At 42.8% G+C, this 144,179-nt stretch overlaps 1 protein-coding gene across 2 annotated transcripts; it reads right to left on the bottom strand.

The window, feature by feature from the left end:
- Positions 1-6,010: 6,010 nt before the first annotated feature.
- On the bottom strand, positions 6,011-113,879 carry AZI2 (5-azacytidine induced 2). 2 transcript variants are annotated; one of them, XM_077491454.1, is made up of 8 exons: positions 113,550-113,877; positions 84,267-84,495; positions 78,499-78,618; positions 72,871-72,970; positions 68,889-69,031; positions 56,245-56,306; positions 19,788-19,915; positions 6,011-8,373 (listed from the first exon to the last, which is right to left on the bottom strand). In XM_077491454.1, exons 1-8 carry the CDS (start codon positions 113,585-113,587, stop codon positions 7,988-7,990), a joined length of 1,206 nt encoding a protein of 401 aa, XP_077347580.1. In that variant the 5' UTR covers positions 113,588-113,877; the 3' UTR covers positions 6,011-7,987. The 2 variants fall into 2 exon arrangements, with proteins under 2 accessions (XP_077347580.1, XP_077347581.1); XM_077491455.1 differs by lacking the exon at positions 78,499-78,618 and having other exon boundaries at positions 113,550-113,879.
- Positions 113,880-144,179: the final 30,300 nt, after the last annotated feature.

Genomic DNA, 144,179 nt, shown 5'->3' on the forward strand with positions numbered 1-144,179 from the left:
AATGGCCATCTAAAACAAGATATTTATATATAGTTGCAGGCTTTTTATTCTCTATACTCCTTCTTTTTCTCCCCATTATTCTCACAGTGGCCATTTTTTTTTTTTTTACTAAGGGCAGATAAATCCATCTCTCGTTATTTCCTGAGACAGTGCACATCATGTGAGGTGTTAAGAAACTTTGTATTGCTGTTCTACCAAAAAAAGAAAAAAACCTTTCCCCTATCTCCAAGCCGCTGTTTAACCACTTGACCTCCGTAAGATTTACCACCCTTTATGACCAGGCCGTTATTTGCGATACAGCACTGCGTCATTTTAACTGACAATGGTGTCATGCAACACTGTACCTAAATACATTTATGTCCTTCTTTCCCACAAATAGAGCTTTCTTTTGGTAGTATTTGATCACCTGTGCGTTTTTTTGTGTGTGCAATAAACTAACAAAGGCCAACAATTTAGAAAAAAAAATATACACTTTACTTACTGCGATAAAACATATCCAATAAAAAAATTGAAAAAAAATCGAAATTTTGGTCTGCTACGTGTTTTTGGTAAAACATCCCTAAGCATTTGTCGATTGGTTTGTGCAAAAGTTATTTATTACTAGTAATGGCGGTAATCAGTGACTTATAACGGGACTGCGATATTGCGACAGCTATTCTGACACTTTGTGAGAACCAGTGGCACTAATACAGTGATCAGTGCTAAAAATATGCACTGTCACTGTACTAATAACACTGGCTGGGAAGGGGTTAAACATCTAGGGTGATCAAAGGGTTTTTACTAGGGGAAGTAATCCATTTTATTCCTCTGCCTTATTTACATAGGCAGAGCCCCTGTGTGTGTGTTGTGGACAATCGGCGGGGACCGGTGGTAATCTATTGTGTAAAATCATACACTTTAATGAATTTTAGTGTGCACAAACACAATACCCAATTTTTTTGTAAAATATAAAAGATGTTATATCAAGTAAATAGATACCTAAAATGTCACACTTTAAAACTGTTTATTAGAACAAGAATACAGGCTTATATGCACTTGAGAAAGGGTAATATGATCAGGAGGGGGGAATGCTGTGCAAGTGACTACAGGCAAAGTTTTATGCATCTCTACTGCCAAGTGCATATGGATTGGAGTTTGGGTTACAGAGACGTGGAAGTTGGAGTTACAAGAGATATACCTTGTAACTCCAGATGTTCTACTTGGAAATTATCTTTCTTCATCTTTTCATGTGGATTTATCCCCAGAAGCCTTCCCTGTGTCCACCCGGCAGCAAGCAAGGCATCTACCAACACCTGATGAGCCCGTTCTGTATAGGGCTGGCCCTCTTTCCGTTGCAGGCTGCGAAATTTGGATCGATGAGCTTTGGGGGGTGATTGTGTATCCTGCCAGCAGCTGCTCCTTGACTCACTCATGGTCTTTTTGTCCGGTGCTCGACCAGACAGCTTGTTGATGAGGATGGTGACCCAGCCAGCTTCGTTAATTTCCTGGAGATCGCGCTGGGTCTTAAAAACATGAAGGGACCAGTCAATTTCCTTCACCCCGTTCTGGAAGATTCGGAACACTGCATAGGGATGTTTCTTGCGGCTACCCGTTCTGCAGCTGCAGTACCCCCGATCTCCTTCTGAACCTCAAGCATTTTCAGACGTGTCATGTCTGCAATTATCTAGGTGATCATCTCTTTGGGGGAGTGGTGCTGTAGAGCGACAGCCGCCACTGGATATCTAGCTGGAGCTCTGCCATCACAGGCCCCTCCATAGCTGGCTCTCCACTTCGGTCGCTGGCCTGGTCACTCTATCAACTCAACAATTAGGATGGCCTTTGACTTGTTGCTGGCACTCTGTCCCCTTGATTCCTTTGAGTGTGCTTTGTTTAAGGCTAGAGTAGCAAACATCCATCCGAGAAGGTCCTGTTGGTGGTTTGGATGTTCCAGGCACAAGGAAGCATCCCACCGCCAATCAAATGTGACGGACTCTGGCCACCCTGTTGGGTATTTCTGCCAAGAAGCTGCTTCCCAGGTCCTGGAATATGAGAGCAAAAGGAGGAGAGAGAAGCGCCAAGCCAATCCTTTAAACAGCTTTGGAATCTATTCAGTACATAAGTATAAAACACAAAAAACGTGCGTGAAAAATGTTGGAGCACTTGCAGAGTGCTAGAGCTTGTGGGAACTTCCACATGCAGTGTCACAGGAGCACAGGAGGACTGCCGGGAAGTCTCTATTGAGGGATCCACGAGCGCCGTGTGTTAGCCTCAGCTGGAGCCTTGGTATGCCTCATGGAGATGTCAGCTGTGTGTTTCTGGGTGGGAGTGGTCCAGGACTGTCAAACTGGGGAGCTGCCCACACCCTGCCTGGCCAATCAGAACATGTTTCAAAGGCACGGCCTCGCCTTTTTCATCAGCTGCTGGAACACGAGACCAATGGATCTGGCTATAGTAACCCCAAGAACCAGGCAACACCAGTTTTGGAGTACACAAGAAATAGAACTGTTTATTAGAACAAGAATACAGGCTTATATACACTTGAGAATGACATTCCCCCATCCTGATTATATTACCCTAATAATACAGCTGTAACCAGAAACATAAATTAACATGAGCTAATTAAGTAGTAATTTAACCAGCCTAGGTGACTCAGAGGTTTGGTTTCAGGTCGGACTCGTCTCCTAGCTCAGAAGACACAATCCACAGTATCATAAGTATAAACACAGACCACAAGGGTAGTGTGCTAGTAGACAATAGCTGAGTTAATTAGCACAATAAACAATGGGTGGAAGACCTTTAGTAGGTTCACTTGACATACTTGTAATAAACACATTACAGTATAGCATACAACCCCAGACACATGGCTTGCTGATGACAACAGCATCTGCTATGAATCTCAACAGTGTGAAGCAGTCACTATTTTTAATATGGCAGCTAGGCCTTACTTAACCCCTTCAAAACTCTTCCAATCCTTCCACTCTTCTCAGTGCACATAATGCCACCGGTCGCATCCCCAGTGGGACAGGAGGGCCCTGGAAAGGTGAAGGTGGCAGGATGGGGAAGGGAGAGGGGTGGGCAGCCTGCCTGCAAAAGTGATCGAGAAGCTGTATAGAATTTGAAATCAGAATTTTCTGTTTGTCATAATTTCAGCCCCTGACCTTTTGGAGAACACATTGTGTGTGTAACTAAGAATCATGGTATCTATTTCTTTAATCATTTAGTATCAGGATCTCAGAACAGCTTCAGGTAGCTTAGCTTCTCTTCATTTATAAAAAAAAATTGAAGTACAATACATTCCAAAATATTTTACCATTTTCTCCCAAAATTGTAGGCAACCCAAGATTAGAGCATACTTTCTCCTCTCATATTCTGAAAGCTTGTAACTGACCATGCCTGTATATTTTAATCTTGAAAAATAAGTGTAGCGCTAAAAGAAACCGAACAGGTGTACACAATAAAAGTATCAAAGTGACACAGTGATGTGCAAATGCCAAACATAAATCAAATGGCCAATGTCCAAATATAAAAAGTCCACTGGGTAGAGGAATAGCTCTAAGTCCCAAACAGAGGCAAATATCATATGGTCACAGCTCGCTAAGATGACATCATAAAAATGTATTCTGATGAAGGAATAGGTACTCTTACCAGAGCGGATGGACACACAAACCATACGGCAGTGCGTCAAGAAGGCTTGTAATACTGGTTTCCCGGTGCAGGATGATGCCAGGCTGGAGAAAGGCACGGAGACTTTGATGCCAACCTGGATGGAATTGGATAGTAGTTCCAGAGCGGAGCTTCCCAAAGAGTCCAAACCAGTCCCAGACAGGGCAATCATCAATACATGTCTAACCTCAAAGTAGACATTCAAAGGTATTTCGAATGGGGCATGTATAGAACTATGGCATCATCCTGCACTGGGAAACCAGTATTCCAAGCCTTCTTGATGCACTGCCATATGGTTTGTGCATCCATCCGCTCTGGTAAGAGTACCCATTCCTTCATCAGAATAAGTTTTTATGATGTCATCTTAGCCTGCTGTGACCATATGATATTTGCCTCTGTTTGGGACTTAGAGCTATTCCTCTACCCAGTGGACTTTTTATATGTGGACATTGGCCATTTGATTTATATTTGGCATTTGCACATCACTGTGTTAAAAATACCATATTATTTACCTATGTTTTTTAGGTTATTCTTGATCCACTCACTTTGATACCTTCATTGTGTACACCTGTTCAGTTTCTTTAAGCACTACACTTATTTTTCAACATTACTATCGGGACTTTATTTGTGCGTTAGCAGCTTTATTTTCTACTTTTTTTCTGGGTGTAGCGCGGTATTTTTCCCCCTTTCCGCATCCTTGTAGATTTTAATGGCATATCAGACGCTCTTTGGCATGTACTGCATCAGAAATGCATCAATCAATCCTTGCATCTGGTAAACACAGTTTAGTACAGGGATGTCCAACTTGCGACCCTATGAATGTGGCCCAACACAAAATTAAACACATAAAACTGTTGTTTTTTTTGGAATTTTTTGTAAAAATGTGTTTACACTTAGTGAACACATGCAGTCGAAGAAAAATTTGACAATGTGTCTGGACTTTTAGAAATCTTATCTTCTCAGAGAAAAATTGCCCACTCTTCACAATCATGCCTTATTCATGTCTTAAATTTTTTCGGCAGCACCTATATATGTGAGCAACTATTTTCAATGATGAAGCACACGAAGGGCAAAATTAGAACCAAAATAAGGAATGAGTAGCTTGAGAACTCATTTCGACTTGCTACTACATCCATCAAACCAGATATTGATGCATTCGTTTATCAAATATTGCACTAGTTTTATGTGGTCCTCTTTTACTTTTATATTAACCACTTCCATTGGGTTGACATTATATGACGTTGGGGATTTGAAGTGGAGATATCTGCATGATACCTGCAGCTACAGGTATCAATCATCCAGATATCTTTTTTTTTTTTTCAGCCAGCGATTCCCCGAAACTTAAAAGCCATCATAGCGACTGTTTAGCCACTTGATTGCTTTTGCAGGCAGCGGGAGGAGGCAGGAAGCGATGTCATGACTTCACTTCTGACATCGGCAGATGTAAACACTGCCATTTGTTTTAGCTGGAAAGCTTGAGATTTTTTTTTTATGAACTCAGGCTTTCCAGCATAGAGAGGAACTGTCATGCCCTATTCCTATTACAATGGATGTTTACATTTCTTGCAATAGGAATAAAAGCGGTCAAAACAAAAAAGAAATGAAAGGAAAAGTGAAAAAATCAAATAAGCAAAAACAAAAAAAATTGAAAGCTCCCCCATCCCCTTGTTTTCACACACAGAAGTGAACACATACGTAGGTCGCATCTGCATATGTAAATGGCGTTCAAACCACACATGTGAGGTATCGCCACAAACGTTACAGCGAGAACAATAATTCTAGTACAAGACCTCCTTTGTAACTCTAAAATGGTAACCTGTAAAAAAAAATTAAAGCATAGCCTAGGGAAATTTCTAAGCACCAAAGTTTTGCGCCATACCACGAGTGTGCACAATTGACACGTTAGGTATCTGTTTACATCATATTTCACATTATACAAAAAAATTGCGGTATATATATATATATATATATATATATATATATATATATATATATATTTTATTTTGAGTATATTTCTAACAAAAAAAAATATTTTTACATGTAGGAGAAGAATACCAGAATTGGCTTCTGGTATTCCAAAAAACAAAGTTTTGTAAAAAACTAAAAAAAAATAAGTTTTATTACTCAGATAGGTACATTATCTGCATCAGTGATTGTTAACTTGTGATCTGCTCAACTTTTTCTGCTCATCAGCCAACCATATTCTCAGTGTATTTTAGACAATCTCTTCTTCCAATGTGGCCCAGGAAAGTGAAACGGTTGGACACCCCTGGTTGCGTATATTTGGTGTCCAGAAAGCTTATTTTTGACCAAATTTTGTATAGCCTTTTGTACTTGGACCCCTTTTGGCAAGAATAACACACACACATCGACACACAGACCCTTTTATTTCCTATCACTGATATACTGTATTACCTTGGGGATGACAGCAAACAATACTGAAGCATAGAAAAGTGGAATTTTGAAGTAGAAGGATTAAACATTTTTTTCTTTTTGGAATGACCATTGTGACTGTAAGAGCCACACATTTTACTTTACCGATGCCTGCAGGCATCCAGGTATATAGAATATGATCTGTATTATCAAAAAGCATACAAAAAAAAAGTTTGCGCAATGGTCTCTTGCACAGGATCAAATGTAGCGGATGTCACATTTATAACAAGGCTTTCAAAAATAAATAATTTATTTTCCTTCATCATATTCAGCATTCCCTGACCTGTGATTCACTGACATTTTACACATTATTTATGTTTGAACAGCAAGAGTGGCACAATGAAGAATCAGTCATGTCATGCTTTTGAATCAACCCCCTATAAATAGACTGATCTTACTTGCAGGGTCCTGCAAAAAAAAAAATTAAAGAATATCTTAATTACTTTTACAGTAAATCCCTAACCTCCCTGCTCCCCTCCCTAAATACATGCTTTAAATCCATCTGTCATCTGGCTGGTCTGGTGACATCACAGGACAGGTCCTTCCCTTTTTAAAGCGGAACAGAGCTCATGTAATGACATACGAGTGCACTTCAGCGCAGCAGTACTGTGAGCCCAAGGGGTGCGTCCATGAAAGCCTTGGCTCACAAGGGGTTAAATCACACTAGCTGTCATTTAACATTAAATCATAAGGGTTATAAGCGCTGTAGGGTTTTGATGTGTTAAGGCATTCTGGATCACTGTATTATGTGCTATTTAATGAACGTCCAAGTCCTCCATATGCATTGTATGGACTCATCTTGTATAGTTTGTAAATATGGTGCTCAAATGCATTACATTGTGTATACTCAGCACATGGACCGGGCAGGGCAAAAAAAATAGTGTCCTTGCAGCTATGAACATTTTAAAGTGGTTCAAAAGCCTTAAGGCTTTAAATCTCCTGTGCCCAAGATCCCCCCCCCCCCCCCCCAGTTCCCTCTGATTCATACCTGAGCCTGATCTGAATTCAATACTGTGCAGTACTGTGCACAAGAGCAGCAGCTCTCTCCTCACAGGGGATTAATAGCCATTGGCTCCTGTTGCTGTCAAAATCCTATGACGAGGAAGTGGGGGCGGGTGCGGGCAGCAGGGCTCAGGAGCAAGCTTGCTCAAGCTGCTTGCTGGGGGGAGAGGGTGCCCTTGGAAGGCAGGAGGAGCCAGAAATGACAGAAGGGGACCCCAGAAGAGGAGGATTGGGCTGCTCTGTGCAAAAGCATTGCATAAAGATGTTATACTTACCTTCTCTATTATAAAAAAATAAAATAAAGGTTTTGAATCACTTTAAGTCTGCTTATTCAATGTGGATAATGTGCTTAGACACATTAAATGAAGAAGACATTACCTTTAAGTTGTGCTGGAAATGACAGTATCAGAGGAGAGTAAAAGATTTATAAATTACTCTATGTGACTTTCACCTGTCCCTGTAGTGACATTCAGCACAGCAGTCTACGTCTTTGACCAGGAAACAATAGGGGAGAATAGAAACTAGAAAGCTCTGCAATACTCATAGGCTACTGCTGTCTTATACTGACCCCTATCAGAAAAAAACAATATTAAAAAAAAAAAAAAAGAAAAAAAAAGTGAAAATGTGCAAATGATACACACCACATAAATCCAGTGTATTTTGTCTTTACAGGTATTACATAGGCATTTAGGTGAACACTACAAATGAGCTAAAAAAAAAAAGTAATCAAACCTATTTAATTAAACAAAAGAAAATCTGGGATAAAAATTGCACAGAAAATCATCTACCCAACACAGTTTGTGGTGTTATAGTATGACAGCAGATCAGTTTGTACTGGCAAAAATTATATGTATGTATGAAAATATTTTAGCAGGGCTCTAAAGTTCAATACTTTCAGGTGTGAAACAATTTAGCTTTTAAATGAATATTTTTGATTGTAATAATGTTCTGTATTGGTTGGTGAAGAATTATTTTTTGTTTCCCAAAAAAGCGTTTCACTTGGCTTTGGTGGGCTTGGCATTACCCAAGAATTTTCTTCAGAGGAAAACTTCTGATAAGAGTCGCTGTCCTCACAGTCTCTTCCACCTACTGGACTCGGCCTCTCGTTTGTCCACTGTGTACGGCCAGTCTTTTCCTGCAGTTCATTGATCACTGCACGCGGCGGAGGTGCAGATGCACCTTCACAAATCTTGTGTTCATTAGGTGCTTTTTGATATGTAACACCAGCAGCTGTTATACGCAGTCTACCGCAAGTCTTTTCCAAGTCCTCTTCACACTGTACAGGGCCACGAGAAGCTGCCAAAGGAAAGTATTTACAATTACTATCAACATAAAGAGATATGCAATGGCATATTTTCTCTTTCCAGAAAGTCAAAGCTGTCACCTACAGTATCTCACAAAAGTAAGTACACCCATCACATTTTTGTAAATATATTATTAATCTTTTCAGGTGACACTGAAGAAATGACACTTTGCTACAATGTAAAGTAGTGAGTGTACAGCTTGTATAACAGTGTACATTTGCTGTCCCCTCAAAATAATTCAACATACAGCCATTAATGTCTAAATTGCTGGCAACAAAAGTGAGTAAAAATGCCCAAATTGGGCCCAATTAACCATGCCCGTGAGGGTTAAGGCAGTGCTGGAAAATAGTGGTAGCCACACAAAATATTGACTTTGTGCCCAATTTGGATATTTTCACTTAGGGGTGTACTCACTTTTGTTGCCAGCGGTTTAGACATTAACGGCTTGTGTGCTGAGTTATTTTGAGGGGATAGCAAATTTACACTGTTATACAAGCTGTACACTCACTACTTTACATCGTAGCGAAGTGTCATTTCTTCAGTGTTGTCACATGAAAAGATATAATAAAATATTTACAAAAATGTGAGGGGCGTACTCACTTTTGTGAGATACTGTACATGGCCAAAATTACCTGGATTAAAATATGGTGTTGTATGTGAAGTTGTTGGGAAGGAATTTTGTTATTCTGTTCTTTTGGAAAAAAAGTTTGAAAAAGCCATGAGTGCCTCTGTTCCTTTCTTGGAGTCAAAATTCTCAGAACTTAGTTCACAGATTTAATTATGGTATTGTTTTTTAAGTTACCCATTCCAGGAATGAACTACCATTTCACAGAAATGGTGTCATCACTGCTTTTGTGAGAGGTCTGAAGAAGTGTTAGCACATCTATTTTTTTTAAATATTATATACCCGCCTTTTTACCGAATCCCAGGTTTTAGGTTCAGCTGTAGCACGAAGGTGCTCCGCAACTAATTTGAGCCATCTTTTACATATTATAGTGTTGGTTCTTACCCATGTGCATATACAATAATACAAACAAGAGCCTGTATAACCCAGTCACTGCAATGAGTCATTCGCTTCCATTTATTCATGTATATTACATTACATAGCCCAAACACAACAATGTTTTTTTTCCGCAACAGGCTGTAACTAGATAGAGCTACACATCTGAAAATAGGTCAGAAGTGTTGGCTCCTGATTTTTTTATAGGATTTTTGCAGCCATTAAAACATATTTTTTCTGTGTTCATTGAAGAACACAGCTGATTCTTGAAATCATGACAAGTGGATTATGTTGCTATCTGCAGGAGGAGGACGCCACATATAAAGCATAAGAAACCCAGAGGCAGCCCCGATTGGCGACCAAACCCATAATCTGCCCCAACCAACTCAGTAGCAAGCAGTACAAAAGGATGATGGCAAAGGTATCATAAACACCTATAGGAAGATGTGTCTTTCAATTAACACAGAGTAAAAGGACTTTACGGTGAATACAAAAATCTGTTACGAAGGATGACAAATTCAAACTAAAGTCCAACGGAGTCAAAGGTGGTTTTGTCAGGGGGATAACCCAAGTAACACGCTGCATGTAAGTGCAAACTAGGGAGTAAGTGGACAGAAGGTGTTGGAAAAAGACAGCCAAGGTGAAAACCTGGCCCCCAACAGTACTTAAAGTCAAACACTGGTCCAGGAAATCCTACCGATGCATGGAGGCTACGACCAACCGCACTAACTCCATCTGAAATTTGTGCACTTTCACATACTTTCTGGACCTTCATTCACCTATTTCATTGGAGCTGCAAACATATTAGAATAAACATTTTGGAGCAGGGAACCAGGACTATTGCCCCGAGAAGAGTGGAAATAGAATAAAGGTAAACAGAGGTAAAGGTCACAGAATAAAAGGTAAAGAAGAAATCTGCCAATATATTATGTTAATGTCTGAGGTACTTTGGTCACACAAAATCCACCTATGGACTGAAAAAAAGCCACCCAGTTTTTTTTCCTCCTACTTTTACCTTCTGTGAGGTTCCTAATAATCCCTTCCAGCAAAACTCCAGATGGTCACCCACAAAGGGCATCTTAGTCAAGACCTTCTTGGAAGACTGATCCACTGACTAGCACTTGAGCCATAACAGGATAACCACTGAGACAAACCAAATGTCCCAAATCCAGAGCCATGACAGCAAACATATTTGAGACCATGAATTAGTGGATCCTCAACCCCACATATGAAGCAGAAACATGTCTGGAAGCCAGGCTTTGGTGTAAAAGTTAAGCCCAATCACTCAGCATTTGCTTAACCAAAGCAGAAGAAAGCACCAATCTGACCAGGGTTCCAGTGACCCTGTAACACGCTCAGCTTTTCTATCTGACAGATGCCTAAAGGAGGGGGATTCCTCAATATGAAGGATTATGGCTTTTTTAAATTAAATTACTCTTACTCACTTACTCTTCAAAAGGATAGCTTGCAGCACAATGCCTAGGCAAGGTAAATGGTTGAGAAAGATGAAACCAATCATTGTAGATCAAGTCATCAGGAATAAATAATAAGGAAAGACCTTGATGGATTGTTTTGTGTTTGTGGGTACCAAACAGAACAGCTTTAAAAGAATCCTTAAAAGAGGAAGGGTTCTCCTCAATTTGAAGCGTTTCTCTCAGAGCTTTGATAAAAGTAGATACCATCTACTTTTTTGTGTCAACTTCGTCACTTTGTTACATGAAGGATGCAGCTCTGCATCTACCACCACAGAGGGGTAGAGGACAATGGCAAGGGGGGGAGGGGGGTGTTTGTGATAAAAGTCCTCTTAATGTGGGAAACAAAGCTGTCCATGGCAGACTGAAAGAAGTAAAAGTAAAGTCAAATAAGATCCCGAGGCACCCAAAGCCTCGGGACGTGTATAGGAGACTATTTACAGGCAGTGTCGAGTGAATAACTGTGGAAGGCAGCATCAACATAACCCCCCCCCCCCACACACACACACACACACAATGGAAGAGGAGGCCATGTCCCTAGGACCCTCGGTCACCCAGCGACTGGCCTTCCATGTGTTTGGTTTTTAGTATAAGCTCTTGTAATAAAATTCCTTATCCACTGTGCAATGGTGGATTTGGAAGCAGGATGTTGAGAGGTTCTACAGAAAGAATAAACTGGTAATTAGGGATGAGCTTCGTGTTCGAGTCGAACGTACGTTCGACTCGAACATTGGCCGTTCGGCAAATTCCGAACCTTTGGGCCGTTCGCGTCAAAATTCGAGTGACGCGCGCGCGGACCACAATGCACTGCGGTGGCGCAGTGCATTGCTGCCCCATGATTGGCCAAGCATGCACTGTGACCCGCATGCTTGGCCAATCGCAGCGCCGGCAGCGAGGAGAGCCATGATTGGCCACAGGCATCCTGCCTGTGGCCAATCATAGCTCAGGCTGTGTAGTGCACGCCCCACACTATATAAGGCCGCCTTTGAGGCGGCCTCGTGTAGTGTGTTACTTAGCATCTGAAGCAGTGGGTGTTCTGTGTACCTTCAACACAGTACACACCAATCGTTTTTGGCTGATTTCCTATCTTGCTGCTGTGTAGTGGTTGTTGTCTGTGCCCTGACTGCAGTATACACCACTATATTCACCTCACCTATATAGCTAGTGATCTAGCTTTAACCACTTAACAACTGCCCATTGCCGATTAACGGCTTCAGGGGGGTTGTTTAACTCTGAGAGGCTGTTAATTAACGGCCTCCCAGAATTCTGCTCTCGCGTGCCCCGAGGTGTGCGCACTCGAGAGCATCCGTGACCGCCGGGTCGCATCACGGTAAACGGCCGCTCATAGCGGCCGTTTACCACGTGATTGCTCCGTCAAATGACGGAGTGATCACTTGGAAACAAACCGGCGTCATGTTATGACGCCTGTTCCTCCCTCCCCTCTCTGTACCGATCGGTACAGCGGAGGGGAAAGAGATCGGTGTCAGCAGCGATGTGGGCTGCATCTGCAGTGCCCACATCGCTGCTCACCGAATTTAACCCCTCAATTCCCTGCCAATACTCTGCAATACCAGTGCATACTCTGCAGTACCCTGCCATTACTCTGCAGTACCCCGCCATTACTCTGCAGTGCAGTACCCTGCCATTACTCTGCAGTACCCCCCATTACTCTGCAGTACCCCCCAATACTCTGCAGTACCCCCCAATACTCTGCAGTACCCGCCATTACTCTGCAGTACCCGCCATTACTCTGCAGTACCCTGCCATTACTCTGCAGTGCAGTACCCTGCCATTACTCTGCAGTAACCCCCATTACTCTGCAGTACCCCCCAATACTCTGCAGTACCCCCCATTACTCTGCAGTACCCCCAATACTCTGCAGTACCCTGCCATTACTCTGTAGTACCCCCCAATACTCTGCAGTACCCTGCTATTACTCTGTAGTACCCCGCCAATACCCCGCCAATACTCTGTAATACCCTGCCATAAATTGCCATACCCAGCCATACTCAGAGATACCCAGCCATACTCGGTGATACCCTGAAATACCCAGCCATAGACGCCCCCCCACCCCTCACCGCCCTCCGGTGCTTCTACCAACTCGCCAGTACGATCAAAGCCAGAATCTTTTTTTTTTATTTTATTTCAGGCTTCCCAGCCTAGAGGTGAGATGTGGGGTCATATTGACCCCCCAGATTTCACTGTAAAGAGGACCTGTCACCCCATATTCATATTACAAGGGATGTTTACATTTCTTGTAATAGGAATAAAAGTGATCAAAAATATATTTTTGGGGAAAAAAACGTCAAACTAAAATAAATAAAGTAAAATGAACAATAAAAAAAATAAAATAAAAATTAAAGCGCCCATGTCCCCATGTGCTCGCATGTGCCACACATGTGAGGTATCGCCGAGAATGTTAGAGCGAGAGCAATAATTCTAGTCCTAGACCTCCTCTGCAACTCAAAACATGTAACCAGTAAAAAAAAAATTAAAGCGTCGCCTATGGGGATTTTTTAAGTAGCGACGTTTGGCGCCATTCCACGGGCATGTGCAATTTTGAAGAGTGACATGTTTGATATCTATTTACTAAGCATAACTTCATCTTTCACTTTATGCAAACATTGGGCTAACAAGTGGTTAATAATAGAGCTTGCAGTCAGTAGTGTTAGGAGATAGTGCGTGCTGTCTGCGTGCTCTGTACCCAGTACATACCGCTATAATATAGGGCAGGCCCCTACTTTCAAACATCCAACTTACAAACATCTCCTACTTGCAAACGCAAGGAGACAACAGCAAGTGAGATGAAAAAAGATGGACGACAAAACAAATTATACAGGGGTGATAACCCTTCCCTATGTTTTCCAAAAATCTTAAAGATAGTTTTTTTGACTGGAGCTACACTTTAAAAATGTACCGGTTGAAAATGACAAACAGATTCAACTTAACACAACAAACCTACACAGTCCCTGTCTTGTTTGCACCGCCTGTATACTGCTGTTCTGAGTATATAGGGCCTGGGGGCCACACGCATTTCCTTTTTTTAATATGGGTACGGGGTTCCCCTTAATATGCGTACAAGACCCAAATAGGCTGGTAATGGGCAGGGAGGGCTACCCATGCCATGTTTCTCAATGATTTTCAACCATATTGCAGGAACCAGATATAACATTAAAACCGCAAGCAGTTTTAAATGGTGTTATTTCCGTTTAATGTCATTTTGTGCAGGGACTGTTCTAAACACGGGAAACACGTGGCACTTCACAGGCATACTACAGACACCCCCCAGGCACCATATTTAAAGGAATATTTCACTTTTTTTTTTTCACTTTAATCGTCATTAAAATCAGTGCTCCCGCCAAAACGGCAGTTTTTAAAACTTTTTTTTGCAGTGACCCATGTCCCCTGAGGCAGGAGGCAGGTCCCCAAACCCTTTTTAGGACACTATCTTGCATATTAGCCATTAAAATTAGCACTTTCCAATTCGAATGTTCGAGTCCCATAGACTTCAATGGGGTTCTAACGTTCGTACCGAACGCGGGGGTCGTTCGCAAGTTCTGGTGCGAACCGAACCGGGGGGTGTTCGGCTCATCCCTACTGGTAATCTATTTGTCTAATAGAAGCAGTAGCTTTTAAATACTGTCTAGTGGCTCAGAGTACATCAAGGCAACAATGTCCTTATTGAGATGAAATGCTGAAACCATCTTGGTAAGAAAAAGGTGGGCCTTGGCATAATTCAACCCTATCATTGTAAAGTATAAGGAAATACTCTCTCATGGAAAGGGCTGCCAATTCAGAAACATTTCTGACACTACAGCAACCAAAAAGGCTACTTTGCAGGCAAGAATCTTCAAGGGAATGTCCCTAGTGGGTTCAGAGGGTGGATCCTGCAAGGGTGCTGCAAGCAGTGCCTGACACAAGGTCAATTTTGGTCAAGACCTGTTTGTGGAAGGCCAAAAAGTAAGGCACAGAGCAATCTCTAGGACTGAATTGACTACGCTCACGCCAGACAAAGTAAGATTTCCAGGTACAATAATAAATGTTCCTGGAAGTAGCTTTTCTTTCCTTAAGCAAGGTAGGGATCACATACACAAATACATCTATTCATTAAACCCAGGTTTCAACAGCCATGCTGGTAAAGCCAGACACTGTGGAGCAGAGTGAAATACAGGGCCTAGGGACAGCAGATTTGGCCTGCTAGGAAGAGATCAGGGGTGGTCTGCAAGAAGCATGTTGTATGTCTGTGTACCAGGATCTTCAAGGCTGACCTAGTGAAGGAAGAATCACCATCTTCCTCTCTTGCTCTATTTTGTGGAGTAGATGAGGTAGAATGCTCAGTGGAGGGAAGGCATAAGTTAGCCGGAACTGAGACTAGGGAATAACGAAGGCATCTAAGGCCAGAGGTAGGGGATTGCTCATTCCAGATACAAATATTGGTAGTTTGTTGTTTTATCTAGAGGCTAGGATGTTCATTTAAAGTCCCTCCAGTTTTAGCATATCAGAATATACACATTTGGATGACGAGACTATTTCCCCTTGTCCAAGCGGTGGCTGCTAAAAAAAAAATCTGCCAGCCAGTTGTCCACTTCTGGGATGTAGACCGTGGAAATCATTGGGCAGGGAGTTTGTGTCCATGATACAATCTGGTTTGTTTCCTTCAAGGAAGCCCCCTTGATGGATACTTATGCCCTTGTAGTGGCAAATACTTGAGTGCACCTGAATTAGGTGTCCCCTTAGAGGGGGGGGGGGGGTGGTACAGCTTTACAGCTCTGAGCCGTGCAAGGGAAGCATGATGCCAGGCTGGGGATGAGTATGACAATCCTTGATAGTTCAAGGATCATGGTTAAGAGAAAAGACCAAATTCTCCATCAACATCTTGAAGACATAGGCCCATTCTACACAGTAACAATCAGAAATACAGGGTCTTACCTGTCCATAACTCTGGACTGTATATAAAGTTCAGGCTTCACCTGTCACATTGTGCATACCCTGAAGAGGTCTTCAAGGACTGGGTTCCATAATAACAGAACCCAACCCTAAACCCTATATAGCAAAGGGGTTTCCTTCAAATCGTGTTAGCCATGAAGGATCACATGCTTGTGTGTATTATTCTTTTTGATTTTAAAGTGGACATCTATACAAAATCTAAAATCCCTATAGACACCAGGGCTCCAACATTAATCCCTCTATCCTTGTAAAGAATAAATCAGTATACATACATTTTTGTAAGCCGTTCTGACCCGCTCCGACCGGATCCCGCGCTGAGCTGTCAGACGCAGCTTCACTGTAGAGGCGGATGCAGAGGAGACAGACAACGGACACCCCATAGTAACTCTATGGGTGACATCACTTCCCATTCATTTCACAGCCATTGTCAGACGTGTCCTCTGCAGAGTTTCCGCCACTGGAGATTGAGTCGGAGTGGGTCAGATCGGCTTCCAAAAAGGTATGTATACTCATTTAGATCCCTGGTGTCTATAGATACAGGGATTTTAGTTTTTGCATGGACTTTCACCTTAAAGTGATTGTAAAGCTTTGTTTATTTAAAAAATAAAAATATCATGCTTACCTCCACTGCGCTGCTTGTTTTGCACAGAGTGGCCCCGAACACCGTCCTCTGCAGTCCCTCGGTGGCTCTCGAAGCTCCTCCCCACATCGAATAACCAGCTAGGAGGAGAGCTCTTCCAGGGGCTAGTTTGTGGGCACGCTCCCGAGTCCATCATTCGGCATCCATGTATGACTCGGCCCCGGCGTCATTGGATTTGATTGACAGCAGCGGGAGCCAAAGGCTGCGCTGCTATCAATCTATCCAATCAAGAGCCGAAAACTCCCGGCAGAGGAAGAGCACATCTCCACTGGATGAAGTTCCAGGGCTCAGGTAAGTAAAACGGGGAGGCTGATCACTGCCAGGTGTTCTTTCATCTTAATGCATAGGATGCATCAAGGTGAAAAAACACGAGGGTTTACAACCCCTTTAAATAAACGCTATGGGATAATGCACTAGGCACGTGCACCCTCTTTTTTTGTTTTTTTGTAGTGGCATCAGGACATCCCCAGTCCTAGAGGGAAGCAAGGCTTGAAGCATTCCCCATTGACGTGGTGTCACCTTTTACACCTATACTAGCCTATCACACTTATGAGCAGTAGACATTCTGTCATTATTACCTAAAAAGCACCCTGTAGCTGACACAGCACATGCTTTTTTTGTGGCTGCTACAGTGGTATTCATACATCATATATTTGGCATTTATACCTCAAACTTGAAATGGTGTGCATAAAGATTTAATTAGGAAGAGGTATCAAATACAAATCAGTTAGAGACTTTCCTAAAACATTCTTTAATTTTAAACATTTAAAAGCAATCATTATACTTAAAGCAGATACCGCAAGCTGCTTGTTATTACATCTATTAGTAAATTCTATTTCCCTCTCTCATTTAATTTTTCTATGACTCTGGGGCACAACATCTCATATATTGATAGCAGAGCTCCACCAACACCCTCCCTATCCAGTGAGAGGCCAATGCTTACTGAAATCGGTGTAGGAAACACTGGATGCCTTCAGCTGCCATTCCTCTTTGGTGGGCTTCTAATTCATCCTTGCACCTTTAAAGAATATGTAAACTCAACTATTTATATTCCAGATATGTGACTGCTATACCATGTACTTGTACGAAAAACTATTCTGTTCTCTTTGTAATGTTTTGTATCAAAATACCTGGTGTTCCTGTCAGTCCCTCTGCTTTTCTAATAAAAACTGACCACACTATGCAAGAGAGCACAGCATGGTCAGGTTTCTGGCTGTGCTGGAACTCAGCCTGCTCTCCTCCAAAGATAAGACTTCTGTGGACATGCCCCTTGGTACAGCCATTCACTGGGAATGCCAGGGTACTGCTATTTCTCCTTCCCAAGCTCCTTATATAGCTGAGAACAGAGGGTATGTGATCACTTATAAAACAGGGGGAAAGGGTAGGTCATTTTTTTTTATATGTATACATAAACATTTTGCCTTTCATTTATATTTTAAACTGAATGGGTTGTTTTACAAAGTTAGGGTTTACATGTAGGAGGAATGGGCTGCTTCCAGTCATACCTAACCTTCATTTATCTATTGCTATATCTACTCTAATATGGAGATTCTCAAATATTACTGATAGGACCGCACTTTATAGAGAGGCCTTGATGGTCGTACGTCATCACTTTCAAATCCGTTGGACTTTGGTGTGATTCTGTGTGTCCAAGTCCGTTCATTCAGAAAGTCAGTTGGGAAGACTGTCAGACCTAGTCCGTCGAAAAGTCCGGTCATGTGTACACGGCATTAGCGTTAGGACAGTGTACAGGGGGGCCTTGACAGGGCAGTGTAGCTTCCACATATATTTGCAACTAAAAGATCTGTTTTTACACACAAATAGTTAGACATGGAATTTTGTTTTTTGTTTTTTTTGCAGGCCAGCTGCTAAGTGTGCTTGGAAAACATTTGTATAGGTTGAAGTTCCATGTATTGATATAAAGCAGGGATATGCAATTAGCAGACCTCCAGCTGTTGCAGAACTACAAGTCCCATGAGGCATCGCAAGACTCTGACAGCCACAAGCCTGACAAGCAGAGGCAGAGCATTATGGGACTTGTAGTTTTTCAACAGCTGGAGGGCCGCTAATTGCATATCCCTGATATAAAGTTTATTATATATTGATATGTATCATATAATCGCTATTTTTCTTTGGGACTGTTTATTTATCCTTGGGATTATTTATTTTTTCTAAGTGCGTACTTTCAATGGATTTATTTCTATGTATCGTTCATATTATTACGTGTTTTTTAGCGTGCCACTTTAGGTCTTTATTTTTATCTGTACACGATTTATATCAATTGTTGTGTGAGATGCTTGTTTTTATTTTGCTTTTCTGCGTGATTCCGAATTTGCACCCATGTATTGATAGCAGAGTCCCCCCAACCACCATCCCCATCCAGGCAGAGGCCTTTACTGGCTTTCAGAGCAGTGCAATTGTAGTTGGGCAGGGCTTAGCTTTGTAATAAGAGAAAAAAAAAATCAGGCTTCCGTAACAAAGTGAAACTAAATCAGAGGAAGGAACAATTTTAACTTTTATAATTTAACGTTAATTTAAGGATACGATTGCTCTGCTCATTGTGAGAAACAAGGCTATGTAATATCTACAGCTAAATTATGCTAAAGCGCATACAAAAAAAAATAAAGTAATAATAATTAAAGAAAAAAAATAATAATAAAAATAAAATCAATATTCCTAAAAACTAAAGCTTTTTCGGATAAATCAGAATTACATAACATAAGCAAGATCAATTTAAAAAAAATCAATATAAATCACAAAGTTGTTAGTATATCACATTAAAAATAAAAAGAACACGTTCTAGAAAAGGGAGGGGAAGGAAAAGGATTTTGCATATAAAACATATAATACATTTAGTATTATCGTGAAGTTAATTTAGAAAAAAAGAAGATCTTGCTATTTAACAGCGTCATTTGTGTTTTTCCAAGACAAAAAAAAAAGGACCAGGCAGATGACAATGAACATCAAAGTATGCATCTGGCATTAATATGTGAAATGTGTGCATTGTTTTTACATGAAGCAGATATGGTAAAAGGTCAAATACAAATAAACTGTTAACACCTCTGCCTGTACACTTAGGCTGGCTGAGAAAAAAAAAAAGCCACAAGGGGGAACTGAATACAGCACAGCAGAAAAACACATCAGCAACACCTTTATGTGTGAACTTGACCAGTATGAGACAGAAGCCAAAACCAGAAAACGGGTAGGCTGCAGCTCTAATATACTCAGACGCATCAGCCTCACGCAGCGAGATTCTGATGAGATATGATAGCCACTTGCTCTTTAAATGGCATTGCAAGGACTGGGGGTTTTCGAGTAGTCCTATTACAGTAGGCAATGTGACTTGCCTTTCTTGGTTGCAGCCACTGTTCCTTTCAGCTTTCTTAGCACCTCAGCTTGTACTTCAGTCACTAGATGTAAATTAGACATTTCCTTCTTCAGCTCCCAGTACGCCTGCTGCGCGTTGATCTCGCTGCTGAAGAAAAAATAGAAAGCTTTCATTTGCTGCCCAGTATCATCTTTATTTCATCTTCACTTTAACCTCGAGCCGTTGGCTTGTGATATTGGCTATTTCATAGTCTAAGAAATGCTGCTTAATAATTAATTAATTGCACTGCATACAGTATATAAAACATATATTGATATACAATTCATTAGACTCCAATGTTTGGGCGAACTGCTGCAAATTTATTTCTACGGAGTTCTCTAAATGCGCAGCGTGTTAATAATATAAATAAGAAGTAAAAAGCACTGTGGATTAAAAAAACAAAACAAAACATAACTACAGTATTCTCTAGAAGTGGATTTTCAACGTGAAACATAAAAAAAGATAAAAAAACAACAGAAAAAATAATAATAAAAAGGATAAAATAACACAAAAAACCTGTTTTAGTGATAAGGCCTTTACCAATAGTTAAAATAGAACTGCTTAGTCTAAAATGCAGATTTTCCAAGTTTTATTAATTTTAGGATATTATAATTATTTACATATTGCATTTCTTTCCTGTAATGAAATACAAAGAAGGTTTTTTTATGTATATTTAGAGTGCATTGAAATGCTGTTTGATTTGCAAGTAGGAGACATTTTACATACACCGCAGTGATTGCTGTGTGAACAACGAGTTAAAGTGATACTAAAGGTTCCTCTTTTTTTTTTTACCTCCACTGTGCAGCTCGTTTTGCACAGAGTGGTCCAGAACCTGCTCTTCTGGGGTCCCTCGGCGGCTCTCTCGGCGCCAACGCGCATTAGATTACCTTGCGGGCGCGCTCCCGAGTCCAGCATTCGGCATCCATAGATGCCGAATTCAGAACTCGGCCCAGCCCCCTGGGTCATTGGATTTGACTGACAACAACGGGAGCCAATGGCTGCGCTGCTACCAAACAGCCGAGAACCCCTTAGCCAAGAGACGGTGTGTCCCCGTGGGACAAGTTTGAGGGTTCAGGATGCATTAAGGTGAAAAAAATACTTACCTTTTCAACCCCGTTAAAGCTAAATAGGACACAGTTAAACTATGTGAACTGTTTTCTGTGATCTGCTGTAAACCTGGGTATAAGCTATTAGTATTTCGAACAAAAATTTGCACGGAAATTCTCAGAATGTCGTTGAAAATTAGTAAAGATTTTGTTTGCTTTAGGCATTTGATTTTGGACGGACTGGACTTTACCGAAGGAAAACCCCATACACCGTTATAAATTCATACATTCAAGAAAAAATTTACATTGTGCGTCTTCAAATTTTTTCAGAACTGTGGTCAAAAATGACGATTAGAAAAACAAACGTTCTTACAGCAAAAAAATATAGACGAAATCTTACTTGTTTTTACCCAGATTTGACAGACTTGTGATCCAGGCACTCTTGAAAAGTGACTCATACCTGGAAGTACCAGGTATTTTCTCCACCTACCGGCGCTGAACAGTTGGTGGTACAGTAGAGGAAATCAAGGTATTCGTTGCTGGAGATGGAAAGGTTAAAGTAAACCTCTTCTCTGTTTTGATCAGGCAAAACAGGGCTCGCTTTAAGTTTATTATATATTGTCTTTTCTCCCATGTAAGCCAATAGGAATGCAAAATCAGTTTGAAGCAATTAAAAGGGATGTCAAAAGTACCTCCAAAGCATCCCAGAATTATCTCAAATTGATCTCAACTGCACGCCGATTACACAAAAAAAAAAAAACACCTCTGACACAAGGCCTAAAGGTACAATTAGCAAATATAGAGAAGCCAATTGTAAATGTAAGAAAACCTATGATTTTAGTCCTCTTTTGGACTACACCGACAATGGCTGTCCTTCAAAAACCAACCCCACCCAGCAAGGTGTATTAACATGGTCAACTTGCGGCTTAGCGAGCTCAACAGTCTATGTTCATAGCCCTTGGCCACCCATATAAACAAGACCTTAACCCCTTTAAGTCCACATTTTTCAATGAGTTAGTGTGACTCAAAATGTGCTCTACCAAACGGTGGAGCAGGATGTTAAAGGGTTAAAAGAGAAGTTTGGGTTTAAAACCCAAACATCCACATTCGCCTAGGTAGATGCAGCAATGATCTGATACTGCATCTGTCCCCCACCACCTATACACTGAGAACTGAGCGATCAAATACCACTGATCACTCAGTTCTCCCCTCGGCTCTGAGCAGAAAGCCAGTGACTGTCAGCCACCAGCTCTCTGTTTTGTCACTTCAGTGCTTACTGGAACACTGGGCTGTGGAGGGGTCGGGAGTGGGTGGCTCATTCTCCCAACATCTTGCTGAGAGGCCGAGCCAGCTGCGGGTCCCAGGCTTCTGGGTGGCTGGACTGGCTGAGTGACATTAGCTGACAGTGGACTTTAGCTCGCTGTCGGCTAAAATTGACCACAGGAGTGCAGAACTAACTGCTCTCCTGTGATCCATAAGAGAGGTAGGGCCAAAAAAGCTTTGGCCATACTTCTCCCTTAAGGGCTAAAGGTTTTATTTACTTTCATGCATTCTATGCATGGAGGTAAAAAACCTTCAGTGTCCAGCTGCCCCCTCAGCCCCCATAATACTTACCTAAGCCCAATCTGGATCCAGCGATGCGCACGAGAGTCAAGGTTCTCCTGGGTATCTCCCTCCTGACTGGCTGAGATGCAACAGCAGGAGCCACTTTCTCCCACTGCTGTTAATCAGCCAGTGAGGCAGGAGCAGGGGGCAGGGTTGTCTTATGAAGTGGATATTTGCCAGCACACCATGTATCAACAAAGTAGCATCCAAACAAATTATTTATTGCATTGATCACATCACAAGAACAGTGCAACATTTGGAGTCACACAGGACCCCTTCGTCAGGTATGCCTTGCGCGACGCCGAAACGTATGCCTGACAAAGGGGTCCTGCGCGATTCCGAAATGTTGCACTGTTCTTGTGATGTGATCATGCAATAAATAATCAGTTTGGATGCTACTTTGTTGATCCATGTTATGCTGGCAAATATTCACTTTGTGACTTTATGAACCAGTCTCCAGCTGGTTGTTGCTGTAGCATCCAAACTTTTTTGAGCTTATCCAGGAACGTGTGCGATAAGAATACGGATTATTAGGGCTGTATTATGAACACAGACAGTAGGCTCGGAAGCAAAGCATGCACAAGTGCCACCATAGCAAGCGGCCTGTTATGGGGGCACTCGGCAAGGAGGAGGGGCCCAGACTGCTGCAGGGGAAACCAGAAAAGGAGGATTGAGGCTGCTCTGTGCAAAGGAGGTAAGTATAAAATGTTTGTTTTGTTTTTTAAATTTTTCCTTTACAAATCACTTTAAAGCGGACCTTTAGTCATTTTTTCATCTTTCCATCTATTAAATCTTCTGCCCTTAACTTTGAAAAGTGAGAATTTTTTTTTCTGCCAGTAATAATCTTATACAGCCCACTTCCCTTTTCTTGTCTTGTAAAAAGCCTAGACTTATGACATCATGCACAGCTCCCTCACTCTAGTGGGAGTTTTCCAGGAAGGGAGGAGGGCGAGTCATAAGAGGGCCAATGAGAGCAGAACTGGAGGCATGCCTCTGTGTAAATACAGGAAGTGAACAGGCAACAGCTTCAGCTGCCCACAGTTAAAAAAGATGCAGCCAGACTTAGTGGAGAGGGAGATTTAAGCAGCATTTTTGGCAAGTAGAGAATCACAGTATATATAAAATAATATTCAAAGTGGTTGGAAGCTTCAGAATGGTAAAGATGTTTTTCTTACAAATTATGTGAGCAGACTGCAGTTCCTCTTTAATTTAAGAGGTTATTCTACAGCAAACAATTCCCATTTTTTACTAACCAGCACTGCTTATTAAAATTAAATCCACTAACTGGTTACCAGATACAACTCTTTTGTGTTAGCTTTACACAGACTAGGCTCTAACATATGCAATGCACAAAACAAGACAAGGCCACACTTGGCTGGATTGCTACTACAGCAGTTACAATGCCCGTACACCTTTGCAATTACTACAATGTCTGCCAGCTCGGTGAAAAGGAAATGCTTTAGCTAGTAAGGATGAGCTCCGTCGTGTTCGCACAGCCCAGGTGCAGAGCCCGCCAGGAAGTCGGCACTGCGCTAATCACAGGCAGTAAGACATTGTCCCGATGGGTGGCTGCAGAGATCGGGAAATGTCTCACTGCTTGTGATTAGCGCAGCGCTGACTTCCTTGCGAGCTCAGCACGTGGGGTGTGCAAACACGCCAGAGCTCATTCTTACTAGTGAGGCCGGTGTGCAGTCACCACTAACTATCCTCGACATACAACCTAGCCCAAACAGCTACTTCTACAGCTCAAACTACACAGCTGTTGTACGCAAAGAATAGATGTAGCAATTTACCAGGAGGCACGGATATTACTAAGACCCCTTTCACACTGGGGCGACGGGTCCTTAGCGGGGTGCTTTTAACCCCTGCTAGTGGCCGAAGGGGTGAAAGCGCCCGCGTTGCGGTGATTCTGAATTGCTGCCCATTCATTCCAATAGGCAGGGGTGCTCCTACACCCCCCCCCCCCCCCCCCAAAGATGCTGCTTGCAGGACTTTTTTTTCCTGTCCTGCAAGCGCACCGCCCCAGTGTGAAAGCACTCAGGCCTTCACACTGGGGAGGAATGAGAGGCAGTTTCCAGGCGCTATTTTTAGATATAACAGTTAATGTATATTTGTGCCTGCTTATGGCCACCATTAGTGTACTTTCACACTGGAGCGGTGAGAGCATTAGCGGTAAAGCGCCAATAGTTCTAGTGGCACTTTACCGTAGTTTTAGCTGTGCTTTTTAAAAGCGCCCCACTAGCGGGCGAAGAAGGGGTTAAAAAGGAAGTAAACTCTCCCACTCTGATGCTTATTTTCATTTAGTCCATTATAATAAGTAATTATCAGACTATAGCCACTGTAATCCAGCCCAAATCGCATATTACTTACTGTTTAAAGAAACTTTAAAAAACTTGGTTCCAGGGGTTAGGCAGCGCCATCTTAAGTATTGTTTTCTGAGTCCACAGTGGAGTGTACTCAGTGTGTACTATTTCCGCCCATACATTGAGCACTTCCTGTACTGTTAACCAAGCCTCCTTCTCAATCCGACGTTTCTATGGCAACCCTGCTTCCCTGTTCATAGCTTACTTGCTTATTTCATAGAATTTACTTGTGCCGATGTCTAATGTTTGCCTTTGTCAGACTTATCAGCTTCAGCTGATAGGACTGCAGTAATGGCCAAGTTTAGACTGTATGTGAGGTCACATGGTGTGTAGGAGGAAGCTCTGAGTGATTAGCAGAGTTCAGTGTTGTGCCTTTGGAAGTCCTGATAACAGATAGATAAGACATAGAGAGTGTGCCTTAAATCAGGCGAGATCTGGGCATGCCAAGTGACTTCATTCTACAGAACAACAAGGATTACAACAATACTAAGCAAGTAAGGAGATATCTACAAACAGTGTTCATTAGGGTTTTTTATGCTGATTTACATGGGACAAAAGTTGTGTGGGAGGCTTTACAACCACTTTAATACTGCCCCGTGTAGCGCCGCTGCCTATTTATTTCAATGGGCAGGGGTGGTGGAGGAGCGATGTATATACTGCTCCCACACTGCCCCAAAGATGCTGCCAGCGCACCGCCCCAGTGTAAGAGCACTCGGGCTTTCATACTGGAGTGACAGGAGAGGCACTTTACAGGTGCTATATTTAGCGCTAAAACACCTATAAAGCGCCTCAGTGTGAAAGTGGCCTTACTACATTATAAGGCTGATTCACGTAGACCCCTTTTACACTGAGGCGCATTCACGCTAAAAAAAGGACCTGAAAAGTTCATGAAAACCTATTTCCATTAAACTCAATGAATGCTTTCACACTGGGGCAGTGCACGGCAGGGCGGTAAAAAAATGCCCCTCTCCATTGAAATTAACGGGAAGCTCTTCAAAAGAGCCTGAAAAGCTCTTCAAAAGCGCTCAGTGTTTTACTGGCAATTTAGAAGAGCCTCAGTGTGAAAGGGGCCTGTTTTCCTTTGAGTTATAACTTTTACCACATTACACAATAAAAGTACTATCAGCAGTGTTTTGGATGCTTACAAACTCAGAGTTTATTTGTAAAGGATTTGCTTTGCAATTTGCACTGAGAATGCTTTCCACACTTTCGGCCACCTGCAATGCTCTACAGTGTACATTTGCCGGAAAGGTGAGTTGGGTTTACATGCAAATAAATGGCATTGCATCTCACAAACACGCCAAATGTGATTTGGCATGCTTTGCGGTGAAGTATGGTAAGGCACACATAGGGTGAATGGGCACTTAACCACTTGCCACCTGTATAACTTACTTATACGTCAGCAAGGTGGTACTGCCATGCTGGATCACGTACCTAGTTCCTGATCTGACAATTCCAGGTCTGGGGCATGCATTTGCGCCGCCAGTGCCCCGCTCCCGCTGTAATTATACACAGAGGGAGCTGATCTGGGGGTACTGCAGACTCAATGTCTGCCGGCACCCGCCGATCATCCAGAACAGCTGTCTGCCTATATAAAAAAGGCAGATTGCCGTTCTGTCAGTAGGAAAGGCATGGGTCCTGCAAAGCAGGGACATGGATCCAAGCCTTTCCCTAGTAAAAGCACCTCCTACAGCAGACACACACACACACACACACACACACACACACACTAGCTAGGCACACATTTAACTGTTTGATTGCCCCTGATGTTAACCCCTTCCCAGCCAGTGTCATTAGTATAGTCACAGTGGACATTTTTAGCATTAGTGTCACTGGTCCCCAAAAACGTGTCAAAAGTGTCAGTTAGTGTCCAACTGTCTGCCGCAACATTGCAGTCCTGCTATAAGTTACTAATCGTTGCCATTATTAGTAAAAAAATAAAAAATAAACGACATAAATAAAAAATATCCCATATTTTGTAGACGCTATAACTTTTGCGCAAACCAAGCAATATACCCTTATTGGGATTTTTTTTTACCAAAAATATGTAGCAGAATACATATTGGCCTAAATTTATGAAGAAGATTTATTTTACATTTTTTTATTTAATAGGTTTTATAGCAAAAAGTAAAACATTTTTTTTTCTTTCAAAATTGTCGGCTTTTTTGATTGTAGCACAAAAATAAAAACATTTCAGAGGTAATCCAATACAACCAAGAGAAAGCTCTATTTGAGGGGAAAGAAAGGTAATACATTTTATTTGCGTACAGCATCACACAACCGCGTAATTGCTAGTTGTAACGCAGTGCTGGATCGCAAAAATGGCCTGGTCATGAAGTGGGGTAAATCTTCCAGAGGTCAAGTGGTTAACAAGCATAAAGAATGCTTTATTAGCAACAGTAAAACAAAAATAAGAGAAGTTTTGCACTCTGTAAAGGTAACTAAGAATATCAGAACATCCAGAGTGCACTTTTCACACCAAAAACATCACAAAATGCAAGCAGTGAAAAAGCAAAATTGTTGCTGTTCTGAGGCTTTCAGTATCAGTATCTAGGATCTTTTCTCACCTGCTTGATGGTCGTTTCCATCTCTTTTTGGAGGTAAGTGGTGGTCAGTTATACAGTTACTTGGCCACAAACCATCACAAATCATTGTCAAAGTGTAAATAAGGAAACAGATACGTTTAGGTCTGGCGGTAGATGTGGTCAGATAACAAATCAATGAACACAATCATTCATGCCTTTAGGTACAATTCTCCTTAAAAAAAAATAAAAATAAAGTATATTATGCTGCTGAAGGTTATGAAAAAAAAAAAAAAAAACATTTTAACAAAATAAAAAATAAATAAATAAATAAATCTTTAGTGCAACGTGGCCCAAGCTACTACATACATACACACCATATTGCTTAAAGTGATTGTAAACCCTCACATATATTCAGTAAAGTGCCTTGCCTTAGGTGATACATAGAGATGAATCAAATCCTCCCACAGAAGTTGTACCTGTTTATTTGCAGTATTCTCTTCTCTACAGCTGGTCGAAGTCCAGGATTTATACAACCCATCTGAGCTGTCAGAAAAAAGGGGTGGAGAGCTGAAGTTACACTCTGCAGAGCTCAGTGAGGAGAGCTCTGAAAGCTGATTGAAGGGACAGGACACGCCTCCCTTCACACAGCACACAGGAACAGAGATGAGGCTGTCAATCAGCTGGAACTCCCTTCCCTGTCACCTTTTTTTCTCTTGGTGTCAGGAAAATTTGCCAGAAGCGATTTATGTTTACAGCAGAGGGACAAAGCAGCAGACAGAAATGAAACTTGGTGCTCCTAATTGAGAAAAGTACACACTATAGAGGGATGTACTTTTTTCATATTTTATGTCTGAGGTTTACAACCACTTTAATCAACGCTTTCTTATATCAAATCCATTTCTCATATCAAAGCTCCGAATGTACATCAGTCTTAACTCACTCCTCATGCAGACCTGCAACAATGACTCCTCAGGCAAGCAAGCTCTTCAGTATCCCAAATCATTGTGTAATTTATTTAACCACTTCAGCCGTGGAAGATTTGGCTGCTGAATGACCAGGCCATTTTTTGCGACTCGGCACTGCGTTGCTTTAACTGACAATTGCGCAGTAGTGCAACGTTGTACCCAAACGTCTTTTTTTTCCTCCACAAAGCTTACTTTTGGTGGTATTTGATCACCTCTGCAATTTTTATTTTTTGTGCTATAAACAAAAAAATAAAAAAGCAACAATTTTGAAAAAAAAAGCATTTTTTTTTACTTTTTGCTATAATAAATATCCCTCAAGAATATATAAAAAAAAAATATTTTCCCCTCAGTTTAGACCGATACGTATTCTTCTACATTTTTGGTAAAGAAAATGACAATAAGCATTTATTGATTGGTCTGTGCAAAAGTTATAGCGTCTGCAAAATAGGGGATAGTTTTATGTCATTTTTATTATTATTTATTTTTTATTAGTAATGGCGGCGATCTGCAATTTTTTATCATGACTGTGACATTATGGCGGATACATCGGACACTTTTGACACATTTTTGGGACCACTGTCATTTATACAGCAATCAGTGCTATAAAAATGCACTGATTACTGTGTAAATGACACTGGCAGGGAAGGGGTTAACCACTAGGGGACGATGAAGTGGTTAAGTGTGTCCTAGGGAGTGACTCTAACTGTGGGGTGGAGGGGCTACCTCGGACATGACAGCAATCACTGCTCTCGATTCAGGGAGCAGTAGATCTCTGTCATTACACAAGGCAGAATGGGGAAATGCTTTGTTTACATAGGCACTTCTCCGTTCTACCTCTCCACACCAGAATCGCGGCGTACCGGAGAACATCGAGTTCCTGGGACCCGCTGGTATCTGCCTGTGCCATTCTGCCGACGTACATCTGTGTGCGCCGGTTGGCAATCGGTTAATTTCCAGAATTTGTGGTTGATAGTTGTATAATAGAGCATCAAGGCTTTGGCATATCCAAGTGTTCTGAAGACTACAGAAATGTGTCTAGTCATCGAGAAGTCCCTACGCTATAAATCAGGAGTCACCTTACCAGGTGTGGTTAGTCCATGGGCTTATTTCAATATAAAACGTATTACGTATATATATATATTTTTTTAAATCAACAAGTTTTATTTTGTTCAAAGTGCATTCAGATTATGGCGTACATTTCTGGGAATGGTACATATCATATAAAATCTTGAATAACAGTTGTGTCTATGTCCCGGGTCCCCACAACCATTTTATGCTTCATACGTGAGGTACCACCTGGGATGGTCGTGTGTTCTGTTTTATTTCCCGAGGGAGTAATAATCAGCGGTCCTTTGAATACCTGTCGGGTTTTATATGGGAGAGCGTTGTTTATTTCCGCCTTCCATTATTTAATGTTCGGGGGACAAGTCCTCATCCATTTCCTGGTTATAACCTTCCGTGTCGAGAAAAGCACCTTGTGTAGGAACACCTTTGTGTATTTGTCAACCGAATTCGGTAGTATCCCAAGAAGACACACTTTTGGGTCAAGTGTGACTGGAGAGCCCATGGTGTCATGAAGAAATGTCACAACTTGTGTCTAGAGTCCCTGTATTTTGGGGCAAGACTATAGTAAATGGATAAATGTACCTACCTCCCTCCCGCACATTTGGCACAAAGTGGACTGGGAGCTCCTGTATCTAGCCACTCTAAGAGGGGGGAGATATGCTTGATGGATTATGTAGATTTGGGCGAGTCTATCAGAGTTTCAGTGAAACTACTTTGCAGGATTCCAAGGCTTCCACCCATTCCTCATCCTCCAGAGGTCCCGCCGCCCTTTCCCAGCGGGGTTTGAGGCCATATGCTAATTTCGAGGCCACTGGGGTGGTAAGTATATTATAGAACGCTGATATTAATTTTTGGGGATCTGTGTTTTTGACTATTGCCATGATGACATTTGGGGTAGGTTGAGGGGGAGAATTGAGTTTGGGCTGCATGTTTAGGTTGTAAATATCTAAAGTGCATGTGGCTGGGGAGTGCATATTCTTCTGTTAGTGTGTTAAAGGTTTTGAGGGTTCCATTTGTGAATAATTGATGTAGGTAAAGGATTCCATGAGTAGACCAAAGATCCACATCAGGGATTTGCCATAATTTGGGTAGAGCCTTGTTGAAAAGAAAAGGGTTCCCCTAAGTGGACTTTATAGGCAACTAAAAGTTTGTATAAAACAGTATCAGAATAATATAGTAATAGAAAATTATTTATTAAGGTTTAAACATGATAAAAAATAGAAATGAAACATTGATTTACTGAACGCAGTCAATTAATGTCACCATATAAAGCATATGTATGATAGACCCTCCTTACAGCCAACGTGTTTCGGGATAACGTCTATTCCTTCTTCAGGGATGCAAAGAAAGGAGGTGAATGTTACTTTCGCTCATTCCAAAATCAAATGCTAAATGCAAACAAGCAATTTGAAGTACATTTGAATGACATTTGTCAAATCATCATATGTACGGATGAGAATTTTCATACAAATGTGTGCGTGTACGGGCGTGCCTAATATTTTTTATATACACTTTGAAAATAAGTAGTGGCCAACTGGTAAGAGTGATATCCAGAAAACCGTTTTGTTATTTAACCAACATTTATATAAAAAAGAAAAAAAACCACACCAACAACAATGCTAATTGTAATCTTATTTTACATATATCTTTGTTTAACCACTTTCCATCCAGCCCACCGCCATTATACTGCGACAGGTTGGCACGCCTGCGCAAATCGTCTGGGTGTACGTCGGCCACTTTAAGAGCAATAGTAAGCCAGAGGCGATCGCTTTACAGAGAGCAGACAGAATGGGGATCTGTCAATGTAAACATCAGATCCCCGTTCTGATAGGGCAGTAGAGAGAGATTTGTTCCTTGTGGTCAAGAACAGCCATCTCTCTCTACTCCCAATCAGTCCCCTCCCCCATAGTTAGAAACACTGCCCTAGGGAACACTTAACCCCTTGATCGCCCCCTAGTATAATCAGTGGCTATTTTTTTTAGCACTGATCGCTGTATAAAAATGTCACTGCTCCTAAAAGTGTCTGATCTTTCCGCCACAAGGTCCCAGTCTCGCTAAAAAAAAATAATAATTACCGCTGGTCACCACTATTACTAGTAAAAAAAAAAAAAAAAAAATAGTAATAAAAATGCCATAAATCTATCGACTATTCTGTAGACACTATAACTTTTGCATAAACCAATCAATATAAATGCTTATTGACATTTTTTTTTACCAAAAATATGTAGAGGAATACATATTGGCCTAAACTGATGAAGAAATTTGTATTTATTTTTTTGTATATTATAGCAGAAAGTAAAAAAACATTTTCTAATTGTTTTTTTGGTTATGGTACAAAAAATAAAAACCGCAGGAGGTGAAGAAATACCACAAAAAGAAAGCTCTATTTGTGGTAGAAAAGTAAATACATTTTATTTGTGTTCAAGGACGCACGCCCATGCAATTTTCAGTTAAAGCGACGCAGTGCCGTATCACAAAAAATGGCCTGGTCATTAACTGGATAAATGCTGCCGGGGCTGAAGCAGTTAAATATTTAAATTGATTACTGCTCTAATTATTACTGTGTCAGATTTATAAAACTGTGCTACATTTTAAAATCAATAAAAATGCTTTGACTAATAATAAAGGTAAAATGTACTAAAAAAAACATTAGCAAACCACCAAGAATTGGAAAAGAAGCATGAAAAATTCCAGATTTTTTAAGTCCTCAGGTTGTTAATTAAGTGGTTTACCCTTATGTTCAAAACACTTTGGGGTTTTCAGAGGCAAACAGATGTTTATGTAAGGCAAGTAAAACTGCACAATCTGCAGCATAGATCATTTGTTCTAATTTATTTTTAGTGCTTTGCATCTTTTTTTTTTTTTTTTTTTTGTGCCTTAGAAAAGAGAAAATGTAGCTTCTAATGAAGATGATAGCAATATGAAGTACTAGCACTCCCCCTTGTGGATGAAACTGAAAATCAAGACAAATGTAAAACCAAGACTTGTGCTGCATCTGCTTCATCCCTTCATGTGCTGGTCCGCTGTAGCACTTTAAAATAAATTAACTGATCGGATGCTTTAGGCAACACAGACAGTTTGAGTTTTCAGCCCAAAACTTAAATTCCAATGTTAACCCTTAAAGCGGTAGTAAACCATGTTTAAAAAACAAAACAAACAAAAAACAAACACTGTTCCCCCTGCAGGGTTATGTCACAAAGTGCTAGTATGCACTGCACTAGGACAGACTTGCCTAAAAAACAGATCCCTCCAGCGGCACGCTGACTACTGACAGGGATTTCATCTTCCCCGGTCTTCTTTCTGGGTTCATGGGCTCCAGCCATTTGAATGGTTGAGCCACGATTACGTTTTTCTCGGGCACGCGTATAGGAGTCACGGTCGTGGCACAGCTCTCTCAGTGGACATCAATACCGAGCATGGAGAGCTCAATGCGCATGCGCCAGTGTTGTCACCAGCTGCTATACATAGAAATATTTCCTAAACCACATTTAGGAGATATTCACTGTACCTACAGGTAAGTCTTATTCTCTTATTCCTTATACGTTCAAGATAAAAATCGGAGTTTACAAAATCAGTATCAAAGCTCCTAACCTTACAGAAGTCAATATAAGACTCAACACCCAAGCACACTATGAACTAATGCTAGTCCTAAGAAACTATACTATAATGCATTTTAAGAAACACTGGCATATATGGATCAACCATCCCAAAACCTAAATTTTTTTTATAAAACTGTTCTTCCACTCTTAATTACTGTAATTATTATCTCCGATAATTAAAGCAGAGGTCCGCTTAAAGAATTTTTTAAAAGCCAGTAGCTACAAATACTGCAGCTGCTGACCTTTAATAAATCGGACACTTACTGTATTTTCTGGCGTATAAGACTACCTTTTACACTTAAAAAAAATGCCCAAAAATCAGGGGTCGTCTTATACACCGGGTATACAATGCTGCCCAATGGATGCCAGCCCCCAAATGTCTGCTAATACTGTATGTGGCTTCAGCTACAAACATTATACGGCGTTGAGCCAATCCCGGCGAGCAATGTATTCTATTAATGAATACAGAGGAGAGGGAGAGGGAGAGGGAGAGGGAGAGGGGGAGAGAGAGAGAGAGAGAGAGAGAGAGAGAGAGAGAGAGAGAGAGAGAGAGAGAGAGAGAGAGAGAGAGAGAGAGAGAGAGAGAGAGAGAGAGAGAGAGAGAGAGAGAGGAGAGGGAGAGGGAGAGGGAGAGGGAGAGGGAGAGGGAGAGGGAGAGGGAGAGGGAGAGGGAGAGGGAGAGGGAGAGGGAGAGGGAGAGGGAGAGAGAGAGAGAGATGTTACACCGCTCACCATACTTCCCTGGGTAAATCCATTCACTGATCTCCTACTACTATACATCCTGCTATTTGCCTTTGAGGTCCCAGGCACCCAAGAGGGACAGGTAAATCTGGGACATATGACAGGGGGGTTATTAAATGCATTTTAGTGGACAATTCCCATAGAATGTAACCCAAAAGTGGTATAGGTTTGGTTAGTGAAAAATTTGACTTTCCAGAGTTGTGGCATTCAATAGATCTCTGTGTTATTATTGTTCGATTTACTTTATGACATATCACAGCATGGCGGATGAGTAGTTGGCATTCTTGTTTTTTAATGGTTCTAATGTTTTTTTTAAATGGTGTTGCCTCAGAAGGGGGGTAGTCTTATACCGCGAGTATTGCCTAAAACCTATGTTTTCACTTGAAAAATAGGGGGTTGTCTTATACGCCCAGTCGCCTTATACGCCAGCAAATACGGTAACTGTCCCAGGGTCCAGTGATGCAGGGGAATGAAGCTATGCTCATCTCCTCCTCCTTTCTGTGGCGCCGACATGGCCATCTTCACAGCCAGGCACTCACTGCGCATGAGCGAGCCACGCGACACACCGTGACTGGCCGGGCAATAATCTTGGAACTGAGACGTGTGTGTCCCAGACGATTGCCGAGAGGGAGGACTAATCTCCCTTCCACTGCCGTGGTGCGCCAGGAGGAAGTGGGAGCTGGAACCCTCTAAAAAGAGGATACCAAAAAAAATGACATGCCAAATGTGGCATATCAGGAGGGGTCACCTTCCATGTTGCGTTATTTTGAGGGGACAGCAAATCCAAGCTGTACACTCACTAATTTACATTGTAGCAAAGTGTAATTTCTTCAGTGTTGTCACATGAAAAGATATAAGTTAGGTTAGTCCCCACTGTCACAATATAATAGCGCAGATGGAGAGATTCCATGTTGCTTGAGTATATACAGATCTGTGTTTATTTTTCGTTCAACCTGCTGGTTCAATGTAAAAATCCTCTTTGTGTATACCCTGCTTAAGAACAAGTACTGAGCAATCACCATATCTGCTCACTCAGTTCCCTGTCTTCCAGAGCCTGCAGTGGATCTGCAATGCCACCTGAGAGCAGGCTTTAGCTCATTCCGCTCATACGCCGATTCTGGGTCACAAAAGTAAATGCACTCTTGTGACCCAGAAGATAAGTATAGCCAAAAAAAAAAGCTTTGGCCATACTTCTCTTTTAAAGAAAATATGAATGTATGTTTGGCTTGCACAGCTGATGGTCTAATTTTGCTGCTTCTCTTTCTCCCAGTCTGAGCTTAGCTGTACAGGGGATTGCAAAAGGCTAAGGCAAAGTCAAATACAGGTAATTATAATTACTTTTAAACGCACAAATTTTATGATTTTAAATTCATTCATTCCTAAACTATCTACATAAAGTTGAGCTTTTATAATATTAACTGTTAAAAACCTGTGTAGTATGATTCATTTGTACAGCAGAGCTTTCATTCGGGGCAGAGACATCTATATCATGGCAAATGTGATCTGAAATTTTTACATAAGGAACACAAAGAAATATAAAAAAAATAAAAAGAGAATACTCCGAATTAGCTAGAATGAGCAATTTACGGTTATTACCACCAAAGCCTTGAACCATTGTTGAGGTACAGTGCAGTCCTAAATCTGAGTCATATTGTACTACCTTATTATGAATCCCTGCTTGGGATACATGACTCATATTAAGAGTTCATATTTCCTACGCAAACACACTATTAATATTGCAACTTGGCATAGGAGTCGGTTCATTGTGCCCACAGATCAAGGTTTCTCTATAGGCACATAGCACCCATGAGATTTGGGACTCACCCAAACATCTAGAGAAATGACTGTTAATGGGGAGTTCTTTTAAAAGGACAGCTTTTCACCTGCTGTGCCTTATAATTCTAAGGACCATTACAAAGTCTTTGTAAGTTACCATTGAGGACAGCTATTTAATATAGCTACACCATACTGTACTGCAACATGGAGACCTTTTCCTAAGGCTTCATCCACACTGGCAGTGTCAAATCTACATTTAGAGGACATTAATAAATGCTTAGAAAAGCGGATAATGATTTCTCAATGGTGTCATTCAAACTTAGCATCTACCTGTGTCTAGGTGTGTTTAGATAAAATAGAATTCTGTGCATTCTGGGATCTGATTAGAAACGCTAAATGTGGCTAAATACATTTTAAGGGCTCGTTCACTCCTGAACGCGGTGCAGGAAAACCGTGTTCCATAGGTGTTCCCTGCACTGCATTCAAAACAACCTTGCGGCTCTCATTCACACTAGTATCAATTTTCAGAATGGAAAGAGAAAGGCTAACCGCCACGTGCCAATATACGTCCCTACTTTGGGGACGGATGTTGTTATGGCAGCAGCTAGCTGCCATAACCCCGAAAACCCACGTGTTCGGCCAGCGGTCCGGTACAGGATAAAGGTGGTCTCTGCGGCAGATCTAGTTCCCTAGAGCCGGCGCCAGCAGCGGAGGTGATCGGGTCCTTCTCAGTGCTGTGCATGGAGACAAGTGATGGGAAGATGGCCCCCACCCGTCTCCATGACACTGCAGGGCATAAGCGACGTCATTTTTTTAATTACATTTTAGTGTAAATATGTGATCTGAGGTCTTTTTAACCCCAGATCTCATATTTAAGCGGTCCTGCCATGCTTTTTTTTCTATTACAGGGGATGTTTACATTCCTTGTAATAGGAATCAAAGTGACACCATTTATTTTTTTTTTTTTTTTAAACCAGTGTAAAAATAAAAAATAAAAGGCAAAATAAAAAAGCAGCTCCTACATATGAAAACCATGTTCAAACCACACATGTGAGGTATTGCCGTGACTGGTAGAGCGAGAGCAATAATTCTAGCCCTAGACCTCCTCTGTAACGCAAAACATGCAACACTGTAGAATTTTTTAAATGTCGCCTATGGAGATTTTTAAGGGTAAAAGTTTGTCGCCATTCCACGAGCGGGTGCAATTTTGAAGCATGACATGTTGGGTATCAATTTACTTGGCGTAACATATTTCACAATATAAAAAAAAAATTGGGCTAACTTTACTGTTATCTTATTTTTCAATTCAGAAAAGTGTATATTTTTTTTTTGTAAAAGTGCGCTTGTAAGACCACTGCGCAAATACGGTGTGACAAAAAGTATTGCAACGACCGCCATTTTATTCTCTAGGGTGTTAGACAGAAGATATGTATAATGTTTGGGGGTTCCAAGTAATTTTCTAGCAAAAAAATATGTTTTTAACTTGTAAACACTACATCTAAAAAAGAGGCCTGGGCTTAAAGTGGTTAAAGAATACAGGAAGAATTGTTCCAGGCTGGACAGTAAAAGTGAAACAGCACACTGAGGAGATCATCACTCTGGTTACTGGTGTACTTCCTCTCCTATCATAACTGCTGCTGTTTAGAGGATTACAGGCCACATTGAGAAACATTTGTCACCTATATGTAAACGCATGTCATGCTTTTTGCAATAAATTCATAATTTTGTAAAACTGTGTTTTTCTATCTGTCTGGAGTTCATCTCCAACGTTTGCTAAAAATGCATGGCTCGCGTGTGAACATAACCGTTTGCCTGATCACTCTCGAAACCTATCACAGCAGCATATAAAAGAGATCAGTTCTAAAGACTGCTGCATGTAGTGCTTTGTGGAGCAGATATCTCTTCGCTTGTAAGACTGGAAGAGACTAATCCCCATTTAAACATACATACAGCTGCTGTCTTGTTTGTAAGTTCAATGTGGGTTAGGACCTGTGACAAAAGGCTTCGTCTAGCAAACGCAGTGTGCTTTTGACACAAGTTGGAGATGACCTGCTGCAGAGATCACTCACAATTCATTGCAGGTGCGATTGACCCATGATCGACTATCTTCGGTTGCTTTTGTATTCCTATAGACTTGTATTGAAAGAGAAGCAAATATAAAGTGATCAAAAGCTTGTTGACCCTGGCCCTTAACCACTTGTTTACCGGGACAATGTTAACATTTTTTACACACACGATACAATCTGCATTTTTTGCTAGAAATTACTTTAAACCCCAAAAACAATGATCTATTTTCTGAAAGCAGAATCCCTGCAGAATAAATCAGTGGTAGTTGCAATTTTTTTATGTCACACATTATTTATTAAATGCATATTGCAGAAAAAATACAACAAAATGAATTTTATAGAAAACTAATGGCACAACATCCCATAAAGAATATGTAAACCTTCGTTTAACCACTTCAGATCCGCGCTATTGCCAAATGACGGCATTAGCGCAGACCTACATTTCCGGGACTACGTCTATTGACGTAGTCCTGGTTACGAGCGGCCTGCGCGCCCCCTGAGGGGCGCGCGCGGCGCGCTCTGTGATCGGCGAGTCCGTGAGACTCGCCTGATCACCGATCCGTGTAAGGGGTCGATCCCGACCCCTTATCACGTGATCAGCTGTCAGCCAATGACAGCTGATCATGTGATAGAACGGAGCCGGTAATCGGCTATTATTCCTCCTCGCGCTGACAGCGCGAGGAGAGAAAAAAAAAGCCGATCACCGGCGGCCGTGATCGGGACATCAGTCCCGATCACGGCCATCAATAAAAGGGACCACCTGCCACCTGCCTGTGCCCACCTGCCTCCCGCAGTGCCATCCTGAAGTAAAATAAAAGAAAAAGTAAGTGCCCCCCGTCAGTGCCCCCTGTCAGTGCCCATAGTGCCCACAGTGCCACCCACAGTGCCACCCCACAGTGCCACCCACAGTGCCACCCAATCTGCCTCAAAGGTGCTGCACCCCAGTGCCGCCCATCAGTGCCCAGCAGTGCCGCCCATCAGTGCCCAGCAGTGCCGCCCATCAGTGCCCAGCAGTGCCACCTATCAGAGCCACCTATCAGTGCCACCTATCAGTGCCCATCAGTCCCATCTATCTGTGGTACCTATCAGTGCCCATCCGTGCCACCCATCCGTGCCACTTATCCGTGCCACCCATCCGTGCCATCTTATCTGTGCCCATCTTTGCCCATCAGTGCCGCCTTATCTGTGCCCATCGGTGCCGCCTTATCTGTGCCTATTAGTGCCGCCTTAACTATGCCTATCAGTGCCCACCAGTGCAGCCTATCAGTGCCCACCAATGCAGCCCATCAGTGCCCACCAATGCAGCCCATCAGTGCCCACCAATGCAGCCTATCAGTGCCCACCAATGCAGCCTATCAGTGCCGCCTAATCAGCGCACTTCAATGAAGGAGAAAAATGACCCGTTTGCAAAATTTTATAACAAACTATTAAAACATGATTTTTTTTTTTTTTTTTTGCATCTTTTTTTGTTTGTTTAGCAAAAAATAAAACTCCGAGCTGTAACTAAATACCACCAAAAGAAAGCTCTATTTGTGGGAAAAAAATGATAAAAATTTCATTTGGGTACAGTGTTGTATGCCCGCGCAATTGTCACTCAAAGTGCATCAGCGCTGAAAGCTGAAAATTGGTCTGGGACTGAGGGGGGTTTAAGTGCCCAGTAAGCAAGTGGTTAAAAAAAAAATTAAAAAAACAAGAAAAAAGACAAATATGTTATACTTACCTCCTCTGTGCAGTTGGTTTTGCAGAGAGTGGCCCTAATCCTCCTCCTCTTCTTGAGTGCCCCAGAGAAGCGCTCTCCATCGGGGCACCCGTGCGGGCATGCTCCCATGTCCTGTTGCTGCGTGCATTGACACAGTCAGCAGGACTCTGCTCTGCCCCACATCATTGGATTTGATTGACAGCAGCGGGAGCCAATGGCTGTGCTGCTATTAATCTATCCAATCAGGATCCATGACACCGGCTGGAGCAGGTGTGCTCGTCCCTGGCACAGGAACGATCGGGGTCAGGTAAGTAAAAGGGGGGCTCTGGGGGACTGGTGCACTACAAGAGGTTTTTCGCTTCAATGCATAGAATGCATTGAGGTGAAAAACCGTGAGGGTTTAGTGGTTGTAAACCCATGGGGGGGGAAGCAACCTGCAAGGCAAAGGCATAATGAGCTACTATGCATAGCATACTAGCTCATTATGAATAACTTACCTGAGAACGAAGCCCCTGAAGTGGTCCTCCGTCTTCATGTCTGCTGCTGCCATGGATCCAGGAGTGACTTCCGGGTCTCGCTTCTCCGGTGCTGTGATTCGCCGGAGCGGTGATGACGTCACTCCCGCGCATGCGCATGGGAGCCGACACTCGCGGCATATTGCAGCGATCTGTGGCCTGCGCACTGCTGTCTATGGCTGTCTTTTTGGAAATATCTCCTAAATCGTGTAGGTTTAGGAGATATTTCTTGGACCTACAGGTAAGCCTTAATCTAGGCTTACCTCTAGGTCAAAGTGGTTTGTAAGGGTGCGGCAAACTCAATATGCAGTAGAAGTGGGGATTTTAATGATGCCAACACATTTGACTACACAATGATATATAAAAACTTAAAAAAAGTTTTATTCAACAGTACATTAAAACCAGTTTAAAAGAAACCAGAAATTAATCAATGTCCATACAAATATCTTGATTTCCAGATAAATTGGGACCTCAAGTAGTAACTTCGACATGTTTTACCATATTAGCTTTATCAGGAAAAACACTATTACATGAAGTGAATGCCATATATTGCCCAAATGGCACATAGTGGATGGCATAAAGAGTATAATGGAAGATCAACAATACTGGACATTGAAATAATTACTGTTGATATATAAAACACAAGAGGGCAACCTCAACCTCACTGCTAGTTTAATATAGCCAAAGAATACCTGAGTACTGGATTGCTACAGGTTATGTTGTCAGTGGTGTAGGTGTCCCTATCTTCCAGCCCTCCGGAGTTATGAATTATGGCCTTAGAATTATTGCTCTCACTCCAACGCTTACGCCGATACCTTAAGCGCGTGGTGCACTTTATGTTTACATACATGCTCGCTCTATGCTGTGCATTTGAATTAGAGTGTGTACTAAGTGCTTTAAAATGTTTTTAATTATTTTGGGGGTTTTTTTTTACACTTGTTTAACTTTATTGCAATCAAAAGTGGGCCAATAAGCCCCCTATGCAATAGCATTGGGCAGGTGGTTTATGGAGACATCAGGGGTTTATTAAACACCCAATGTCTCCCCTGACATCCACAGTAGCTAATCAAGTACAGATTGTGCTTGATTGGCTGAATTCATAGCTACCTTAGCTGATGAATGACCACTGTAGACCCAGAAGTGAGGTAATACGTCAATTTCAGCTTCACTAGTCAAAGGGGGGTAAGGGAACAGATGTTCACACCTTTAGAGACCATAAAAGTGATTAGCTGGGTCAAGACCTGCCCATATTACTTTTATCTGAAGCCCTTCGCTGACTCTAAAATCAATAGCAAGCTCACAAATGCAGCAGCAACAGCGAATTTGCTGCAAACCCCTGTATTCAGAACCATTCATAAACATATGTTCATAGATAAGGGGTTAAAGCGTATGTAAACTCTAACAATGAACTTCCTTATTTACTCAATTTGCTCTTTTAAAACTTATGTGAAGTCTGTGATTTACAAATAGACAATCACTTTAAGGAGATGTATGTTCAAAGCTATTTTGGAACTACTCCTCCTATGGGTCACAGGAGTGCACTGTTTTCAGCCGACAGTGGGCTAAAGTCAGTTGTCGGCTGATGTCACTCAGCCAGTCTGAGCCTTGGAAAGATCTCGACTTGACAGTCAGGATCCATCTAGAAGTCTAGACCGACAGCTGGTTCAGCCTCTCAGTAAGCCGCTGGGAGACTGAAGCACCCGCTCTCACCCCTCCACAGTCTGCTGCTCCAGTGAGCGCTTGAGGGGCAGAGCAAAGAGCTGGTGACTGACAGACACCGGCTCTCTGCAGACTGAACCCCGAGAACTGTTCGATCAGTGGTCTTTGAACATTCAGTTCTCAGTGTAGAGCTGGTGCTGCAGCCATCTAGGCAAGTATGATTGTTTATTGTTTTCTATTCCTTTACTTCTATTAGGCCCCTTCCATATGGGACAGGCTCTGTTGGATTCACCTCCTCAGCAGGTAATCGGTTCGGTGATCCCCACTGAGCAGGTGAATAGCCGTTCCATGTCCACTCTGTTTCTGCACAGTGGACACAGACAACGCCTGCTCTCCTCTATGGGCAGCTGGATGTAAACGGACCGCCTGTGCGTTTGAACTTGACTGCCACCCAACCTGATCTGTCAGAAGGATGGGGATCCCAACCGTCTGCTTTTAGCGGATAGGATCCAATGTTAGCGGGTGTAAAACGGACACACGTCCGTTTACACCCGCCACTTCATAGAAGAGACCGGAGGGTTTAATCAGCTCCCCCTGAAAAACTGACAGGCGGACCCAATCGGTCCACTAGTCTGAAAAGGGCCTAAAAAAAAAAATCACTTCTCAGCATTTGAAAATGGCTTAATTATTTTTATACAGTGGTCACGTTAGGATTCTTCTTCTGTAGGGTGGGGGCATGGTTGGAAAGGTGGCCAGTCAGATGATGTATATGTAGTATTATTGTTACATTTCGCAAAGAGTTAACTAATCAAGAAAGCAGAGCAAGGCTGGGAAAGGAAGGGGAGGGGGGCTGACTAGAACAGTATAGGCATCTTGTTTAACTAACTGATAGGGGAAGCAGACCTTTCTTGCACATATCTGCTTCTGTGCTTAGCATGGTCAGAAACCTATGGGACAGCAATCTCCAAGTACCAAGTGCAAATTTATTTAAGTGTATAAGAGGGACAGATTAACCACTTGCTTACTGGGCACTTAAACCCCCCTCCTGCCCAGACCAATTTTCAGCTTACAGCGCTGATGCACTTTGAATGACAATTGCGCGGTCATACAACACCTTACCCAAATGAAATTTTTATCATTTTTTTCCCACAAATAGAGCTTTCTTTTGGTGGTATTTAACTCCAGCTGGGAGTTTTATTTTTTGCTAAACAAACAAAAAAAGCTGCAAAAAAAAAAAAATAATCATGTTTAATAGTTTGTTATAAAATTTTGCAAACAGGTAATTTTTCTCCTTCATTGAAATGCGCTGATGAGGTGGCGCTGGTGGGCACTGATAGGCTGCACTGTTGGGCACTGATAAGCACAGTTAAGGTGGCACTAATAGGCACAGATAAGGTGGCACCGATGGGCACAGATAAGGTAGTACTGATGGGTAAAGATGGGCACAGATAAGATGGCACAGATGGGTGGCACGGATGGGCACTACTGATAGATGGCACTGCTGGGCACTGGTAGATGACACTGATGGGCACGGATATGTGGCACTGAGGTGCAGCACTGTTTTTGCAGCAGATTGTGGGCACTGATAGGTAGCACTGTGGGCACTAATGGGTGGCACTGTGGGCACTAATGGGTGGCACTAATGTTTCACTTTGTCCCCTACTTAGGTGGCACTGGCAGGGGGCAGGTGGGCACTGATGATCTGGCCGTGATCGGGATGTCCCGATCACAGCCGCCGGTGATCGGCTTTTTTTTTTTTACTCCTCGCGCTGTCAGCGCGAGGAGGAAAAATAGCCGATTACCTGCTCTGTTTTGTCACATGATCAGCTGTCATTGGCTGACAGCTGATCACGTGGTAAGGGGTCAGGATCGACCCCTTGCTCGGATCCGTGATCAGGCGAGTCTCATAGACTCGCCGATCACAGAGCGCGCCGCACGCGCCCCTAGTGCACGGGATGACGTCAATAGACGTAGTCCCGGCAAAGCAGGTCCGCGCTGCAGCCGTCATTCGGCTATAGCGCGGATCTCTAGAGTTTAATGTAGTCTCAGTGTTATACTAACAAAGTTTAAATACACTTTAACTATAACATTTAAAGCATTTTATTAGTGTTTTTAATAAAAAATGTTTAGTCAGAAATTAAGAACGGTCCTGTGTGCACTTCCTGTGTTATCCCAAAGAGTGCACCTAGTCCTTATCTTGGACAACAGATGGATCTGTGTAGGAGTGGTTGAGTAGTTAAAGTGGAAGTAAAGGCAAAACCGAAAGATTCACTTGATTCCCCCATCAACACAGACAGTGCTGACAGTGGAATCCCTCCAGTGGAGCCATTGCGCTCTCCCAAGGGTTGAGGCGTCCCTGCAGGGAGAACACAATGATTATTGCTAGTGGCTGTAAATCGCTTCTTTCTTTCAAAAAGTTTTGATTGAGATATATAAAAACCGTTAATATTAATAACAACCTTTGTAAGAACATTTTGCAGATTCATTTTAGGTAAGCAAGGTGATCTATGGGTTGTAGACCTACATACCAGGATGAGATGGCTAAAGGAAATAAACATAACACAACCGGCTATAGTTATCGACAAAAGGAGATATCTGGATGGATCTGTTTACAAAAATTCCCCAGGATTACAAGATGGAGCAAAAGAAAACAATAAGAATTAGGAGGGGTAGTTGGGGTGAAGTAGAGGGAGGGAGGAGGAATGGATAATGCAAATTTGTCTTTTTGGTAAAGGGAGGGGGTGGGGGCACCATGACTGATGTAGAGTCAGTTTGGGGTGGGTTTCATCATAATGTTGGTAGAGAAGGATGGAGCTGTTGGGTAGAGAACTTGTGAAAAGACTTGTGGTGCAGGTTGTATCCAGTCGGAGCTAAAGTCCACTGGTTGTGGGTTTTCCGTTGGGGGAATAAGTCTCCCCTAGGTTTGAAGGTGGAGTTTCGTGAAATATGAGAACGCGTATTGATCAAAGTTAGTTAATTCTCCTGGAGGGAGTGCTGAGAGCATGAAGCTTTGCCACTTGGAATAGAAGCGGGCTTTGAATTTTTCCTGTTTGAAGTCGGTGTTGAGTCGGTCCTTGAATAGTAGGAGAAGGAGCTCTTGTTTAATTTGGGTGGTATTAGGACAAAGCGATGAAGTCCAGTGTTTCAATATGTTCTTTGTGCGATTAGGAGACAAGTCAAAGACCAGTCTTTGTGAGAGGCGGGCTTGTTGGAGATTTCAGTAGTGCTTGAATTTGTAGTTTGGGATCATGGCAGCAGTTAGGGGCCCCAGTGTCCAAACATGAGAAGCAGAGGGTCCTTAGGTAGCTTTAATAGGGTTACTTCGAAAATGTAGGATAGGGCCTGGTCCCAAAAGGTGGATATGTAGGAGCATGCCCAGAAGCAATGGGTCGGGGATGGCCTCGGTTGGTGGCAGAGGGGGTAGGAGTCTTTGCTCTGTTCTGTTTTCGAGGCCAAGAAGGGTATGTGGGCTCGATGGCTGATCTTTAATTGGGTTTCTCTCCATATTTCATTGGGAGTGAATTGTTGTACTTTGTTGAGGCCTTGTAGAATTTTGACCACAAGGTCTGGATCCAGGAAGTCTTTTCCCCAGTTTGCCACAGATGAGGATGCCAGAGGGGGAGTGGTCTCTCGTAGAAGAGGTTTATAAATGTCGGAGATTTTATAGGAGCCAACTAGGAGCATTTGGTCTGTGATGTGTGGTTTGAATCTCTTGCGGTCCTCTTTGCAGACGACCTTTAAGAAGCTCATGCATTGCCCATAGTGGAAGGCATGGGCTTGAGGAAGTGAGAAAGTTTCAGCTATGGTCAAGAAGGGTAGAGGTCGAGGTTGCCCTGTTTCCTTGTCACATAATGAGGCAAATTTTGTAAGGCCTCTTTCATGCCAGACGATGAAGGGTTTGTGTTCCAGTTCACAGGGACACCTAAGCTTGCCTTGTATTGGTAGGTGGCTAGACATGAAAGGAGATAGCTTGAGTATTTTCCTGGTTTCTCTCCAGGCAATAGCTGTGTCTCTCAGCAGGAGGTTGTGTTGGCAAGGATGGGGGATTGATTTCCATTTGCAGTGGAGAAGGGCCACTAAAGAGTAAGGGTGGGCCATTTTGGATTCCATGGAAGATTGTGATATCCAGTCCAGACTAGTTCTCAGTAAACATGCTAGGTTATAATTCCTTTGGGAGACTAATACCCCCTTCATGCCTGGAAAGATATAGTTTCTTTAAGGCTATATGTGGTCTTTTGTTATGCCATAAGAATTTTGAAATGGCCAAATTAAGAAGTTTGACATCTTTGTGATGCAGGAGTAGAGGAATAGTTTGCATTGTGTATAATAATACAACAAAACTGATCATTTTTACCAAGTGGCATCTTCCCAGGAGCGAGAGGGGCAGATCTATCCAGTTAACTAATTCCCGAGATATTTTTGTGATCAGCAGAGGGTAGTTGAGGTGGTATAAAGAGGAGGGTAGTTTCCCTATATTGATTTCTATGTAGGTAATGTGGGACTTGGCTACTGAAAAGATGGAGTGATGGGCCCAGGGTGAGTTGGAGAGAGTGCCTATGGGAAGGATTTCGCTCTTGCCATACAGAGGCCTGAGCAGGATCTACGTTCCAAGAAACTATTTTCATATTGGAGGGGTTGGCAAAAGGATTTGGGCCGATGTTGCAGCTTTATCACTGTTTAGGTGATATTGTGGGGTTATTACTAAATCAGGAGGTGAGATACTGTTCTTGTGGTAGGAGTGTGGTGTCGGGTAGTCTGGTGTTGTGCATAAGCCCTGGAACATTTGGAGTCGGGGGGAAGGAAACCTGAAAATAAAACAAAACATTCAATGGTGTGAACTTCTCTTTTTTTTCACATGGAGTCACTGTGTAAGTCAGCTCCCAATACAGGACCCTGTTAGTGTGGCATATGAGCGCCCATTTCTAGAGAGAAGAGTTTGTGCGGCTGCCTCGGGTCATGTATAGGGGAAGATAAAAGGCAGTACACAGCGAGGCCAGGAGGGGAGGTAAAACATAGTAGAAGCATTTTATAACATGAAGAATATCATTAACTTACATTAGAACATAGAGCATAGTAGTTAATTTACTGCCACCTAGAAAAAATAGTGGTTACAACAGGTTGAGCTGGTGGAAAATAAAGATAAAAAGGAGTAACGTTGAGATGTATAGACAAAAAAAAGAACAAAAAAAAAAAAATAGAGTCAGACCTGAGGTGCTGCATTGGATGTGACCTTGAGGGAGTAACAGAAACATGGGATGAGACTCCCCTTTCAGAGAGGGATGGCATGGTGGTGTTCCAGGGCCGAGGGCCTGAAGCGTTTGGGGGGAGTCTTTTTTGCGAGCTCCTTTGGTCCAGGGAGAGATTGAGTGGAGCGACTTTGGATGGGGTGTGGGGATGCGGGTCTGCATTCAGAGACCGCAAGAAGGCTTCTGCTTCAGGAGGGGTCTTGGAAAGATAATTGCTCTCCATTTGGGGTCTTGAGGCGGAGGTGGCTGGAAATGACAACGTAAATTTAATTTGCTGTTTATAGAGTTCTGTGCAGACCTGCTTGAATGCTTTCCTTTTTTTGAGACCTCAATTGAGTAATCAGCAAATATTAGGACCCTTATTCCATCAATTTGGAGAGAGCGGGTTTGTCTGAACTTTTGTAGAATAATTGGCCATGGTGTTTTGCGTCAGTGTTCAAAGACCCCATGCGGTGGGCCCGTTCCACTGTGCAGGGGCCTGGAAGGCCTAGTGCTTCAGGAATGCGCCTGGCGCAGAATTCAGAGAGAGTAAGTGCTTGAAATGATTCTGGGATACCCACAAATCACGGGTTGCTCCTCCTGGACCAATTCTCTAACTCGTCCAATTTTTGGATGATATATTATATATGATATAGTCTTGTCCTGAGCTTGTTCCGTGGCCTGAGCGTGGTAGAGCTCCTCTTCCACGCTAGATAAACGGTGCTCAAAATCGTTCAGTCTGGTGGTGTGCTCCCCTAGCTGGGCCTTGATTTGTTTCATCCCTGCATTTACTGGTTTCTCCACAGAGGCAGCTATCATGGAGGATAGGAGAGCTGCTACAGCCTGTGCTATGCGCTCCGTGCTGTCGTCTCCAGTGTGCTGTGAAATGGAGCCGTGTGGAGAGATGGCCTGAGGAGAGGAGGCACGTGGAGATGAGGCACGTGGAGAAGAGGCACGTGGAGAAGAGGCACGTGGAGAAGAGGCACGTGGAGAAGAGGCACGTGGAGAAGAGGCACGTGGAGAAGAGGCACGTGGAGAAGAGGCACGTGGAGAAGAGGCACGTGGAGAAGAGGCACGTGGAGAAGAGGCACGTGGAGAAGAGGCACGTGGAGATGAGGCACGTGAGGAGGAGTGGGAGGCCCAGCAGCTGCTTACCTCCATTTCTGCCGTCTGTGGGTCAGCAGGAGGCTCCGTGTAGGCTGAGACCGGGGCCTCGATTTTCGGCTGGACCGGCAGCGCCGTCAGGGCCGTTTGCGAGCAGGAGCCGGTTTTCTCCACAAACCAGTCCATGTGTAGGCGGATGTCACCCGGAGGGGGCTGAGGATGTTTGGGGCGGCTCAGGCTGTTTTTTTTATGCCGATTTGGCGTCATGCTGCAGGAGCCGAGGAGAGGAGCAGCTACTCCATGGGGCACTGGAAAGTACCGTAAATCGCTTCTAAAATATGGCAGACTGGTTGCGATTCATCAACTTGGGTACATTTAGCCTGCCCATACATGGTTTTGAACAGTCTATGGCCAGCGTAAATCTAAACCTATCCTCAGCCACATTCTAAGAGTAATCTCTCTAGTCCTGTAATGAAAAATATTGCTACACTTACCTATTCTGCAGCCGCCTCCAGTCCAGTCCCAGGCTAAACTGTCAACGGCGGTTTCCGTGTGTAGGAGAGGCAGCCGACAATGGAAGCCCCATAGCAAGTCCATGGGTGACATAATTTCCCAGCCGTTGTCAGCTTTCTTCTGCACACAGGGCACTGCTGGAAACCGGACCGGAGCGGCTGCAGAATAGGTAAGTATAGTGATTTTCTCTATACAGGACTAGGTTTTGCCTTTACTTACACTTTAAGCAAAATATACTGGGATAAATGACACTCAGGCTGGGTTCACATACACTATACTACCAAAAGTATTGGGACACCTGCCTTTACACACACATTAACTTTAATGGCATCCCAGTCTTAGTTCTAGGGTTCAACATTGAGTTGGCCCACCCTTTGCAGCTATAACAGCTTCAACTCTTCTGGGAAGGCTGGCCACCACAACAAGACTTAAAGGGCTGAGTGCATTTTTGAAAAATCAACTTGTATTATTTTGTTTGTTTTTGCAGGGACTTTGAAAGTATAAAACACAGGAAAGGGGGCATGCATTGTAGATACGTAATGCATATTTTTTTTTTTTTTTTTTTTTATTATTACACCTCGACAAACACATTAGGATAATTGCATGTAAAATGCCCATCTGCCTGCGTGCAAAAGACTCAGTTAGACTTACCGGTGACGGTATTTCTAAGAGCCTTTCAGGACAACCCCGGAGAGAGTGTAGCTCCACCTTGTAATTAGGAAACACATGCCCACTTTAAAAACACCTCCTCTTCCTCCATGGCTTCAGTTATTGTGGCCTTCCGACGCTGGAAAACAAAGCACAGAAAACACAACACCATGGTAGAACTTAATACATTTACTAAGCATAACCTAGGGAGGGAAGTAACGGTTGTCCTGAAAGGCTCTTAGAAATACCGTCACCGGTAAGTCTAACTGAGTCTTTCTCAAATCGCCTTTCAGGACAACCCCGGAGAGGATAACCGAGAAACTTACCCTAGGGCGGGACTACTGCCTGCAGTACCTTCCTGCCGAAGGCCTGATCTGCTGCAGACAGTAGATCTAACCGGTAGTGCCGGAGAAATGTCGAATAACTGGACCAAGTGGCAGCCTTGCAGATTTGTTCAGGCGTTGCACCGGCCCTTTCAGCCCAGGAAACTGCCGTGGATCTAGTAGAGTGGGCAGCAATACCTGAGGGAGGTATTTCTCCTTTTGCTTTATAGGCTTCTGTTATAGCCAACTTAAGCCACCTACCCAGCGTACTTTTAGAAGCTTTCTCCCCCTTGCGTGATCCAGAAAATATCACGAAGAGGGCGTTTGATTTTCTAAAATCTTTAGTAACTTTCAGAAACTGTAATAGACACCTTCTCACATCCAATGTGTGAAAAACTTCCTCTCCTGCATTTGCTGGGGTTGCAGAGAATGTAGGTAACACTATTTCCTGTGATCGATGGAAAGTTGAGGATACTTTCGGTAGGAATGCTGGATCCGTCCTCAGTACCACCCTGTCCTGATAAATTCTAAGGAAGGGTTCTGTAATAGCTAGAGCTTGGAGCTCGCTGACTCTCCTGGCCGAGGTGATGGCCACCAAAAAGATTGTTTTTAAAACCACCTTCTGTAAAGAAGCTTCCTGTAAGGGTTCAAACGGTGCTCCCGAGAGACCCTGTAAAACTGTAGACAAATCCCAACTGGGAAAGTCTTTAAGGGCTACTGGTCTATTTCGAGCAAGAGCCCTAAAAAATCTAGAAATTAAAGTTTCTTTAGATAAAGTCTTTTCAAAGAAAACTGATAAGGCAGCCACCTGAGTCTTCAGGGTACTGGCTGCGAGACCCTTCTCCATTCCTTCATGGAGAAACTCCAAGACGGACACCGTGCTCTTGACCTTGAGTTCTCTAGAACTGCACCAGGAGTTGAACTTTTTCCAGACCTTCATGTAAATTGCCTGTGTAACTGCCTTCCTACTAGACAGCAGGGTCTTTACTACTTTATCTGAGAGACCTTTGGCTTTTAATAGGTCCTCCTCAGAAACCAGGCGGTTAGCTGTAGGAGTTCCACCTCTGGATGACTTACTGTCCCCTGGGATAACAGATCTTTTCTGAGTGGTAACCTCCATGGGGGCTTCGAGGCTAGGTTTCGAAGACCCGCGAACCAGGGCCTTTTTGGCCAAAAAGGAGTGACTAGTATTAAGTCTGTCCTTTCTTCCCTGAATTTCCTCAGTACTAGTGGAATTAGAGGAAAGGGTGGAAAGGCGTAGCACAGCTGGTAATGCCAGGGGTGAGCAAATGCGTCCAACCCTATTGCTGCATCTCCTCGGTGAAGAGAAAAGAATCTGTCCACCTTTGAGTTCTGCTGGCTGGCAAAAAGGTCTACCTGTGGAACCCCCCAGGCCTCGGAGATCATCAGGAACACTTCCTGATTCAGACTCCATTCTGCCTCCAGCAATTTGCGCCTGCTTAGGAGGTCCGCAAACAAATTCTGAGAGCCCTTCAGATGCACTGCCGATAGTGAGGCTGTGTTCTGCTCTGCCCAGGCTAACAACAGATTGGCCAGCTCCATCAAGCTCCTGCTTCTGGTTCCCCCTTGCTTCATAATGTAGGTAACCGCTGTCGTGTTGTCTGACAACACCTGGACGTGGTGGCCTCTCAAACTCTGCTGAAAGGCCACTAAACCCAGAAAGATCACCTTCAACTCCCTCCAGTTGGATGATCTTTGAGCTTCCTGTGTGGACCAGACCCCCTGAGATGTCTGACCATCCAGATGGGCTCCCCAGCCCCAGGCACTTGCGTCTGTAGTAAGGCGCTTGTCCACAGGAAAGGTCCACACCAGGCCCCCTGAGAGGTTTGCCTGGTCTCTCCACCACCAAAGAGCCCTTTTCGTCCTTGACGAAATTTTTAGCTGTTTTTCCAAAGGATCCTGATGGGACCAGCTTGACAGAACCTCCCTCTGAAGGGGTCTGGAATGGAACCTGGCCCACTGAACAGCCGGGATTGCTGCCGTAAGCAGGCCCAGAACTGCCATAGCCGTCCTGACTGAGACTGTCTGGTTGCTCTGTATCCGCTGTACAGCTAGCTGCAACTTTTCCTGTTTTTCCAACGGCAGGAAAACTTTCTGGAGAATCGAATTTAATGTATACCCCAGAAATTTCATTTCCTGTGAGGGGGTCAGGATTGACTTCTCTAGATTTAGAAGCCATCCCAGGCCCTCGAGGTGAGACTGGGCCCTCTGGAGATTGACTAGGACCTGCTCCCTGGAGTCTGCAAAAAACAAAAGGTCGTCCAGGTAAGGGACGACTGGAATCCCCTTCAATTTCAGGGGCTCCAAAGCCTCTGCCATAATCTTCGTAAAGACCCTGGGAGAGGACGAGAGTCCGAACGGCAGAGCCCTGAATTGGAGGTGCCATACCGAGCTCCCCACCTTCAATGCCAGGCGCAGGAACTGCTGCGATGCCTGATGAATTGGTATATGAAGGTAGGCATCCCTCAGATCCAGGGATGCCATGAAGCATTCTGGGGTCAACAGCTTTGTGATGGAGAAAATTGTATCCATCCTGAAATGTTTGTACCGAATTAACCTGTTCAGAAATTTCAGATTCAGGATTAGACGGTACTTCCCTGAGGGTTTTTTCACCAGAAAAATATGTGAGTAAAAACCCCCGCCCTGCTGGTTTGCTGGGACTTGAATCAGAACCTCTTGCTGTATCAGCTCCTGTAACAAAAGCTTCATTGCAGAGGCCTTCTCCTGATCCCTTGGCAATGTTGTCACGTAAAACCTGCTCGGGGGTAGTTCTGAAAACTCCAACCTGTACCCCTGATCGACAACGCTCTTCACGAACAGATTTGGAGACAGCCTGTCCCATTGTTCGCGAAAAGCTGACAGTCTCCCCCCCACTGGGGAGATATTGTCACTTGCTCTTAGGGGACTGCTCTGGGGGAGATCTAAAGAGGACTCCACCCTTGCCTTTGCCCTTCTGTGAACCCCATCTGCTCTTGCGCTCCTGGTCTTTTTTATGGGACTGCTGAAAAGCACGAAAATTCTTTTTGGCAATCTGCTTTTTCTTAACTGGAAAAGCCTTCTTTTTATCGGCTGTTCTATCCAGCACAGACTCTAAATCGGGACCAAAGAGCAAGTCACCCGAGAAGGGAAGACCACACAGCTTGACCTTAGAAGCAGTGTCCCCAGACCATGTTTTCAGCCAAACTGCTCTCCTGGCTGAATTTATAAGAGCCGAAGACCTAGCGGCCAGTTTAACCGATTCTGCTGATGCATCCGCCATGTATTTGACTGCATTCAGGATCAGTGGAAAGGACTCTAAGAGATCCTTGCGGGGAGTCCCCGCCTCAATATGGCTCTTCAGCTTCTCTACCCAACATTCCAGATTCCTGGCCACCACCGTAGCTGCCATTGCTGGTTTTAGACTGACTGACGCAGCATCCCAAGCTTTTTTAAGGATGGAGTCAGCTTTTTTGTCCATTGGGTCTTTAAGGATCCCCATATCCTCAAAGGCTAGATCCGTTCGTCTGGATACCTGCGAGAAAGCTGCATCGACTCTGGGTTTTTTGTTCCAAACCTCTGAGTCCTTATCTTCGAAGGGAAACCTTCTCTTGAGAGCTTTAGAGAAGAAAGGGGCTTTTTCTGGGTCCTTCCACTCCTTTCTCACTGAGTCTGAGAGGACCCTGTGGACTGGAAAAACTCTCCGTTTTGTTTCGTCCAACCCCTGGTACATTTTGTCATGAACTGACAGTTGTACTTTTTCTTCTTGAATTTCTAGAGTAGTGTAGATTGCTTTTAGAATATCATCTACTTCCTCTAGTGATAGCTTGAATTTGGAGCCCCTGCTATCTTCTTCCTCTTCCTCCTCCTCAGAATCCCTGAAGGAGATGAGAGTACTACCCCCTTCGTCTCCAGACTCTTCAGTTTCCACCTGTCTGGATGACGACGCCCTGGGGCTGGGCGGTAAGTTCTGAGGCTCGGTCTGTGCGGGAGGGTTTTGTATCAGGATGGACCTGACTGAACTCAAGGAGTTTGTCAGCTCTTTAAGAAGAAAACAAATCCTTATATTGTTGAGATGTTTCCTCTTCCACCAATTCTCTGATACAATTTCTGCACATTGCCTTCTGCCATGAATCTCTGAGGGGGGTCTTGCAAGAAGGACATTTTCTCTGACCTGGTCTAGCTTTTCCTAGTGATTTTTCCTGAAACGACATACAGGTTTAACTCACTAAAAGCTCTCAACAACCAGTTGCTTAACACCAAGCCAGTGCAGAGACCCACCACCAAACAGACCACTAGTGAGACCCCAGAACTAGGCTGCAAAAGGTCAGAGCGAAGTCCACCTCTGACCTGCAGCGACAGGCCCCCAAGAGGGGGGAACAGACAAAGACATAGCCCAACAGTAAAGCAGAGGGTGCCAGTGCACCTTACGTACCTGGGCTGGACCGGTGCTAGGGACGCCTGTCTCCGCCATAGCTGGCTTACACTCTTCCATCATTTGAGTGAGGCAGCTATCACAAACAGCTCTGTTGTTTTAAATTTTCCCGGCCGCCGCGTCATCAGGGCTGGCCGGAAGCGGAAGCACGCGGTCACCTGACCCGCCCCATGATCCCTGCGTTCCAGGCGCTTGAACCACGGCGCCACGCCCCCTCAGAGCGCCCACGCGTCACCGTGAACGACGCCATCGCCGCCCGGGACCCGGTGCCGAAAACGGAGCCATGCCGCTGACCTGCAGCGGCCTCCGCCAGCAACAGAGCCCTCCCTGCGCTAACCAGCGGACACCGGGCACCCGACGCCGGCACTCCGAGGGTCCTTACTCCCGTGAGATGGCGGGACCAGGAGCTCCAGGAGTCCTCTCCCCGTGGAGATGCTGCTGGGGGTCAAAAAGAAACAACCTGCAACGAAAGGTAAGCCTTACTCCCCTGCAGAGAGTGTAGCTCTCCCTGGTTCAGGCACATGCTTCCTCCAAGGAGGAAACACAATAACTGAAGCCATGGAGGAAGAGGAGGTGTTTTTAAAGTGGGCATGTGTTTCCTAATTACAAGGTGGAGTTACACTCTCTCTGGGGTTGTCCTGAAAGGCGATTTGAGAAAGATTGATATGGCATGGGGGTCTTTTACCCCAGTGCAGCATTGAAAGTCAGTTCTGAACCATCATGACATGAATGAGCTGCAGTCTATTGCAATCTTACAAAAACAACAAAGTGGGCAAATCATCTAGGCGGATTATACAATGGAAAGAGGGAAGCTCTTCGTGACACACTCCTTCATACAAAATTCATCACATAGCATTTGAAAAAGCACTAAAAAAACCACAAATTTGTAAACCCCCCGTGATGACTCATATACAACCCATATGAAGCAGAACGAATGTTATGCAATAGTATTGTAATGTTACAGTAATCTGAGGCCAAAAGTGTGAATGCCAATCACACATTTGCCTCTTCTGCAGAGAAGTAAAGCCCTCTTTATAATCATTATCGGTATACCTAAAATAAAACTGATTGGAAACTTTCCTTTATTTTTTGTTAGACTAAAAATTACTTCAAAGTAGCACTCATTGAAATTTCTTGAAGCCGAGTTCCGCCCCGTTAGTGATAGTGCTGTTCCCTTTCAACTGACCAACATGTTGATCTTTCCACTTCTTTTAAAGCTGTCCAGAAAAAGTATCAGCTACAGAGGTTGGGACAATTCATATAACACGGATATTGGTGCTTACCCACGTAACCAGTTCCCTACCGCCGTATTGTAAAATGACGGCGTCAGGAACTGTCCCTCCCTCCAGGTGGGCGTCATATGATGTCCTCTGCTTCCCGGCACTGTGGAGAGCATGCGCGCGCTTGCCGCATCGCTGGGGACACGGTGCGCGTGCCCGGAGGCCGCGATGCCCGGTAACAGAGCCGGGACGTGGATCTGTGCATGTAAACACACAGATCCACGTCCTGTCAGGGAAGAGGAGAACTGGTCAGATGTTCCTTGTACAGAGGAACACTGATCGGTCTCCTCCCCTCACAGTTAGATTCACTCCCTATGACACACATTTAACCCCTACAGCGCCCCCTAGTGTTAACCCCGTCCCTGCCAGTCACATTTATATAGTAATCTGTGCATTTTTTATAGCACCGATCGCGTTATAAATGTGAATGGTTCCAAAATAGTATCAAAAGTGTCCGATCTGTCCGCCGCAATGTCACAGTCACTATACGTAATATAATACTGACCTGAACTTTGACCTAAACACGAACTCTGGCACTGACCTAGGTATTTTTTTTCACACACACTTTTTTTTTCGAGAGAGAGAGAGAGAGAGAGAGAGAGAGAGAGAGAGAGAGAGAGAGAGAGAGAGAGGAGAGAGGAGAGAGGAGAGAGGAGAGAGGAGAGAGGAGAGAGGAGAGAGGAGAGAGGAGAGAGGAGAGAGGAGAGAGGAGAGAGGAGAGAGGAGAGAGAGAGAGAGAGAGAGAGAGAGACCAAATATCTCTCTCCTCCATGGGCTTTACAGTGACTGATCACTGTGATAGACAATCAAAGGCGATCACAGTGATCAGGTGACCTGGAATCAGGAGATCTGAGTCCCAATCATAAGAACAGGGCTCGGGTCCCCCGCTGAGATCCCGGTGTCGGTGCTGGGACGCTCCCAGTACAAAACGGAGATGCGCAAATATACCTGTACACATCACAATGCTTGTGAGGTGTGAAGTGTGTTTCAGAAAACTGAAGCCATGCTGCATTCTTCCACAGTGTATCAGATGGCACTGCAGATCACCACACTGCAATTATGTACACTCTCAATAAAGTAAAAAAAAAGATTAAACAAAAAATGCAAACAGTGTGATGGGGAGAAACAGTGCGGTGCACTACCCAGCAAAACAAGACACCAACTAAAATGGGCTGTTGTAGCTTGCGGTTAGTGTGAATGGGCTCTTATTGTTGGAATAAAGATTTACTAAGCATGAAAACAGGAGTAAAATACAGACAAATTATAATACTATAAATAAAAGAATTACCTGTCTTCATCATTGGCTTGATTATACTCATTACCAGAAAAGCTTTTGTCAGAAGTCATATTCTAAAAGACAAAATTAATGCAAGAATTTAAGAAAATAACATTTTAAAATAGTAAAAAATTACCACAATTTGTACTAAACAGCGAGTTTTATTGCTTTTGTTGTTATAATTATATTAGATTATATTATATATACACACACACAGTGTCTCACAAAAGTGAGTACACTCCTCACATTTTTGTAAATATTTTATTATATCTTTTCATGTGACAACAATGAAGAAATGACACTTCGCTACGATGTAAAGTAGTGAGTGTACAGCTTGTATAACAGTGTAAATTTACTGTCCCCTCAAAATAACTCAACACACAGTCATTAATGTCTAAACTGCTGGCAACAAAAGTGAGTACACCCCTAAGAGAAAATGTCCAAATTGGGAAATTTTTTGTATGGCCACCATTATTTTAAAGCACTGCCTTAACCCTCTTGGGCATGGAGTTCACCAGAGCTTCAGAGATTGCCACTGGAGTCCTCTTCCACTCCTCTGTGACAAAATCACAGAGCTGGTGGATGTTGGAAACCTTGCGCTCCTCCACCTTCCCTTTGAGTATGCCCCGCAGATGCTCAATAGGGTTTAGGTCTGGAGACATGCTTGGCCAGTCCATCACCTTTACCCTCAAGCTCCTTTAGCAAGGCAGTGGTCATCTTGGAGGCGTGTTGGGGGTCGTTATCATGTTGGAATACTGCCCTGCGGCCCAGTGTCCGAAGGGAGGGGATCACGCTCTGCTTCAGTATGTCACAGTACACGTTGGCATTCATGGTTCCCTCAATGAACTGTAGCTCCCCAGTGCCGGCAGCACTCGTGCAGCCCCAGACCATGACACTTCCATCACCATGCTTGACTGTAGGCAAGACACACTTGTCTTTGTACTTCTCACCTGATTGCCGCCACACACGCTTGACACCATCTGAACAAAATAAGTTTATCTTGGTCTCATCAAACCACAGGACATGGTTCCAGTAATCCATGTCCTTAGTCTGCTTGTCTTCAGCAAACTGTTTGCAGGCTTTCTTGTGCATCATCTTTAGAAGAGGCTTCCTTCTGGGACAACAGCGATGCCGACCAATATGATGCAGTGTGTGGCGTATTGTCTGACTTCTTTGGTCAACCATGGTGAGGCCTGTTCTGAGTGGAACCTGTCCTGTTAAACCTCTGTATGGTCTTGGCCACCGTGCTGCAGCTCAGTTTCAGGATCTTGGCAATCTTCTTATAGCCTAGGCCATCTTTATGTAGAGCAACAATAGTTCTTTGCAATGAGGTGCCATGTTGAACTTCCAGTGACCAGTATAAGAGAGCGAGAGCGATAACACCAAATTTAATACACCTGCTCCCCATTCACACCTGGGGCCTTGTAACATTAACAAGTCACATGACACTAGGGAGGGAAAATGCCTAATGGGCCCAATTTGGACATTTTCTCTTAGGGGTGTACTCGCTTTTGTTGCCAGCAGTTTAGACATTAATGGCTGTGTGTTGAATTATTTTGAGGGGACAGAAAATTTACACTGTTATACAAGCTGCACACTCACTACTTTACATTGTAGCAAAGTGTAATTTCTCCAGTGTTGTCACTTGAAATTAAATATTTACTAAAATGTGAGGGGCGTACTCACTTTTGTGAGACACTGTATGTGTAATATATATTATATATATAACACACACACACACACACACACACACACACACACACACACACACACATCAGAGCAGCACAATTCTGGATAAAATGAGAATCATTATTTTTTTTTTGCTTTAGAATAAAGATCACAATTCTCAGCGTAACATCATCTTTTACATTATATGAAAAAAATTGGGCTAACTCTTCTGTTCATTTTTTAGTTCAATGAAGTGTATTTTTTTCCCCAAATGCATTTGAAAGACTGCTGCGCAAATACAGTGTGACAAAATATCGCAACGACCAACATTTTATTCTTCAGGGTCTCTGCTAAATATTTATATTTATTTATTTAATGTTTGAGGGTTCCAAGTAATTTTCTAAAAAAAAAAAAAAAAAAAAATACAAATTTTAACTTTTTTTAGCAACAAGTGTCAGAAAAAGGCTTAGTCTTTAACCAATTCAGCTGCGGAAGAATTTACCCCCCTCCTGACCAGAGCACTTTTTGCGATTCGCCACTGCGTAGTTTTAACTGACAATTGCGGACGTGGCTCCCAATCAAAATTTACGTCTTTTTTTTCCCACAATTAGAGCTTTCTTTTGGTGGTATTTGATCACCTCTGCGGTTTTTATTTTTTTTACTATAAACAAAAAATAGCAACAATTTTGAAAAAAAAAAACACTTTTTGCTATAATAAATATCCCCAAAAAATATATATAAAAGCATTTTTTTCCTCAGTTTAGGCCGATACGTATTCTTCTACATATTTTTGGTAAACAAATAAAAAATAAAAAAAAACAACGCAATAAGCGCTTATTGATTGGTTTGCGCAAAAGTTAGCCCTTGTACACACGGTCAGAGATTCCGACAACCAAATCCGTCGGATTTTGTCCGAAACTGTTGTATACACACGGTCGGACAAAGTTGTCGGAAAATCCAACGTGATGGCGTTATTTCGTAACGACGGGACTATGTTCACGCTAGTAGCCAATAGCTTTGGTGTTGGAATTTGATCTGAGCATGCGTGGCACTTTGTCCGATCGGAATTCTCTACACATGATCGGAGTATGTCCGATCGGAGCATTTTGTCGGAAAATATTTCCGGCAAGTTGGAAAAGTTGGTCCGACGGATATTCCGACGGAAACAGTCCGATGCAGACCACACACAGTCGGAATATCCGACAAAACGCTCCGATCGAAGACATTCCGACGGAATCTCCGACCGTGTGTACAAGGGCTTAGAGTCTACAAAATAGGAGATAGTTTTATGGCATTTTTATTGATAATTTTTTTTTTCTACTAGTAATGGCAGTGATCAGCGATTTTTATCATGACCGTGACATTATGGCGGACACATTGGACAATTTTGACACATTTTTGGGACCACTGGCATGAATAAAGCGATCATTGCTAAAAAATTGCATTAATTACTGTAAAAATGTCACTGCAGTGAAGGTGTTAACCACTAGGCGGCGCTGTAGGGGTTAAGGGTGTCCTAGGGAGTGATTCTAACTGTGGAGGGGCTGTGTGTGAAACGTCAATGATCACTGCTCCCAATTGCAGGGAGCTGTGATCAGTGTCACTAGGCAGAACATGGAGATGTTTGTTTACATTAGCATCTCCCTATTATATGTATGTAGAGGGGCTCCTGCGCTCTATGGCAAAAAGAATAATTTTGGAAAAGAAGTAAGAAGTATGTTCTGATCGGAGCGGCAGACACTTTTTGAGTGAACTCTCAATTGAAAATAGAAAAAAAGGGGGAAGGGGGTGTGTTGCGCTTCGTGAGATACCAAGAAGAAAATATAAAACTCATAAAGTAAATAGAGACTAACAATTCTCCTCAGAGTGTGAATAAAAAATAAGTGCGATAGTGCTTAATACTTAAAACTTATAAAGTTGCATTCAAATAAACATCTGATATATAATGTGCTTGTGCATCATTCCAGTGTCTAAAAATAAGCGAAGATGTGTCTAAGGCTATAAAGTGCATATAATTAATTAATATTGCAATATAGAAAAAAGATGAAGCATCTGTGATTAAACTACAAACAAATATGTACCAATAAATCAATGTGATAAAATGATCTAAAAAAGATTCTATGGATACTTTAAAAAACGATGATCTAAAACGTGTAAAAAAACGGAGAGAAGTAATATTATATTCCTTGATACAAAAGAAAACGGAGTAGCAGCAAAATAGCAGCAAAAATGTGGATCTCGATAAAGTGTCCCATACACAGTCCAATCGTGCAACTTTAGAGTGTGATTTCACAATTAAACATAAAGTGCAATGTGCAAAAATAACTCTCCTCCAAACGGTGTCCCGTGTCAGTGCTGGTGTTCCTAAATAATTACCTCACAGCTGCAAGGTATACAGCAAGACAATAAATTTGCAGGGGGAATTCCGGGGGGTCAGATAGGCTGTGCCTGGGACTTCTTGACAGTGCCGCTCTTCCTTGCAGTTTTGGCCGACAAGCAATGCTCAAAATAACAAGTGAGAGATATCCTCCATGGTGTAGTAATTTAAAACAAGCGATTTATTTGTAAAGATAAAACTACTCACAAACTTGAGCAAATAGGCAGGCGCACACAGCTAAACAGATCGGTGGACGGTACGAACGTCACTTCACCTTTTTTCTATATTAATATTAATTAATTATATGCACTTTATAGCCTTAGACACATCTTCGCTTATTTTTAGACACTGGAATGATGCACAAGCACATTATATATCAGATGTTTATTTGAATGCAACTTTAGAGGGTTTTAAGTATTAAGCACTATCGCACTTATTTTTTATTCACACTCTGAGGAGAATTGTTAGTCTCTATTTACTTTATGAGTTTTATATTTTCTTCTTGGTATCTCAGGAAGCGCAACACAGCATCTCCCTATTCTTCCTCACTGTGAGACGATCGCGGGTACGCCCGTGGACATCGAGCCTGCAGGACCCACGATCGCGGTCATGGAGCTCCCAGCGCGCGCACTGCCTCTTAAAGAGCCACGTACAGGTACGTTAATCTGCCTGTAAGTGCCCTTCTGCCACAGTATATCTGCGTGAGGCGGTTGGGAAGCGGTTAAAGAGGAACTACAGTCTACTCATAATTTGTATTAAAAACATCTTTGCCATTCTGAAGCTTCCCTCCAATCACTTTACAGAATCACAGGATATATAAAATAATATGCAAAGTGGTTGGAGGGAAGCTTCAGAATAACAAAGATGTTTTTATTACAAATTATGTGAGCAGACTGCAGTTCCTCTTTAACAGATGGAAAGATGAAAAAATGACTGAAGTTCCGCTTTAAGTGGTTAAACTGACCTAATTTGAAGACTGAAGTTCATCCTTGTGATTTAAAAGAACCAAAATTATACAATGTTCCTTTTTATCTCTTAACGCCGAACAACATTGTTATAAACTTTGCCAGCTGCTTTTTTTTTTATTCTTTTTTTTTTTTTTACAGATCTGGGCAGAGAACTGTGTAAATGCTGAATTAAGATCATGGGGGGGGGTGAATTGAGATCGCAATTTTTTAACAAATAATTGTGCATCTCTAATATACATACATATATGCATAAACACACACGCACACCTTTTTTTATTTGTTTTTACATAAAAATAGTTAAATAAAAAGAGCCATAGTTTGGAGGCCCCTAGATCAAAGGGATGAACTTCGGTCAGTTTAACCACTTAAAGACTAAGCCTTTTCCTGACGCGTACAGGTTAAAATCCATGATATTTGCTAGAAAATTACTTAGCTTGGGGATAATTACTTATCCCCAAACATATATTTTTTTAGCAGAGACCATAGAGAATAAAATGGCAGTCGCTGCAATATTTTATGTCACACTGTATTTGCGCAGAGGTCTTTCAAAAGCAATATTTTTGGAAAAAATACACTTCAATACATAAAAAAAAAAAAACAAGAAAAAAAAAAACTAAACAGTAAAATTAGCCCAATTTGTTTGAATAATGTGAAAAATGATGTTACCTTGAGAATCGGGATCTTAATTCTAAGCAAAAAAATTGTGAATCTCATTTTATCCAGATTCGTGCAGCTCTATTTCCTATGGATCACAAGACTGGCTAAAGCACAATTAAAAAATTCTTTGTAGCGCCTATAAAATGTTTCAGCTGCCGCTTTAGCTGGTTCTCCTGGAGTTCAGCTTTAGAGTGTTTGTTAAGCCATAGAATACAAACACTGCCAGACCCTCTATTAGAGCCTGGCAGAGCACACTGCAGTAGTCTTTTAAAAAAATGAACGCTGTAAACACCGATTTACAATGATCTTCAGGCCGGTCACATGACTCGCGGCCGCTGTATACATTCGATGGATGGCTTCCACAGGAGGGGCCGTGATCTCGCTCTGACGTCACCCGGGGAGATCACGTGGCTGCTCAGCCTCTCCTGCAGTGGTCCTGGAAACCGGCCGAGAGTCACGTGACCGGCCTGAAGACAGCTCTAAAATGGTATTTACAGCGCTAGTTTTTATAGAAGAATAATGCAGTGTGCTCTGCCAGGATATCATAGGAGGGGCTGGCAATTTTAAATTTTACTAATAGCAGGGGAGGGGGAGGAGGCAGGAAGGAGGGGGGTGATTGTGGGAGAGAGGAGAGTAGAGAGGACAGCGTATGACGAAGGGACACACTTTGACCACGGTGATCAGGGAGGAGAAGCCCTGGTTTTCATGGTCTATTTAGAAATGCCATACAGGAAAGAGCAGATTTGGGGGGGGTTACAGTTTAGAGGGTGGCAGATTACACAGCACAAGCACTGTGCTGTGTAATCTGCTTTAAGGGACCAGGATTTTTTTTTTTTTGGGGGGTTAACAAACACTTTAAGGCACGAGTACACATGCAAAACAGCCAATCTGAAAATGAGCTTTAACTGCAGAAAACACAGGGCTTATCTTCAGCTGCAAGCCCATAGAACTTTTTATCTAGGCAGAAACATCCTCGTTCGGGATATGTGGTATCTCTGGTATCTCTGATCACCCAGTTCATGTAGCTCTGAAAGCAAAGTGACATGTGAACAGAGCAGAATACAGATAGAACTATCCTAATGCACATCTCATACCACTATGCTAATAATTAGATCACTGATGATCTGGCTAGAGTTGCGCATTAAAAATAAAAACAGAAAGAGCCTATTTCAGACTTGGAGTTACTTCTCATCTTATCCCTATATTTGCAATAATCAGAAATAAAATTACATTTAACGTCTGAATGAGAAGGAAACTATTTTTTTTAAATATCGTACTAAATTCTCAACATGCTTCAAGAGTTTTGGACCAAAAAAACAAAAAAAAAAAAAAAACGAGGAGGTAAGGATAAGTGAAAAAATAGGAAAAAAAATAAATAAAAGAATGAATCTATCATATATACTGACATACTATCTATACATGCTACATTAAACCCAAGAAAAAGAAGAACACTATTTATTTTATCTATATGGATAGATTTGGTGCCATCTAGTGGACACTATAGAAATTGTACATTTACAAATTAAAAAAAAGAGACATTTAAACAAATTTTAGAAAAATTCTAGTTAAATATTACTGATATCCATTTCCTGCATTATGATTATCCTGCACCAGCGGATGAACTTTTACCCTGTCTCTATGTCAATTCCACCCCAAACTAATTCACTTATTGCTGTGGACGAATTTCCTACAAAAGCAAATGACAGTGACCAGTCTGTGATAGAGCAGTATTTCTCAACCAGGGTGCCATGGCACCCTATGGTGCCCTCTGAAGTTCCCCTGGGGTGCCTCCAGCACAAGGCCCAGTTTTCCATTGATCAAAGATGGATGGGAGGACTCTGTGTTACAACAGGGAAAACAGAAGTGACAGGGGACTCTGATGTGATGGGGAGACTAACATGAAGGAGGGACTCTGTCCTTGTGATACGGGACCTCTGATGTAATTGGGAGATTTTATTGTGATAAGGGTACTCTAAGCCCTTGTACACACGGTCGGAGATTCCGACGGAATGTGTCCTATCGGACCGTTTTGTCGGATAATCCGACTGTGTGTGGTCTCCATCGGACTGTTTCCGTCTGAGTATCCGACGGACCAAGTTTTCCAACTTGTCCGTAAAATTTTCAGACAAAATGCTCCGATCGGACATACTCCGATCATGTGTAGCCTACTCCGACAAAGTGCCACGCATGCTCAGATCAAATTCCTAGACCAAAGCTATTGGCTACTAGCCTGAACGTAGTCCCGTGGTAACGAAATAACGTCATCACGTTATGTACAATCAGATTTTCCGACAACTTTGTCCAACCGTGTGTATGCAACAGTTTCGGACAAAATCCGTCGGACAAAATCCAACGGATTTGGTTGTCAGAATATCTGACCGTGTGTACAAGGGCTTACATGTAAGGGGACCTCTGTCATGAAGGGGGGGACTCTGATGTGAAGGAGGGGCTCTAATGTAATGGGGGACCTCCAACATGAAGGTAGGCTATCAACATGAAGTTAATTTAGGTAAAGTTGTTCTAAAGGTACAAAGTTTTTTAACTTCATGCATTCTCAGAATTAAGGTAAAAAAAACCTTCTGAAAGCAGCTCCTTCCCCCAGCACCCCCCCCCCCCTTATACTTACATGAGCCTGATCTTGATCCAACGATGTGCACAAGAGCAGAAGCTTTCCCTCTCCCCATTGGAGAGAGAGGCAGCAGTGGGAGCCACTTGCTTCTGCTGTTGTCAATCCCAGCCAGTGAGGAGGGAGTAGGGGGCAGGGTCCAGTCACGTTCTGTGTGAGCCGGCTCGAGAACGAGCATGCACGAGTCCCCCCATAGCAAGAGGCTTGCTATGGGGGCACTTGGCAGGGGGGAGCAGGAGTGCTGGGGGCGGGGGACCTGAAGAGAGGAGGATCGGGGCTGCTCTGTCCAAAACCATTACACGGAACAGGTAAGTATAACATGTTTATTTATTTATTTTTCATTTTTACTTTTAGAATCAAGGTGGTTGTGTGCATTCTCCCAGGCTCAGATTTCCCATTCATAAATGGCATTTACATTTTTACATTTTAGTCCTGAGGTGCCTTGAGATTCTGCATACTTTTAAAGGGTGCCGCAAATAAAATAAAACGATTGAGAAATGCTGAGCTAGAGTATGGTCAGGCTACAATCTCTTCCAGATCCAGCATAAGCTGTGGGCCCAGTAGAAGAGTAGGTTATGGTTACACATAATGTTCATGTTCTAATTTACTACCACGTCTCCTCCGTAAACAGTGAGATATTGATGGAAATAACAGCACCAACAAAGGGGGCGTTTTATAATACGCAAAATGTGTTGGCTTGTTGTTCTCTACATTGTATGATTTAAAAAAAAAAAAAGGGCTCCAAAAACGTTTGGTTTTGCACTTTTTCCTCACCTTCCTGGATTTTATTCAAGGTGCAATCATAAAGCTTATTTAGTTTTAAGAGACTAACCTAATTGTTCCGCGCAGCACAGACCCTGCTCCATTTTGTCATCAATAAAGGTCAAGAATGGCAGCTACTGTATGAATGAATGAATGAATGAAATACTTATATAGCGCACAATGCGAACTGAATCGCCTCTAGGCGCTGTGGCGAGCTTTGATCATCTGCTAAAAGAGGAAGGTCTTGAGTTTTTTCCTAAAAGCCAGGTGATTTTCTTCCAGGCGGATGTTTATTGGTAGAGCATTCCATAGCCGAGGCCCTTGGACAGCGAATCTCCGATCCCCCTTGGATTTATACCGGGCTTTGGGCACGAGGAGGAGGTTTTTGTTGGCTGATCGAAGACTGCGGTTTGGTGTGTAATGATTTATTTTCTCCATTAGGTATTGCGGAGCTTCTCTATGCATGCATTTGTGGGTGAGGCAAAGGGTCTTGAACGTGATCCGATTTTTTACGGTTAGCCAATGTAAGCTCCTCAGTGAAGGAGAAATGGATTCCCAGGGTTTTTTTCCTGTTATCAGCCTTGCCGCCGTGTTTTGGATCAGTTGTAATCGCGCAAGTTGATATTGTGGTAATCCTATGTAAAGCGAGTTTGCGTAGTCCAGTCGTGAATTAATGATTGTTCCAACTACCACTGCTTTGTCATTCTTTGGGATAAAAGGGATGAGTCTGCGAAGCATGCGCAGCAGATGGTGAGATCGACTGACTACTGCTCCTATTTGCGCATCCATTGACATTTGTGCGTCTAAAATAACCCCGAGACTCTTCGCTTTGGTCTTTGGGGAGATAGTCTGCCCAAAGACGGTTGGTGGAGACCAGGAGGTTTTGGTTGCGGGCTTATGATTTGTACCACACTTTTCTTCTGACATGTGTACCCACCAGTGGTTTAGGCCTCATTCACTTTGACGTACTACAGCGTACACCATGTGAAGGCTAGGTTTGCCTGCATGGAGATGCACAAGTGTTCTGCGCATCTCTCTGTGCAGGCAGCCCCATTCATGTTAATTGGGACACAGCTGCTGTTCCCAATCTGACATCCATGCAGGTGCACGGACCTGATCGCAAGCTGTGCACATTTGGGGCTTTGCCCCTGCACGGCTGACAAACAAAACCCTCCACAGGTGTATGCTGCAGTATTTTCATGTGAATGAGGCCTAACACTGAATTATTGTACAGCTGACCTTCCCATTAAGCAGGAGTGCTCGATCTTTTAAAAAGTGTGAGGGCCACTTAATGCGGAGTTCCACCCAAAAATGGAACATCTGCTTTAAGCACTCATGACCCCCTGACATGCCATATTTGGCATGTCTTTTTTTGGGGGGGGGGGGGGGCGTAGTTACCGGTTTTTGAAAGGTACCCAGCTCTGACATCCTCTCCTGGCACCGTGCAGAAGTTCACAACTCCCCCCCCCCCCCCCCTTTCCTGATTCCCTGCAATCTTCTGGAACACGTCACAGGTCCCAGAACATTGCCCAGCCATTCAAGACAGTGCATGTGCAGTGTGTGCCTGGCTGTGAAGCCGCAAGCTGTCACAGCTGGGAGCCCACACTTACAATGCCGCCACCGTGAAGGAGAGGGGAGAGGAGCGAGGCTTTGGCGGCCGCATAGCTGGACCGTGGGACAGGCAAGTGTCTGTTTATTAAAAGTCAGCAGCTACACTTTTTGTAGCTGCTGACTGTTAAATGGGTGGATCAATTGTGGGCATAAAATTGGGTATTTGGATTGTACGATTATTTTTTATTTTATTTATTTGTTTTTAAGGTTGAACTGGATGGACTTGTGTCTTTTTTCAACCTGCCTAACTATGTAACTATGTAACTCCGCTTTAAGTGACTTTGTGACCGGTTGTGGGCCACAATGAACTATGGGGTTTTATGCCCCCCCCCCCCCCCCCAAACGGCAAATGTAAATAAGTCCAGAGCCCCATATAAGGCTGCTTTCACACTAGTGTGCTGGGGTTTATCTGCACTGCAAGTGGATCACAGTACACCTGTGGCTTTCCTTTAGGTTAGCTGCACAGAGCCATAGAATTCTATTACATCTTGGGGTTGTGGTGGACTTTATGAAAGCACAAACAAACTCCTGCATTCAGGAGTTTGGGTGCGCTTTAAGAAGTGCACCACACCCCATAGGATATAATAGAAGTCTATGGCTCAGTGCAGCTAAGCTAGAGGTGCACTGCGCTGCACTTGCGGATCAGTGTGAAAAGCAGCCTTTTATACAAATGCTATTATCCTCATTGCAAAAGTGCAGTGTATGTGATGTTTCATACACTGACCTTTTCCTCTTCCAGCTTCTGCTGGCATCGCTCTCCAGGCTAGAAAAGTCCCAGGTGAAGTGCACTTGGTATAACTCCCTCTGGGACAGCAGCCGGCGCTACAGAGGAGGCAATGGCTTATGCAGTTCTTGCTCCATCAGTGGCCGCCTGCTTCCTCCGCTGCCAGCACCAGCTTTATGCACTCTTATGCTGTGGGGTGGCTGGTCGACAATCAGTTGATATTGCTGACCCTCCATTTAGGCGCATGGCATGCGCTTCCCGGTTTGAGTTTGCAGGCCACATCAGAGGATCCTGCCATAAAGTATCCCTAGATCAGGCTTTTTCAACCTTTTTAAAGTGGAGGAACCCATAAAATATTATTCTGGTCTCTGAAAACTCCTACTAATGATTACTATGACCCCTTTCACACCAGGGCGTTTTGCAGGCGCTATAGCGTTAGAAATAGATAGCAATCTGCCCTAAAAAAGCTGCACCATTGTCTGTAGTGTGAAAGCCCTACAGCGGTGCACTTGCAGGAGGTCAGGGAAAAGTCCTGCCAGCAGCTTCTTTGGAGCAGTGAAGGAGCGGTGTGTTTACTGCTCCTCCACCGCTGCTCCCCATTGAAATCAATGGGGCAGCGCTGTAATACTGCCGGCAAAACGCCCGGCGTATTGCCAGCGGTTTTAACCCTTTCTCGGTAAAAGCGCCCCGCTAGCAGCCGAAATGCACCGCAAATCCAGCGGTAAAACGCCGCTAAAAATAGCGGCGCTTTACCGCCCACGCTATGGTGTGAAAGGGGTCTAAATGTACAGCTCACAGCACATGTATGTGATGGTCTGTAGGAAGAATCCTTCATTTACAGAAAGCTAAAAAGATGTCAGTGGTTTCTTATCAGAGAGGCAGAAACTGCCCATTTGTCAAGGAATCCCAAGCAACCGCTGGAGGAACCCTGGCTGAGAAAAGCAGCTCTGATTCATATGTCTGAACACTTCAATAAATATAGACTGATCCATTTTCCCAAAATACAAATCCAAAGATATTTCTTCCTAGTCCTCACTATTATCCGGTTTCCTAGCAGTTAATCTAACCTCTTACAGTCACTAAGCTTTGTATTCCAATCCATATGTATAGTCTTACAAGTAAAAGATTTGCTGAAACTAATTGTGAGAAGTGAAATTGATTCCTCTATAAAAAGCGTCTGCCTAGAGCGGAGATCACAATAAACTCTTGATGGCTTTATGCACATCGAGCTTTCACTGCACACTTCTCAACATGGACAATTACCTTTGTCCTTTGAAGTTCCGCTCGGAGGCGTCCGCATTCTTCCTGAAGCAATTTAAGTTCTTGCTCCACTGACCGGATTTTCAACTCGCGGTTCAGTTTGTCCATCTCCCAGTCATTAGGAGTTTTGCTTAAGCTTTTCATCACTGTAAAAAAAAGAAGAGAAATGTTAATCCATCCTGAACAGAGCTCTTCTGCTAAGCAATGAATACATCGGTGTCGTGTTTTGCTAATTCAATTTAGACATAAAAAGACAGCAATTAGCAAACCTCTCCTGCCAGTTTCAAACTACCCAGAGCTTTTGGGCTTACTTCAGACTCACAGAAGAAATGCTAAACACCATTTGTATCTAAAATAGCCAATAACCCCTTTAGAATAAAAAAAAACAAAAAAAAAAAAACAAATCCTTCTGTAACTCCATGTATTTACATGCAATTTTATACACTGATCAGCCATAACTTTATAACCAGCGACAAGTTACATAAACAACATTGAATACCTTGTTACAATGGCATGTGAAAATAGATGGGATATATTAGGCAGCAAATAAAAATACCATCCCTGAAATTGATGTGCTGAAAGCAGAAAAAATGGGCAACATAGTTTGTTGCATATAGGGCTGCATAGTGGCAGACCATGCTGACCTTTGTCCACAGCCAAAAGTGCCTACAATGGGCACATGAGCATCCGAACTGGACCACGGAATAATGAAAGAAGGCGGCCTGGTCTAATTAATCAAGTTTTATTTTACATCATGTGGATGGTCGGGTGCGTGTGCGTCACTTACCTGGGGAAGAGATGGCACCAGGATGCACTATGGGAAGAAGGTAATCCAGCAGAGGCAGTGATGCTTTGTTCAATGTTCTGCTGGGAAACCTTGGTTCCTGTAATTCATGTTATTTAAACACATAGCTCTCACTTAAACTTTGTTGTTGACCAAGTACATACCTTCATGTAAATGGTAGTCCCTGATGGTAGTGGCCTCTTTTAACAGAACAATGCTCCCTACCACCACTGTTAGTTTTGGTGTCAAATTTCAATTTGGTCTTGGTCTTCTGACTAAAATGCCATTTTAGTTTTAGCCGTATTTAGTCTAATAAAATCTAATGGCTTTAGTTAAAATCGAATGCACTATTTAAGCATTTTTATAGACTTTCCAAACTCATTATATACTGCTGGAGCAAAAAAAAATTTAATATGTTATTTATGGCAGGGCTCAAAATTACAAGTCCTGAGCTATGAGCCAGGCCTTAAGGGTTACGCCCCACCCAATCCCTACCCTGCCCCTAAACACACCCTCATAAATGATCTCATGAACTTACATTTAAATGCTTTATACAGCATTAAAGCGGAGTTCCGCCGTTTATTTTTTTTAAGTCAGCAGCTACAAATACTGCAGCCGATTCATCGGCTGTCGGGTGCTGCTACCGCTATCCTTGGTAAGGGAATCACTTACTGGTTCCCTATTGCGCATGCGCGACTCACGCTGTGCTATCCCACGGGTCCCTGCTGTTTTCTGTGACACCGGAGGTGGGGAGGAACCGGAAAAGCAGAACTCCGCTTTAAGTTACAAAAGTAATTATTAACAACAACTTTATCAGTTCAGTCTCACCTGTGCCCATCATTGTGGTATGACCAGTTCCCCACCAATGCAGCCTCACCTGTGCCCATCATTGCGGCGTGACCAGTGCCCATCATTGCAGCCTGACCAGTGCTCATCATTGCAGCCTGACCAGTGCCCAGGAAGAGAGGAGGATGGCCGGATCATCACAGTGGAAGAGAGCATGGAGGAAGAAGAGAGCTGGCCGGATCACAGAGCGGGGATAGTCCGTTGTAACAGCTTACATTTGAACTGCCTCTGCTCGCAGTCACACACAGTCCCGCTTCCTGACCCAGTGCCTGTGACAGACAGAACACAGTCACACCGGCATTGGACAGGCGTTCTGTCTGTCACAGGTGTTGGGTCAGAAGGCGGGACTGTGTGCGACTGCAGACGGAGGAAATTCAAATGTAAGCTGTTACAGTGGGCTATCCTGTGATCTGGTCAGCTCTTCTCTTCCTCCATGCTCTCTTCCCCTGTGATGATCTGGTCGCCCTATCTCTTCCTCTACGGTCTCTTCCCCTGGGCGAACGGCTCCCATTCAACCCTGCCTGCCAGCGGTGCGTGCCGCCCCACTCCCAGGCAGCCCACGCTGGCCAGCCATCATTTTCTACTCGCAAAATGTGAATAGGCATGTGGAAAATTCGAGGGTTGCTTTATGGTATTAAGATTTGAACAAACTACATGCTCTGGACGGTCTGAGGAGGCCTGTAATGCACAGTGCTCTGGATGGTGGTCTGAGGAGGAAGTCTGTAATGCACAGTTCTCTGGACGATCTGAAGAGGCCTGTAATACTACAGTGCTCTGGACCGTAGTCTGAGGAGGCCTGTAATGCTAGACAGTGCTCTGAATGGTCTGCAGATGCCTGTACTGCACACAGTGCTCTGGACGGTGCTCTATGGAAGCCTGTAAATGCTGCAGAATGTTGTGGACAGTCTGAGGAGCGGTCTGTAATGTATTGCACACAGTGCTCTGAATGGTCTGAGGAGGCCTCTAATGCACACAGTGATCTGGACGGTTAGGAGGCCTGTAAATGCTGCACAGTTCTCTGGACGATCGTCTAAGGAGGCCTGCAATGCTGCACAGTGCTAAGCATGCCACAGTGGCTACTTTGCTTGCTGGAAGGGGAAGCACCCACAGGCGGAGCTCCAAGGACACCGGAAGTTCATGTGGATAGACGTCACTCCCTCACATTTTAGTTTTTGCCAATTGATGAAAACTTTGGGAAATTTTAGTTTTCATCACTGGAAATATGCTGGTGACGAAAATGTTTTTGTCAAGAAATTTAACACTGCCTGCCACACTGCAAAAACGGTTCAAGAATGGTTTGAGGGAAACAACGAGTTTGAGGAGTTGACTTGGCCTCCAAAATTTTCAGATCTCAATGCAACTGAGCATCAGTGGGATGTGCTGGAAAAACATGTTCGATTTCATGGAGGAACCACCTCACAACTTACAGGACTTAAAGGAGAAGTACAGCTAAAGCTTGTTTGGCTGTACTTCCCTGTGAATTACAGAAGTGCAATTTGTTCTGCACTCCTGTGACCCGTTTTCAGCAGACAGTGGGCTGAAGCCCATTGTCTGCTGACATCACAGAGCCGGTCCAGACCTGGAAAAGATCACGATCATATGGTCAGGATCCGCCCATATGCCTGGACCAGCACCCGGCTCAGCCACTCATGAAGCAGCCTGAGCCAGCCTCTCCCACCTCTCCACAGCTCAGCGTTACAGTATTCATTGGGGGCAGCGCAGAAAGCTGATGACTGACCATGAGTCACCAGCTCTCTGCTCATGGAGCTGTGAGAACCAAGCAGCCGGCAGTGTTTGATCACTCGGTTCTCAGAGTTAGAGCCAGCGGGCGACAGATGCAGCATCAGACCGATGTTGCATCCAGCTAGGCAAGTATGATGTTAATAAAACTCAAATCCCACACTTCTCTTTTAAAGGATCTGATACTGATGGCTTGGTGCCAGATACCACAGCATACCTTCAGAGGTCTAGTGCCATCCATTCCTTGACAGATGAGAGCTGTTTGAGGGAAAAAAAAAAAGGGGGGAACCTAGTCAATATTAGGTGAGTGGTCATGAAGTTATGGCTGATCGGTATATGCTGCTCTCTAAGCAGGTATGACAATAAGCAGGATCACGTGGATGGCGTGGGCACATAGAAGTGATATGTGGTTATGTTGATGAATTCAACAGCTTCTTAATTGAATGCCCCATCAGATGAGCCTGCACATACCTGCAGAGGCCTCCGTTACACCTACATACCAGACAACCTGACCTTTAACAAAAACAACATTTAGCAGGTTTGTGATTGTTGAGGTGGAAGAATGTGATGCACATGAGAGCGCACACACCCAGGCAGTGATGTCATATACTGTACCTTGGTGCGTTTCCAGCTCAGATTTCACTTGCAGAAGCTCCACTTCTCTAGACTGCAGTTGTTCATTCAAGTGCTTTGTGCATTCTATTTTTTCCTTCTCCTATAGATAAGAAACAAATAGTTATAAAGAACAAGAAATTGTCTAATTTTAAAGAGAAAACCAAATGAGAAATAAAATAATCTAAACCAATCCTCTGACAGCAGTACTCAGACTGGGAGAGAAGGGGCAGCACTAAGACAGCTTTCACACCGAGCCGGCATCGTCAGTAAAGCGGCGCTATTTTTAGTGCCGCTTTACTGTTTTAGTGACGCTATCCGGCAGTTTTAAACCCCCTGCTAGCAGCCGAAAAGGGGTCAAACCCGCTGTAAAACGCCGTTTGGGCGGCGTTTTGCCAGCGGTATTGCAACGCTGCCCCATTGATTTCAGTGGGGAGAAGTGGTGAGTTCACCGCTCCCAAGAAGCTGCTGGCAGGACTTTTGGGGACACCCTGCCAGCAAAGGAGACGCTTTTTTCAGGCACTATTTTTAGAGCTGTAGCACCTCAAAAACACTGGCAGTGTGAAAGGCGTCTGAAGATAAAACAGTTGAGCTGGCTAGAGACATTCTGATAGGAAAAGAAAGAGGGAACAGAAGGACATTTCCACACTGCAATGTTGCAGGTTAAAAACTCCATTAGCCAAAAAAAATAAGCAAACAAAAAATCATGCAATGAAATACTTCCTAAATCAATTTCACCGTTGTTGTAGGCCTACCAGCCAGGCTTGTGAACACAAATCTTTGCAATGGAATGTACACAATATCACACATATTAGCATTTCCTATAAAATGCATAGTAGAAAAACTGGAAAAGTGTACTACAGCATTAAAAAGAAAAAAAAAACACCTACAAGTTTACAATGCATGTGAAGAAAGTCTTAAAGTGGTTGTAAACCTCAGACAAGAAATATAAACAAAGCACATCCCTCTTTAGTGTGTACTTGCCTCAATTAGGAGCACTAAGTGGCATTTCTGTATGCTGCTTCCTATACTTTCAGTATGAATAACTTCTAACAAGTTTTCCTGACACCAAGAGCATTAAATAGACTGTGGAGACATCGCACTTACGGTCCGCGGCGTTTTGGCTGACTGGGGCCACCCGAGGGGGGCGTGGTCGGGTTGTTGAACGTCACTTCCAGGACGGCTGTGCATAAGCCGGACACATGGGGCCGGCGTCCATGCACAGCGGTCCCACCTTCTCACCAGGCAAAAGACTATAGGGGCTACAAGGATCCTCTCTTCACCTTGGACCTTTTGGGAGAGTCTGTCGTTATTTTAGTCACCCTAAGGGCCGGTTCACACAGCGAGGCGCGGCGAGGCTTCTCTGACTTGCCTCGCCGCGACCTGCGGGGATCTCAGCGGCGACTTGCAGAGGACTTCTGTATAGAAGTCAATGCAAGTCGCCCCCGAAGTCGCCCAGAAGTAGTACAGGAACCTTTTTTCTGAGTCGGAGCGACTCGAGTCGCTCCTCTCAGAACGGTTCCATAGTACTGAACGGGGGCGACTTGCGGGAGCGAGGCGAGGCGAGCCGTGTCGCCTCGCATCGCATCGCTGTGTGAACCGGCCCTTAGACACCACAAGAAGTGACCATTTAATTTAAAGGTGATACAACAACATATTTACTTTTTTATTCTTTGCTTTGCTTTTCACTATGCTGTCACCAGCATATGCTGAGCACGGTTACACTGTGCACCATTTCCCCCTCCTTTTTGCTCTCATTATTAATTATGCTTCATACACTTCTCATATGCACTAATTACATATACTTGTTATTTATTAACAAGTCTTTTATGAATGATGGACAATTTGTTGAATCAAAAACTTGTTGAATTAACTGTTTGGAATCTCTTCCACACTGCTTGATTCATTATTTCTTAATATACTAGATCCTTTACACCAGTTTCCTATATTAAATTAAGATTATATATATATATATATATATATATATATATATATATATATATATATATATATATATTTTTTTTTTTTTTTTTCTTTATCTTTCACAAACACCCTAAAAAGCATTTCATTTAACTTTGTTTATACAGAATACGGGGCAGTACAACCCCGTCCTGTTTTTTTCTTGGCCACCTCACACTACATAGTACCTGAAGCCTTTATGCTAAATCGCAGGCTCTCATATAGATCAAAGTGTGTTGCCGAAGTGAAAACCGACCTTTTATCTACTTGCAAAAATACTTCTTCATCTTTCTTCTCCCTCCTGCACATTTCTCTTGGGGTGTACCCATGAAGAAACGTAAGTAAATTTACTAAAATACCCACACTATATGCACGAAAATTAAATGTCACATCCGTTCCCATATTGCTTCAAATCATGGGAGTCCTCACAACACATACCTCCTTTCCACAACCCCTCCCCTCTCCCCCCCCCCTTTTTTTTCTCTTTTCCATTTAATATATTGATAGAATGTATAAATGAATATATGTAAAATCTTTTATGATGTTGATCTGATTGATATATCCTCTGTATTTTAGAAAACTGTTAAAGCTCCTGAGGAAGCGTTGCTCAAAAACACGAAACATGTAGACCGCCAGAACATATCTGAGTCTTAGTTCTGTACTCGATACCCTGTTTTATTTTACTTTCTGTATTAATGTATTATTTTTGTATATATATATATATATATATATATATATATATATATATATATATATATATATATATATATATATATAGAAATGAATATGGATTCTGTCTAGACTGTACTAATATTGACAGGATACTAAGCAGCACTTGATATGTTTTTATAATTCTCCCCCTTTATTTGTTCTAATTTAAAAAAAAATTTCAATAAATAATATTTTTGAATATATGGTTTTTACTTTTTAATTTTTGCCTAAAAAGTCCAATAGAACCAACACTTTTCCTTGAGGTCTTTTGTGTGAAGGTTTTTCTGTTCCCCTTCTCCCCTTTTCCCTTACAAGTTTTTCTGACACCAAGAGAAAAAAGGTGACAGAGGAGGGAGCTCCAGAAGATTGACGGCCGGGGGGGGGGGGGGGGGTCCCTTTCCTTCAGTCAGCATTCAAAGCTTTCCTCACTGAGCTCTGCAGAGTGAAACATCCATTCTCCACACCGTTTTCTTATAGCACAGATAAGCTTAAAAAATTCTGCACTAAATGGATGTAGAGAAAAGAAGAGTGCAGATAAACAGGTACAAGTTTTGTAAGAGGATTTGTTTCATCTCTGTATCGCACGAGGCCAGTCACTACACTGGGTGTATGTAAGGGTTTACAACAACTTTATACATTACTGTATTCATACAGACCTATATTTCTAATGTAATGTTGAATGTTTCTAGAAGACCATTATTTAAAATATATACGGTATACAAATGTATGTACAGGTATACATTTTATTTATGTCGTTTTGAATAGATTAGGAAATGGTTAGAGCCTTTGTCGGGTATGCATTGTGTCTCTAGGCCTAGTGGAGAAATTTCCCCTCGCTTACTGTCAAGGACAGGAAGTGATAGGAAATGTGTCCATCAGGAATACAGACAAAAACAAAAAAACATTTTTAGTATTGTGGGGAAGGGTTAGCATTTCTGATGATGGGTTTATTGCCATATGTGCCTTCCAGTTCTGGTGACATTAGGACCCCCCAACCCCTATTTCTTTTATGGGCATTACAGGGACAGAAGGTGGGGAAAATCTCCAGAACGAGGTCACAGACAGAAATAAAAACATGACACCTGAAGATCTGAGCTTACAGTGGTATTAAAGCTTAATTTCTTTTAAAACCGATCTTCTTTTCGGCGCTCCTGGCTCCTCATCTTTGAGCAGTACTCCCAAATAAAACCTCTGTCTGCCCGATCCTGAGCCGCGTGCCCTCTCTCCTCATTGGCTTACTGGCTGTGATTCCTAGCCGAGGAGGGAGATTCCCAGGAAAACCCAGGCTTTTTATACACTAGGGATACACCGAATGGGTTTTTTGGTGGCAAAACCGATACCAAAAATAAATCTTCCTTGATCCCGAAAACCAATAACGAAACAGCACCGATGCGAAATTTACTGTTTTAAAAAAAATATTTTTATACAGGAGATGGTCCGAGACTGGGGACATGCTACAGGAGATGGTCAGAGACTGGGGACATGCTACAGGAGATGGTCAGAGACTGGGGACATGCTACAGGAGATGGTCAGAGACTGGGGACATGCTACAGGAGATGGTCAGAGACTGGGGACATGCTACAGGAGATGGTCAGAGACTGGGGACATGCTACAGGAGATGGTCAGAGACTGGGGACATGCTACAGGAGATGGTCAGAGACTGGGGACATGCTACAGGAGATGGTCAGAGACTGGGGACATGCTACAGGAGATGGTCAGAGACTGGGGACATGCTACATGAGATGGTCAGAGACTGGAGACATGCTACAGGAGATGGTCAGAGACTGGGGACATGCTACAGGAGATGGTCAGAGACGAGGAACATGCTACAGGAGATGGTCAGAGACTGCAGACATGGTACAGGAGATGGTCAGAGACTGCAGACATGGTACAGGAGATGGTCAGAGACTGCAGACATGGTACAGGAGATGGTCAGAGACTGCAGACATAGTACAGGAGATGGTCAGAGATTGCGGACATGCTACAGGAGATCAATGCAGCCTCACCAGTGCCCATCATATGCAGCCTCACTGTGCCCAGCAGCCTAACAGTGCCCGTCATGTAGCCTGCCTGTACCTCACCAGTGCATATAAACAAACATACACATATAAAAACGCACACACATAAACAATGAATGAATAAAGCTTGAAGTGCTGCTCCAAGAAATAGGATCTCTCCCCCTGGTCCTTAGGAATAGGGGTGGTGGCACCCTAACTCATTCATCCAATGACAGAACTTATAAATAATTGGGCCACCCCTCTCCCAGCCTGGCCCGACTGTAGTATAAGTTTTAGCAGCCTAAGCCAGTGTCACTTCACTAGCCACTCCCCTGACGTGCTTCGCTCCGCCCACTAGGAGCTCAGTCAGAGGTTCTATAGCTAATCCCCAGTGGGAGGTGTGAAGGACATCAGGGGGCACAAATTTAAAAAGTCACAGCGGCGGTGGGGTTTTTAAATGTGATACAGGGGCAGTTTGGAGGTGGGGGTCCCATTTGCACCATGGTAAACCCTAAATGTAATATGTAACATGGTCCAAAAGGTGGAATTAGCCTTCAACATGCAGCAATCACAAAATTATCATTTCTCTTTAAATCAGGAAGGTATGGGGAGTTTTAGGAGTTGTGCCCAAACTCATCTGAACACACGCGGTCTCTGATCACATTACAAAATTTTACTTTAGGCAACAAAGTAAAAGGGGCTGAACAAGGGCTTCAGTGTCCATACAGATTGGTGCTGAAGTCCACATCTATTTAAAGACTATGCAGCTCTAAGCAAAATAAAATGGTTCTCCAATCCATAAATCTAACACACCTTCCATGCAGTGGTTATAAGAGAGCACTTTGTGCATTAGAAGTATGCTCCAACCTCTCAATTCTGTGAACAAGACCTTTCAGATTATACCTTAGCTGTATGCAGGCTGTACTAAATCAGGGAAGGAATGACGTTTAACAGCTATACATACCATTGCACTTAGAAGCTTGTGTAGGTTGTCTCGCTCAATGGAAATTTCACGAAAGGCACTGTAAGCTCTGTTCACTTTGTAGCTCTCCTCTCTGCTATGTTCTTCAAAACTGCCACAAAGCTAAAAGGAAGACGAGTAACAAGAACTATGCTCAAAAAGGAGCAAAAAGTGAGGTTTGTAGCAATATTCTAAACCAGGGATTTCCAAACTTTCTAAACAAAGGGCCTTTTTGCTATCTTTCAGATATTATTAGGGGGGCAGACTGTGTCCAGAGGGAGTAGAAATTGTCCGGGAGTCTGTGGGAGTAAACAATACATCTTTAGTATTAGGGTGAGAAATAACGCCCTATCATTGGTGTCAGTAGGAGGTCGAGTGCACCATCATTGGTGTCAGTTTGAAGAACAGTGGCCCGTCGTTGGCATCAATGGGAAAAATACTGGCCCATCGTGGATGTCAGTAGCAGGAGTTATGCCCTATTCGTGGGGTGAGTGAGAGGAATAGTCTTTTGTGTTAGTAGAAGGAAAAGTGCCTCAAGGGCCGGATAAAGGCAAGCCAAGGGCCGTATCCTGCCCCCGGGCCACAGTTTGGATACCATTGTTCAAAACCTACAACACACATGCAAAATGATGAAGAACACAATTGTTGATTATAAATTTGCAATTGTGTATCGGTAGAATTTTATTTTAAAGTCACGCAAGAGACTCATAGAATACAATATTTAAAAAAAGGGCCTCTGCCCACAGGCGCATCTGGCTGTATAGCATAAATTCCAGCGTACTTCCCACCCAGGGGTGCTGCGTACCGCCACCTATAGAAGTCAGCAGCTATATGCATGTATAGGCAAGTACCTGGGTAAACACCAATATGTACAGTGAGGGAAAAAAAAGTATTTGATCCCCTGCTGATTTTGTAAGTTTGCCCACTGACAAATAAATGATTAGTCTATGTTAGTGGTAGGTTTATTTTAACAGTGAGAGACAGAACAAACAAAAAAAAAATCCAGAAAAACGCATTTCAAAAAAAGTTATAAATTGATATGCATTTTAATGGAGTGAAATAAGTATTTGACCCCTCTGCAAAACAGGACTTAGTACTTGGTGGCAAAAGCCTTGTTGGCAATTATAGAGGTCAGACGTTTCTTGTAGTTGACCATCAGGTTTGCACACATCTCAGGAGGGATTTTGTCCCACTTTCCTTTGCAGATCTCTTCAACTCATTAAGGTTTCGAGGCTGACATTTGGTAACTCGAACCTTCAGCTCCCTCCACATATTTTCTATGGGATTAAGGTCTGGGAGAATGGCTAGGGCACTCCAGGACCTTAATGTGCCTTTTTTGAGCCCTCCTTTGCTGCCTTGGCTGTGTGTTTTGGGTCATTGTCATGTTGGAATACCCATCCACAACCAATTTTCAATGGCCTGGCTGAGGGAAGGAGGTACCCAAGATTTAATAGTCCATGGCCCTGTCCATCTTCCCTTTGATGTGGTGAAGTTGTCCTGTCCCCTTAGCATAAAAACATCCCCCAAAGCATAATGTTTCCACCTCCATGTTTGACAGTGGGGATGGTGTTCTTGGGGTCATAGGAAGCATTCCTCCTCCTCCAAACATGGCGAGTTGAGTTTATGCCAAAGAGCTTGATTTTGGTCTCATCTGACACAACACTTTCACCCAGTTCTCCTCTGAATCATTCAGATGTTCATTAGCAAACTTAGGACGGTCCTGTTCATGTGCTTTCTAGAGCAGGGGGACCTTGCAGGCGCTGCAGGATGTCAGTCCTTCCCATAGTATGGAATCAATTGTTTTCTTGGTGACTATGGTCCCAGCTGTCTTGAGATCATTGGCAAGATTCCCCCATGTAGTTCTGGGCAGATTCCTCACCGTTCTCAAGGTCATTAAAACTCCACAAGGTGAGATCTTGCATGGAGCTCCAGACCGAGGGAGATTGACAGTTATTTTGTTTCTTCCATTTGCGAATAATCGCACCAACTGTTGTCACACTCTCACCAAACTGCTTGGTGATGGTTTTGTAGCCCATTCCAGCCTTGTGTAGGTCTATACTCTTGTCCCTAACATCCTTGGAGAGCTCTTTGGCTGTGGCCATGGTGAAAAGATTGGAAACCGACTGATTGCTTGCTTCTGTGGACAGGTGTCTTTTATACAGTTAACAAGCTGAGATTAGGAACACTCCCTTTAAGAGAGTGCTCCTAATCTCAGCTTGTTACCTATATAGAAGACATCTGGGAGCCATAATTCTTGCTGATTGATGGGGGATAAAATACTTATTCCACTCATTAAAATGCAAATCAATTTATGACTTTTTAGAAATTCGTTTTTTTGGATATTTTTGTTGTTAGGCTTATTTTAACAGTGAGAGACAGAATATCATTAAGATTATAGACTGATCATTTCTTTGCCACTGTGCAAACGTACAAAATCAGCAGGGGGATCAAATACATTTTTTCTCTTACTGTATACTCTGGACTTGCGTATAACTGTGTACAGCCACTGACTTCTATAAGCGACAGTATATAGCACCTGTAGGCTACCTGGTGGGAAATACACTTGAATTTATGGAATTTAAACTTTGCAGCCAGGTACAGCAGTGACCATGAGCCCTTATGCTGTGGCCATGGGACCCTATGCATATTTCTTTTATACAGCTATGTGATCAGTGATACTGAACTTGACATTGACAAATATAAAAAAGCAATTTTAACTATATATATATATATATATCTGTAACTACCGTAATTATATTAAACTCTGATTAAAAGTACTAATTTTAGCACAGCTTGAATGTAGAAGGATGGCTTTACCAGTAGTAGTTCACAAAAACATTTGTACGAGCTATATAATGTTGCATTTAAAGCTAGATTACAAACAAACTTTTCTTTGTTGGTAGAGTCAAGAACAACGATTTCTTTTGTGAAGTTTTTATTGTCGTCCATGACCCCACTGAAGAGATTTCACCTCTTGTCCTGTCCATTTGACAGAGGGGAGCTGTTAAGGGGAGCCATTACCAAGCTGACCGGGAGACACAAACAGTAATAATCACCTGACACAGCAAAGAAAAAAAAATCTAACAGATCCCTCCATTCACACTATGCAGGAAGGATGGGCAAATCTCCTACTGAGGCTGTTATTGTCTGACAGGCGATACCAGTGGCTGTCAGAATAATGAGTCGGAGGCTGCATAAAAGATTAGATTTAAGAATTGTTTGGCCAACAATTTTCCACCCGGCTCCTTCAATTTATCAAAGTAAGGCTGTCCAGTGGAAGGAACCAGACAAAATTTAAATGCCAGTATGGACAGCTTAAAACTGGCCATACATGGGTCGAAATCCAAGAGAATTTTCTTTCCAAAATCATAACTAATATTTTTCATTCGAATTTGGCACCACTAGTGGGCCGCAGCAACAGACGATTTTTGTATGGTCATCGAAATTGAGTGATTGGGCATGTTGGAAATATTTTGAAGAATAGAACAAATTTCTAATCAATGATGTGAAAATCCTACGAGAAATATAATTGAAAAAGAAATGAGCATGAGCTGTGACCTGGAAAGAAAAGAAGATTCTTGGCCACTTAAATTCTTTTCTGTAACAGGAGGTGAAATTAAAGGCTTAGTTGGTCGAATTTTGAAATTAATGGTGGGTGCCACATAACACACAAAATGTGCACGTTTATGGCCTGCCTAACTCTTCCCAATTTTACTGAACAAAACAAAAAAAATAAACAACTCATTAGAAAGATTTCCCTTCACTTCCTGTCTCGAAAAATAGTGAAATTTGCCTGTTAAGAAATCTCCCTGCGTGAGAGATTTACTAAACCTGGAGAGTACAAAATCTGGTGCAGCTGTGCATGGTAACCAATCACCTTCTAACTTCAGCTTGTTCAATTAAACTTTGGCAATAAAATCTGGAAGCCAACTGGTTTCTGTGCAGAGCTGCACCAGATTTTCCACCATGCAGTTTTAGTAAATAGCCTTTACAGTCTGCTATAAAAGCCAAGTATGGGCTCTATCCTATCCCTTTGCCACCTGAAATAAAAAAATAAAATTTTGCCTGAAGATAGGCGTTACTTTAAGGGGGCTTCATATTAGAGCTGCACGATTCTGGCCAAAATGAGAATCACGATTTTTTGCTTAGAAGATAGATCACGATTCTCGCGGCGTAACATCTTTCACATTAAAACTAAAACTAAAAAAAATTGGGCTAACTTGACTGTCTCTCTTTTTTTTTTATTAATTGAAGTGTATTTATTCACAAAAAATTGCGTTTGAAAGACCGTTGGACAAATACAGTGCGACATAAAATATTGCAGCAACTGACATTTTATTCCCTAGGGGGTCTCTGCTAAAATATATATGTTTGGGGGTTCCAAGTAATTTTCTAGCAAAAAATATTGATTTTACCTTAAAGCGGAGCTCCACACGAAAGTGCCATAATTGGCACCTTTTAGGGGGCGTGCATAGCTAGCCGCAGATGCCGACCCCCCCCATTGTGTTCTGGGAAACACACAGTTCCAAGAACACAACAGGGACCTGCTGCAGAGTGACTCGCTCATGCGCAGTAGGGAACCGGGCAGTGAAGCCGCAATGCTTCACTTCCTGATTCCTTGACAGAGGATGGCGGCAGGCAGCCGAGAGACGAGCGTTTGCTCGTCATCTGTTGCTGACATCACGGGCACCCTGGACAGGTAAGTGTCCATTTATTGAAAGTCAGCAGCTGCAGTATTTGTAGCTGCTGGCTTTTAATATTTTTTTTTTTTTTTTTACGGTGGAGCTCCATTTTAAGAAACAATTGTCAGAAAAAGATTTAGACTTTAAGTGGTTAAACTTCCTGCATTTACACTTGTTTAAAAACTTTTCAGACTGCCTGGATTTTTTATTTACACACAGAAGTTTCCATTTGATCTAAGAAGCAAGTTAGGTACAACATTTGATTTTAAAAACTTGGCAGACTGCCCAGATGTTTTCTTTTGACAGCTGAGTGAGCAGATAAGTCTCTCCACTTGTTATATGAAAGAATCGGCAAACTCTGCAATAGAGATCGTCAGAGGGGTTAAATCGAGATAACGATTTTTTAACAATTAATTGTGCAGCTCTACTTTATAGATTAGATTTGATATTAAAATTATATATAAAAGGGTCAGTACACTGGTGACATTTTTTTTCCCTAAATAAAATCTGGTCACGAACAGATATCAGAGAAGCATCAGGCAAAAGTTCTCTCTTTCATGACCCTTCCTTAGTGCCTGTGTACAGGAAGCTCTGGCAGGATAAAACGTAGGCTTCCAAAGAGGAGACAAGCCGTTGTCCTTGCTTTTGGGGATGCACCAATACCGGATACTCTTTCTCAAGTACTCGCCGATACCAAGTACCGATACCTATTTTTAGTGTCATGTGACAGTTTTTTTTAAATAAATCAAAAATTATTACTTGGGGTCACTGATGTATATGGAGATGGGGAGGTGCAGTAAGGGGTATGGATGCACATGAAGATGAGGAGGTGCACTAAGAAGTTACTGTTTAGAGATGGGGAGGTGCAAAAGGGGTTAATGGGCACCAAAGGGTTACGCGATGGAGATGGTGTGGGTGCATTAAGAGGTTAATGTATGGAGATGGGGTGAATGAAGTGTGTTAACCCTCTGCCACATGGAGGAGTGTCTTCGCCATTTAGAGAGCATGCAGGAAAACATCATTTACCTATCCTCAACTATAGATCAGAATTTTAAAACATTCCAAGACTATAACACTTGTCGCCTGTACCTTATCCTCCATTTGTCGTAGCCTTTTCTTTAAAGTGTAATTCTCCCTTTCAGTATCCTTCAGACGTTTCTTTATGTCTTCATATGCTGTGACCAGTGCAAAGTGTGAGGCCACTGATGCCTCTCCGGAGGACGCAGAAAAAGGAGTTTCTTGATCTCTCCCCATTGTAAAGTCTTCTTTTTCATGATTTAGAATACAAATATCATCATCAACTAGGGAATCCATGTTCCTGAAAAAAATAAATAAATAAATGAAGTCAGTCAGTCATTTTCCCCCACAACATATACCACATGCACATAAGAAAACATTGTGCTACTACTTATGCATTTAAAAAAAAAAGTAAAACGTTGCTATCTCAGTCACAGGGGCTAATGACACAGGTGAAGTTGCATTATTCAAGGGCCAAGTCAAGCTTGTGAATTACAGTAATGGGGAGGCAATATGCATACTCCCTCAATACACAGCAACGCATTCATTCTAAATGGCACCCCATTGCATTTGTACATTAGGACCTCGCTGTTATGTGGGGGTGGTATAACACACACACACACACACACACACACACACACACACACACACACACACACATATTAGAATTCATTGAGATGTATACAACTAGCATGTTAAAAACACATATCTCCCTTCTTTTTTTTTTTTTTCCGTAAAAGAGTTTTATTGAAAATAATATGCAAATACACAAGGAACAGATAGATGAACTGACAATGTGTGTACATTGCAAACAATAACAAGCTTAATTAACAGCGTGTATTGGTAAATCATTAATAAAACTTGTTTCCACGTAGTGTTGTTTAACCTAATATCTCAATGCATTTGACATTTGTACCTATTTCAAAGTATGATGCATAAAATCCGCATTACAACAATCAGGTTAGGAAACTTTGGACGGATAGAATTGGTATCATCTGTCTTGATAGGTGGAGTATGTAGAGCGATTGATAGACATCTGGGTTCGGGTGGTCAAGAGCAGAAGGAGGTCAGTCATCAGTGTTGGGAAAAAAAGAAAACGAAAACAAAGAAAAAATGGAGAGGTGGGGGGAAGGTGACCAGAGGGATTGTAACTAGGGAAAAGGTTGGGAATGGGCAGGGGTGGTTCCAAAGAGCGGGGAGGGAGGTTGTCCAAGGATGTCGCCCCCACAGTCCCCACCATCTTTCCAGTTAGAGAGGACCTCTCAATGTGGGGGTCCCCGACCAGCGGGGGTCCCTCTTAGATCCTTGTGAGAGGCGGGTCAAGAATAGTATACAGGCCAAATTGAACTGTCTAAAGGTGAGGATATGTTTAAGTCGCTATTGGGGCCGTTCAAACGATTTGAGTTCATGATGGAGGCATATATATCTCCCTTCTTTATCAGTTCTGCTCTTGGAAATCTAATGAGTTGTGAACTAAAACACTCACACCTCTCAAATACGTGGTGTGAGTGGAGTGGTACACTCCCCCATGCAAAGTTAAGACAGGACAATGAGTCTCTGGTGAGGTGCGTCTCCTGTAGGACACAAATCACAGGCACATTGTTAAACAGTATTGTGGCTACCACAGTACGTTTGAGGCTGGGTTCACATGCAGCCCACAGCAGGGGTCCAGTGCATCCCCGTTCACCTTTTCAGGTCTGATTTCAGCCCTGGGTTTAAGGCTGGGTGAATGTGAATCCAATCTTAAAGAGTCATGTAGCCCCAGAAAATGCCATGAAACTACAGATATTGTATTCATGTTACGGAGGAAAGTATATATAGCATGGGCACACAGTGGAGGACAGAGTTTTTAGCCTAAGAGGGTATGCAAACATCAACTGACCATGATAGTGCAGTAGGTACAAACCATAGGAGTCCCAAGTGCCTAGATCAGCCAGGTGCAATGCTCCGGAATAGTGACAAAGACCAAGCAGAACGAGTGGGTGCAACTGCAATCCCACACTGGCAAAGGGACAGTGTAGAAGGTGGAATTTTCACGTCCACCGACTTCCAACACTGTCACATAGGTGTAGATAACCAAAGCAATGAGCATTCGAACATTCGTGGAGGACAACAGGTCTCTCTCCAGTATTGCAGCATACTTAAATAATAAAAAAGGGGTAATATTACCAATGAAGCGATTTCTTGATGAAGTTAGCCAACTCCCTTCACTCTTTGTAGAAACGTAGTTGGATTTTCTCAATGGCATTCGTAGATACTAGTCAAATGTAGGTATACAGTATCTCACAAAAGTGAGTACACCCCTCACTTTTTTGTAAATATTTTATTATATCTTTTCATGCGACAACACTGAAGAAATGACACTTTGCTACAATGTAAAGTAGTGAGTTTACAGCTTGTATAACAGTGTAAATTTGCTGTCCCCCAAAATAACAACAGCCATTAATGTCTAAACTGTTGGCAACAAAAGCGAGAACACCCCTAAGTTAAAATGTCCAAATTGGGCCCAAAGTGTCAATATTTTGTGTGACCACCATTATTTTCCAGCACTGCCTTAACCCTCTTGGGCATGGAGTTCACCAGAGCTTCACAGGTTGCCACTGGAGTCCTCTTCCACTCCTCCATGATGACATCACAGAGCTGGTGGATGTTAGAAACCTTGCGCTCCTTCGTCTTTCCGTTTGAGGATGCCCCACAGATGCTCAATAGGGTTTAGGTCTGGAGACAAGCTCAGCCAGTCCATCACCTTTACCCTCAGCTTCTTTAGCAAGGCAGTGGTTGTCTTGGAGGTGGGTTTGGGGCTGTTTTGTTGGAATACTGCTCTGTAGCCCAGTCTTCGAAGGAAGGGAATCATGCTCTGCTTCAGTATGTCACAGCACATTTTGGCATTCATGGTTCCCTCAATAAACTGTAGCTCCCCAGTGCCGGCAGCACTCATGCAGCCCCAGACCATGACGCTCCCACCACCATGCTTGACTGTAGGCAAGACACACTTGTCTTTGTACTCACCTGGTTGCTGCCACACACGCTTGACACCACCAGAACCAAATAAGTTTATCTTGGTCTCATCAGACCATAGGATGTGGTTCCTGTGATCCATGTCCTTAGTCTGCTTGTCTTCAGGAAACTGCGGGCTTTCTTGTGCATCGTCTTTAGAAGAGGCTTCCCTCTGGGACAACAGCCATGCACGTCAATTTTATGCAGTGTGTGGCGCATGGTCTAAGCACTGAAAGGCTGACCCCCCACCCCTTCAACCTCTGCAACAATGCTGGAGCACTTATACGTCTATTTCCCAAAGACAACCTCTGGATATGATGCCGAGCACGTGCACTCAACTTCTTTGGTCGACCATGGCGAGGCCTGTTCTGAGTGGAACCTGTCCTGTTAAACCACTGTATGGCCTTGGCCACTGTGCTGCAGCTCAGTTTCAGGAGCTTCTTATAGCCTAGGCCAGTGATGGCGAACCTTGGCACTCCAGATGTTTTGGAACTACAATTCCCAGGATACTCATCTACACTGCAGAGTGCATGAGCATCATGGTAAAAAGTTGTTCCAAAACATCTGGGGTGCCAAGGTTCGCCATCACTGGCCTAGGCCATCTTTATGTAGAGCAACAATTCTTTTTTTCAGATCCTCAAAGAGTTCTTTGCCATGAGGTGCCAACTTCCAGTGACCAGTATGAGAGAGTGAGAGCGATAAAACCATATTTAACACACCTGCTCCCCATTCACACCTAAGACATTGTAACACTAACGAGTCACCTGACATCGGGGAAGGAAAATGGCTAATTGAGCCCAATTTGGACGACATTTTCACTTAGGGGTGTACTCACTTTTGTTATGTAAAGAAAAGTGTAGCACTAATAATTCTGTTATGGAGAAAACATTTATTTGTATATAAAAAAGGAACACTCACATTTTGTGAAGATAAAAAGCGCTTTGCAATATTTTTAGAAAGTGACGCAGTGGCATCAGCAGAGCCCGTCCCAACGCGTTTTGTCATCATCTCATAACAGAATTACACTATGTGGCCTATTCCTTCTTCTCCTTACTAATATATACTCGGGAGGAAAATTCTCTGATATATCCTTGGGCTAATATCCCTTTGGTGGGCATCCATTTGAAAATTACTGAGAAGGACCATAGAAGTCTCTCCCTTCCATTAGATATCATTTGTGCTGAACAATCCCCCTGGGTGTATTACACCACAACCCTTACCCACTCATTAGGCGTACGCCTATTTGGGTTCAACTTTTCTGGTAAGCCATATATTTTATATCGGTGGTGGATTAACTACTGACAAATTGTCTGCACCAAGCTTTTCCAAGTCACCATGTCGTCATATATGGACTTTGATGTTATTCTATGAATACATATTTTTTGTTTCATTTATATCCATTTGCATTAGAAGATTGTCTCCTTACCTGCCTTCCTTGCAAGATATATGTATAATTGTGGCTCGTGGCATAGCCCACGAATGCACCGTTTGTCCAAACTTTCCAGCAGGGTCTCAATTACCATTATATCGCCTATACACGGATATTTGTCCTTCTTTTATGGATTTCTCACTCTTCCTTGTTTTTTCCTTCTGGAAAAGCTTGGTCTTTGATCTTTTCTCAGACTGACTGGGAATGGGAAAAAGGAATGACAAATATTCACGTCTAGGCAATATAAGGGTAACCTTCACTGCATTTCCTGGATTCTCACCTAGGTGAATTTGACTCCTGTGATACTGATGTCATGTGTTTTTAGTGGGCTGGTTGGTTCTTCTGGTGATCAGTCATCAGTTGGTTCCCTCATAAGTGGGGCAGTTGCAAGAACCATGAAGAGCAAGCTAGCCCCTTGATGACTTCAGAGAAAAAAGATGGCTGCACCTGACCAGAGTGGTTATCTGCTGTTTTTTTACTCTGGATCTTTCATTTGTTAGCAGACCACAGAGAGGACCTGGGCCTCCAGGTTCCATAACACCACTGGGTGCTGAGAAGCGATCCTTCCATTAGGAGTATGCAAGCTTGTGAGCTATAACCCAGGCTCTTTTGGCCATTATAATCTTTGGTCCAACTCTTCTGTAAAGAGGCTCATAGTACTCAATGCTACCTGATGGTGGAGGTCTATGCTGTACCCACACAGAGGACATCTCTTGGAATACATTTCACTGTGAATGATATGTGATGGGACTTTATTTACATATGGACTATACAGTATTCATCCATTAAATAGTTGATGCATTGCAGATATTTTTATTCAATAATTATTTTGCACATGTTGAGAATTTCATATTTTTCTTTTGTACTATATTGATATTTATTGCACTTTATAAGTGGTTGTTGGTGATTTTTTTTTAATCGGTCGTTTCTATTAAATAATAAATTAGAAATATTGTCAAACTTAAACATGACATATGTGATATAGACTGCCCACATCAGGGTTTTTCTAAGTACATTGTGTAACATTCAGCAAATACCTGTTGATCCTACCAGCAGAATCATATAGAAAATTCCCTTGATATGGTGACAATGCTCTTCTTTCTACATTGAAATCACCAAAGCATTGTCTGCCATGCTGCTGATTTGGATGCTTAGATGTTGACACCACACCCATCAGAACAGCCATGACTATCTCTCCGCATAGCCTGGTGGACTGGCAGCACTAATTTGTCCACAGGGCCCACCCATTTTCATTAGGTTTCATGCATAGATAAATATCAGTATAAATTATATAGAATATCAAAAATCAAGTAGAACACCATTTAAAGCAATAGATAGATAGTTTACAGGCTGGACAAATCAGACGGCTTGCAGTCAGACAGTTGTACATAGCTAAAGAAATGGGATGACTATAACAGAATAAATGCACGTAGACATTAACCCAGGATAACCACAGTTGCCATGCTCTTTAAAATTGTCCTATTATACCAGCACACAGTGCGAGCGTTTTTTCATATTCTAAAGTTTAATGGACGTGACCACTTCAGACAAGTTAAGGGTCTTGTCTTTTTTCCAATATATTGTTATTACATATCTGGATGCTAACAGTATATGGGCGACTATCAAACAGAATGGAGGTGGAAAGTTTTCACTCTCCAGGTTTAGCAGGGCCAAAGCTGGGTTGGACGGGGTTAGTATAACAGATGAAATTAGGCCAAATACTTGGTTCCAGAAGCTTGTAAGGCTCTTACAGGACCATAGAATGCGACAAAAGGATACCTACTTGTCCACAGTTGCACCAGCAAAGAGGTGATTGCGAAGGATAGAACTGGGCTACTCAATAGGGCATGAGGCATCATCTAGAGATAATTTTCTAAGACAGCTCCCAATGGCTTGAACAACGTGAAAAGTGAAAAAAATTGAATTTGTGCACCTGTAGCCACTGATTTGGTGTATAGGAACTCTGTAAATCTTCCTACCTACATTGCAGAATGTAGTTTTACAATGCAGGGTGTTATAGAAGAGGGAGATACATTGGAAGCCTGGAGATTCATAGTAGGTAAGTAACAAGGAGGGAATTTTTAGCAATGGGATAGGGCGTTTCCCCATAAATTTGGTTATTCAAATATATGAATAGAGTTTCGGAAGAGGGAACATCATATTGATTAGATAGCTCTGAAAGAGATGTTGGCAAGCCATTATCTAGATTAGAATATCCTCGACCCATTGAATGTTACGATCACTCCACTTCCAAACAGACATATATGGAATATGAATTTCCAACGCTTTATGTGGCATGCACAGCTGGCGAGTCCCACTAGGCTCCCTGAAGTGATCCAAAAGGCTCTCCAAGCTATAAACAGAGGCCTGTACCGTTATAGGTAACATATTCAATTGGAGTGGTTTCCAAAAATCAGCCATGAAAAGTGTGGGAAGATGCTGTAAGCTCATTCAATAAAAAAAAAAAAAAAAAAAAAAAAAAAAAAAAGAAGGATAGGTTTCAAATCTGCACAGTGCAGCACATTTCGATGCTGGGTATTGCATCACAATGGACTGTACATCAGTAAGAGGGCAATGAGGCTTCTATAAAGATATTAAAGATGCCAACTTGCCTCAAAAATGTCTGTCCATCACAGCAAAATAAAGGTTTTTAATGGAGTTTAAGTTTCATATTTTAAATGAAAGTAGGTGACCTAGCTCACAGAGACCCACAAACTGGCAAAAAAATGCTCTTTTTACAAGGCAGCTGAATCTGTAAGTCCAATTGCCACCTCTTTGGCACATTCTTCATTTAATCTTTTTAACACTCATTTGCATTGTTTGATATAACTCCTGCAGGATTCAGCAACTATTACAAAGGGAGTTCTGTTCACTTTGTGGCTGACGCAAATCCATGAATGCAGAACGTTAGCACAAGGAGAGCACCCCATTTTAACTAATGCTCTTTGATACTTTTTCTTGCTTCCAACATCCTAGAAAATGTCAATAATGCTAAGTAATGGCATTTAAACAAGCCTGAAGAGCAAACAAAGTCAAAAAACCTGTGCATGACCAAATCAATAGCACAGCTATTTTCAGAAGTAGCTTCCGTCCAAATTCAAAGTGCTATTTAAATTAAAAATGAAAAATTCTCTGGTAATCATCAATACAAACTGTTCTTAAAGCTGAACTCTAGGAAGCATAATGCCAAAACTGTAGGTCCAGCATGTCTCCCTCTTGCATACATTTTTATGCTTCTGGCCCAAGTCTGTATATCAGGGCTTGACAAATTTGCTTGGAATCTAGGAGCCAGCTAAAAAAGTTAGGAGCCAGGTCGGTAACGGCAATCCAGACCTGTCCCTGACCTGACATGGAGACGAGTGAGGGGAGGATAGCGCGGCCCCCCCACCTGTCTCCATGTCATTGCCCATAGCTCTTAGAGGGACATTTATTTTTTTTATTTTATTTTTTTCAAATGACAATTTTTTTTTTTTTTTATTGCATTTTAGTGTAAATTTGAGATCTGAGGTCTCTCTGACCCCAGATCTCATATATTTAAGAGGACCTGTCCTGTTTTTTTCAATTACAAGGGATTTTTACATTCCTTGTAATAGGAATAAAAGTGACAATTTTTTTTTTTTTTTAAAAGCACCGTGAAAAAATAAAAAGTTAAAATAAGAAAAAAAAAATGTTTTAAATGCGCCCTGTCCTGCCAAGCTTGCGTGCAGAAGCGAACGCATACGTGAGTAGCGCCCGCATAGGAAAGCGGTGTTCAAACCACACATGAGGTATCGCTGCGTTCGGTAGAGCGAGAGCAATAATTCTAGCCCTAGACCTCCTCTGTAACCCAAAACGTGCAACCTGTAGAATTTTTTAAACGTCGCCTATGGAGATTTTAAAGGCTAAAAGTTTGTCGCCATTCCATGAGCGGACGCAATTTTGAAGCGTGACATGTTGGGTATCAATTTATTCGGTGTAACATTATTTTTCACAATATAAAAAAATTGGGCCAACTTTACTGTTATATTTAATTAAAAAAATAAGACATTTTCCCCGAAAATGCGCTTGTAAGTCCGCTGCACAAATACGGTGTGACAGACAGTATTGCAACGACCACCATTTTATTCTCTAGGTTGTTAGAACTCCTAAACACACATATATATATATATATATATATATATATACATATATATATATATATATATATATATATACATATATATATATATATATATATATACACACACACACACACACACACACATTTTTTTTTTTTTTTTTTTTATTCTAAGTAAAGGTGAGATGGGTGGGCAGTGAAAGCTTCATTAGCATCGCTGGCTGTCATACCAACAGCCACCACTAGATGGCGCCAGATTACAGAACTAAACATAGGACCACAGAAGGCCTCAAAGCCGCGGCCTCAATTACCGGCCGGCGGCGGCGCGGCCCGACACGATCACGCCAGGGGGGGGGGTGGAAGGAGACAGGATACCCCCGCTGTGCTGCCCCAGGCGCCAGATCACAAATTCTAGTCGCCAATGCGATCTGGCGCCCGGGGTTTGTCGAGCCCTGCTGTATATCCTAAAATGGCCTCTCTTCTAAATAGCTTAAGTTTGGCCACTTTTATGTGCTTCCACAAAGTGTTTTGGGACAGAATGATAGCCTGCTCCCTTAAAGTGATATTAAACCCTCGGTTTTTGTAAGCACTTTCAACAGCTGATTTAATCACTTACTGAATAAAGTAGAACTACAGTGGGGAAAATAATTATTTGATCCCCTGCAGATTTTGTAAGTTTGCCCACTTACAAAGAAATGAAGGGTCAATAATTGTTAACACAGGTGTATTTTAAATGATAGAGACAGAATACCAACCAAAAATCCATAAAAAAATAAACAAAAATAAAAAACACACGACGCAAATGTTATAAATGGAGTTGCAGTTCAGTGAGTAAAATAATTATTTGGTCCCCAAGCAAAACATGACTTGGTACTTGGAGGAGAAACCCATGTTGGCAAGCACAGAGGTAAGACGTTTCCTGTAGTTGGTTACCAGGTTTGCACACATCTCAAGAGGGATTTTGGTCCACTCTTTACAGATCTCTAAATCCTTAAGGTTTCTTGGCTGTCACTTAGCAACTCAAAGTTTCAGTTCCCTCCATAAAATTTTGAACAGGATTAAGGTCTGGAGACTGGCTAGGCCACTCCATGACCTTAATGTGCTTCTTCCTGAGCAACTCCTTTATTGGCTTGGCAGGATGTTTTGGGTCATTGTCATGCTGGAAGACCCATCCACGACCCATCTTCAGTGTTCTGGCTGAGGGAAGAAGGTTCTTATCCAATGATTTTACAATACATGGCTCTGTCCAGTGGCCCCTCAATGTGGTAAAGTCAGCCTGTACCTTTAGCAGAGAAACTGCCCCAAAGCATAGGGTTTCTACTTCCGTGTTTGATTGTAGGGATGGTGTTCTTAGGGTCATAGTCAGTATTTTTCTTCCTTCAAACACGAGCGAGTTGAGTTAATGCCAAAGAGCTACATTTTGGTCATATCAGACCACAGCACTTTCTCCCAATCCTTCTCTGAATCATTTAGCTGTTCATTAGCAAACTTCAGATGGGCCTGTACATGTGCCTTCTTGAGGAGGGGGGCCTTGCGGGCAATGCAGGATTTCAATCCATGGTGGCGTATTGTGTTACCAATGGTTTGTTTGGGGACTGTGGTCTCCACTGCCTTGAGATCATTCACAAGCTCCTCACGTGTAATTCTAGGCCAATCCCTCACTTTTCCCATGATCATTATTATCTCATGAGGTGAAACCTTGCATGGAGCTCCTGACCGAGGGCGATTGATGGTTATTTTGTATTTCTTCCATTTGCGAAAAATCGCTCCAAGAGCGGTCTCCTTTTCACCAAGCTTCTTCCTTATGGTCTCATAGCCCATTTCATGAGATTACACCCAAATGCATATATGGACATGCTTCATCTTATCTTAAGGAACTTTTGAGATTGCAAAATCGATCTCGTTCCCTTTGTTCAACTGAATTAAATCTTCTCCAAATTCCAAAAACTAGATTAACGACAATGGGAGATAGGGCTTTTTGTGCTGCTGCCCCATGTTTATGGAATGCTCTGCCTGATAGTCAGAGGGTATTTCAATCAATTGAAAGTTTTAAAAAGGGATTCAAGAATTTTCTTTTTAATACATTTTTTAATTGATGTTTGTTGTATATTTTAATTGTAACCATGTAGCACTTTGAGATCTTTTGATGTAAAGTGCATTATAAATAAAATGTATTATTATTATTCCAGCCTTGTACAGGTCTACGATCTTGTCCCTGATGTCCTTTGACAGCTCCTTGGTCTTGCCCATGATGGTGGGTTTGAATGGAAGAAAGATTCTGTGGACCTGTGTCTTTTATACACATAATGATTTTTCGTTAGAAGCACCTTCTTAAATTGACAGGACTAATCTGTGTACCACATGAGCGCATACTGTAGCCAGTCTGTGGGAACCATAATTTTTGTTGGTTGGTAGGGAATCAAATACTTATTTTACTCACTGAACTGCATCTTAACCACTTCAGCCCCGGACCATTTTGCTGGCCAAAGACCAGACCACTTTTTGCGATTCGGCACTGCGTCGCTTTAACTGACAATTGCACGGTCATGCGACGTGGCTCCCAAACAAAATTTATGTCCTTTTTTCCCACAAATAGAGCTTTCTTTTGGTGGTATTTGATCACCCCTGCAGTTTTTATTTTTTGCGCTATAAACAAAAATAAAGCGACAATTTTGAAAAAAAAAACGCAAAAATATATAAAATTTTCTTCCCTCAGTTTAGGCCGATGCGTATTCTTCTACATATTTTTGGTAAAAAAAATATATCGCAATAAGCGATTATTGATTGGTTTGCGCAAAAGTTATAGCGTTTACAAAATAGGGGATAGTTTTATGGCATTTTTATTAATAATTTTTTTTTTACTAGTAATGGCGGCGATCAGCCGACACATCGGACATTTTTGGGACCATTGTCATTTATACAGCAATCACTGCTATACAAATGCAGTGATTCCTGTGTAAATGGCACTGGCAGTGAAGGGGTTAACCAGTGGGTGGCAGTGTAGGGGTTAAGTGTTCCTAGGGGTGTGTTACTAACTGTGGGGGGTTGGGCTTTCATTTAATGAACACTGATCTCTGCTCCAATCACATGGAGCAGAGGGTTATAATCCGTCGGATTTTTTTTGCCATCTGTGTCCCATTGTGTTATATGTACCTTCAGTTCCCATTGCCACCCCCCTTAGTTCACCAGAACTAGTGTCCCCATTGGAAGATTTCCCCCCTTTTACTCTTCTGCGGACAACCCAACATGTGGAATTTTATTTTGCCTTCACTTTCAATGAGAATGGTAAACAGGAGAAATAGAGAGAGTGTAAATCTCCGGGGGGCATAGACAGCTATAATAACCAAATAGGTGTTATAATCCATCTCCACTCTGTCCAAAACAAAAGAAAAAGTTTTGCCTTTAGTTAAACTTTAAAATGATGCAGCTCGTTTATCCTTTAAATCCTTGTGCATCTTCTTGTTTATGCTGGTGTCATGACTGCTGCCCCAGGTTTCCAATTTCTGGGTGGTACCTTTCTCTTGCAATGTCCTATGGAGCCACCCTTGCATCCAGAGATGAAAGCTGTGACTCCTTACACTTGTGTGCACCACAACCACACACAGAAGGTTTTTTTTTTTACCTTAATGCATAGAATGCATTAAGATAAAAAAATCTTCTGCCTTTAGAACCACTCCAAAGCTATTATAAAAAGGATAATTTAAAAATAAATAAATATATGTTGTTATAGTCACCTGCTGTGTGCAGTGGTTTTGCACAGAGCAGCCCCAAGCCTCCTCTTCTTGGGTCCCCCCCCCACTGGTACGCCTCTTCAGCAAGTGCACCCATAGGAAGCCGCTTCCTTGACATGGCTCCCCAAATCATCACTGACTGTGGAAACTTAACACTGGACCTCACGCAACTTGGATTCTGTGCCTCTCCACTCTTCCTCCAGACTCTGGGACCTTGATTTCCAAATGAAATGTAACATTTTCCACAGTCTGCGATAATTTGGGGAGCCATGGCATCTGCTGGTGTTGGTCAACTGTGTTTTATCGAGTCCAGCGCAGCCCTCTACTGGGAAACTCTAGAGCACTTCATGCTTTCCTCTGCTGACCAGCTTTATGGCGATGCCGATTTCCTTTTCCAGCAGGACTGGGCACCTATCCACACTGCCAAAAGTACCAATACCCGGTTTAATGATCATGGTATCACTGTGCTCAATTGGCCAGCAGGCATGTACTGGCCATTGGGACTACAGGGAGTTTCCCGGTGGGCCGATGGCTCAGTGGGCCGGTTTCAGTGACAAAGTAATGGCTGCATGGCTTGCCCTCAACTTCACGCAGTGATGTGAGAAAGATGAGAAAAATACAGAGGAGAATAAGTGAAATAATAAAAGAGGTTGGTGAGGATTCCTTATGTTATACTTCTTATGTTTTTTTGCACAATTGAGTATAAACTGTTTTATAAACTGTTTTTGTGCTTGTTTGCAAAATTAAAGTGGGCTGGTCTGGATGAAGTCCAGGGCCAAATTTTTGTCCCAGTCCAGCCCTGTTGGCCAGCAAACTCGCCTGACCTAAACCCCATAGAGAATATGTGGGGTATTGTCAAGAGGAAGATGAGAGACACCAGACCCAACAATACAGATGAGCTGAAGGCCACTATCAAAGCAACCTGGACTTCCATAACACCTCAGCAGTGCCACAGGCTAATCACCTCCATGCCACGCCGCATTGACGCAGTAAATTCATGCAAAAGGAGCCCCGACCAAGTATTGAATGCCTACTGTACTGTACATGGACATACTTTTCAGCAAGCCAACATTTCTGTATTAAGATTCCTTTTGTTTATTGGCCTCATGTAATATTCACATTTTCTGAGATACAGAATTTTGGGTTTTCACTAGCTGTAAGCCATAATTATCAAAATTAAACAAAAACAATGCTTGAAATATATCATATGTGTAACGCATCCATATAAAATATACGAGTTTCACTTTTTGAATTGAATTACTGAAATAAAAATGAACTTTTTGATCATATTTAAATTTTATGAGATGCACCTGTATAATCTACGAGATGATCAGACAACAATTCAACTTACGCCTGAGATCAGATCTCGACTTTTTAGACTTTATCTCCTTGCCTTTTGTCTGTGGGAGCTTTAAATCTTCTTAATGCACACGTCGCTGCCAAAGGTCAATTTCTCGACTTAATGTAGATTTAAAAATCTACTCTGCTAAAATCTGCAAAACTTCTAGCCAATAGAATCTCACGATGCTTACCACTACCGATGATGTAAGATCAGGTGGGATTTGTGTCAGGTCACCAAGCACCAAATGCCACGAGGCAAATCTTAACTTTACTGCATTATGCTGAGTTTACCAGGGGTGCCTTCTCTGTGTCCTACATTTATATGTGGAGAAGGCCTTCGATAGAATACATTGGGCCTATCTTTAAGGTATTGGAAAAATTCAGCTTTATTGAAGAAGTGCGTTCTGCATCATCCGCACTGTACACCTCACCTTCGGACCATGTTTTTACAGAAGGAAGGAATGTAATCTAAAGAGTTTCCAAATCACTAATGGCACATGGCAGGGGTGTCCCTTATCTCTCCTGACTTTCGCCTTTTACATATGGAGCATTTGGCCGAGAAAATTAGAACACGCCCAAAAATGTGTGGTATAATAGTAAATGGCTGTTAACTCAGCTCTTACCCTGCAAACAGCACATGATATACTGCACTTATTTAAAGTGGTTTAAACCCTGTTACACCACTTGTACCTCCAGGTAAGCCTATAATAGGAGAAGGCCTTCAATAGCCCGCGAACCCGGAAATAAATCTGGGAGACATGTCGTCGGTCACATCAGTGTAGGGGGACCGCTGCAACAGCTTCGATCTATGGTAAATTTTTCATAATGAGCTAGTATGAGATGTATACTAGCTCATTATGCCTTTGTCTTGCAGGGTTTTTTATATGGGTTTACAACCACTTTACTAGGGTTTTGTATTACAAAATCAATAAAACCAAGTCTAGTATTTTGGGGATCAAAGTAGACTGCCACATTGTAAAAAGACCAAACAAGGGTCTCTACAGTACCTGGACCATTGTTCACCACTCCCATTTCCAACATATATAAAGTAAATTATGACCCACTTATAACCAACATGCAGAGAGAACTAGATAGACTGAAAAAGTTCTATTTGTCACAGTCTGAGAAACTAGTCCCTTACAAAGATGACATTTTTACACAAAATTCTTTACGATCTCAGAACATTACCCATATTCCTTCCCAATACCTTTTTTGACCACACTTCAGCCCCGGAAGGATTTACCCCCTTAACCACTTACAGACTGGAAGATTTCCCCCCTTAATGACCAGGCAATTTTTTTGCAATACGGCACCGCATCTCTTTAACTGACAATTGTGTGGTCGTGCGATGCTGTACCCAAACTAAATTGATGTCCTTTTTTTCCCATAAATAGAGCTTCCTTTTGGCGATAACACTAGGTAGCAATCAGGGGGTTAAATGTGTTCCCTGGGAGGCATTCCTAACTGTGGGGGGGGGGGGGGGGGGGGGCTGACTGGGAGTACCAAGATCGCTATTCCTAATCACTAGGAACAGACGATCACTCTGTACTCCCCTGATAGAACAGGGATCTGTTTTTTTACAGATCCCCGTTCTGGCTCTGTGGAGAGATAACGGGTGGCCGACCGACATCGTGTGCACACGCCCACTGTATCTATTGCACAAAGTGACGTACATCTACAGCAGGTGGTTAATACTGTGAAAAAACAATATCTTAAGGTGTCCGTTTATGAAGGAGTGATCAGTGGAGATCCAGAGGATCGCCGCTGATCACAGCCCATAAACAGTTTATAAACCAGAGATAATGGGGGGAGAAGTGTTTGAACTTGTTCTCCCGCCGATTATCTCCACACACTGAGAATACTCATTGAATGACACAGTAACGGCCAGTTTATGAAGCTGGGATCTCAGCGCTTCACTGGCGATCTGTGTCAGAATTCACACTCCCCGATTCACCAGCTCAGAGGTGGAGAATCGGGGAGTGAAGAGAGAATGTGGGGGGATCTGAGGAGGAAAGAGAAAGATAATTAACTTCCTTATGCCTCGTTCAGACCCCCCAACACTGTAACCATGTCACCCTGTCATATTTATGTGTATACACACACACACACACACACACACACACACACACACACACACACACACACACACACACATACATATATATAATGTGTGTGTAATGTCTGTGTGTGTATACATGTATATATTATGTAGGGGGATGCTTTATTTTACTAACATTAATCACACTGTGTGTCTGTGTATTGAGCTGTGTTAATTTATCACTGCTTAATAAATTGTCATCTCTGTGTATCGGTGAATTTCTAGTACTGTCATCTCATAAAGTCTCGAGATTCCAGTATTAGGGGCCGTTCTCCAGTGTTAGAAGCGTTTGTAGATCGCTTCACTCCTCCAAGGGTGAAGCGATCTATTCCGCTTTATAAACTGGCACACAGAGGAGAACGATCTCCTCTGTGAATGCCGGAGAATGAAGCAGTGAATAGATTTCACTGCTTCATAAAAGGACACCTCTATTTGTCTGGCTAGACCTGAGAGCCAGATGCTCGCATGCCACTTTAGTTAAAGTGGTTCTAAAGGCTCAAGTTTTTTTTTATCTTCATGCTAGCACCCCCCCCCCCCCCCCCTTACCTGAGTCCGATTTTCCTCCAGCGATGTGCATGAGGCCCTCAATCCCCTGTGTTCTCTCCATCCTCATTAGCTGAAACAGCAGCGGAAGCCATTGGCTGTCAATCACAGCCAGTGAGCCAATGAAGGGAGAGAAGGGCCAAGCCGCAGCTCTGTGTCTAAATAGACACACAGAGCCGTGACTCGGGAATGAGCCTGCTTGCGTGCCCCCATTGCAAGTTACGTTTTTGGTTGTAACATGACAAAGTGTGGAAAATTTGAAGGGTATGAATATTTGTTCAAGGCATTGTATATACAGTATTTTTTGTGGCGACATGTTCCTACTGTTTATTTCCATACAGTACCGTTGTTCTTAATAGCCACCCCCGTCCTTGAGTTCAGTCGCCTGTGCCAGTTGCTGGAGATGTCATTCTATAGACCACCTAGATAACAAAATGTGATGAGGTCCACTTCCCGGGATATGATGACATGCTACATGTCTGATTTTACTACTCTTGTGAGTATTTTATTAAATAAAATGGCGTGCAAGTATTGCATAAGGCCAGATGTTCTCTCTGTAAGGGTCCTTTCACACGGGGCGGATCAGTGCTGATCCACCCCGTGGATATCCGCTTGCTCAGCGGGAATCGCCGGAGCGATCTCCGCTGTGCAGGAAGATGACAGGTCTGTCTCTGCACACTGCGCAGGGACGGACCTGTCACAGCGCCGCTCTCCCCTATCCAATCATGGATGGAAAAATAGCTTTTTCCTCCGTCACACTTTTTCGGATCGGAGCGGGTCAGATGTCAGCGGACTTGTCACCGCTGACATCCGACACTCCATAGACCTCTATGGAGCATCCATTCAGGTCCGCCTGAAAAACTGACAGGCGGACCTGAACGTATCGTCCGTGTTAAAGGGGCCTAAATCATGTAATAAAATGCAGTGCATGTATATTAGAGCTGGACGATTCAGGCCAAAATGAGAATCACAATTTTTTGCTTAGAATAAAGATCAGAATTCTCTCATGATTCTCGCGCGTAAAATCTTTCACATTATACAGAAAAAAATTTGGCTAACTTTACTGGTTATTTTTGTTTTGTTTTGTTTTTTTAATTCCTTAAAGTCATTTTTTCCCCAATAAAATTGCATTTGAAAGTCCGCAGCGCAAATACAGTGTGACATAAAATATAACCACCATTTTATTCATTAGGGTTTCTACTAAAAAAAATAAAAATCTATATAATGTTTGGGGTTCTAAGTAATGTCTAGCAATTTCTAAAAAAGAAGATTTTAACTTGAAAACAACAACTGTCAGAAAAAGGGTTAAGTATTCAAGTGGTTAAACCTTCCTAATTTACATACAGAAGTCTATTCCTTTGATGTCTAAACATTGTATCAATTGTTTTTTACTTAAGAAATTCTCTGCATGCCAAAGATTGGGAAACCCTTTGTCAAGATTGCACCAGGGTAAAAATCGCAGTAACGATTCTTGCTGATTAATAGCGCAGCTTTAATTAATTTAATATATATATATATATTTAAAACACACACACACTGGAATATAAAAATAGTCCACCAAGTGAAAATGGTGTGAATATAAATGTGAAATGATATCCACCAAGTAAAAAATTACTGATAATTATTAATAATGATGATGAATAATAAAATGCTAAATGTCCTGGTATCAGTGAATACTGAATAACACCAGAAAAATAAATCTAAGAAAGTCTAAAAAGCATCAATAAGGTAAGCGACATCAAATGTGAAGAGACTCGGTGAGGAGAAGCTTGTAGAAGACACCACCACCAATTGCATGAAGGCCTACCGGAAGTAATGGACTCAAAGGGGCTTATACCTATTAAGTCAAACAGGCTTATGGCGATAAACACTGTATATGAAAAACCATCAGAACTGGACAGATCTTTGAATAGTGTTGGATAACATCAATCCACAGCTTACAGGCACATGAGGCTCAAAATGGGAGGGAAAGCCAGAGGGTATTATTTGCTCACACGTTGAAACCAAAAATCAAAGAAAGGTTCCAAATGTGATATAGTTTAAAAATTGCATTTATGTAAAAAAAAAAGTAACAAATGGAACACTCACGTTTAGGAAGTGCATACAAAGCTTGTAAAAGGACATGAAGAGGTGCAGTAATGTTGGCAGAGGTCTATCCGACGTGTTTCATCTGCTTAGACGTCATCTGGGGTATGACCTACTGCCAGTAACTGCGTGTTTAAATAGGCTGTTTGGCCCCAAATTAGAATAATTGAAAACCGGAACTACATCACTTCCGGTTTAATCGGTACACTAATTGGAACAAAAGACATCTAAACTCTCTAATATATATGGATATGCCTCCAAAATTTAGGAAAAAATATAAGGGCTTATGTTAATAAGGGAACAGTAGTCCACATAACATCCGGTGCTCAGCGCCATGTGTTCTACTCGGCTGGAAGTAAAATGACAAACCAAGCCTCGATCTGGAGTATGGCTGCCAACATCCAGCAGTATATATCAAGCTTGGGAAGGAAGTGAGGTGACAAACCAGACCTCGCTATGGAGTATGGCTTCCAGCATCACTTCCTGTTGATTAGAAATTAGGCTGTATGCATGTCAAGCCTCATTTTGATATTTACAATTGACCAAATTACTACATCACTTCGTTCTCAGCAAACCAAGAAGTGAATACATACCAAGCCTCATTATAGACAGAACAGATAGCCAGATATAATATAATGGGCAAACACCGGAAATACATGTTAATGATTAACAGCTTTCTGGTAAATAGCAAACAGGAAATACAGTGCCTTGCAAAAGTATTCGGCCCCCTTGAACTTTTCAACCTTTTGCCACATTTCAGGCTTCAAAAATAAAGACATAAAATTTTAATTTTTTGTGAAGAATCACCAAGTGGGACACAATTGTGAAGTGGAACGAAATCTATTGGATTTTTGAAACTTTTTTAACTAATAAAAAAATGAAAAGTGGGGCGTGCAAAATTATTCGGCCCCCTTGCATTAATACTTTGTAGAGCCACCTTTTGCTGCGATTACAGCTGCAAGTCGCTTGGGGTATGTCTCTATCAGTTTTGCACATCGAGAGACTGAAATTCTTGCCCATTCTTCCTTGCAAAACAGCTCGAGCTCAGTGAGGTTGGATGGAGAGCGTTTGTGAACAGCAGTTTTCAGCTCTTTCCACAGATTCTCGATTGGATTCAGGTCTGGACTTTGACTTGGCCATTCTGACACCTGGATACGTTTATTTGTGAACCATTCCTTTGTAGATTTTGCTGTATGTTTGGGATCATTGTCTTGTTGGAAGATAAATCTCCGTCCCAGTTTCAGGTCTTTTGCAGACTCCAACAGGTTTTCATCCAGAATGGTCCTGTATTTGGCTGCATCCATCTTCCCCTCAATTTTAACCATCTTCCCTGTCCCTGCTGAAAAAAAGCAGGCCCAAACCATGATGCTGCCACCACCATGTTTGACAGTGGGGATGGTGTGTTGAGGGTGATGAGCTGTGTTGCTTTTACGACAAACATATCGTTTTGCATTGTGGGCAAAAAGTTCGATTTTGGTTTCATCTGACCAGAGCACCTTCTTCCACATGTTTGGTGTGTCTCCCAGGTGGCTTGTGGCAAACTTTAGACAAGACTTTTTATGGATATCTTTGAGAAATGATTTTCTTCTTGCCACTCTCACTTAAAGGCCAGATTTGTGCAGCGTACGATTGATTGTTGTCCTATGGACAGACTCTCCCACCTCAGCTGTAGTTTTCTGCAGTTCATCCAGAGTGATCATGGGCCTCTTGGCTGCATCTCTGATCAGTCTTCTCCTTGTCTGAGCTGAAAGTTTAGAGGGACAGCCAGGTCTTGGTAGATTTGCAGTGGTCTGATACTCCTTCCATTTCAAAATGATCGCTTGCACAGTGCTCCTTGGGATGTTTAAAGCTTGGGAAATCTTTTTGTATCCAAATCCGGCTTTAAACTTCTCCACAACAGTATTACGGACCTGCCTGGTGTGTTCCTTGGTCTTCATGATGCTCTCTGCGCTTTCAACAGAACCCTGAGACTATCACAGAGCAGGTGCATTTATACAGAGACTTGATTACACACAGGTGGATTCTATTTATCACCATCAGTCATTTAGGACAGTGATGGCGAACCTTGGCACCCCAGATGTTTTGGAACTACATTTCCCATGATGCTCTTGCACTCTGCAGTGTAGATGAGTATCTTGGGAACTGTAGTTCCAAAACAACTGGAGTGCCAAGGTTCGCCATCACTGATTTAGGACAACATTGGATCATTCAGAGATCCTCGCTGAACTTCTGGAGTGAGTTTGCTGCACTGAAAGTAAAGGGGCCGAATAATTTTGCACGTACCACTTTTCAGTTTTTTATTTGCTAAAAAAGTTTAAAATATCCAATAGATTTCGTTCCACTTCACAATTGTGTCCCACTTGTTGGTGATTCTTCACAAAAAATTAAAATTTTATATCTTTATGTTTGAAGCCTGAAATGTGGCAAAAGGTTTAAAAGTTCAAGGGGGCTGAATACTTTCGCAAGGCACTGTATATCTAACCGGAGCCACACAAAACCATTACATAAGTAAACATAATATTTAATCACTAAAATGTACTAACACTTGATGTTCTCTCTGCACAGATCTGGTAAGTATAATATGTTTGTTTTTTGTTGTTTTATTAAAAAAAAAAAAATTCCTTTACAATCACTTTAAGGGCTCCTTCCCATGGACATGTCCGTGTACGGAGCCCGCTCTGCTCAGCGGGGAATCGCTCAGTTGATCCCCGCTGAGCAGGCAGATGACAGGTCACACTGTGCAGGGACAGACCTGTCAGAGCACCGCTCTTCCCTATGGGGGGGGAATCGGATGAAGAAATTGGTTTTTCCTCGGTCACGCTTTTTCGGATCGGAGCGGATCAGATGTCAGTGGACATGTCACCGCTGACATCCGTCCCTCTATAGACCTGTGTCCGTTCAAAGCCAAAACTTTTATTCATCATGCTGGATAGATTGGGGGAGGGTTGAAGCCCATCTCCAGCCAAGACATAAAGTGAAGGCACCCTTATCGTCTGCACATACCTGCAGTAGCCTTCTAAACCTTGCGGCTATGATTGGATAGATTTACCTGGATGTGCTGACTGTCAAGGCACTATGTTGCTTAACCCATGGGGCGTACCAACAGGGGTCGCAATTGTGACCTGGCCCCTTGTACGGCTGGATAGGAGGAGCAGCTGCATATAGATGAACCAATCTCTCCATTTTCCTCCTGCAGCCGCTGAATGCCCGAGGAAGGGAGGAGGAGGAGTAGGAGGAGTGGGCATTTAGAGGCTTCAGGAGGAAAATGAGATTGGTTGTCCCCATAACTCCGATCCAGCCTTTTTCTGCAGCCTCTGTGTGCTCTCCAACTCCCCAGGGCTCTTTCCTTGCCCCTCTCCTCATCCCCCACAGCTCTGCCAGGTTCCACCCTCCCTTCAATCGGCTGCTACAGGGGTTCTGTCAGCATGGAGAGCGGGGGGGAAGGGGCCGGTAAATGTGCCATTTACCGGCCCCTTCTCTTTCTGAATAGAAAGTCAGTTATTCATACCGATCACTGACTCTGTCCATTTATAACTGAAACATAATAAAACTATGTTTACAGTGCAGCTGAGGCTGCAGAGATGGAGATTGAGTGCTTTGTCCTCATTCTCTTTTCTCTGTCTCAAAGGTGGAACATTAGAGTTCTGTTTAGACCCCTGATATCTCACCAAAGCCCCCCAATGGACTAAAACATTTCTACCATTGTTTGTGAAACTATCAGGATCACAAAAGTTGCACTTGCAACACGTCCCTGGCATTCCACCGCCGGTGTCAGTAGTTTCTAGCCGGGGTCCCTTCATGGTTTCTGGCATTGGGGCCCTGCTGTATGACTGGTTAGATAGCCTGTAATACTGTCTCTTGAACACAAGACGAGATGCTGCCTTGGCAGCTTAAAGCAGAACTTTACCCATAAAAGCTTGATAACAATTAAAATTCTTTAACAAAAGAACATACATTCTACATTAATAATTATGCTACCAAAATTAATGTGTGCTGCCTCCAGCTCCTGTCTCTGCTTGCTGGAGGCCGCCATGGTGTTATGTACATTTCCAGACTTAATTGTATGTCTTGGCTTAAGCTGGCCATACAGCGATCAAAATTCGTCCATGTATGGGTCACTAGCTGGTTGTACATAAGTTGATCTATCGATCAACTTGTGGGCAATAAGCCTGTCATATTTTTCCCAAATGATCAGTACTGTCAGCTATAGCCAGCAACACTGATCATTGTATTCTGTCGACAGGGAAGGCACCTCGCTTTCAGAATATAGTACCGAAGTGGGAGGGATATGCCCATCCATATCACATGTGTGAAAGGGATAATCAAAGCATTTTCTTTTATTCAAACCACTTGTTGAATGAAGGAAAAAAAAAATGTGCAATGTATGGCCTGCCTTAGCTAGAGAGGAAGTCTGATAGAAGATTTACAGTGCTGGAGTTCACAGGCTGCTTGGGAGGGAGAAAGGAGATATCAGGGAGATAGGATAAGACACTATCCTTGTAGGTTTAACTCTTGTGTCTCCCTGGCAGCACAGTTTGTCCTGTCACTTCTTCTGCTTTCCTTTTCTCCCTCCCTAATCTGTGTTACCTGCATGTATGGGCACTTCTTTTAGGCCCCTTTCACACTTGTACGACCTGAAAGTTACGCGACTTGAAGCAATGCCTGTGTATTCTTGAGATCTATGGACCTCAAGTCGCATCAAAGTCTGGCCAAAGTAGAGCAGGGACTTCTTTGAAGTCGCACATATACGAACGGTACTCATTGGAAATCATGGGGTACAACTTGTCATGAAACTTTTCAGTCCTAAGTCGCAGGACAAGTTGTATAAGTGATTGTGCTGTATAATTTGGCCCCTAGTATTATTATTATTATTCAGGATTTATATAGCGCCAGCAATTTACGCAGCGCTTTACAATAGTATCACCTGAAGTACCTGGCTGATCTTGCCTGGTTCTGCCCTCCTCCCTGTAAACTGACCCTGGTATATCATTGCTGCTGAGCCCTGACACCGTAGTCAGTTTATGTGCCTCCGTCATCCGCAGCTCTCCTGTGTCCTCTTCTCCCCTCTCCCTGCCTGCCAGCTTGTGACAGTGCCCGCCCCCTCCCCTCCTGCTGCTGAAATTACTTTTAATGCTTCATATAATCCTCTTTGTTTCCTAATGCTGTGTGCCCCTGTGTCTGTGTTTTATGAAAAAAAATACCATCCTATACCTGATTTCAGAGCACCGCTCACGCGACTGGCCGCCTCTCTTCTCCTAACTGACGTCAGAGGAGGTTTCTCAGCCCCTCCTGCTGTAGCTGTCAGATCGAGAGAGGGGAGGTGGCCGGTCACGTGAGTGCCGAGAGGTGCTCTGAAATCAGGTATAGAATGGCAGTTTTTTTTATATAAAACAGACACGGGCACACAGCATTCGGAAACACAGAGGATTATACGAAGATATCACAGTGGCTTAACAATTATTATTAATACATGATTTAAATAATTACAGTGCTAACATCCACATACAGAAATAGAAGGGGCAATATAAAATTAAACAGTGTGTGTTTAGTATCACTGTAACTAAAGGTCCACTTTAAGGGGGACTGGTAAAATTCAGCTGAACCTCATGTTTGTACCCCCCCCCCACAATTGCAAAGGAGACCTCTCAAACCCTGGCTCAAGCTGAAGAGTCAGTCTTGGGCTAATAATTAAAGCAGAACTCCTGCTAAAAATAAATAGGGAGGTAAAAATACATATTTAATAAGAGCCTGCACTATTATTATGTATATGTGCTTGTACTGTGGGGGGACAGAGATCTGTGTTCACGCTTAGCAGAAACACAGGATGTCTGTCTTTCTTTGTCACAGAACGGTGATCCGCCTTGTTTACATGCCTCAGAGTTTTCTGCCTCTGTCAAGAACGATCGGCAGGTCTTGGCGGACATCAGCTCATAGTGGGAGCTGGTCGCCGGCGGAGCGCCGCAAACCTGGAAGTAGAAATCATGTACAGGTACGTTATTTTGCTGGTAGGAGCCATAGTACATATACATGGGGCGGTTGGTAAGCGGTTAAAGTTAAAGACAATCCCACATTTTGAGTTGTCCCCAGAACAGAGAGGAAATCTTTCAATGGGTACACTAGTTCTGGTGACAACCAGAGTCCATCACTTTGGTGAGATTTTCTCTCACTTCCTGTTTTGCTTATGGAGCAGGAAATGAAGGGAAATCTCCCCAATGAGTCACAGACAGCAAAAAATAAAAAACTGAAAACTGTTTTTTTTTCCCTTTCCACTGTATCAAAAAAAAAAGGGAGTTGGTCTTTCATATTACTTGAAGACTTTTATATTGTTCTCTTCAAACACAAACAAGGAAATAGTTCAGTGAGATAATCAGAAACGATACTCCAGTCAGTGGGTGCTAAAGGTCTCACTACAATGGTGGCAGCAAACATTTCCTGGTCAGGAGACTGGGTGATGTACGGTATATTATGTACAACATTGAGAATCATCTTCCCAGACATGGCTGTACTGTATACAATTAGCATTAACGGGGACCATTCTACATGTCTTTTGTATGCAGTAATAACAGCATATTACTGGACACGGGTGATATACAGTATAACAGTATATACTGTATATCACCCGTGTCCAGTAATAACAGTATATACTGTATGTCACCCATGTCCAGTAATAACAGTATATACTGTATGTCACCCGTGTCCAGTAATAGTATATACTGTATGTCAGGGCTCGACAAACCCCAGGCGCCAGGTCGCATTTGCGACTAGAATTAGCGACCTGGCGCCTGGGGTAGCACAGCTGGGGGTATCCTGTCTCCGTGCACCCCTCCCCCGGCGTGATCGCGTTGGACCGTGCAGCCGCCGGCCAGTAATTGAGGCCGCGGCTTTGAGGCCTTCTGCGGTCCTATGTTTCCTTCTGGAATCTGGCGCCCTCTAGTGGTGGCTGTTGGTATGACAGCCAGCAATGTTAATGGAGCTTTCACTGCCCGCCCATCTCCTCCCCTTTTCTTTGAACCCCTAAACATTATATATATTTTTTATTCTAACAACCTAGAGAATAAAATGGCGGTCGTTGCATTACTGTCTGTCACACCGTATTTGTTCAGCGGACTTACAAGCACAATTTTTGGGGGAAAAATTATTTATTTAATAAAAAAAATAAGACAACAGTAAAGTTAGCCCCATTTTTTTTATATTGTGAAAAATAATGTTACACCGAGTAAATTGATACCCAACATGTCACGCTTCAAAATTGCGTCCGCTCATGGAATGGCGACAAACTTTTACCCTTTAAAATCTCCATAGGCGACGTTCAAATAATTCTACAGGTTGCATGTTCTGAACACCGCTTTCCTATGCGGGCGCTACTCACGTATATGTTCGCTTCTGCACGCAAGCTTGGAGGGACAGGGCGCATTTAAAAAAAAAAATTTTTTTCTTATTTTAACTTTTTATTTTTTCACTGTTCTTTTTAAAAAAAAAAAAAAATTGTCACTTTTATTCCTATTACAAGGAATGTAAAAATCCCCTGTAATAGAAAAAAGCATGACAGGACCTCTTATATGAGATCTGGGGTCAGAGAGACCTCACATCTCATATTTACACTAAAATGCAATAAAAAAAAAAAAAAAAAAAAATTGTCATTTGAAAAAATAAAAATAAATGTCCCTCTAAGAGCTATGGGCAATGACTTGGAGACAGGTGGTGGGGGGGGGGGGGCCGCGCTATCTTCCCCTCACTCGCCTCCATGTCAGACCAGGGACAGGTCCGGATTGCCGTTACGGACCTGGCGCCTAACTTTTTTAGCTGGCTCCTAGATTCCAAGCAAATATGTCAAGCCCTACTGTATGTCCCCCGTGTCCAGTAATAACAGTATATACTGTATGTCACCTGTGTCCAGTAACAGTATATACTGTATGTCCCCCGTGTCCAGTAATAACAGTATATACTGTATGTCACCTGTGTCCAGTAACAGTATATACTGTATGTCCCCCGTGTCCAGTAATAACAGTATATACTGTATGTCACCTGTGTCCAGTAACAGTATATACTGTATGTCACCTGTTTCCAGTAATAGTATATACTGTATGTCACCTGTGTCCAGTAATAGTATATACTGTATGTCACCTGTGTCCAGTAATAGTATATACTGTATGTCACCCGTGTCCAGTAATAACAGTATGTACTGTATGTCACCCGTGTCCAGTAATAACAGTATATACTGTATGTCACCCGTGTCCAGTAATAGTATATACTGTATGTCACCCGTGTCCAGTAATAACAGTATATACTGTATGTCACCCGTGTCCAGTAATAACAGTATATACTGTATGTCACCCGTGTCCAGTAATAACAGTATATACTGTATGTCACCCGTGTCCAGTAATAACAGTATATACTGTATGTCACCCGTGTCCAGTAATAACAGTATATACTGTATGTCACCCGTGTCCAGTAATAGTATATACTGTATGTCACCTGTGTCCAGTAATAACAGTATCTACTGTATGTCACCCGTGTCCAGTAATAGTACATACTGTATGTCACTCGTGTCCAGTAATAACAGTATGTACTGTATGTCACCCGTGTTCAGTAATAGTATATACTGTATGTCACCCGTGTCCAGTAATAGTACATACTGTATGTCACCCGTGTCCAGTAATAGTATATACTGTATGTCACTGTTGTCCAGTAATAACAGTATGTACTGTATGTCACCCTTGTCCAGTAATAGTATATACTGTATGTAACCTGTGTCCAGTAATAACAGTATCTACTGTATGTCACCCGTGTCCAGTAACAGTATATACTGTATGTCACCCGTGTGCAGTGATAGTATATACTGTATGTCACCGTTGTCCAGTAATAACAGTATGTACCCCGTGTCCAGTAATAACAGTATATACTGTATGTCACCCGTGTCCAGTAATAGTATATACTGTATGTCACCTGTGTCCAGTAATAGTATATACTGTATGTCACCTGTGTCCAGTAATAACAGTATCTACTGTATGTCACCCGTGTCCAGTAATAGTACATACTGCATGTCACCCGTGTCCATTAATAACAGTATGTACTGTATGTCTCCCGTGTCCAGTAACGACAGTATATACTGTATGTCACCCATGTCTAGTAATAGTATATACCGTATGTCACCCGTGTCTAGTAATAGTATATACTGTATGTCACCCGTGTCCAGTAATAACAGTATGTACTGTATGTCACCCGTGTCCAGTAACAGTATATACTGTATGTCACCCGTGTCTAGCAATAGTATATACTGTATGTCACCCGTGTCTAGTAATAGTATATACTGTATGTCACCCGTGTCCAATAATAACAGTATGTACTGTATGTCACCCGTGTCCAGTAATAACAGTATGTACTGTATGTCACCCGTGTCCAGTGATAACAGTATGTACTGTATGTCACCCGTGTCCAGTAACAGTATATACTGTATGTCACCTGTGTCTAGTAATAGTATATACTGTATGCCACCCGTGTCTAGTAATAGTATATACTGTATGTCACCCGTGTCCAGTAATGACAGTATGTACTGTATGTCACCCGTGTCCAGTAATGACAGTATGTACTGTATGTCACCCGTGTCCAGTAATGACAGTATGTACTGTATGTCACCCGTGTCCAGTAACAGTATATACTGTATGTCATCTGGGAATTTGATATCATCTATGCCCTGGGTTCACAACCAGGAAGTGTGTGATTCCTGGAATACATTCACCATAACAGTCTCAGACTTTAGTTACATACAAGTAGAGAGCAATGAGGAAAAATATATAACAGGAACCCCACCACAGATACAGGAGATAAAATCATCCCCACTGGGAGGTACAGGGGAGTAAAGAGACCCCCCAGAAGGTACAGGAGACAGGCACCCCCCTCCACCCCCAGGGTACAGAAGATAATGAGACTTCCCCACGAGGTAAAGGGGATATAGTAATCACCTCAGAGGGTACAGAAGATAAACACCCCCCCCCCCCGAGCGTACAGGGGATAAACAGAAGCCCCCTCCCACCCCCAGGAGGTACAGGGGATAAACAGAAAATCCCCTTTGAGGCTACAGGGAATAAAGGAGACCCCCCCCCCCAGAGTGGAGAGGATAAGAGACTCCCTTTCCAGAGAGTACAAGGAATAAGGAGACCCCCCCCCCCCAGAGTGGAGAGGATAAGAGACCCCCCTTTCCTGAGAGTACAAGGAATAAGGAGACCCCCCCCCCAGAGTGGAGAGGATAAGAGACCCCCTTTCCTGAGAGTACAAGGAATAAGGAGACCCCCCCCCCCAGAGTGGAGAGGATAAGAGACCCCCTTTCCTGAGAGTACAAGGAATAAGGAGACCCCCCCCCCCCAGAGTGGAGAGGATAAGAGACCCCCTTTCCTGAGAGTACAAGGAATAAGGAGACCCCCCCCCCCAGAGTGGAGAGGATAAGAGACCCCCTTTCCTGAGAGTACAAGGAATAAGGAGACCCCCTCCCCCAGAGAGTGGAGAGGATAAAGAGGCCCCCTTCCCAGAGGGTACTTATGATAAACAGATCCCCCTGAAAAATATATGCAAAAGAGTGTAGAAGACATACCGTGACCCCACATCGGGGAGTACATTAGTGAACATGAACCCCACCATAGATACAGGAGATAAAATCATCCCCACTGGGAGGTACAGGGGGGTAAAGAGACCCCCCAGAAGGTACAGGAAACAGACACCCACCCCCAGGGTACAGAAGATAATGAGACTCCCCCAGGGGGTACAGATGAGATAGTAATCACCCCAGGGGGTACAGGGGAGATAGTAATCACAGGGGATAAACTAACCCCAAGAGGGTAGAGGAGATAAAGAGACCTCCCAGAGGATACAGAGAATAAATACCCCCCAAAGGGGTACAAGAAATGCCCCACCCCCAGGAAGTAGATAAGTCCATAGAGGGTGTCCCCAGGCAGGGATATCAGGGGGTATTCCTAGCACGGCTCTCTGTAGTGATGAGAAGTCCTGAGTCATAGGTGACCACAATCGCTGATCATCTTACCTCCTATGTATCGGAAATCCCGGTGCCTCGTATGTCATCTACATCGGCCGATCAGCCCCCCCATAGGATGACGATCTCCCCCCATACACCGAGCTCCGGGCCGGCCTGCTAGTGGTCAGGGGGCGGGGCCGTTCCTCTTCCGGACACAAAGGTTACTTTTGGTTTTGTTTCCAGAGGAGCTGAACGTGCCGAGCCATACCCATCATCCCGGGACTCCGCCCCCTCCGATTACCTCCGCCCACTCTCATCTCTACTGCGGACTGTACGGAGAGAGAACCGACCGGGAGAGTCCGTGTCTTCCCTGTACTGAGGATGGCATCCCCGGCATCCCTCCACACGTGCAGGATCGGGGAAGTTCTAGGAGGAGTTCCATAGATCAGGATACACAGCCCGATCCCTTCCTCTGTCCCAATAGTTCTATCACTGTCCTAATGAGATGTATCATTATCTATGTATATCTAATGAGATGTGCTATTACCTATATATACAGTGCTGTGAAAAAGTATTTGCCCCCTTTCTGTTTTTTTATTTTTTGCATATTTGTCACACTTAAAGCGATTGTATTATAAAAAACAAACATTTCAGCGAGTTTACTACCGCTTTAAATGACTCAGATCATCAAACAAATGTTATTATTACACAAAGATAACCCGCATAAATACAAAATGCAGTTTTTAAATGATGGTTTCATTTATTAAGGCAAAAAATCAGTCCAAACCTGCCTGGCTTTGTGTGAAAAAGTAATTGCCCCCTAAACCTAATAACTGGTTGTGCCTCCCTTGGCAGCAACATCTGCACTCAAGCGTTTGCGATAACTGGCAATGAGGCTTTCACGTCGCTGTGGAGCAATTTTGGCCCACTCTTCTTTGCAGAATTGTTTTAATTCAGCCACATTGGAGGGTTTTCCAGCATGAATGGCCTATGTAAGGTCATGATACAGCATCTCAATTGGATTTAAGTCCGGGCTTTCTGTATGCCACTCCAAAACCTACATTTTGCTTTGTTTAAACCATTTGGAGGTGGACTTTCTGTTGTGTTTTGGATCATTGTCCTGTTGCAAAACCCAAGTGCACTTGAGCTTGAGGTCACAAACTGATGGCCAGACATTCTCCTTTTTCTGGTAGAACTCAGAATTCATGGTTCCATCAATTATGGTAAGTCATCTATGTCCTGAAGCTGCAAAGCAGCCCCAGACCATCACACTACCCCAACTATGTCTGTCTGTTGGTATGATGTTCTTGTTATGAAAATGCCAGTCCACAGAAAGTTTTCGGGATAATCAAGATATTTTTTGGTAAATGTGAGATGAGCCTTTGTGTTCTTTTTGGTCAGTAGTGGCTTTGGCCTTGAAACTCTCCCATGGATGCCATTTTTGCCCAGTCTCTTTCCTATTGTTGAATCATAAACACTGATCTTACTTGAGGCAAGTGAGGCCTGCAGTTCTTTAGATGTTGTTCTGGGTTCTTTTATGACCTCCTGGGTGAGTCGTTGCCATGCTCTTGGAGTCATTTTTATAGGCCGGCCACTCCTGGGATGGTTCACCACTGTTCCAACTTATATCCATTTGTGGATAATGGCTCTCCCCATGTTTCACTGGCATTCCAAAGCCTTAGAAATGGCTTTGAAACCCTTCGTAGACCGATACATGGACATTACTTTGTTTCTAATCTGTTCTTGAATTTCTTTTAGTAGTGGCATGATGTGTGGCTTTTTGTGATCTGTTGGCGTGCTTCACTTTGTCAGACAGCTTCTATTTATGTGATTTTCTTGATTCAACAGGTCTGGCAGTAATCAGGCAAGTGAAATCTAACACCGCTTTCCAAAAAATTGTGGTTAATCACAGTTCATTCATGATTCAGCATGGAAGGGGGCAATTACTTTTTCACATAGGGCCAGGCAGGTTTGAACAGCTTTTTTCCCTTAATAAATGAAATAATAATTTAAAAATGGCATCTTGAATTTACTCGGGTTATCTTTGTGTAATATATATATATATATATATATATATATATATAATTTTTTTTTTTTTTTTTGATGATCTGAATCATTTAAGTGAAAAAATAAATAAAAATCAGGAAGGGGGCAAATACTTTTTCACAGCACTGTATATCTGTATTTATTATCCCTTTCTCTGACAGCGCCAGCTTTGCATTTTTTTTGCACACATAAAAATTGTCGTTTTGGATTACATTAAACCCCCAAACATGTATTTTCTAAAAGCAGACCCCCTAGAGCAGTGATGGCGAACCTTGGCACCCCAGATGTTTTGGAACTACATTTCCCATGATGCTCATGCACTCTGCAGTGTAGGTAAGCATCATGGGAAATGTAGTTCCAAAACATCTGGGGTGCCAAGGTTCGCCATCACTGCCCTAGAGAATAAAATAGTGGTAGTTCCAAACTTTGTATGTTGCACAATATTAGCACAACAGTTTGCAAAATGCAACATTTCAGTAGAAAATGCACTAAAGTTAGGTTTAGGGCCAGAAATAAAAATTTTTGGTAAAATATAAAAGATGAGGTTGCGCTGAGTAAATAGATATCCAACGTGTCAAACCTTAATATTGTGTGCGCCTTTTGAAATGGCAACAAACTTATGTACCCTATTATTTTCCATAGGTGACACTTAAAAAAAACCCCTACAGGTCATCACATGCATGTAACATCAGGATTTGGAAGTGACATTTTACACGTTGCTTCCAGGTCAGTAACGGAAAGGGAGAGATCAGAAAATGAACGTTCATTGATCTCCCTCTCCTCTACATGGTGACACCCGCCTAGGGCTGGGGAAAAAATCGATTTAAATCTTGAATCAAGTTGAGAGGTCAAATCAATTAAAAATTTCAGCAAATCGATTTTTTTAGATTTTTTTTTTTTTCACCAGGACTGGCGCTGACACCGCGCTGGTCCTGAGGTGCAAGTATGCATTGGTACCTTACTGCTCCCCGCCGATGATTGTGCCGGAAGTGCGCTCTCAGCACAGATTTGTGTTTACATAGGGGCGCATATATGCGGCCTCTCATTCTTAAAGCCCACCCACAGGGCGGCCGGTGAGAAAAGGTTAAAATAGTGGTAACTCCAATTTTTTAGGTCACACCATATTTGTGCAACACTTTATCAAGTGTAAATTTCAGGAAAAAAAAAAGACTAAAGTTAAAGTGGATGTAAACAGGATTCATGAAAATTAAGCTGGGCACACATCTGTTTTCTTATCTCTTTTCAAAGCGCACAATCCCATGGCTTTCTCCTGCTCTGTTCGTCTGTTATCATCATGATAACTACTGACAAGTTCTCTGACACGTATGATAAAACCAGCCTGAATTTTTTGTCAGGGTGGGTGCTATAAATAGATTAGCAGGAAGCTGCTCTGCTCACAGCACAGCTCTAAAAGTCCCTGCCTATGTGGAGGAGGGTGTGTGCCTTTCCTCCAATCAGCTGTCTCTCAGTGTAATCCAACACTACACTGCTACTGCTGAATGAGGAAGTGAAAATTCTAACACAATGTGCACTTTCTAAATAGGATATACAGATGAAGACAGTAAAGATGCATATAAAACTTATATAGGGAGATTTGTTTCATTGCTGTGTATCATCTGAGGCTATTCACTTCACTGGGTATATGTCAGAGTTTATATCCACTTTATTTTTAGGGCACACAGACGGAATAAATTGCCCAATATTTGCTAAAATATAATAGATGAGGTTGCGCAAAGTAAATTGCCACCCAACATGTTAAACCTTAAAGTGATTGTAAACGATAACCTTATAAAACCCATAAAACCCATTCATTTTAAAATATAAATGAAAGGCAAAAGATTTGTGTGTAGATATAAAAAACCCTATAAAGACCCTTTTTCCTTTTTTATAAGTGATCATATTTCCTCTGTTCTCAGCTACATAATGCTCCATATACCCGGTCGGACATTCCGACCACAAAATCTGTCTGTTTTTTTCCGACGGATTTTGGTCGAAACACGGTCGCACAAAGTTGTCAGAAAATCTGATCGTTCTGAATGAGGTGACGTCAACCATGTACATCGGGACTATAAACGGGACAGTAGCCAATAGCTTTCGTCTCTTATTTTCTTCTGAGCATGTGTGGCACTTTGTCCGTCGGAATTGTCTACACACGAATAGACTTTATGCGATCGGATTTTGTTGTCGGAAAATTTTAGATCCTGCTCTCAAACTTTGTGCGCCGAAAATCCGCTGGAAAAAAAGTCAGATGGAGCCCACACACGGTCGGATTTTCCTACAACATGATCCGATGGCACATTTTCTGACCGTGTGTATGGGGCATAAGAGCTGAGGGGGGTGGGGGGGGAGGGGGACAGAATACTGAGCTTCCCATGAATGGCTGTGCAGGGGAGGCATGTCAGGACAAGTCTGATCATTGCAGGAGAACAGACTGAGTGCGCAGCTAGAGAACTGACTACGTTCTGCTCTCCTGCCTGGTGTGGTCAGTTTGTGGTCAGTTTGTAATAGGAAAGGAAGCAATATAAAGAACTTTGCGGTGCCGCGCTGATTACCCAAAAGTAGTTTCCATTCTACTTTTGGCGACTTCGGGTGTGATTTCAATAGACATATGTGCAGGAACCCGCATAGATGTCTCTGAAATCGCCCCCGAAGACAGACTGACATGTGGGTATGAAATCATGTGAGTTCAGCTGAACTTGCACAATTTCAATCCCGCAGCAGTGTGAACCTGGGCTTAAAGGGATTGTTTTCTTTTCTTAAAGTCAAAATTAAATTTTTTATTTTTTTGCTTTTAAAAGGTAAATGAGAGATTTGGGGTCTTTTTGACCCCAGACCTCTCAGTAAAGAGGACCTGTCATGATTATTTATATTACAAGGAAGATTTACATTCCTTGTAATAGAAATAAAAGTGATCAAAAAAATAAAGTACCCCAATCCTTCTGAACTCGCCCACAAAAGCAAACGCAAGCATAAGTCGCGTCCACTTATGTAAACAGTGTTCAAATTACACATGTGAGGTATCGCCCCGATCGTTAGATTGAGAGAGTTAAGCCCCATACACACTATCAGATTTTCTGCTGATTTTTTATTTCAGATTTAACAAAACCATATAATATGAGGTCAAACCTCAGGAGTTTCAATTTGTATGCAATCAGGCAGGCCCTTGCACTACATGGGTTTGGTAAATCTGAAGACAAAAATCAGCAGAAAATCTGATGTGCGTATGGGGCTTTATGCCTTGTCGGACATTCTGACAACAAAATCCATTCTGATTTTTTCCGACGGATTTTGTCCTAAACTGGTGTTGCATACACACGGTCGGACAAAGCTGTCGGAAAATCTGATCGTTCGTAACGTGATGACGTTCGTTCGTTACGATGGGACTACGTTGAGGCTAGTAGCCAATAGCTTTGGTCTCGTAATTTGATCTGCGCATGCATGCCACTTTGTCCGATCGGAATTCCCTACAAACAATCGGAAAAAGTCTGCTTGTATATTTTTGTCAGAAAATTTGAGATCCTGCCCTCAAATTTTTTCAGTCGGAATTTCTGACGGAAAAAGTCCAATAGAGCCCACACACGATCGGATTTTCCGACAATATAATCCGATCGGACCTTTTCCGACCACGTGTACAAGGCATAACTCTAAACTGGTAACCTGTTAAAGCGTCATATATGGAGATTTTTAAGTACCGTATTTTGTCACCATTCCAGGTGCAATTTTGAAGCATGACATGTTAGGTATCTATTTACTCGGCATAACATCATCTTTCACCTTATACAAAAAAAATTGGGCTAACTATACTGTTTTTTTTTTTTTGTTATTTTATTAATTAAAGTGTATTTTTTTTCCGAAAAAATTGAATTTGAATGACCGCTGCACAAATACAGTGTGACATAAAATATTTCAATGACCGCCATTTTATTCTCTAGGATCTCTGCTGCTGCAAAATATATATATATATATATATATATATATATATATATATAGATATATAATGTTTGGGGGTTCTAAGTCATATCTAGTGGAAAAAATACAAAAAATACAGATTTTCACTTGTAAACAACAAATGTCAGAAGGATGTGTCTGTTTTGTATTTTTTAACATCTTGACTGACCAGAAGACATGAAATAATAGGAAGTAAAAAAAATAAAAAATACTTGCTCAGCATAATTGACAGATGTGGCAGTTAGTGAGATCTATGCGATCATTTGGTCATCATGACGGAGAAGGAAGCGTGCTCTTTTAAAGGGATGCTGGGGATGCCTTATTAACTGCTTCATCCGGCACGTCACTGGTCACTGCGTTCCAAGCCTCGCTCTAACTATGATCACATGTTCTGATCTCCATCCATTCTATTTCTACGTGTTCTATTACACGCTGTTAAATATTGAGCTGAACATCACTTCTATTTTTTTAGCAGAGACAACATACTACTCTATGCAGTATGAAAACATAAATCTCTGTAACTGTCAATCAGAGTTGCTAATTACCTTTAACTGTTTCACTTCCGGAACCACATGTGTTTTTTGCACATGTTTAAAAAAAATATTTTAATCCTGAAGATTGCATAAAAGCTCCAAACATTATATATTTTCTGAAAGCAGACACCCTAGAGAATAAAATAGTGGTAGCTCCATTTTTTTTACATTACACAGTACTATTGCAAAGGTCTAGGAAACACAGAAGTGCAGTAAAAAAAATACACTAGTTAAAGCGGAGTTCTGCCAAAAATGTTTTTTTTTTTAAGTCAGCAGCTACAAATACTGCAGCTGCTGACTTTTAAATTATGGACATTTACTTGTCCAGGGTGCCCACAATGACCTCACCCGAAGTCGATCTGTCCCTCGGCTCTCGGGTGGAGGCGCCACCATCTTTGGTAGGGGAATCAGGAAGTGAAGCCTTCTGGCTTCACAGCCTGATTTCCTACTGCGCGAGTCGTGCTGTGTGTCTTGACAGGTCCCTGCTGTCTTCTGGGACCTGTGTGTCTCCCTGAAGACAGCGGGGGGGGGCAGAGGAGGGGCAGGACATGAATCACCTCGGAGCCTGCGGTGATCTGTGCCCGGAAGTGAGAGCAAATACCTGGATTATACAGGTATACGCTCCCCCCTGAAATTGTGAAATGTGACACCGGAGGGGGGAGGGAGGGGGAATCCAATCAGCCGAAAATCCATTTTTTGGTGGAACGCCGCTTTAATACACAAGGTAATTTTAGGGCACACAAATGCAATAAATTACCAATTTTTCCAGTAAAATATAAAAGACGAGGTTGCATTAAGTAAATAACTACCCAACATTTCAAAACTTAAGTTTGCACCTGCCTGTGAAATGGCAAAAAACTTCCATACCCTATATTTTCCATAGGTGACACTTTAAAAGCCTCCTACAGGTCATCAGTTGGGCATTACAAAGGAGATCTGGTGCTAGAATTATTGCTCTCATTCTGGCGTGAGCGATGATATGTAACGTGTGTCGCAATGGACTTTTTTGTGTGTAGGGGCGGTCGACGAGTGCATTTATGCTCATGCGTGCCTGTATGTAGGGATGGGGGCCTCAAAATACATTTTTGTGGGATTTTAAGTGCTTGGATATAACCTTTTAATTTTTTTTTTTACTTTTTTCTTTAATGAGACATCCGGAGTCTCATCCGTACTATACGACGTATGAAAGGGTTAATGCCCAACTCCTGCCAACTTAAAAAAAAATATCCCTGCTTGCTTTGGTCTAGAGCACATATGTCAACCACAAGGCCCGCAGGCTGAATCTGGCCTACCAGGCCGTGTTATGTGCAGAAGCCTTCTGTATTTAAAAGAACCAGCTTTGCTCAGCGAATTCTGGATCTAACAGGTCCCTGCACGTGCTCACGTGGGGGCAGATCTTGAGAGAGAGGGAGAACGTTTTCTCTGAAAGGCGTACTGTCTACACAGGGAGGTACAAGAGCCGGGCCACGTAGAGAGAGAGAGATAGGAGGAAGCTTTGGGGGGGGGGGGGGCTTGGGGTTGCGCACCCTACACTCTGCTCTGTACGTTGCACACTCTGTATGTAGCACAACCCCAAACCCTGCACTCTGTACATAGTGCACCCCTGAATTCTGCACTCTGGACACAGCGCACCAATGAAATCTGTACTTTGTACACAGCTCATCTCTGAACTCTGCACTCTTTACACAGCCCACCCCTGAACTCTGAACACAGCACATCTCTGAACTCTGCACTCTTTACACAGCGCACCCCTGAACTCTGCACGCTTTACACAGCGCACTGACGGAACTCTGAATACAGCACATCTCTGAAATCTGCACTCTTTACACAGCGCACCCCTGAACTCTGCACTCTGTACAGATCACACCCCTAAACCCTGCACTTAGTATGTAGCACACTCCTAAACCCTGCACTCTGTACACAGCACACCCCTGAATGCTGCACTCTGTATATAGCGCACCCCTAAACCCTGCACCCTGTACACAGTGCACCCCTAAACTCTGCACTCTGTACATAGTGCACCCTTAAATCTGAGCTCTGCACACAGTGCACTCCTAAACCATACACTCTGTATGAAGTGAACCCCTAAATCCTGTACATAATGCACCCCTGGACCCTGCATTCTGTACATAATGCACTACTGAACTCTGCACTTTGCGTATAGCATAATCCTGAACTCTACACTCTATACATAATGCAACCAGGTTTTTGAGGGCAACCATACCGCTGATGCGGCCCTCGATGAAATTGAGTTTGACACCTCTGGTCTAGCAGAACATAAAAAAACGGGTCATTGCAGCCTTTTTTTCCCTTCATTCAAGCAGTCTAGGATCCTGACATCATCAAGACTTAAGCCGGGTCCATAGCCCTCCTTTGGACACGATGACGCAGGGGGGCAGTCTACCGCCAGAGCGTGAGGGAGTGCCATCTGCTAAGGGAGTGGAGGATCAGGTACTATTTATCCTCTCCCCTAGACAAAATAAGTTGTCAACCCTTCCAGTGTGGGCGCAGTCCCACTGCAAGGGATAATTTTTTAGTTGTCCAGAGTTGGGCTTTAAAGGAGAGCTTCATTCAGTATTTTAAAGCCTAGGAACTACGTTGAAGCCCTTGCCAAAGGAGGACATGGCCAGGCAGTGGGATCAGGAGACAAAGGCAAAAACCAAGGTCAGGAACAGTCAAGCAACCTAGTTCTGGATCAGAAAACAAAAACAGAAAAAAAAAAGGTCAGAAAAAGAGGCAAAAGTCCAGAAGCAGGCCAGTATATACACAGAAGGGCAGAATCAGCAGATCAGGCCTCAGCTAAACAGAAACAAGCTGAGGACCACCCAACAACTTCTTTCAGCAGTTCTTTAGTTTATATAGGCAGCCAATACTATTTTAAGCACGCATACTATTTTTTACACACACACATGCACATCCAGCAGTTAACCTATGTACAGCACTATGGGCGCATTAGCCTGTAGGCGTATGCCTACTGGAGGGTTAATGTGTTTTCTCTTTCATTAATTGACGGACACAGCTCCAGTAATCTTGACCGTAGGTTATTATGCCACCTTCTGGAGAGGACTAGGCAGAAAATGTAATACATGTGAAAAACAACAGAACTTTACAGTTCCACCCAGGGGGGCCATTCCTCTGGTAATAACCCCTCAGCCTGCTTCCTGCAGCTCAGTTTTTTTTCTGCCTAGAGAAGGAGAATGACCTAGGCTCCTTGCCGGAACCATCGGTCCTGGGGATTTTATTCTGTTTTTGCGCAAGATTTTAAGATCCTGTTATCTGCTATCAACAGCCAGCTTGGTGACAGGCTGGATAATATAGATCCTTGTAGTCTCCCCAGCCTGGCCAACCTCTGCTGGTTTCTTTGGGCTCTGTATTTGCTGCAGCCATAGCGCTGTCTGCTGCCATTATCTGTGTTCATTCACTGTGTACAGTTACTTGTCGGACATTTTCTGTGAGTCTCTGTGGCAAGCATGGTCAGCGGCCATTTTCCAGAAGTTCGTGGCCATTTTCCCTGTGACTTTTCTCTATACAGTGTGCCTGGCGGCCATTTTTTGTAGCCTCAGCGCGGATTTTCTCCTCAGCGCTGGTTCCTCAGAACAGCTCGTTTTTTTTTGTTGCTCTGGACACCTGGGAGCTGACACTGGACACGGACACCTGTAACAGCACGGCGCAGCGCTTGGTCAGGGTGGTGAGTCCTGCGGTGGGGGCCCCTCAGTCCGCAGCAGCTAGGAGGGTGGGATTGAGCACCTTGTCCTAAGTCCCCAAGGGTGGCAGACAGGGTGAATCAGCATGGCATCAGTGTTTCTTCCCCAGACCTCCCTGCAATTCCAACCAGCCTCGTCTGCAAACAGTGCAGTGCCTTTGGACGCTTTATCGACAGTCCTTGAAACATTTGTTGCCATGGTGGAGACGGTGTGTAGGGGCAAAGGTGGTAAAAAATGGCCCCTGCACCCCCGTCCTCCATGGAGAGTTCTGACTAAGACTTGGGCCCTGCAGTGACTAGCGGCTCCTGCTCTGATGTGTCAGAGGACGCTGATCAGGACCGATCGGACAGTGAGGATGATTCCGCGTCCGGGTCCACGCAAGACAAACCACTTATCACAGCTGTGCGTGATACCCTGAAAATTCAGGCTAAAGCAGGATCCTCTGCTGAAGTAGCGGTCCATTTTGGGTCCCGTAAGCCAGTCCGTATACCTAAAGTGTTTACGTATCTGACTTATTTAGCTAAATTCATATACAAGGAACGGGGAAGCCCGCTACGGACCTTTTCGGTCCCAAAAAGAATGGTGGTGCATTACCCCTTTGAGGAGAGCCTTCTTAAAAAATGGTTGACTCCCCCGGTCGTGGACCCCCCAGTATCCAGGTTAAATAAAGTAATCACGATCCCGGTAGAAGGGACTCTTGCATTTAAGGACCCAAGGTATTGGCTCCAATTTTGGCGTTGTAACAATGTGGGGTCGCAATCGTGAGTTACCCAGACAATCTCCTTCTGAGAGCAGCTTCTGCCTCAGAATTAAGGGAAGATGTTGCGATCCCCATGCAAACCCTGCAGGAATTTGGGTGGGTGTTGAACCTCAAAAAGTCGGTTCTTGTGCTGACTCAACCCCTGGAGTACCTAGGCTTACTGCTGGACTCTGTGGAAGCGAGATTGTTTCTCCCTTCAGTCAAACTGCAGACTCTCAGAGGTGAAGCTGTTGATGAACAGCAGGTGGTTGTCGCTAGGCTTCTGCATGCGAGTCCTGGGCCTCATTGTAGCTTCCTTCGAGGCGGTACCGTACACCCAATTTCATAACAGAGTCTCGCAGAAGAAAATATTGGCAAAATGGGACAAATCTCCATTATCACTGGATCGACAGGTGAGCCAGTTAGTCAGGGACTCTCTTCTCTGATGGCTGAGAACTCCGGCCCTTCGGTCCGGGAAGTCGTTCCTACCTCTTCATTGGACAGTGATCACAACGGATGCCAGCCTGACCGGCTGGGGTGGAGTACTGGGAGTACAGTCGACCCAGGGCCTCTGGTCGAGAGAGGAATTCCTGTTGCCAATCAATGTGCTGCCTCTCCACATGGTCGATGAGACTACAAGGACGTCTGATCAGGATCCTGTCAGACAACGCCACAGGGGTGGCATATGTCAACCATCAAGGAGGAACAAGAAGCTCGGCTGCAGTACGGTAGGTCGCTCACATCCTTTGGTGGACAGAGCGGCACATACCGGCCCTGTCGGCCATATACATCTCGGGAGTAGAAAACTGGCAGGCGGACTATCTAAGTCACCAGATGCTGGACCCAGGAGAGTGGTCATTGCATCAGGAGGTGTTCTTTGCCTGCAGTGGGGCACACCAGATGTGAATCTCCTGGCCTCTTGGCTCAATTGAAAAGGTGAGGAGGTTCGTAACCAGGACAAGAGATCCTTGGGTGAATGCGTCAGACGCAATAATGGCTCCATAGGAGCAGTACCGGCTGATTTACGCCTTTCCTCCGCTCAAACTGTTACTACGTCTGCTCCGCAGAGTGGAGGCCGAGGGGATTCTACTGATTGCCCCAAATTGGCCTCAGCGTCCTTGGTACGCCGACCTACTACGCCTGGTGGCGGATGCTCCTTGGCAGTTACCGATATGAGAGGACCTTCTGTCACAAGGCCCAATTCTCTATCCTGCTTTACCGTCGCTGGGTTTAACGGCATGGCTGTTGAAAGCCAGGTACCAAGAAACCAAGGTCTGCCTGACTCTGTGATTTCCACTATGTTAAGGGCACGAAAATCTTCTCGGAAGATATACCATCGTACGTGGAAGACTTATATCTTCACGTGTGAGGAGATGGGGTGGCGTCCGTGCACCTATTCCGTTTCCAGGATCCTGCTGTTCCTACAGTGAGGAGTAGACCAGAAACTGGCCTTAAGCACCATCAAGGGACAGATATCCGCTTTGGCTGTCTTTTTCCAACGACCCCTGGCATCTCACTCTCTAGTGAGCACCTTTGTACAAGGGGTCCTGCATGTAGTCCCCCCGGTGCGTCCACCCTTACCTCTGTGGGATCTGAACCTGGTGTTGTCGGCGTATGATAAAATTAGCAGAGCTTCCACTCATTTCAGATCTACCCCTTAGATTTAGAGCGACTGTACTTCCAAGTGCACTTGCAGTGTGAAGTGGATTTGCCTTTCGTAATATGCAATGCATAGTAGTCCATTATGCTTTACCTTTGCAGGGAATGAAAGAGGAAGTAAACTCATCAGGGTTTACTTCCTCTTTAACCACTTAAGGACCGCCGCATGTAATTATACATCGGCACAATGGCACGGACAGGCACAATCACGTACCCGTAGGTGCCTACCTTGCAGCGGGTGGGGGGTCCCCTCCCGCTGGCTGCGGCAGGCCGTTTCGCTTCAGGAGCAATCCGGGATGAGGGAATGGCTGTTGGTTTCTGGCCATCCACTCTCGATCGCTCCTGGCGAATGAGAAGCTTCCCCTGCCTGTGTAGTGTAAATACAGGCAGGAGGAAGTGATGTCACTGTCCTCGGGGCGGTCTTTTTGACCGGACGGCGAGGAGAGAAGACATCCTAGTAAGTGCACCAAAACTACACTGACACATAGGTACACATAGGCACACTTTAACCCCCAGTCACCCCCTGATCACCCCCCCCCCCCCTCCCAGTCACAGTGTCACTGATTGCAGTGATCATTTATTTACTGATCACTGCATTTAGTGTCAGTTGTAACTGTAAAAACTGTCAGGGCAGTTAGTGTTAGGTCCAGGGTAGCCCCCTACCCTCCCCCAATAAAGGTTAAACCCCCTGATTGCCCCTAGTTAACCCTTTCACCCCCTTTTGCCAGTGTCACTAAGCAATCGTTTTTCTGATCGCTGCATTAGTGTCACTGGTGCCGCTAAGTAGCTAGTTATTTTTTAGGTTCACCGCCAGGTTTTTATAGCATTAGGTACCCCCATATACTACCTAATAAAGGTTTTAACCCCCTGCTTGCCCCTAGAGTTAACCCTTTCACCAGCGATCACCGTATAAGTGTCACTGGTGACGCTGGTTAGCCAGTTATTTATTTAGGTTCCCTGTCAGGTTTTTATATAGCGTCAGGGACCCCCATATACTACCTAATAAAGGTTTTAACCCCCTGATTGCCCCTAGTTAACCCTTTCACCAGTGATCACCGTGTAAGTGTTACGGGTGACGCTGGTTAGTTTGCTTTTTATAGCATCAGGGCACCCACCATTTATTACCCAATAAAGGTTTAACCTCCTGATCACCCGGCGGGTGATATAAATTAGGTTTTAGGGTAAGATAGGGTCTTCGTCGCCCCAGGCAGCGGTAGGTTAGTGCCAGTACCGCTAACACCCATGCGCAAAGCATACACCTCCCGTAGTGGTATAGTATCTGAACAGATCAATATCTGATCTGATCAGATCTATACTAGCGTCCCCAGCAGTTTAGGGTTCCAAAAAAATGCATTGTTAGCGGGATCAGTCCAGATACCTGCTAGCACCTGCGTTTTGCCCCTCCGCCCAGCCCACCCAAGTGCAGTATCGATCGATCACTGGCACTTACAAAACACATAACTGCAGCGTTTGCAGAGTCAGGCCTGATCCCTGCGATCGCTAACAGTTTTTTTTTATAGCGTTTTATATTTAAATTCTGAAGGCGGTGCTTGGTTTTCGGGGTCATGTACGCCGCTAGGCTCCCAAAAAGTCCCCCACACGTGATATTCCGTACTCATGAGAAGCAGCAGAATGTATTTTGGGGTATAATTTCACATATGCCCATACCATGTGTGAGGAATATATCATTTAGTGACAACTTTGTGCAAAAAAAAAAAGTTTGTAATATTCCCGCAACTTGTGGCAAAATATAAAATATTCCATGGACTCAACATGCCTCTCAGTAAATAGCTTGGGTGCCTACTTTCCAAAATGGGGTCATTTGGGGGGGGGGTTTGTGTTATTTTGGCATTTTATGGCCTTCGAAACTGTGATAGGTAGTGAGGAGTGAAATCAAAAATTTGCACCCTTAGAAATCCTGAAGGCAGTGATTGGTTTTCAGGGTGCCGTACGCGGCTAGACTCACAAAAAGTCCCACACATGTGGTATCCCCGTACTCAGGAGAAGCAGCAGAATATATTTTGGGGTGCAATTCCACTTATAACTATGGCGTGTGTGAGCAATATATCATTTAGTGACAACTTTTTGTCATTATTCAATCACTTGGGACAAAAAAAAATATTCAATGGGTTCAACATGCCTCTCAGCAATTTCCTTGGGGTGTCTAATTTCCAAAATGGGGTCATTTGGGGGGGTTTTGTACTGCCCTGTTATTTTAGCACCTCAAGAAATGAGATAGGCAGTCATAAATTAAAAACTGTGTAAATTCCAGAAAATGTACTCTAGTTTGTAGACGCTATAACTTTTGCACAAACCAATAAATATACGCTTATTGACATTTTTTTTACTAAAGACGTGGCTGAATACATTTTGGCCTAAATGTATGACTAGAATTGAGTTTATTCGATTTTTCTTTAAAAAGTAGAAAATATCTTTTTTTTTCGAAATTTTCTGTCTTTTTCCATTTATATCGTAAAAAATAAAAATCGCAGAGGCAATAAAATACCATCAAAAGAAAGCTCTATTTGTGGGAAGAAAAGAACGCAAATTTCGTTTGGGTACAACATTGCATGACTGCACAATTACCAGTTAAAGCAGTGCCAAATTGTAAAAAGACCTCTGGTCCTTAGGCTGACAATTGGTCTGGGGCTTAAGTGGTTAAGTATTGAAAGAAGAAGCCACACATTGTTGATGAGAAAGCCTTTTACTCTGTGCACATTCACATGTGCGTTCTTAAACATTTTGTGGTAAAAAAACACATTTTTGTTTTGTAAAAGTTTTGAAAAAGTACAAAAACAGGCATGTTTTCCAAACATAACATACAAACTTGCAAAGTTCAAAAATTTCTAAAATGAAGGCAATATCAGACATTGGTTCAAAAATGTGTTGATATTGCCTTCATCATATGGTGTGAAGTCACCCCTGTAAAAGCCAAATTTAGAAGATGCACACAAATTGTGAGTCCAAATGGGGATTTTCTTTCTGATCCAATACCTCATGTCAACATGTGCTATCTCCCATCATGGGGGATCAATGGACGTGTTTTGGGGGTGCAACCACTTCCTCTCACCTACTAGAGTTGGGAGAAAGGGGTTGCACCCACAAAATGCATACATTGAAATCCCCTGATGGCAGATATCACATATTGACACACCATGTGCATCTTCCAAATTTGGCTTTTATACTGTATTAAAATGTTAGAAAAATGTTTAAAAAATTTTTTTAATCTTTTTTTGGATTTAGATTCTCCCTAGTACATCAGTCATTTTCTTCAGTCTTTGTTCAATATCCTTGTTTTTTTCTTTGATAAGGTCTAAATCCCGACTACAACATATTATATCCTGGATAAGCCATTGTGCACTGTCACTGGTGAAATGAGTAGATTGTTCTTCCACAACCTGCACATCACCTAAAATAAAAATACACACCATGTATTATAAATATGCAGGCATACATCTATTACCTGAATCGGTGGTGTCAAACGCTCACCTGTTGTGATGACAATCTCCACCATGTTCCTCTCCCACTGCGATGAAAGAGACAGGGTAGGGATTATTGTATAAGAAACATCAGGGCCGGGCGACGCAGGCAGAGTTTCACGCATGCGAAGTGTATATAAAGTTAACACGTGTGTGTCGTACGTACGTTCAGTGTGCTGAGGAAGGAGGACGAACGTTCTAACGAAGGTAGCATTTTAACTTTAGTACATCAGTGGTCTATACTGATTCGAGATTGAGGCCTATATTCAGATAAGATTAGGAGAGTTTAGCCTGATATTAGTATTTTTGTCTTGCAGCAAATATGAAACAATTCAAAGAACCTGAATTCATGGGCCACTTCATAGACAAATACATGGATATGCGAAATTTGTGACAGGGTAAAAACCCCTTATATCGCAATAAACCAGCTAGGAAGGCATCCCTGGAGAAACTGCTGGAATTTGTGAAGATGCAGGTCCCCGATGCAGACATCAAGTTTGTGGAAAAGAAAATTGGTAGCTTGAGAAGCACGTATAGGAAGGAGCTTAATAAGTTCCAGGCTAACATGAGATCAGGGGCAGCAGCAGAGGATGTGTATGTACCCAGTCTGTCGTACTATAACAGGATGAGGTTTCTGGAAGACCAGATTGAAGCCAGGGAATCACTTTCGACACTTCCATCCACCCTTCCCTCAACCCTTCCCTCAACACCAGCAGAGGCTTATGAGGACCAACCTGGGCCTTCCATCCTGGAAGAAGTCGAGGAGCCCAGCTGGAGCCAAATATAGTATATTTTAACATATTTATTGTCCGAAAATTATTGTTGTTAACTAGATGTTATTATTGATAACCAATTAATGATTTAACAAAAAGGTTTGACATATCAATAGACAGTAGGGGGCAAAAATTAGTGTGACAAGAATGAATAATGCTGGGGTCAGAATGATAGTCTTTTCTATTTATTAAATGTGATAAGGTCCTTCGCGCTACTAGGAGTAGACCAGAAGAATCAGTATATGAGTGAAAAACAGGGTGTTTTCACAAGTGCTGCAAAATCTCAGTGTTCACATTAACACCAAACAAGTGAAAAGTTATATATATAATTTCACGCAAAAGTGAAATAAATCAAATAAAGTAATAATATGTAAAGGGAAAATATAACAACAGAGTATAAAACTCAGAAGAATAAAGAGTTCAAAGGTAAAAGAGGGGATATAAATTCTCTATATGTGATAATAAAAATCTAGGTGGCCAAAAAGTGTCTCCGTGTTTACTGTGCGAGGAAAAAAAAAGAAAAAAAAAATATTACTGTAAATAATAAAATAAATACCTGATAAAAATTATAAAAATAAACAAATAAATATAAAAAAATTTACACTGAAGTGTTCAGTGAGCAAATGAGAAAAAATGTAGTGGGCAAATGAGAAAAAATGTTGTGAAAAATACAACGATAAACCAAATTACAATAAATGTAAAATTAATAAATGTAAAATAAATAAAAATGGACATATAGATGTAAATCGATGGTAAAGTTCATAAAGTGTTAGAGTTCATAGGTGTTCATAAACAATATTCCCATGTTATAGTCTCTCTGGACTCTCACCTTCTTACTCTGTAGTAAATTCACATAACCATCAATTGGGTAGACACTTGTATGGGATGCTGTATAATGGCCCAGAAGTATAGATCAATTTATAGGTGGTGCTCCTCTCTCTGTTCCTCCACATGGATGATCTCTGTCACTCCGTAATATGCCAGGGAAGGAAAAAAGAAAGAAAGAAGCCTCCACTAGTGTAATATATTAAACCAAAATGTGGAAGGTTATTAAACAACTAAGGGTGGTCTCTTACATTGTAGCAATTAAAAAGCAAGCAGAGTAAAAATAGTAATAGGTCAGCGCTCTCAGCACCTTCTCACATGTCCTGTTTGACACACGTCCGTCTCAGCCAATCCTTACGCGTTACGGTGGGGTGCCTTCATCTGGGAATGTTTATTAACATTCAATTTGCAACAGTCATAAGCTGAAAATTGTGAGTGATTGATGAACCAAAAACTAAAACGATGCCCCTTTTTCATTCACAGGAAGACCTCAGCCAGGACGAGGCTCTGGAATGTGGCAGACAGGAGGAGATGGCGGTAAATGTCAGCCAGGAGATGGCAGGGCCCTGTAGCTTCACCCAATCCTAGGTGCCTCCCCTCCACCTTACAACAAAAAGGCCCAGGAAGGGGAGTAACGTGGAGGAGGCAGCACTGGGCCTCATTAAGGATGCTAATGCAGCCCTGAAGGCCCCCCCCCTGATTCTGAAGAGGCCTATGGCTGCTATGTACCTGCTAAATTGCAGCAAATGGAGGAGGGCCAACAAAATTTATTTTTGGGCCATTCAGAAGGGGTTGAGTGGCCAAAAAAGTGATAACATGCACTTATGTGCTCTCGCCAATCCTCCTCCTTCTCCTGCCACAGGTCAGAGTTGCCAACCCGCCAAAGTGAAATTTACTGGCAGAATGAGAAAAATTTACAAACGGCACCAATTTTTTACTGGTACTGCAAAAAAGTACCTAAAATTACAGGTTTTCAGTGCTAAACAGTGCAAATATCAATATTTAAACTAGAAACATATATCTAGTGCTATTAGCAATGTGTTTAAGTTAAACAAAAGTAAAAAAAACTATTTGTACATTGACATGATGGTCAGGTTACTAGAACCCAGCCAGCACAGAGTTCCACCTTACATCAGAGTCTGCAGGATTTCACCTTACAGTGAAGCAAAACTCCTGTGTAAAGGGGAACGCTGCAAATCATGATCAAAGGGGGAACTCTGATGTAAAGAAAGGCTCTGGTGACCAGAGACCTCCTTATATCAGAGCCCACTGTGTTCCCTATTACATCAGGGTCCGCAGACTGAATTCCCCTTGCACTGTAAGTGGGAATCCTGCAGACTCTGATGTAAAGGGGAATACCAGGAACTCTGATGTGGGGGGAGGACTCTGGTGACCAGAGACCACCTTCCGTAGAGTGAATACACTAAAGTAAGGGAGGGTTACTAATATAAGGGTAAAACCCTTTATATCAGTGCCCCCTTACATCAGTTACCCCCTCAGACTGGCCTGGTGGCACTGTCACTGACCTCCTTTCAGGTACACCATGCAGGGCTCAGTCAGGCGGCTCCAGCTTGGTGGCTCTGGTTTTATCCTACAGGAGACGGTCATAGGCTGTGGACATGGTACAGGAGACGGTCATAGGCTGCGGACATGGTACAGGAGACGGTCATAGGCTGCAGACATGGTACAGGAGATGGTCATAGGCTGCGGACATGATACAGGAGACGGTCATAGGCTGCGGACATGATACAGGAGACGGTCATAGGCTGCGGACATGGTACAAGCGATAGTCATAGGCTGCGGACATGGTACAGGAGACGATCATAGGCTGCGGACAAGATACAGGAGACGGTCATAGGCTGCGGACATGATACAGGAGACATCATAGGCTGCGGACATGATACAGGAGACGGTCATAGGCTGCGGACATGGTACAGGAGACGGTCATAGGCTGCGGACATGGTACAGGAGACGGTCATAGGCTGCGGACATGGTACAGGAGACGGTCATAGGCTGCGGACATGGTACAGGAGATGGTCATAGGCTGCAGACACGATACAGGAGACAGTCACAGGCTGCGGAAATATTACAGGAGACCAAATGTGCTCACTATTTACTCAGATTAAAAATATATGAACACCTCAAGACCATCAAGCACAATACATAATCAATTATATTATGACCATATACACACACTATACAGACACACTGTACAAACACAATATACAGGTGGTAACTCTGGAGAGGACATGCTGGCTGTGCCTGGACTGGACTGGACTGGTGAGCACTGCAGGCAATAGGTAGAGATTGGGGAGATCTCAAGAAGCAAAGCAGATCTCATCTGACACACAAAAAAACCGATCTACTACTGTACACAAGCCCATCATCTGCTCCCTCCTGTCCACTAAGACAAGGCAATGACACAACTGTATTTTGCTCAGCTTTGGTAATGGCTAAGCTTACCCTCTGCTGGGCTGAAGTCCGTCCAGCTCCACATTGCAGGCTGACTCCACTCCTCCCCCTTCCAGCATCTCCTGTGCAGAAATCAAATAAGGAACGCTGTAGAAGGAAGGGGGAGGGGACAAGACAAGTAACTACTAGCAGCAGTGTCAGAAAGTTGATCGGAGACTCTCGGCATGATTCGGAACTGCACATGCGCAGCTCCAAGCCAGGGACCGTCATTTTTACTGGCAGGATTTTTAATTCACGAATTTTCACGGACATGAAAAAATAGCCCCTTTTTACGGGCTGCCCGTAAAAACACAGGCGGTTGGCAACACTGCCACAGGTCCACCTCCAGAGCCACAGCCTCCAAGGAAGGCTGGAGGGAAGGCTGCAGGGAAGACAAGAAAGTGACGGCCTGGGTTCAGTCTGGTCTGACAGAAGACGCAGGCTGTTGTAGTACCACAGCCTGGGGACATATATGTCATCTGCTACTGTTCCTGATCTCTGGGCGTCCTGGAGCAGATTGTGCTCCCCATTATATGGACTTCTCAAGCTAACAATTTATTTTTTCCAAATAGTTGATGTGTGCACTGGGGTAGAAAGGCTTCGCAAATTCCAGCAGTTTCTCCAGCGTTGCCTTCCTCTTTATTTTGTTATGAGCCAGAATAAATGGAGATTTTTTTTATCTGAAAATACTTGCCTATGTGTTTTTCTTCAAAAAGGACAGTTTGTGAGTAGGCAGGTACATTTCAAAAATACAAGGTCAAATTAACAAGGGACATCAACACCAACCTCCTTGAGTTGAAAAAATACAAGATAAAAATGGTGTTGTGGTAACGTGACACACAAAACGAGAAATAATATTATGGAGATCACTAGAAAAAAAATGTAGATCTTGATAAAAAACAAAAAACGTTATTATGGAGATGTGAAGAAAAAAAAATAATATTATTCATGAGATTATGAGAAATAATAAAGAAAGAAGTTTGTGAGAACTCTGTTTGAATATGAGCAGCAAAACAACTTCATTCTTCTAGCATTCTAAAGAAGAAGAGAATGTGCTGCATTAAACTATTTTAAAAATTTCAGCGTGACGAATGTGTCATCTCCATTACGAATGGTAGTTTTACCAGACCGAACGCTTCCATCTCGTACTTAAATCTAAGCATGCGTGAGTTTTTTGCGTGTCGGAATTGCATACACACGAATGGATTTTCGGATAGGAACTTTTTCTGACCGAAAAATTGAGAACATGCTCTATCTTTTGCTGGCCAAAATTCCACCAGCAAAAGTCAGATGGAGCATACACATGATCGCATTTTCTGACCAAAAGCTCTTATCGGACTTTTGCTGGAGAAATTTCCGATCGTGTGTACGGGGCATAAGAGATTTCAGCCAAGGGTTTTTATTTTTATTTAGGTGATAAATATTATTATTATACAGGGTTTATATATAAAAAAAAATAAAAATACGTGTGCTATGTGTCAGATTGTTTGTGAAACAAACAAAGGTTTTATATAGCGCCAACAGATTGCACAGTGCTTTAAAATTTTGTAAAGTTACAATACTATTCATAGTAATGTGTTGTTTAAAAAAAGTAAAAATGCTTTACCTGCCTGAAGTGCAAAGTGTAAGGTAGTGCCTGACTGTGAAAGGGTTAAAATACACACAGTTTATGAACATAGGATTTTATAACCCTATCCAGCAAATGCCACTTTGTAGTTAAAATTGTTGCCAGCTGCTAATGTTTCTGCACTGCTAATAGTAGTGCTGTGGTTGCTGTAATTTCCTCTTGAGTATTTATTTCCTGATAAAAATTCTAGTCATTTATCGTCTCCAATAATAACCCTGGAGATCCACGACTCTGCATTGTGTGCAAAATGCTTTGAATATGTGTATGTGTCTGTACTTTCTACTAAAAGCATTGGTATAGCATATACATAACATTTTTAAATTTAGATTTTTTAATTGAACTTGTAATTACCAGTATATCAATGTATCTGCTACTAGATGTTAAATATGGTAGACAAAAAGATTTATAGCGGAGTCCCGCCCAAAGAAAAAAATCAAAAGTCAGCAGCTACAAAAAGTGTAGCTCCTGAGTCTTATTAATCAGACACTCACCTGTCCCACGGTCCAGCGATGCGGGAGTACAAAGCTCCACTCCTCTCCCCCTTCTCTCCACTATGGGCGAGCTGCATCCACTGTGAATGGCCGGGCAATTTTCTGAGACCTGTGACATCTCCCAGAAGATTGCAGGGAGGGAGGGGGATAGGTGAACTTCCTTCTGGCGCAAATCCCAGGAGGAAGTGGGAGCTGGGTGCCTCTAAAAACAGGGTATCCGCTCCCCCCCAAAAAAATTAAATGCCAAATGTGGCATGTCAGGGGGGTCACCATCACATAAAGTGAAAGTTCGATTTTTGGGTGGAACTCCGCTTTACGAAGCTTTCAACATTATACTATATATAGTTTGAAAAACTATGTGAACCTTAGAAATGTACTGGTTTTCTGCAGCAATTTTCCATTAAATGTGATCTGATCCTCATCTAAGTCACAAACCCAATGTGCTTATTCTGATAACACACAAGCAATTCAGATTTCTTGTGTCTTTATTGAATACATCCATTAAACATCCACAGTGCTGGAGGAAAAAGTATGTAAACCCTTGCACTTAATAGCTGCTCAAACCTCCTTTGGCAGGAATAACTTCAAACAAGTGCTTTCGGAAGCTCTTGACCAGACTGCACAACATTCAGGTAGATTTTTTTGACCATGTCTCTTTGCAAAACTGCGTTAGCTCATGGACATTTGTAGCATGTTTGGTGTGAACAGCTCTCTTGAGGTCATTACACAGCATCTCTCTGGGGTAAGGTCTTGGCTCTGACTGGACCGCTTCAAAAGGTGTATTTTCTTTTTCTGAAACCAGTCTGTGGTGGATTTACTTTGAAGCTTAAGGTCATTGTCCTGCTGCATCACCGAACTTCTACTAAGCTTCAGCTGGATTCATTTTCCCATTGATGATGGCAAGCTCTGAGGAAGGCAAAACAAGCTCAAATCATCATGTTCCCTCCACCATACGTCACCATTGTGATGATGCTTTGATGTTGGTAAGCTGTGCTTTTTTGAGCCATACGTACTGCTCAGTATTCTCCCTAAACAATTCAAGTCTTTTATCATCAGTTCACAAAACATTTTCCTAGTAGCATTGTGGTTTACCAAGGTGGCAAACTTTAGGCATGCAGCAATGTCTTGTTTGGAGAGCAGTGGCTTCCTCTGTAGTGTGGTGTTCTGTCATGGACACCCTGCCTGTTAGAAGACTTTAGTATGGTAGACTCATGAACAGGGATGTTTGCCAGTTCCTGCGATGTCTTCAAGTCTTTAGCTGTGACTTATGGGTTCTTCTTAACCTTACTGGGGATTCTGCAGTGTATCTTGGGAGTCATCTTGGCTGAGCACCCACTTCTAGGAAGAGTAGCCACAGTGTTAAACTCTCTCTATTGACAATTTGTGTAACTGTCAATTGATAAATGCCTTTCCAGTCTTACGCAGATCTCACTACTCAACTACTACTAACTACTCTCAACTACTCTTGATCATATGTCTTCAGAGAGCTCTTTTCTACGAGGCATAGTTCGCAGCAGCTGATGCTTCTTATGAACAGCAATCTTAATCTGTCTGAGTGTCTTTTATCAATTAACACACATCTCCGAACTCATTTCATTAAATAGACTCCAGGTGTGTAAACTACTAAATGTGTACCCTTACAAAACACCCCAAAATCAAATTAAGTGTAAATATGGGTGCACTTAGCTTTTGTTGAACTAATTAGTTTATGGGTTCTCTTACTTTTTCCTCCAGCACTGTGAATGTTTGATGGGTGTATTTAATAAAGACACAAGAAATTGGAATTGTGTGTTTTTAGCTTAAGCACATTGTTTTTGTAGTTGTAGTTCTAAGCTCTGCGGCTTCTGAAGTCCTTGCTTGTAACCGCTGAACGTGGAAAACTGGCACGCAGTGTGTATTCCAAAGCGAGGCTTAGAGAGCATGGAACAGCATGGCATAGGGCAGTGACCTCACAATAATGCAACACATTTCAGAGCGTGCACACTATAAATGTTTTGGTAGCCATCCTCCTTTATCGAGCATAGAGGATAGGGTAATGGGACAGTCTTATATAGTGGGATGGGGGAGGGGTCAGGGAAATTACATATAATAATTGTATATAGACATTAGTGGTTGAAAGAAATGAATGTGCATTAACTTAAACAAATATATCCTATTGATAATATACACAGGAACAAAGAGCCATGTATCGCATATTAAAACAATGTCACTGCAATGTACAAGTAAAAACAGGTGTATAGCAGCATATAAAGGCAGTGATAACAATGGGTGGACAGTGCAAACTGTATAAATAGTTGCATATGTACAATAGATAGACAACCTGAATATAACAGAAAATGTATTAAAATGATATTTAATATTATTCAATAGTCACAAGTAGTCTATATAAGTTAATTGGAGGGAATGTATTTTAATAATGATAATAAAAATAGAGATGAAAATTGATAAGAATAATATTAAAATTAAATTAAATGAAGGATAGTGATGAGAATAGAGATACAATTATATTTATTTAAATAATTATATGGTAATGATTGATAAAATAGTTATATATATGTAGTAGTAATGTTATTTACATATTGATATGGGATATAGATAACAATTTATATCATGTTAATTTAAGAGGAATGATTCACTATATAGTAGATTATTGCCTTGGAAACTCATAAGGGGCAATAATAGATGATAAATGGATGGAGTGGGAGGGAAGAAGCAATGGGGGGGGGGAGGAAGGGGGGGATGGGAAAGGGGGAAATGGGAAGGGGGGTAGTTGGAATACATAATGGTAAACCTTACAAAATGGAACGTGGTGTTCTATAGTATCTCTCATTTTAGGGCTGTATTGTCATTTACTCACAAGGAACGAACCCGCCACCCCCATGGAAAGTGTAAAGGGAGAGAGAGTCCTGTGATAATAAAACAATGTGAAGCAAGGATAAAAATAGCGTAACATCCCATAATCTACATAGACAATTTAGAGCACAGTTACAATCAGTTGCAATCTACATAGATAATTTAGAGCACAGTCGCAAACCTACAACATCAAGATTATAAATCCCCAAAAAAATCTCTGGCACACAATTTTTTGAACCTTTCAGCTTCTGTGAGAGATCTGGATATTTGTTCGATGACCCACACTTTTAAGCCAGTAGTGGGCTTTTGGTGGAATTTAGTAAAATGTCGTGGAACACTATGTGTGTCTTTTCCCCCTTCAATTAGTCATCTATGTTGTTTGCTGAACCGCTGTCTGAGAGGGCAAATGGTGTGACCAACGTAGATCAACCTACAGGGGCATGTGAGTCCATAGACCACAAAATCTGTTGAACAATTATAAAAATTGTCTAGCTGGTAGGTTTTCCTCTTGGAACAGAAAGATTTTTTACTGTGTTGGACAAAGGGACAGGTTTTACATAAACAAAAATAAATATATACGCCGCTCTTAAAAACACATTAAGTGTATGTGATAACCAAAGTGCAAATATGCATATGAAAGTGATGAATCCAGTCTCTGGTGACTGTAAAAAGTGACAATAGTGCAACAAATAAACACTTTAATTACATATAAATGAATAGATAAACTAATATAAAGTGTTATAGCGTGCATCCATATGGTAAATAAGAGGATCAAAATGTCCATAAGATCATATAGTGGACCTGATCCTAAGAAATACGTAAATAGAAAGTACTTCTGTGTGCATATGTGACAGTTAGTCTGGCTATAACTGCAGAGCCCCAGAGGTAGTTCACAGGTGTGCATTGACTGAGCTTAAGTGCAAAGTCACACACTCTGAGGTGAGCGTTCATTACCTAGAGGGGAGATCACTGTGGCTTGCTTTGGATTACCTACACAGAAGTTTCCAAATCACATGGACTTCAAAAGCACCTCTGAATTTATATAATTGGATGTCACATATGCACACCAAAGCACTTTTTATTTATGTATTTCTTTAAAGGATCGATCGGGTCCACTATATGATCGTATTGTGGACATTCATTTTGATACTCTTATTCACCTTATGGATGCACGCTTTAGCACTTTATATTAGTTTATCTATTCACGTATATGTTCTTTTAAGTATTTATTGGTTGCACTATTGTCACTTTTTACAGTCACCAGAGACTTTGTTATCGCATACACTTAATTTGTAGAGTCTATTTTTAAGCGCAGCGTATATATTTCTTTTTGCTTTTATCTGCATGGCTTTATGAGACATGTTTAATGCTTGCAGCTGCTTTATAGGCCCATTTAGGCAATTCACAATTAGATGATGCTCGCAGGATCTTTTATATATATATTTAGGTTTTACATAAGGTTTTTCAGCATTGATATGTAGCGCCGGCTCCAGACGAGCATGTGCTATATGTTTTGAAAATTAATATTCCTAAAACCACAGTTGGGTTTTAATTTTGCTAAATTATGGTTTCAGTACCAGTCTGGCTGGAATGCAATGAGTTCTCCTTGGCTGCAGGTGTCACTGTCACCGCCAGCAAGTGGTAGAACGCAGTCTAGTTGGGTGTATTGAGTGCCATCCCTTTCTTGGAACCAGTCCAGTGGGAGGGATTTCCTGCTGTGCACTCTGGGAAGTAGTATTTAAGGTATGGAGATCACGTGCTTCGGGGGTTCCGGTCCAGAAGATATTTTCTGTTTGATCCTAGTCCTCCTGACTAGCCCTCATGGCCCTCCTGGAATGGGGTGCGGATCCATGCAATTTCCGAGCCTCGGGGCAGGATAGCCCGAGGCAAAGCAACTGCAGGGACAGGCCTGAATGGATATGGGGCCATAATGATCCAAGGGTGGTCTGGTACTGTCTCATCTGAGGAGAGGCCCAGCAACTGGAGAAGCATCCAGGGGAGGACTCTTCAGAAGAAGGCCATGCGCAAGGCTGGTTTCTCTGAAAGAGCCTGGAGGCTAATTTGAAGGACACTTTGTGGATTTATATTCATACGGTATCGCCGGACTGGCTGAGAGATACCGGTACCATATGATAGTTCTCTAAATTTGACTACGTCCCTCAGTTGCATCCAAGTCTGTGGCAGAGACTTTGTTTCTCAAGTGTTCTACATCCTAGTCTGTGGCAGAGACTTTGCTTTACTTAACACCCTACCGGCTGCTAGGCCTAGTGAGAGGAGGTCTATCTGGAGGTTGTAAGAATCCGGCTGTGAAACGTTCATTCTCTGGATTTCCTCTATAAGAGACTTTCTATTTTTGCAGTTCCAAAAGTACCTGAACTTTCCTCCTAACCCTCTACCCTGCATTAAGAGACTGTGCTATCTTCTAAATAAATAACTCAAAAGACATCATGGGCATCATGCCAGGGTTTTTGTTTCGGTTTGCGTGGAGGAAGAGGAGTTCTGTTTTGCATGCGTTAAGTTTAAGGGAGCTCTCTGTCATCCAATCGTCGACAAATCTGAAGTAACCTTTTTATACAAGCATTTGCAATGGTGACACGCCTGTTGTTGATATCCTGCTTGTCAGTCCTGCATACTTAAGCCGTCCAACCAAGATGATCTCTGTCTTTGCCTTGGTCACATCTCTAGAGATGCTCTCCTGTGTTCCTGTTAAGGACTTGCTTGGCTGACATTCCTTCTGGCTCCAGATCCTGCATGCTGTTCTATTATGCTCATCTCTGACTCCCTGATGCTTTGGCTTGTCTGACTATCCGTTCCAGTTCCTGAGCTCTGGCTATGTTTTGACTACGTTTACTCTGTTTACCTTTTTTTTATTATTATTAAATAAGTAAGATTTAACTGTACTTCTGTCTCAGTCTGATTCATGGCTTCTGACAATTTCAGACTCTTGGCTTTCTAATCCAAGTGACATAAATTTGAAGAAAGGTGTAAATTTCTAGATGTGCCAGATGACAACATTGCATTATGCCTTTAAAGAATTCAAAGCATCATTATAAAACTGTATTGTTCATGTAGAAACCTTGTAAAATCTGGCAATAATATAATACACTTCTAGGTAAAAAATGGCACAGTCTTACCAAAAGTAGAAATTCAAATGGGTTGTATGCATGTACTGTATAATGTGTGCTTAGTGGATAGTGTGATAGAGAAAACCTCTTGGAGCTCCCCTTGCTGATATCATGTGGCCCTGACACATTTAAAAATATACCCATGCAATCAAGGGGAAATATATATAACTTGTAATGTAATTCATCTTTTTCTTTTCTTTAAAGTCCAAATCTGGGTTGGCTGCAAAAATAAATAGGGACAGCCTTAGCCCAGTGGTCCCAGTCTACTCCTCTGCCACCCTGAAACATAAATGAACTCTTGACATCATCACTACAATATAGGACCAGCAGTGGCTGCATGCTCCTACTCTGTACAGGCGGTCACCGGGTTACAAATAAGATAGAGACTGTAGGTTTGTTCTTAAGTTGAATCTGTTTGTAAGTTAGAACAGGTAAATTTTTTAAGTGTAGCTCCAGCCAAAAAAATCAATTTTTAAGCTTTTTTTTTGCCACATCAGGGAATACATTCAGGGAACCCCAAATCAACTCTACCGTTCATCGTAGCCCCGAATCTTTTCAACATCATTGCAGCGTTTATCTTTCATAATTGTGTGGGATTTTTTTTTATGTAATTAGATTTAATTGCATCGTGCCCGGTGGGCTCCACTTATCTGCATCCCTTAGTCAATCTTATACAAAAAAAGAGAAACTTTGCCCACCCTACCCTCATCCCCCCCCCCCAACCTGCCCCCCTGGTCTCTCCTCTAAACAACCCAGACCACCCTTATTCGTTCAACCCTATTTCTGCCATCCTTACAAATTCGGAAATTTTGAATATAAATCTTGCCCCACAGGAAATGCAAAGGCTCAAACAAAATTTTCCCTTCATTTGGAGGGATAAGGAAATTAAGTACCTAGGGGTAAAAATAACCGTCACACAAGATAAGTTATATCAACAAAATTTTGTCCCGTTAATGAATGATATCAAGACTCAACTAAACAACATGGCCCCTAGACAGAGATCTTGGATTAATTGCTTAAAGATGATAATACTTCCAAAAATATTATATAAAATTCAAATGTTGCCAATCCCGATCCCCGATTCATATTTTACTAAATTAAATCTGTTATTTCGTAGGTTTATTTGGCGGCATAAAAAAATCACGAATACCCCAAAATATTCCTGAACAAAATGCAATCGAACATTTTAAGGTTCGTATGGGGGGAAAAAAGGTTACAGATGCTCCTCAGATACACTTTATCGTTTGAGATCACAGGGAGGGTTGGGCCTACCCAACCTCTGGAGTTATTATCAGGCGGCACAATTGGCCCAAATTTCCATGGCTTTCTCCGGATTGGCTATTGATGGAAAGGCAGTCTGTTTCCCAACATACAATAGATTTTTTGATGGGATGCGACCCTAAACGAAGACCTGCGATCATGGCTCCCACCCTTTTACACTCAATGGCGCTAAGCTCTACCCTTTTTAATCGGAGCTCCCTGATCTCCCCACTTAGACCTTTAACACATATTTTTCATAATGAGGATTTCCTCCCTGGGGAAAATATAGAAGCCTTTAAATGGTGGACAGACAAGGGGTTATACAGAATTGGACACTTCTTTTCCCTCGCCGGCCCTCTCTCTTTGACACACTGCAGAAAGAAACTAGATATGCCTGACTCAGAGCTTTATAGATTTACTCAAATCTCTCACTACTTAAATTCCATCTGGATCACTAAACCACTTCCCCCTTCACACAGTGGTGTGTGAATGCAGCGGACCAGAGGGGGGGCATCTCACTGATCTATACAGCTCTCTTGACAAAGGATAACAAACCCTCATATGCCCGAGCTTGGGAAGCTGACTTGGACTGCACTTGGGATTCTACACAATGGTTTAGAACCTCGATGAGAGCTCATAAATGTATTCTTAATGTTTCTCTAATCGAGGCCGGCCTCAAAGTTCTCTTTAGGTGGTACTATGTTCCTTCCAGGCTGGCTAGAATTTTTCCGGGATCCTCGCCATCATGTTTCAGGGGTTGTGGACTAGAAGGTAACATGTTTCATATCTGGTGGTCCTGTCCGCGCATTCGCTCTTTTTGGCGGAAAGTATTTTGCGCGGCTAGTTCCCTGACGGGGGTCACCATCTTGCCACACCCCAGTGAGGCCCTACTCAATCATATAATCCCAGAACTACCCAAAGTTTCTCAGAAGCTGCCATTTTTTATTTTTCTTGGGGCCAAAATCACAATAGCCAAGGCCTGGAAGAAATATACTGTTTCCTTTAAGATGTTTAGAACAAAGGTCTCATGGATTATGGTGTAAGAACAATTGGTGGCTAAATTGAACGACAAAACTGAGAGATTTCGGGCGTTTCTTGGAGCCTTGGGCCATGATGTGTAATATTTCCCTTATACCTGGAGTGCAACCTGGTAGTCTGGCCTCCCGGGGCCATTAGCACTGGAACA

The sequence above is a fragment of the Lithobates pipiens genome, unplaced genomic scaffold (assembly GCF_037356315.1).
Source record: "Lithobates pipiens isolate NorthernLeopardFrog02 unplaced genomic scaffold, aLitPip1_a1.2 Scaffold_19, whole genome shotgun sequence".
In the NCBI taxonomy this organism is placed as follows: domain Eukaryota; kingdom Metazoa; phylum Chordata; class Amphibia; order Anura; family Ranidae; genus Lithobates; species Lithobates pipiens.

Coding starts and splice junctions, on each gene's coding strand:
- AZI2 (XM_077491454.1), bottom strand. CDS start 113,587: ATGACATACGAGGCACCGGGATTTCCGATACATAGGAG. Junction 69,032..72,870: donor TGAGCTGGAAACGCACCAAG/GTACAGTATATG, acceptor TTTTTTTTACAG/TGATGAAAAGCTTAAGCAAA. Junction 19,916..56,244: donor CAAGCCAATGATGAAGACAG/GTAATTCTTTTA, acceptor TTTTTTCTTCAG/CAGCGAGATCAACGCGCAGC.